Here is a 140,241-nt window from a genome sequence, read left to right on the forward strand (position 1 = left end):
TTATCTAAAAGATAAAATATGTTTTTCTTCTATACCACTATTAAGTTTTTTTTGTTTTTTGTTTTTTGTTTTTTTAGTCCTATAAAAAAAAAGTAAAATGTATGTATGCTCTACAAAATTTCCATTTTTAAACCAATGCCACATAGACATTTTAAACCTTTTTGACACGAGCTTGACCTTTTTCATTTCAATTTTTTTGTGTAAATGTCTATTTATCCCTTGCAAAATTAGTGATTTCTCGTTTATTTTTAAAAATAATAAAAAATAAATTTATTATTTTTTTAATTTAATTTTTAAAATTATTAAAAAAAGGATAATAAATTTTAAGAATTTTTTTAAAAAAATTATTATTTTTTGCAAGTAAAATAATAATAATAATAATAAATTTTTAAGATTTTTTTTTCAAAAAATAATTTATTTTTTTTAGAATTTTTTTAACTAATGTGGATTTTTAAAAAATAAATATAAATTAAATGTATTTCCACATGTGAATGCCACGTCAATAAAGATGCACAGTCAGATGCCCTGTTGTCCACCTAGAGAGCAAAATGAGAGAATCTGCATGTTCTGGTGAAAAACAAGGGGGTTTGTGTTATTGATCAAATGGTGTGATTACACTCAGTTCAATCCCAACAACCCTGGGAGTTTTATAAGTCAGAATTCGTTCCTTTACAAATGAAAGTGAGGAGCTATTTATAGAGCTTCTAGTCTTCTTCTCCAAGCAAGGGCTCCTAAAAATCCGATCTTCAGCGCCTTTTCCGGTGGTGCAGCGTGAAAGTAGGAATAAAACCTTGGTCTCCAAGCCATGGCAGTTTCAAGGAGTTGGTTTCTTCATTCCCAAGTTAATCGCTAAGGCAGAGAAGGATGAAGATATTTTGTTATCGTACGTAAATCCATCTTATGGGCGGTATCCTTCATTGTCTACCTCGCCCAGGCCTTATATCGCCAAATGGACACCTAGAGTTTAATTGTTTTGGGCCTGTTTCCTTTCTCATATTAGTTGGGCTAGTTTGACTTTGCCTTTAAGCCCATTGCCCAGTCCACAGCCCCCCAAGCATGAGAGCCGTAGGAATGAAATGCTTAAGTACAATTCGAATTTCCCTCCATAATTCTTGGCGCGAAGTTACATCCTCTCCCACTCCCTGGCGCACGTTCCTCTGTTCGTGTATAATCCTCCTCAACCGTCTCCCCACTAGCTATTGCCACGATGAGATTTCTTTGTCTATAAATGAAGCGTTCAATGCCCCGATTAACTCATTCCTTGTTGTTCGCTAACCTTTTAGACTTCTCTTCCACATTATGTCTCCCAAAAATCCTCCTTTTGAATGCGGTCAGTCTCCCGCCTCTCCGGTTATCAAGCGGCTCCGTCGCATGCTGACCATCAATACTGAAGACTTGATGGAAGATTTTGGCGAATTTTCTGAATTCGTCAAGGAGCTTAACGACTACTGCTGGAGGTTGACCAAAGAAGAGAAACGCTTTCTCGATAGTGTGCTTCGTCTGGAGAAGGAACTGAAGGATAGTGCATCCTTTGTGATCGCTGTGGAAAATGTGAAGGAGTGCCACGCCGAAGTCACTGAAGCTGTTGACAGCCAGATAGAGATTACGAAGGAGACTATGGGTGTGCAAGAGGAGATCTTGGGGATATGCTTCAATGAGGAGCGCAGAGTGGATGATCGTTTGGCGATGCTGAATAAGGAGATGAAGCCGCTGGTGAAGAGGAAAAGGGCTCTTCAAGGCGAGATTAGGGATGACATTGCTAAGTTGATTTCCCGGCGCCATTCTTTGGTGGACCTTCTGGACAAACAAAGCGAACTAAGGGAGGATCTGAAGCCTATTGACGAGAATATGGTGAAGGCGAAGAGGGTGAAACGGGCATTGGAGGAAATGCACCGTATCGCCGTTGCCGATGCTGGTGAATTGGGGGGTTCTACCATGCCCTGAAGCCTTTTGTTTGCTCATCTTTCCGTTTTGTGTTTTTCTTTCTAGTATTTGTAATTTGCTCTCGGATTTTGGGATCTTTGTTATTTTTATTCTGTTTCTTTGCTTCCGTTGTATTTCTTTTGTACGAATTTGAATGCTTAAGCAATTTCCTTTACTTATGTGTTGCTCTTCTGTCCTTTCTGGTACCGCCTTCCTTTGCAGTCTTTAATAACTAAAATGGGTCAAATTTTGACTCCTTGGAAACGTAAAAGTGACATTTTTCGAGATGGTCAAAGCTCGGTGGCTCCAACTTCACTCGCTCCCGAAGGTCTAAGGATGTCAAAAAGGTGGAGGTTATCGTCCTTTCCTCGGATACCTCCGATTCTGGTAGTGGCGATGAGGATTACGTTTCGTTTCTGGAGACCTACGTTCCTCCTGAGCTTCGTGCTTCTTCGTCTAGTGAAGAAGAGGGGTCTCGGGTCACCGTGGAATCCAAGATGACTTTCCCTGAGCCTGTGTTTTTCTGATTCCTTTATTTTTCAGAAAGAATGAGGACCATTTCGAATGAAGAAAGACTGGCGTTCTTGGCGAAAGCTCGTCAACAAAAAACCAATCCTGCTGCTGGCGTTGCCGATCCTCTGAGGCAGCTACAAGTGGAGGAGGCTGGAGTTAAAGAGGGACGGAGTAAGAGAAAGCATGACGGGCGCATCCCTGTTGAGATTCCAGGAAAGGCGGCTGCTAAAGAGGGTGTCGTCCCGCCACTTAAAAAACAAAAAACTGAGAAGACTATCCAACCAGCTGGAGATGCCGACAAAGGCAAAGGCGTAGCTTCTAGTTCTTCTCAGCCTCCCTCCCAAGACGCCGATGCCGATGCTCCTCTTACCTGGAGCTCTTTTGATCCCTTTGATTTCATTGAAAGGGGAGTGACTATGGTTGGCGATATGACTCGCTTCACCAACACTCCTACCGCAGATCTCAGGAAGAAAGCTTTGGAATACGAGGTGAAGGGCACTCTTCTCAATTACTTGCTGACAAATCGCCAAGAACAAGAGGTCCAAGAGGCGAAGCAGAAGGTGAAGACCGTTGATGACAACCTTGCTGACATTGAGAAGAGATATACTGAGACCAAGACTAAGTTGGAGGCAGATATTAAGAAGCTGAGGGATAGCCAGGAGAGCGAGGCTGAGAGGTTGAAGAAGGAATATGAGGATAAGCTGGCGAAGGTGAAGGAAAGTTATGCCGCCTCCGAGACCAAGCTGAAAGAGAATGCTGCTGCTCAAGATGAGGTGATTTCTAAGCTTTCTAAAGAGAAAGATGCAGCGGTGTTCTCCGTGGGGAGCTTGGGCGAAGAGAAGGAGAGGTTGGAGACTGACGTGAAGGAGCTTCAACTGTATGCTGCCAACCAGTATGAGGAAGGCTTCGCCTATGCCCTTGAGCAAGTCAAGCTTCTTTTCCCAGACCTCGACGCCAAGCGCTTAGCTGAAGCTGATGCGATGAACCAGATTATTGACGGAAAGCTTGTTCCCTATGTACCTCCCAGTGAATGATATGACTTTGTTTGTAATGATTTTTGTTCTCGCCCTTCTGTGGCCTTTTGTAACTATTTTGTATGCCCTGTTGTGGCTTTGAACAATTTGCCCCTTGGCTGGGTCCTTTATAAATTTCTTTATTTGCCTGATTTCTTCTCTTCATAACTTTATGGATTTGCATTACGTTGAGAGGTAACGCCTTTTGTCGTTCTCGCTTAGGAAACTTTATCCTTGCATCTGCGACATCTTCGATTTTCTATAATAATTGTAAATTGATACAAATAACTTTATACCTGTTGTTTTTTGGTGGTTGCAAATGATGTGGCGTTGTGATGAATCGCCTTGCTTTGGTTATGTATAAGCTTTTTCTGGTGGCGTCAATAATCTCGCCTTTCTTCACTGTATCTTTTTCTGACGTACCCAACTCGTAAGACTTACAGGTAACGCCAAGGCTTTGCAACCTTTTTATTTTTCTTTTTCTGACGTACCCAACTCGTAAGACTTACAGGTAACGCCAAGGCTTTGCAACCTTTTTTAATTTTTCTTTTTCCGACGTACCCAACTCGTAAGACTTACAGGTAACGCCGAGGCACTGTAACCCTTGTTTAATAATTTTTTTTCTGACGTACCCAACTCGTAAGACTTACAGGTAACGCCAAGGCACTGTAACCCTTGTTTAATAATAATTTTTTTCTGACGTACCCAACTCGTAAGACTTACAGGTAACGCCAAGTCACTGTAACCCTTGTTTAATAATTTTTTTTCTGACGTACCCAACTCGTAAGACTTACAGGTAACGCCAAGGCACTGTAACCCTTGTTTAATAATTTTTTTTCTGACGTACCCAACTCGTAAGACTTACAGGTAACGCCAAGGCACTGTAACCCTTGTTTAATAATTTTTTTTTTTTTTTCTTTTTTTTTTCTGACGTACCCAACTCGTGGGTGACGCCAAGGAACTGTAACCCTTGTTTAATAAATTTTTTTTTTCTGACGTACCCAACTCGTAGGTGACGCCAAGGCACTGTAACCCTTGTTTAATAATTTTTTTTTCTGACGTACCCAACTCGTAGGTGACGCCAAGGCACTGTAACCCTTGTTTAATAAATTTTTTTTTCTGACGTACCCAACTCGTAGGTGACGCCAAGGCACTGTAACCCTTGTTTAATAATTTTTTTTTTCTGACGTACCCAACTCGTAGGTGACGCCAAGGCACTGTAACCCTTGTTTTTGGTTCAGCGCTCACATCTGAGTTGATCTTTAAGTAAAGATTCAGAGCTCAAGTTTGAGATAACCATTTTTGTTGGTTCAGAGCCCGTAACTTAATCAGGTTGACCTTTATTTGGGATATGCTGGAAGATATAAACTACTAGAATTTTGAAATTCAATGAGCCTCGATAAAAACCCCCGTTGAAACAGGGGAAAAGAGTGTCTCATTGTTTTTTTTTTTTTTATTCCTTTATGACAACGGTTCTTATACATCATTTAAAAATATTGCTAAAAGAAGAGAATGGTTTTACTTATTCTTCCACCGATAAAGTGATGCTCCGTGATTAGCTATAGTAGAACTTTAGGTTTGCTACGTTCCATGTCCTTGGGAGGATTTTTCCTTCCATGGTCTCTAGGCGATATGCTCCTCCTTCGAAAGCTTCTTGCACCCGAAAGGGGCCTTCCCAGTTTGCTGCGAACTTTCCTCCTTTATCCTTTCCCATAGGTCTTTTCAGCACCAGGTCGCCTTCTTGAAAACTCCTTTGTTTGACTCTCGTATTATAACGCCTAGCGGCTCTTTGCTTTATGGCGAATTCCCTGAAATGCGCTCTTTCTCTTCTTTCCTCGATCATGTCTAGGTTCTCTTCCAGAGCTCTGTCGTTCTCTTCCTGCGTCGTGGTTTCTCTGCGCCAACTAGGAGGATTTATTTCCACCGGGATCATCGCGTCCGAACCATAGACCATTGTAAATGGCGCTTCTCCTGTCGAGGATTGGGGAGTGGTGTGATACGACCAGAGGATGGGTGAGATGTGGGCTACCCAAGCTTCGCCTTTACTATCTAGCCTTCTTTTTAAAGCTCTTAGTATCACCTTGTTTGCTGACTCTGCTTGTCCGTTAGCTTGTGGATGCTCCACTGATATAAAGGTGTTTTTGATTCCTTTGCTTCGACAGAATTCAACGACCTTTTCGCTGGCGAACTGTGTACCGTTGTCGGATACGATGTATTTGGGCAATCCAAATCTGCAGATGATTTTCTTCCAATAAAAGATTTTTACCTGTTCCGCCGAGATGCTGGATACCGGCTCTGCTTCAATCCATTTTGTAAAGTAGTCTACGGCGACGATGATCCATCGCGCTTGTTTATAGCCAACCGGAAATGGACCAACGATATCTACACCCCACATGAAAAAGGGCCAAGGGGATAATACTGACTTCAGTGGCTCCCCCGGAACGTGATGCAGGTTGGCGTGTCTTTGGCATTTGTCACAGTTTCTTACATACATGGCGGTATCATCATGTATATCTGGCCAATAAAATCCTGCTCTCAATATCTTTCCTGCTAATGCTCTTGAACCGATATGACTACCACATGATCCTTCGTGTACTTCATTCATGATGCGCTTGGCTTCTTCAGTATTGACGCATAAAAGGAGGGGGGACGCGAATCCTCTTTTATATAGCTTATCCCCTACCATTGAATACCATGCCGCCATTTTCCTTAATTTAAAAGCCTTTTCCCTTTCTTTCGGGAGCTCATCCTTTTGGAGGTACCGGATAATGGGCGATCTCCAGTCTTCTTCTTCTATTACCATCATTACCTCTTCCCCGTTGATGCTGGGAGTTTTTATGGTTTCTTGGATAACGGTTCTATGGCTTCCTGGTTTTTTGGTGCTCGCCAACTTTGACAATAGATCTGCTCTTTCTTTCTCATTAGTTCTTTCGGCTTCGATGGCCGCAATCTGAGTTTGTAAGCGCCGAATCTCTACGACGGCGGCTTGCAGGGTGTTAACGTTAGAGTTGTCGTGGTTTTCGTGTTCTCCAGCCATGTGAAGATGTTTGATTTTTCGTCTAGTTGCTGTGATAGGCTGGGATCAAATGATTTTACCGCAGCCCCACGGTGGGCGCCAAAATGTTCTGGTGAAAAACAAGGGGGTTTGTGTTATTGATCAAATGGTGTGATTACACTCAGTTCAATCCCAACAACCCTGGGAGTTTTATAAGTCAGAATTCGTTCCTTTACAAATGAAAGTGAGGAGCTATTTATAGAGCTTCTAGTCTTCTTCTCCAAGCAAGGGCTCCTAAAAATCCGATCTTCAGCGCCTTTTCCGGTGGTGCAGCGTGAAAGTAGGAATAAAACCTTGGTCTCCAAGCCATGGCAGTTTCAAGGAGTTGGTTTCTTCATTCCCAAGTTAATCGCTAAGGCAGAGAAGGATGAAGATATTTTGTTATCGTACGTAAATCCATCTTATGGGCGGTATCCTTCATTGTCTACCTCGCCCAGGCCTTATATCGCCAAATGGACACCTAGAGTTTAATTGTTTTGGGCCTGTTTCCTTTCTCATATTAGTTGGGCTAGTTTGACTTTGCCTTTAAGCCCATTGCCCAGTCCACTGCACATTGAAGGGGGGTAAACAAAAAACAAATTTGCGCAGGGGTGTAAAGTAAAAATCGCTAATTTTGTAGGGGGATAAATAGATATTTAACCATTTTTATTTTATAAATTTTTATTCTATTAAAAAATATTTATTTAGTTTTTATTAATTAATATTCGTTCATATAAAAAGGCCACAAACCCTAAAAAGGATTTAATCCTCCGCCGCTGGAACCCTAGATCGAAGCTCCCTTTCGGAAGTCACTCCCTTTCTCATTACCCTTCGCCGTCGGAATCCTAGATCAAAGCTCGCCTCCATCTTCTCATAGCCATCAATTAAAGCCGACAATCTAACCTACTTGTACGTGGCCCGCCAGATCAAAGATCTTGAAGGTACGTCGAATATTTTACTTTGTTATATGGTAAATGAGATTTAATGCATGTTTTTTTAATGGTATTCATATATCGTGGCCCCCTTGCGTTATACTTATGTTTATACTACGCAAATCTCTATCACCAGATCAAATTTAGTGGTTTAATATTTGGATGTGGTGTTTATTTTTAAACATGTATTTTACTTTTTTTTTATATAAAAAAAATCCATTGTGTAGTATATAATACCATTAGTGTTCTGATGGTATTGCTATCCCTAATAGTATAAGTCATGATTTCACTATAAATATATTTGGTTTGCCTGAATATAGATTTTTGTTAATCGATTTTTGGAGCACCGCACTCTTGTTTCCTTCACCTGGTTTTTCCTACGGGTTTCACATGTAAGGTTTTTAATGAGACAATTGTATTTGTTCACTCCCACTTGGGTATTGGCGAAGTCCCCCTAAGTTCTCTTGTACCTCTTTTTCTCCTTTTAATAAATTTAAGAGTTAGCTTGTTTGTGGGGTGAGTAAAAGGGTGCCGACATAGTTTTGATGTCTTTACTTTTATTGCTATTTTTCTCAAGATGAACAATGAGCCACAACAATATGGGTGTCTAGGTTGTCTAGTGAATTTACCAAAATTCCCCGCTCTATACTTAACTTTTGAACATAGTTTGCATTGTCCCCCTCATCATCATCTTCATGAATCATGAATGATGTGGGGGACACAAAGATTATAATTTTATAAAGTTCGTTAGTTAAAGTGTGAACTATTTTGCAAGTTAAGTTGCAATTGCAAATTGTATTTTTTTTTCCTTCAGAACTTGCATTTTTACAACATTCACTACTTAAGATGTGATTGTGAAGGGGATAAAAATGAAAATGCAGAGGGCTCGGAAAATAAATCTTTAATTCTTAAAGGATAAGGTCTAACACAATTGAATATAAGCAATAAACAAATGAATGAATTATTTAATCTAGTAGTTGAGGGTAATGAGTGGGTCAATAGAGGGAAATTTGATTATAATATAAGATGTTCAATTTATTCATTTATTTGTTTTTTTTACAAGAGAAAACTTAATTCATTTTATTTAACAAAAAGTTATCAATACAACGGGGAATCGACTCGAAAATACGACGATTAGTCTTGGAATAAGCCGCTCTAGCTATGGAGTGAGCAACCATATAATTTATTTGTTTTTTAAAACATAATTTATAACAATAGTTTCACTAAATTTCAATTTACCTAAATAATGGATCATTCATTCAAGAAAGTGGATGACTGAGATCCTATTCATATTTTGAAAATTCAAATATCGAATTAATTAGATATAATTTTATGATATGATGATCATTTTAATATTTTGATTTGAGTCTAACTCAATCAATACCTCTAGAATACTTGAGATTTTCATTCAATCAAGGTGGAATTGTCGATACCCACTCCTTTTGGTGTTCTCCCATGGAGTTGATGACTCATATTGTTCCTATGTTGAGTTTGAGCATGTTACAGTTGGACTTTATTTGTTGTGTTAGACCTCATTTCACTCTTGACTATTCATCACAACTCATGTTTTTTAGGCCTATCTTATTTCATTCGGTGCTCTGAATATCTTTAGTCTTATTTTCTTAACTACTATAGTGCAGTTATCTTTTAATCTTACCCTTACTATTACCCTAAATTAGTTAGAGTTTTTTAGTTGGTAATTGGTTTGTTAATTCCCTATTAACTCTATATAGATGCGACATATCTCATGTACTCATTTACTTCATTAATATGCTTATGTTGTCATCCCTCTATTCTTAATTTTTTTTATCAGGATGAACCCCTTGTACGTTGAAGCAAAAAAATATCTGAAAAAGGTGAAACGTGCCTTTCGTAACGAGAGGCACATATATCTGGAATTCTTAGAACTCTTTATGGAATTCAGAAACCGAAGAATTGACTTAGAAGATGTCAAAGCAAGGGTAGCGGTGATGTTCGAAAATCATAGAGAATTAATTCCGGGATTCAACTATTTTTTGCCCGAAGGACATGCAATATAATGTCACTTCCATTGTTTGTACTCTTGTTTGTTCTTTCTCTTTTCTTGCACATTATTGATCAACATTTCTGTTTTGCATTTTTGTCTTTCATGTTCATTATTGTTGTTAATTGTGAAACACTTATGAAGGTCTGTGGTGGTTTTTAAAATAAAGTCTTTTGAAATAATAATATTTTGAACTAGTGGCAATAGATTTGAGTAGTGCTTATGAAATTATATATTTAAATCTCATTAATTAATAAAAAATATATGTATTGGTGCCGGTTTAGTTCTATTTAGATTGGTTTTGAAAAGTCATTATAAAATCCAATCTGATTCAACTGTTTTTATAAAAGGATATCCAAATATATAAAAAGATATTCAATTTTTTTAGATAGGTTTGAATTTAAACATCCCCAATTAACTTCCTGGTATAGCAAAAAAGAAATGTTTTTGCATATTATTCATTGAAATTTAGCTACTTATAAAAAAAAAATTGTTTCTAATCCATCTCAACGACCAATCCATCACTCGTTACTTAACCTCCCAATTGAAACGCCCAAGACCTTGTTCTATTATCATTGATTAGCATATCAATCTCAATCATCACCACCAAAGAATATTGATGATGAGATCATTATGACTAACCGAAGACGGACTATGTGGCCGTTTTCAGACGAAATGATAAAAAGTAACAAAAACTAATAACATATATAACAATGAAAGTGGAGAGATGAGCGTGAGTTATGCGAGTAAGGAAGTTTTATGATTGACCAATGTCATGTCATAGCCGCATAAGTGGCAAATAACAATTGGTCACTTGACAAGACCTTTGACTATGACAAAAAATCATATAATTTGACCACTCACCGGTACAACGAACAATAATTTATGAGTTCTTTCACAATTCTTCTCATTTTTTTAACGTTTACCACTTAAATAATGAAAGGGGTAAAAATAGAAACGAACATGACACATAAAAGGGTGGGGGTACCAAAATCTAAAAAAAAAAAACTTCAACAAGGACCCATAAGTAAGGGGCTTAATAAATGAGATTTTGGAGTTTGTGGCTTATTTCGAATAAAAACAAGAGTTTGTGGATTATTTTGTGGTTTTACAATGATATTGGTATGAAGTTTTCACAATCATTAGTGATGATTAATCTTCGTTGGGAACTTGTAGGACACACAAGATGAGTTATCCCCTTCCAACCAAATTTTCTCTATACGCATGAGCCAAGAATGAAATCCCTAACCACATGTTTAAGAAGACCAAGACCCTTGTCATTTGGATCAATTCATTGTTGGTGAATTATTTTATGGTTCTACTGATGAAAGAGTTATGATCGGAGATAAATTCTTTTCGCGTCCCCATAAGTACTCGCGTGCCTTGCAAATTTCTCAAAATATTTGGATCACCACTTAAGTTGCGAATGACAATTTTTTTTATCCTATTCCTAACATTTACACCTATCATGAGTGCGAATCTCCCAAAATATCTGATTGTTGCTTAAGTTGTGAACTTAGTTCGCATCTTAAGTAGCGAACAATATATTTTTTTATCTCAATTTTAATATTTACATTTGTCACATTCATAATGAAAAACACAGTTCGCTACTCAGAGTGTGAACTCAGTTTGCACTTTAACTTGTTAACCTTATAAAAATCCAACCCTTTCAATTTATAGAATTCTTAGATTCATGTGATTGGTCAATATAATTTCACAACCGCTCAAAGACCATATTTTAATTGACCATTAGAGTGGTTGTGTCCATATAAACAACAATCAATCACACACGCCCTAAAATATTATTAAATGGTTGTAAAAATTTGGTACCAATATCAATAACCAACCAAAAAAACAAAAATATGTAATCAGAACAACGTCAGAACTAATATCGAACCAGATTAAACGGTCCAAGTGAACCGGAAAATGTTAGTAATTTTAGAAAGAAAAAATAAAATCTAAAATGAGAATTATGATTTTGTCAAAAGTCTTCTCCAAACGAAATTCCACACTCCCTCATTTCTTCGTCTTCCCAAAACCCTTCCTTTTGGATTCCCATTTCACAAATCAAATCAAATCAAAGCAACCATGGCTTTCAATCTCAACCTTCCAACAATGTCATTCTTACTTCTCATCATAACCATAACATTCTCCTCTCTCTGTTTCGCCACCGAATCAAACGAAGAACGAACAAACGAACTTCTATCACTTCAATCAAGATCCGATTCATCCATAATCCATCTCAACGACCAATCAATCGCTCGTTACATAACTTCCGTTAAAACCCCAAGACCTTATTCTCTTCTCATCTTCTTCGATGCTCATCAACTTCACGACAAATCTGAACTCCGTCTCACTGAACTTCACAAAGAATTTTCAATCGTCGCTTCATCTTTCACCACAAACAATGCAAATCAATCATCTTTATCGAAATTGTTCTTTTGCGATATTGAATTTAAAGAATCGCAACTCACTTTTTCCCAATTCGGTGTTAATGCTCTTCCTCATATTCGTCTTGTGGGTCCCACTCATGGTTTGAAGGATTCTCAACATATGGATCAGGGTGATTATTCTAGACTTGCTGAATCAATGGCTGAGTTCGTCGAAGCGAAGACGAGGTTATCGGTTGGACCCATTCATCGTCCTCCGATTCTTTCGAGAAACAAAATTATTCTAATTGTTGTTGGGTTTTTGATTTGGTTGTCTTATTTTGTTAAGAAGCTTATTACTGGTCAAACATTGTTGCATGATCCTAGGGTTTGGTTGGCTGGTTCTGTTTTTGTTTACTTTTTTAGTGTTTCTGGTGCAATGCATAATATTATAAGGAAAATGCCTATGTTTCTTGTTGATCGTAACGATCCTTCGAAGCTTGTGTTTTTCTATCAGGGATCTGGAATGCAGCTTGGTGCTGAGGGTTTTACTGTTGGATTTTTGTATACACTTGTTGGTTTGCTATTGGCTTTCATGAGTCATGGTCTTGTTAAGATTAAGAGTGTTAAAGTTCAGAGGGTGATTATGATTTTTGCTCTGTTGGTTTGTTTCTTGGCTGTTAAGCAGGTTGTGTTTTTGGATAATTGGAAGACTGGTTATGGGATTCATGGGTATTGGCCATCTAGCTGGCATTGATTTTCGAGGTTTGGCACGGTCTATTTCACTTATTTTCATCTGAAACTTGAGAATTTTTGGTATGTAAAATCTAAAAACTCATAGAAATTGATGTCTTATGTTATGCTAGAACTTTGTCAGGGATTATATGTAGCTTGTCATTGCCATTTTGTGGCAGTAACACAGATTTGAGCTAGAATTTGAGTATTGGAAAGTTTTTATAATCTAGGGAGTACATTTTGTTTGGATGTGTTATGTATGTGTATGGTTAGTGGAAATTGGAACTGAAATATGTTGCATTTCATTTTTATGATTCTGTTAAGTTGATTGTTATATCTGTCTTAAGTTGTGCCCTTAAAACTGGATATGCTGACACTTGTATTTTTGTGCAAGTGCATGAGAGATATAGCCGTTAATCTTTAGGATTCAGATTGTGTGAAGTGCAGGGTGTAACTATGAATGACAAAATCAAGGAGTTGGTTTTGATAAATACATATATCTCTATTAAGTTGCTTATCCTGATAAAAAAAATGACCCACTTAGCACTTCACAGTTCACACTAGAATTTACTACATGCACTTTAGAATATCCTAATTCAGTTATCTCTAATATAGTTTAGACATAACTGTAAGTTTAGTAATAGTATGATCAATACCCTGCCTTCCGTGGTCATGCATGCATTCCAGTTGTATGATACATTGTGTTGAAGAAATGCCATTGCTGACCTTTCTTTTAATCTAAAAAAAATTGCTTTACTATTTACTTTGCTCATTGCTTGTTATCTTGTGAAGTTTCTTGAAATTCAACTGGTTGTCTTGTGTTAGATTGAGTTTTATAATAATTCCTCTGCTAGACTGGTTCCTAATTCCTCTGTTATGTTCAGTCTTTGGCCAATGGGTTTGATAATCTAAGTTCTCCTTTTTCACACTTTTAGTTTGTCTGGCCAAGTAGGTAGAAAATAGGAAGGTGGAAAATAACAAATTTTATATATAACCGAGAGTGAAAAATAGTTATAATTCTTTTTCCCCCTTTCTCATTGTTTGTCATACCAAACAGGATGTAAAAGGATTTTCATCTGAAGACTCTCACCTTCCCATTTTCAACCAAGTAAATACCCCTTTAATGATAACAAGAGCATATGTACATGCGAGTATGCTAATTGGAGTGAGTGAAAAACATAAATAATAAATAGGTAACATCATTTTGGGGGTTTGTTCTACTGGGAGTGAGGTGTTCACAAGCTCAATTTCGATGTCTTGCTGAAGAATTAAAAGCCATGGGAATATATAACAATTTCTGATATACATTCTATACTGCATTTGATTTTGATATCTTCATTAATCAGTAGGAACTTAAGCTGGATCTGAAACTGGAAATTGAAAGATACAAATTCAAGCTTTTTGGTTTACTGTTTTATTGAAAATTTCTTTTCGGTGATGTCATGAATAGGCCTGTCTGTTACTTCAACTTGCTTGGCATGATTGATTCCGTATTAGATTTTACTAGTTTGTATATGACTTTCATGGTAGATACATATGGTAGTGCATTCCAGAGTTTAGTTGGTAACTTTAACTATCATCTTGAACAAAACAAGTTTCTTGCAATAGCATCCCCTTAACAAGAAGATCCACCTATTTTTTACACGCAGCATTATTGTTCATTCAATTCAGTCCCAATCACCTATTGTTAAATGTTTGCTTAAGCACACTTAGAGGGCCTTCTGCTTCTAACCTTAATATCAGTAACTTCTATTTTAATTTCATTGCTCTCTTCTCTAGCCTTTTCCTTGCAAGTTTATTATTTTGGTGTTTGTTCAATTGTGCCTTTAGCAAGTGAAATTTCCTCTGACCCGGGAACATTGCCATAGCAAACAGGCAAGTAGCATGTAAAATGTGAGTTTGATTGGTGCATACAGTTTCACTCATGGTAGTCAATCCCGGGCGATCCCAGTGGGATCCCGGTAGAGCGGAGCGGAGCGGAGCTCTGCCGGGACGGGATGGGATGGAGTGGCGCAGCTAAGCTTCTCGGTGGGATCCCAGCAGGTTCCCAGTGGACCGGAGCGGGTCCCGGGTTGCCATCCCGGGTTAGGACTGAGATTTTGTTTTCATGGGTTTTAAAGGCCATTTTTGAAATCTCACTCATTTTAGTAAGGGTAAAATTGGTTTTTTACCTTTAAAACTGTTACTTACTCCTAACTAAACCCTAGCCGCAATTCATTCTTTCTCTCACGCTATCGTACTATCTTCTCTCACTCTCAAGATCCAAACTTCTTCAACCTTCATCTGCTGTTTCTTCTTCAACCTTCATCTGTTGTTTCTTCTTCAACCTCGGATGATTAGACTTAGACTTTGATGATGAACTCGAGTTTTAATTTTTAGTTACTTTATTAATCTAAGTGTTGGAGACTTGACTTTTGCTTATTTATTTTGCTTGACTTTTCTTGGTAATTTTTAGTTACTTTATGATGAAGGTTTTTTTTTTTTTGACAAAGATGAAGAAAGTGTTGTAGACTTGAGATTTGTGTTTTTAATTTTTAATTTATGAATATTTTATGGATTTTGAGATGTTTGTTTAATTTTACATTAATTATATGTTTATAGTATTATTTATGTAATTTATAAATAAATAAAAAATAATAGCGGCATCCCGGCCATCCCGCTCCCCGGGATGCCGCTATCCCAGTTTTGGGGCTGGCCGCTCCGCTCCGTGATCTGGGATTAACTACTATGGTTTCACTTAGAAATAATAGGGTTTCAATTGAGATTAGCTCCAATAGTTCACTACTGCAAAATTTGGCCATCACTTGTGGACAGATTCTACCCAAATGCTTTCACATATAATCCAACTGTAAACTTTTAAAAGATCAGTTATTTTGGTGGTCTCATAGTATCATTTAAACTAAGAAACTCCTCATCAAAACAAGAAATTTTACACTTGTCCTCGTTTGTAGTTAACGAACCAGATTGAGATTTTTTTATCATCTCATTATTTTCATCTCAAATTAAGAACATTATGCTGGTCTGAAATGGAGGGAATCCTTGATTTTGTGTTTTGGGTAAAAGCAAATAAGCTTTTGATGGATTTGGATCCTCTCCAATTTTTCCTCTTATGTAAAGATGTAAGAAGAGATAGAAGAAAAGTTAATCAACGGTTAAGATTACTATTACATGATCAACATAAGAGAAAAAAATTGGAGATGACCTAAATCCACTTATGATAAACCAACTCTTTGTTTGTTGCACAGCACCTGTGTTGCACCATGTGATTGATAACAACAGCGGCCGGTATATCTCTTACACCACCGATTTGTAGAAGGAACATGATTTCATTAATATTGGAGGATTAAAAACTAATTGCCATAGCAATTGGTATGTCATGCTTGAAAAAAAATTATAGAAGAAAACTAATTCATTTTATTAAAAATCAAAGGGCCAACTTAACAAAATTATAAGCAATTATATTAGCCTCTCTTCTATAAAATTCCACATGACTGCTGGTATAGATGGAAAGCAAAAAAGTTAGACAATTAGAAATTACTAATAATCTTAATTCAAAATTGTCATACACTTTGGAATTAAAAGTATCCACCATGGCACCATCACCTTATTCTCAAGACCAATTGTAATATGCACAAGTCACTTATTTCCCTAAACTGTGTCAAAAATATTCTAATCTTCCTTCGGAAAACCACAAAGCCAAAGATAATCCTATTAAATTCGTCATGCAAATTCAGAACTGGCTTGAAAGGTACAATAATACCTGTCATACTTCAAAGTTGATGAGAGTAAATTTTAATGAAAGGAAAATAATTTTTTAAAAGAAATACAGCGGCGTGTTATGCATCGACTCCTCTGATTGGGTAATCCAACAGAAACTAAAGTGATCATTTTGTTCTAGCAGAATGTAAGTATTTGATTGAGCGAAGTTTATAACACCAGATATACACCAGATATTTCAATTCTTAATTATAAAAGTAATAACAAATAAGATCAAGACATGCATGATTCAGATTATAAAAAAAAAAAGACATGCATGATTCATCGTTACTGGTAAGCAATAACAGCTCCCAACTTAGCAAGTACACTTTCAAAAGGATCATGCTACATATTTTTCTTACAAGTTACAACCACAAACATCTGACTAAAACCAAACATCCTAAACTTGCTTATATCCTTACTAAACCAAACATCCTAAACTTGCTTATATTCTGTCTTTCTAAACTGTCACAAACTTCCCATGTCCGTTTCAAAACAACCACAAAAAACAGTCTATTTAATGAAAATTAGAAATGACAGCAATATCCATATCAATTATCAAGCTAGCTTAAATCCATCTAATTTCATTGGCACCCACCATGAGAAGCTGTCCATCTTTCTCCACAAGCATAGCAAAACTCAAACTTGCACCTGCAAACAAAAATCACCCCTTATTCAGTAATTCACTATTCAATTCTAAGACTAAAAACAATGGCTTAATTACCTTTTTGCCCTTTTGACTGAATTTTTACGTTCTAGTTGGTTCTTAACTTTAGAAACTGTCAATTTGGTCCTTCAACTTTACTATGTTAACACGTATCTGTTCTTTCAAAATCTTTAATTACAGTAGGCTGAGTATATATTACAAATTTCATAGCCGTCAATAACAACATTACTGCATAGCATTCATCTATGATCATAGCATGGTATTGTTATTGAAGACCAATGAGGCTTGTCATGACCATTTTAACGGACAAATGAACAAATGAATATCTTACCTGCACGTGATATGCAAACAGCCATCCCTTTTTTCAACATAAAACTTGCATCTGGGACACCTTTTCCATTTCTTCTGTTTAGCAAGCTCTTTAACGAGAAGATCTTCCCTCCCTCTTTCATCTGGATTCATTTTCTGGTACTCCTCACAACCAACTCCAGGATGCCAAGGAACATAACACCTTGCACAAAACAGCCTATGACAAAAAGGACATTCAGATTCCCTAATATCTCCCACTCCTTCATTCTCACCAAGCAACATCGCAGAACAATCCTTAAAGGGACAATAGAACTTAGGAACAGTAAGTAAAAGAGCCTCAGATAATGCATCATCCCACCTATCAATCAAAGCTTTTGGAAGTAATGACCTACAAGATTCAAGCTCCAACAAACCCTTGCAGTTCAAACCAGGACAAGACACATTTGTTATGTTATCTTGGATTTTTGTTGACACTTGTTTGACGACACATTCGGAACAAAAGGAATGGTAACATCTCTGGTTCCTGAACATTTCATGGGTCCTTTTTGCTTCAGTACAAATCTCGCAAACGATTATTGAAGATTGATCTGCTTTTTCGGTGATGACAGTGTCATCAACAGCCTTTGATGAAGATGCTACAAATGGCGGTGGTAATGTGGAGGAGGAGGCCATAAGGGTTTCCTCAAACAGTAACTCATCATTTTGAGATGAAGATGCTACCCAGTGTAATGATAGCGGTGGTGGTGACATGGTCATGGAGGAGGAGGGGACTCGGTGAGAAGTGATAAGAGAAGCTAAAAGTGTTTCTTGAAACTGTAATGCTTCAGCGTACCTGTCATCGGTGACAGGGAAGTCAGGGTCGGTTTCATCATCGGAGACAACAGAGAAGTAGAAATCATCTACAGTGTCGTCGATACCAAGAAATGAAGATGAGGATGATGCCATTGTTGTTTGTTTGAGTTTAGTTTATGGCTCAGTCCATTTGGAAATTGGGAGAAGGAAAGAGCTTTTTAACGTTGAGCAAGTGGAAAAGCTGATGGGAAATTTGATGGGAAAGGTGGCAGATAATCGGAAAGTAACTCCTTTCTTCAAGGGGTTTAGTTACTACTATTACTAGTTACTAGTACTACTTATAGTCAAAACAGCACCTACAATGGAAGTTTTATCCTTATAATAATGCAGGTAATCATATCATTTTTAATAAGAGATACTGTATGATCTTTTGACACCAAAATACTGGAGTATATTTTTCAAAAATGCTATGCAAACACAAATATCAAACAAATATATAACATTTATACACTTTTTGTTTTTTTTAATATTTTTTGTAAATTTCGAATTGTGTGATGTGAGGGAAGAGAGAGAAGATGTCATATTTTTGTCCACAAATTAATGTTGATATATCACTCCTCTTTTCTTAATGATGACAATCCTTTGAACTTAATTTGACTGAAAATTGAAATGATATAATGACCGATGAGTAGTGAAAAGAGTTTCGAAACATTGAATAACTATAAAATAATTTTTTATACTACATTTTCATCTAAAATCTTAAGGTATTGGAGACTCTACCATTTTGGGCCGTGAACGGAGTTTCACCGACTTTGATATTGAACAACAATACAAGTGACTTTTGACACCACACTTTCACCCAAAATATTAAGGCATTATGTTTCACTTGATAGATTTCAACAGGATGAGTGTCAAGCCAATAGACGATGCATTGGTCCGAAAGTACCAAACATAATTTCCAGAAGCAGGCTAATTTGTTGCTTTTTAGTTGTTGGTTTCAAATGTTAATTATAAATAAAAGAAAGTAATGGCAAGTAAGGTGCATGATTTCAAAAGGATCATGCGAGTTTCAACATATATTTTCTTACAACCATAATCATCTTATTAAACTAGACATCCTAGACTTGCTTATATTCTGTCATTCTAAACTGTAACAAACTTCCCCTGCCCATTTCAAAACAACCACAAAAACAATCTATTTCATGAAAATCAGAAATGATAGCAATATCCATAGCAATTATCAAGCTAGCTTAAATACATCTAATTAACTTCTTTGGCACCCACCATGAGTAGATGTCCATGTTTCTCCACAGGCATAGCAAAACTCAAATTTGCACCTGCAAACAAAAACCACCCCTTATTCAGTATAATTCACTAATTCAAATCTAAAAACAAATTCTTAATTACATCTTTTTTGGTCTTTTGACATAATTTGAACTCTCAAGTAGGTTCTTAACTCTAATAAGTGCCAATATAGTCTTCAACTTTACTTTGTTAACTCATATTGGTTCTTTCAGTCTAAATCATTAAACCAACTCACCAAAATTTTATATATAGAGTTACCATGGTAAGTAAACACTCTACTAGACAGAGAATGTATTGCAAATTCATCCATGATCATAGCATGGTAGTGTCATTGAAGATAAATAACATTAGAGCATAACATTCATCCATGATCATAGCATGGTAGTGTCATTGAAGATAAGTAAACCTAGAGGCTTGCCACGACCTCCTTCAAGTTGGTCTTCCTCTTTATCCTGTCTGTTTAATCAATTCGTAACTACTAAAGCAATCCAAGATATCGATCTTTGGAGTACTTGTTCAAGCAACGAAATCAATCCAAATAGCACCAACCAATCAAACATTGGGACTCTCCTCTCATATTTATCTTCCAATAGCACATCCAACAAGGAATTCTACAACACCGCATTGATGGGCACAAACGGTTTTGAAACTAGGGTTGGTGGTGATAAGGCCGATAAAGTGGGTCAAACTGTCATCGCCTGTTAAGATGCGGGGGTTGACCATTTGGGTATCGTTTAGCCGGCTAAGTTGCCCTCCTAGGATGTTTGTTCATGTGCAAGGGTTACATACCAAAGTTGGCAAAGATGAATGATTTTACAAACCATAGAATTTAGGAAAGACGATTTTCACAATGCTTCCAACAACTAGTTTAGGATGAAAGCCATGTTAAATGTCACTTCATCTTTCAGTAAGGTCAAGTTCATGATGCAAACCAACAACAACCTACTAGTTTATAGTAGTATGTATTTGACGGAAAAGGACTACTTACGAGATCAAAGTGACACATTTAAAAATTACCAACTTGAACATCAAAGAGAAATTAACTGACAAAAAAGATACTCCCATGTATAAAGAAATGTTTAGAACTTAATACACATTTTAAGATGCATGTTTAAAAACTAAAAAGCATACATTTTTATGCTTCCAAATAAAGAAAAGAGTGACAATTTTGACCAGAAAATAACTTATACCTGCAAGTGATATGCAAACAGCCTTCATTTTTTTCAACATAGAATCTGCATCTAGGACACCTTTTCCATTTCTTCTGATTAGCAAGTTCCCTAACAAGAAGATCTTCCCTCCCTCTTTCATCCACATTCAAATTCTGATACTCCTCACAACCAATCCCAGGATGCCAAGGAACATGACACCTTGCACAAAACAATCTATGACAAAAAGGACACTCAGATTCCCTAATATCTTCCACCCCTTCATTCTCATCAAGAAACATAGCAGAACAATCCTTAAAAGGACAGTAAAATTTCGGAACAGTTAGAAAAAGAGCCTCACACAATGCACCATCCCATCTATCAATCAATTCTTTAGGAAGCAATGGTCTACAAGTTTCAAGCTCTAACAAACCCTTACAATTCAAACCAGGACAAGACACATTTGTTATGTTTTCTTGAATCTTTGTTGCAACTTGTTTGACAACACATTCAGAACAAAATGAATGGTAACATAGTTGATTCCTGAACATTTCATCAGGTTTTTTTGGTTCAGCACAAATCTCACAAATGATGAGCGAAGAATCTGCTTCCTCATCTTCTTCTTCATCTTCAATGTGGACAATGTCAACATGAACAGTCTTTGATGAAGATGCTACACAGAGCAATGACGGTTGTAAAGTGGAGGAAGAAGCCATGACGGTTTCATTGAACAGTAACTCTTCATCAACGGTTTTTGAAGAAGAAGAAGAAGGGTTTTGTTGAGCGGTTATGAGAGAGGCCAATAAGGTTTCTTGAAACTGTAATGCTTCAGCGTACTTGTCATCGGAAACAGGGACGTTAGGGTCGTCGGTTTCATCGTCGGAAACAACAGAGAAGTAATAATCGTCTACAGTGTCGAGACAGAGGAGTGATGTTTTTTGTTGCGCCATTGGTGTTTGTGTTTATGGCTCACTCAACTTTTCATGTTTTGTGGGCAAATGGAAATGAATATGAACGAGTTATTACGAGTTTGTAGCGTGGAGTGAGAAAGGTGAGTGGAGATGTTGCCGTTTTGATTTTGAAAGGACGCAGAGAATCATTAAAATCCGGAGTGTTTTAATTTACTAGTAAAATTTCCATTTACTAGATTTTTTTATTAATTTTTTTCACCATATGTTCGGTTCACTATACCGTCTAATCTGGTCCGGAGGTTAGTTTTGTCATCAAATTCTAGCTCACTCTTGATCACAGTTACGGGAAATCGAATTGTGATCTTCCCTACCAACTTCAACAATCATCACCACTTGACAAAGCAACGATTGATTTTAATTTTTTTTAATAGATACACAAGTACGGTATCCAATTAGAATAGTTTAATGTTGTTAAAAAAAAAACAGAGATTTATTCTTCCATTTTTTATCACAGAAGTCAAATGACCAGAGTTCGCTTTTTTTATAAAATTTTTTTGGTCATATTTTAATTACTGTAGTCCATTTTTTCTAAAGGTCAGATGTTAATAACAACGAAAAAAGTGGAGTGATATGACAGAATATAAATTTTACTATATTTTAAACTTCATGTTCAAATCTTGAAAAACCTATATAAAATTGATTTCCACTTTCTGTGCATATTTTTTATTTTACTATATTTTATCACAGAAGTTCATAGCTAGACTGAAAACAGAAATACAAAAGTTCATGATGTTACAGGCTCTAATACACTAATACAACATGCTAATACACCACAATAGAAGATTAGAAGCAACCTACTAATAAATACACCAATACAACACATAGCAAACTAAAACACCACAAGACAAATACTAGTACATAATTTAGCACCATAATCAGCAAAGCTACTCCTTCCACCAAACCTGCAAAAGCCAAAACCACAGCAGACTCTAATAACAGGATCAATTCAATGCAGAAACAGAAAGAAAAAAAGAAAAAAAAAATCTCCTCGCATCAAGAAACCACTTATGATATAAGCCTAATCGCCCAATCAGCCACTACACGCCTATTATACATTATACAGTGTAGGGGAATAAATGAATTAGATATCATGAAGGGCCCTAACGAGTTATTTTTAACTTAGCCATAGCATCATGTTACAGCAACCTCGTAACACATCAGATCAACCTTCATATTGCTTTTTCAGCAGAAATTGAACACAACACAAGACCAGTTAAACCCACTTGGGTTGATGCATTGGTATTGGCTTGGGACCTGGGAGTGTGCTCCTCTTGAGGTCTGAGGTTCAATTCTCTCTGGTGTCAATTTGGGTGGGCTAATTTAGCTTCTTCAAAAAAAAAAACACAAGACCAGTTATACATAATGCAGACATAAAGATCAGATGAGCACACGGGACAGACTGCTGTCACCACAAAATACCGTAAAACAGATTGATACAACCAAAACAGCCAGCACGCACCGAATCTCCTTGCATATCAACTAGATACAAACCACAAATCTATTAATCAGCTCAACACCAAATAGTACTATATGTGGTCTACTATTGCACAAGTATCTCAATTCTCAAGAATCATACAATCTGTGTAAACAAAATTCCATCGAATCCCTTTTCATCACAATACTCCAACAGTTTCACATTTTATTCTACAAGGGTATATAATGCATTACAATTAAACTTTTTGAATCTTTTCAATACATCTACATTATACCACTTCTGATGCAGCATTGTCCCTTAGCATACTCAAATCTGTCATATCAGATTTTAAATTCATGGTTACCTTGCATTCCTCAATGTCATCTAGATCATTTCCCGTTACAAGTCATTAACATCTCAGCTTTGCTCTTCAGCTTCACACAAACACCATTCTCTACTACACATTTGGAAAACCTTTACTCGAACAAGAACGATTATCCCTTTGTTATAGGTCCTTGGTGCTTGTTTTTAGCCCATATAAAGCTTTCTTCAGCCTTTACACTGTGTATCTGCTTCCATCGACCTTTAATCGAGGTGAGTGCACTACATACACTTCCTCTTCTAATAGCCTATTTAAGAAGACAGAATTGCCGGATAAAAAAAGAAGACAAATTTGACATCAAGATGAAATAGTGGCAAGCTTCACTTACTTGTGAAAGCAATCACCAATCTTATTGTTGTGATTCTAGTTGCTAGTGCAACCAAAGAGTAAATTTTTGTAATACTACTCAGCTACATATATTTGAACGCAATGGTACATCATTGATTTGCAGTAAAAAAAACTCACCCTAATGGTTAAAAACACAAACAAAATGAACAACAAACAACCTATTTAATGAAAACTAAAAGGAACGACAATGTCCATATCAATTATTTAAATCTATCTAATCGGTTTGGCAACCACCATGAGTAGAACTCCATTTTTCTCCACAAGCATAACAAAACTCAAACCGGCACCTGCAAACAAACACGATCATTATTACTCACTAATTCAATACTAGAAACAAATAACCCTCTTGATGAGAAAGTCACCGCATTGTAAGGTGAGAATTGCCCTCACTTTGGGGCGCACGAGGCTCTAATACTATCTTAGGATTGAAAATAGGCCTAACTCCTCCCTACAAATTCGGCTTGTAAGGTGAGGATCACCCTCACTTATAAACATATGTTCAGGTCATCTCGCAACCGATGAGAGACTTCTTAATACATAATCATGTTTAATAGCATAATCACAAACAAGAGTTGCAACTAAAATTAACATACCTGCAAGTGATATGCAAACAACCTTCATTTTTTTCAACATAGAATTTGCATTTTGGACACCTTCTCCATTTCTTCTGATTAGCAAGTTCTCTAACAAGAAGATCTTCCCTCCCTCTTTCATCCACATTCAATTTCTGATACTCCTCACAACCAATTCCAGGATGCCAAGGAACATGACACCTTGCACAAAACAATCTATGACAAAAAGGACACTCAGATTCCCTAATATATTCTTCTTCTCCTCCTCCTTCATTCTCATCCAACAACATAGCAGAACAATCTTTGAAAGGACAATAGAATTTAGGAACAGTAATAAAAAGAGACTCACACAATGAATCATTCCACTTATCAATCAATTCTTTGGGAAGCAATGACCTGCAAGATTCAAGGTCCAACACACCTTTGCAATTCAAACCAGGACAAGACACAATTGATATTTTGTCTTGGATTTTTGTTGCCACTTGTTTGATTACACATTCAGAACAAAAGGAATGGTAACATCTTTGATTCTTAAACATCTCCTCTGTCTTTTTTGGTTCTGCACAAATCTCACAAATGATGATTGAAGAAGAGGATTCTTCTTTGGTTACGAACCTTTTCTGCTCTGTGTTGTATACAAGGCCAACATCAACGGGTTTTGATGAAGATGCTAGACATGGGGCATTTTGGGAATGAGAGTTGGAAGTGATGAGTGAGTCCATAAGGGTTTGTTGGAGTTGTAACTCTTCAGCATAGTTGTCATCATCATCATCAGAGATATAAGGGACAATGTCTTGTTGCTCCATTGGTGTGTGTTTGTGTGTTTTGGGAAAATGAGGAACAAAAGAATAAGGTTTGTTTTGTTAATGGAAGAGAGAAAGTCAACTCTTATACTGTACTCAACAACTCTAACTTTGGATGGAACTTACTTGACCATACTTTTTCTTATTTTTTTGGTTTGTGAAAAATGCTATACTTGACCATACTTTTTCTTATATTATATGTGTGTGTAATATTTTATAGGTTTTCCAATGTTGTTTTTCATATTTCATAGACTCTTATGAGTTGAGTCTACGCTCGAGTTTGACAACCTTGCCTAGCATTCCTGCCGCCATGCCGATGTAGGCAGGTACAGACGCGGTAATTTAATGAGGAAATATTATTTTTTGGACAATTGATTGAGCAAGTATAGTCACAAATTCACAAGTCTCACTAGATGTAATCAGAGATGAAAGACTTGAGGATCAAATGCATTGAAATTTCGTATTATTAATACAAGTCTTGATAGTTATATACTTTTTTAATTGATTTATTTAGTTAGTAAGCAACATCAGCATATAAAATAAAAGGTTTGTTGCAAAGACTTGGATTGCCGGCCAAACTCCACATAAAATATGATATGCAGGAATTGACATGTTTGATTTAAAAGTATTAATTTGGCTTCATCCATTGAATCAAATTCACCGCACTAATAATCTCTGTTGTCAAATTTTTAATTGGATAGTACAGTTAAATATCCATATTCTTTCATTGTTTTACTTCCAAGAAAATAAGTAAAGTCCACAAAAGTGGGCTTCAAGTTGTGAGTAAACACTAAACAATAATTAAACAAGCTTTCTGACTTTGTTTCAAGTCTTCTCCAAAAACAGTTCTACCTTTCAATATTTCTTTTTTCTTATTTTTTGTCAAATCGGCAACACCAATTAAGTCGTTGTCTCATCCTTAAGAACAAAGAGGACCGACCATGCTTCCAAGAAGTGATGTATATTGTCGTTGTAATTTTGAACAATTTTCAAGTATCGGTTCCCAATTGAATGCCGCCGCTTATCAAAATAATCCACCGTAGAATTTATCTTTCAAATGCCAATTGCATCTTGAGTGTGGAACATTTGTTTGTATATATCTGTTATTTTCTCTGATGTGGGTCCACTAACCATTGAGTCATTCAATAAGTCTTGCTTTCAAGCTTTTTAATTATGTTTCTTACCCAACAAACAAGTCTTACTGAGTCTACCTTTACTATATGCACTTCCAACCATCCAAAATCAGAACTGCTATCCATTCATTCACATGCGAGTCTTTGCTCCTTACTTGCAATTACCATTATCCTTCAATCTTCCTTGCTGCTTTACTTTACCAATCAGATATGGCTGCAGCTGTGGTGGGAGGCGCATTTCTCGCTGCTACAATTCAAACCATAGCAGACAAGCTTACCTCATCAGAGTTCCGTGGTTTCATCAGAAACACCAAGTTCAATTCCTCACTCCTGTCAGAGTTGAAAACTACACTGTTTGCTCTTCAAGCTGTGCTAGTTGATGCAGAGCAGAAACAGTTCAACAACCTTCCTGTCAAACAATGGCTTGATGACTTGAAAGACGCAATATTTGATGCTGAAGATTTGCTCAACTTAATCAGCTATGATGCCCAGCGGTGCAAGGTGGAGAACACGCCGGTTGATCAGCTGTGGAACCTGCCTTCATATATAAAGATCAATTCCAAGATGGAGAAGATGTGTAAAAGGCTGCAAACTTTTGTCCAGCAGAAAGATATCCTCGGCTTGCAAAGAGCTGTAAGGGGTAGAATTTCTCGTAGAACGCCTTCAAGTTCAGTAGTAAATGAATCTGTCATGGCGGGTAGGAATGATGATAAAGATAGACTAGTCAATATGCTAGTATCAGACATTGGCACCAGCAGAAGTAATAATTTAGGTGTTGTTGCAATTTTGGGTATGGGAGGCATCGGTAAAACAACTCTTGCACAACTTGTTTACAACGATGAAAAGGTTGAACAACATTTTGATCTCAAAGCCTGGGTTTGTGTATCAGAGGATTTTGATGTTGTGAGAGTAACCAAGTCTCTCCTTGAATCTGTTGTTAGAAATACAACATCTGCTTCTTCAAAGGTTTGGGAAAGCGATAATCTTGATATCCTTCGAGTTGAATTAGAGAAAAACTCGAGGGAGAAAAGATTTTTGTTTGTCTTTGATGACCTGTGGAATGACAATTATAATGATTGGGACGAGCTAGTAAGTCCATTCATTGGAGGAAAACATGGAAGCAGGGTGGTTATTACAACACGCCAACAAAAAGTTGCTGAGGTGGCACACACATTTCCTATCCTTAAATTAGAACCTCTATCAAATGAAGATTGCTGGTCTTTACTCTCAAAGCATGCATTTGGAGGCGAAAACATTTACGATGGTAAAAACAAAATCCTAGAAGCAATTGGAAAGAAGATTGCAAGAAAGTGCGGCGGATTGCCAATTGCTGCTAAAACACTAGGAGGACTTCTACGTTCAAAGGTAGGCATAAGAGAGTGGACTTCAATTTTGAACAGCAATGTATGGAGCTTACCAAATGATAATATTTTGCCTGCTTTGCTTTTGAGTTATCAATATCTTCCCTCTCATTTGAAAAGATGTTTTGCCTATTGTTCAATTTTTCCAAAGGATTACCCACTTGATAGGAAGAATTTGGTTTTGTTGTGGATGGCAGAAGGTTTTCTTGATTATTCAAAAGGCGAAAAAGCAGCAGAGGAAATAGGCGATGAATGCTTTGTTGAATTGTTATCCAGATCCTTAATTCAACAATCAAATGATGATTCTCAGGAAAAGAAGTTTTTCATGCATGACCTTGTCAATGATTTAGCTACAGTCGCATCTGGAAAAAGTTGTTGCAGGTTTGAATGTGGTGACATCTCTGAAAGAGTTCGCCATTTATCATATAACCAAGAAAAGTATGACATTTCCATGAAGTTTAAGAATTTCTACAATTTTAAATGCCTGCGAAGCTTCCTACCCATCCAATTCTTGTGGAGCACCCAAAATTATGCATCCATCAAGGTGGTTGATGATTTGCTACCAACACTCAAAAGGTTGCGTGTGTTATCGCTATCAAATTATATAAACATCACCAAGCTGCCAAATTCAATTGGAAATTTGGTTCAGTTACGTTATATGAATCTCTCCTTCACCGGAATCAAAAGCTTGCCTGATAAAACATGCAACCTTTACAATTTGCAAACATTAATTTTATCAAACTGTTGTGTTCTCGCAGAATTGCCAGTACATATGGGAAATTTAATCAATTTGCGTCACCTTGATATAAGTGGGACAAGCATAAATGAGTTGCCTATGGAAATTGGTGGGCTAAAAAACCTCCAAACTTTGACCGTTTTTGTAGTGGGGAAGCGACAAGAAGGGTTAAGTATCAAAGAACTTAGGAAATTCCGACACCTACAAGGAAAACTTACCATCAAGAACCTGCATAATGTCGTTGATGACACGGAGGCAGAAGATGCCAACCTGATAAGCAAAGATAAAATTGAGGAATTAGAGTTGCTATGGGGAAAACAAAGTGAAGACTCACTAAAAGTGAAACTTGTGCTTGATATGTTGCAACCACCAATAAACCTGAAGAGCCTGAAAATTGACTTGTATGGTGGGACAAGCTTTCCGAGTTGGTTGGGAGATCCTTCATTTTCTAACATGGTGTCCCTTTGCATCAGTAACTGTGAATATTGTGTAACACTTCCACCACTAGGACAGCTACCTTCTCTCAAGAACCTAAGTATAGAAGATATGAGGATGTTGGAGACAATTGGCCCAGAGTTCTATCATGTCCAGGAAGGAGAAGGTTCCAGTTCTACCTTCCAACCATTCCCTTCCCTCAAGTGTATAAAATTTTCCAACATGCCAAATTGGAATGAATGGCTTCCCTTTGAAGGCAGCAAATTTCCTTTTCCTCGTCTTAAAACTCTTAAGTTACATAATTGTCCTAAATTGAGAGGACATTTGCCTAGTCACCTTTCTTTCATAGAAGAAATTAAAATAAAAGGTTGTCCTCATCTATTGGAAACACCACATACTTTGAGTTGGCTATCGTCAGTAAAGGAAATAAAAATTAAAGACGATTTAGGTTCGAAAGGGAAGACTGAAAGAACTCAATGGTCGTTGCTTGAGAATGACACTCCGTGTCTGCTGCAATGTGTATCAATTGAAAGTTGTAATCCACCAATGCCTATGCCAAAAATGATTCTGAGCAGCACTTGTCTTCAACACTTGGATCTCTTTGATATTCCGTCTCTAACTGCATTTCCGACTGATGGTCTACCCCGTTCATTGCAGTCACTTGATATTTTCATGTGCAAGAATTTATCCTTCCTGCCTCCTGAAACATGGAGCAATTACACATCACTTGTGAGTCTTTCTTTATGGAGTAGCTGTGATGCACTTACATCCTTCCCACTTGATGGTTTCCCTACACTCCAACGACTTAACATTTGTAATTGTAGGAGTCTGGATTCCATTTTTATTTCAGAAAGTCCTTCACGTCGACCATCAAGCCTCCAATCACTCCAAATCACATCCCATCCTTCAATTGAATTGCTTAAAGTCATGCTTCCGATGGACACACTCACCGCTCTTGAACATTTGGAATTGAGTTGTCTAGAGTTGTCATTTTATGAAGGAGTTTGCCTACCTCCGAAATTACAATCGATTGTAATTTTGTGCCAGAGAACAACGATGCCTGTAACGGAATGGGGTCTCCAAGGCCTAACCGCTCTTTCAAGATTGAGAATTGGAATCGGTGAAGATATATTTAACACCTTGATGAAAGAGTCATTGCTACCCATCTCCCTTGTATCTTTGACTATCGGTCATCTCTATAAAATGAAGTCCTTTGATGGAAGTAGGCTTCGACACCTCTCCTCTCTCGAAAATATAGAATTTCGTAATTGTCGACAGCTTGAGTCATTACCAGAAGAAAGCCTCCCTGACTCTCTTAAGCTTCTGACCATCGAACGTTGTCATTTGTTAGAAGAAAGGTATAAAAGGAAGGAACATTGGTCCAAAATTGCTCACATCCCTGTCATAAGAATAAATGATCAAGTCTCGATATGAACCGTTTTAGCCTTCTAGGTACGTATTTCTTGTACCTCTATACTCATTTGTACGTGTTCATTGGTGTGCACAATCTATAAATATAACACAGTCAATTTCCACAGTGATATACGCGGTTTCAAATATTCATCTGATAATTAAAAATAAGAGTCCAATGCTTTCATAATAATTCACATTATTGATTATTGGTTCAAAATATTAGTCTGTTATTTGAGTCACATATAATGTAGCTGTCCTTACATATTCTCCTTAATGTCTATTTCATCTTTGTGTCCTCTGTACAAGATTTGATAATCTGTGGAAATTATTTTTAGGCATACAAAACTATCTTTAGTCTGTAATATTTGCTATGAAATGTGCTTGTGAACACAACTGGAATTATTTGTTTTTGTTAACTGCAATCTGAATGGAATTGTCTGAAGAACATTTTGTATAGTAATGAAAAATTGACAGTAATGAATCTGAATGGAACTGTTTATCAATAAACTCCTATACCAATTACCAATCACTTGTTGATAATGTCTACTGCTTTCTATAAATTATACCATCTTTCATTTCTTTAATATTTTTTTCTTCAAACAATTTCACTTCTTTGGTCATTTTGAGCAAACTATTAGTCAATTTCAATTTTGTTAATTTCACTTCTTTAATAACGATTGGATTTACTTAGCTATATTCAGTTTGTATTTTCTTATCATTTGAATGCATCTTTCTATATTGTTCATAACCTTCATGAGCAAGTTAGACAGTACAATGCAGTAAGTGAATGAATGCTCCTATGATTTAGAAACTAATATACTGTTTGAAATCGCATGTTCATTGTACAACAGTTATAAAATTATTGCATATTAACTATTATTCTGTTATTTTATGTTAAACTAGATCGATCAGCATTCGTAATGGACATCTATTGCAGTTATTGGATATGACATATATGGTGTTTGGCCTGGTAACTCATCTTACCTAAGGGGAATACATTTATTTGTACATTATCATTTTTTATCATACTATGTCCTAATGAATCAAAAGTTGTGATAACTTCTTTTTTGACATCAAGTTGTGTGATAATTTCTTGATAGATTATTTTTCTTGTTATAAACAATTCTTACTACATTTTATTGTTGTTTTGAAAAAGGATTATAGTGTATTCAAGCAGAGATTATAACAGCCATATTATAGTAAGAGTATAGATATCCAATCGGCAATTGTCGGTGCCACAAGAAAATTATAGAAAGCCCTCTAGAATTTTTCCTGCACAAATAAAACCACAAAACAGCAGAGCAACACAACAAACCCGATACACACAAAAGAAAAACAGATTTGCACGCAAAACAGAATTGTAACTAGGCAGAAATGCAAGCAAACCAGAAGCGCATGAACCAAAAGTGAGGCATGTTGTTATTGTCATGATTCTTCTTGTAAACTTGTTTTAGAGGCGTCAAACCACAACATTGGATATACTTTGCTAATATTCAGTCTGTATTTTGTTATCATTCAAATGCATCTTTGTATGTTTTCTAATAACCTGCATGATCCGGTCACTCGGTCAGACAAAGTACAATGCAATAGTGTTTGTACTTGTCAATAGATCCATCTAGCTTCAATCTAAATATTCTAATTTGGTTTCAATCTATGTAACACAAGGTACTATATTGAAAAGTTTTAATACACCAGGGATCAAATCAAAATCTAAGAAAATCAGAAAGAACTATAAACTTAATTCTCTGACTCAATTACATATTTTGTTATCAAATGCAATGGACATCATTGACTTACTAATATTATGTCTTTCTTAACAATAAAAAACTTACCCTTATGATTAAAAATAACCAAAATAAACAATCTGTTTAAATAAAAAGTAAAAATAGCAGAAATGTCCTTATCAATAGAAAATTTAAATGTAACTAATTTTTTTGGCAACCACCATGAGTAGAACTCCATTGTTCTCCACAAGCATAACAAAACTCAAACCGGCACCTGAAAACACCACCATTACTCACTAATTCAATTCTAAAAACAAATTACCATCATTGTGAGAAAGATAATAACTTCCTAATCATGTTTAATTGCATAATAATAAGGGTTGCTAACGAGTGTCCCCGAGACACTCTTTAGCCCAGGCACTCTTTTAAGAGTTCAAATTAAAGAAATCATTTACTAGAGTAGCAAAATGACTATAATAACTAACTTACCTGCAAGTAATATGCAAACAACCTCCATTTTTTTCAACATAGAATTTACATGTAGGACACCTTCTCCATTGTTTCTGATTAGCAAGCTCTCTAACAACAAGATCATCACTTCCTCTTTCATCCACATTCAATTTCTGATACTCCTCACAACCAATCCCAGGATGCCAAGGAACATGACAACTTGCACAAAACAACCTATGACAAAAAGGACACTCAGATTCTCTAATATCTTCCACACCTTCATTTTCATCAAGCAACATTGCAGAACAATCCTTAAAAGGACAGTAAAATTTAGGAACAGAACAAAAAAGTGCTTCACACAATGCATCATTCCACTTATCAATCAATTCTTTAGGAAGCAATGAAATGCAAGATTCAAGCTCTAACACACCTTTGCAATTCAAACCAGGACAAGAAACATTTGCTATTTTTTCATGGATTTTTGTTTCCACTTGTTTGATAACACATTCAGAACAAAATGAATGTGAACAACTTTGATTGTTAAACATTTCTTCAGTCTTCTTTGTTTCTGCACAAATCTCGCAAATGATGATTGAAGAAGAAGACGATTCATTTGATTCTTCATTGGTCTCGAGTTTTATCTTCTCTACGTTGAGGATAATTGCAACATCCACAGGTTTTGACGAAGAAGATGCGACGCAGAGTAACGACGGCGACGGTTGCGGTGGTGGTGGCGGCGGCGGCGTGGAGGTGATGAGTGAGTCGGCAAGGGTTTGTTGAAACTGTAACTCTTGAGCATAGGCTTCATCATCGTCCGTGATATTCGGAACAATCTCTTCTTGCTGCTCCATTGGTGTGTTTGAATTTGATGGTTTATTCGCACTCTATCAAGCACGGCAGCTCTATGATATGATTAGGCTTGTCGCGGTCTGCGGTGTCCGATATGTGTCGGTGTCCGATACTCATATGACATTCTTATGATATGTGTCGAATAGGTCAGACCGTATCCAAAGAAAAGTCAATTTTTCTTTTACCTTGACACTTTTTTTATTGGTGTTCGACACTTATAACACACTCAAGACACGTGTTGGATAAGTGTCCCAAAAAAATGTTTTTTCTTTGCTTATATTCTCCTTAAGCACATATTACACATATCTACAAGAGTTAAAGATATGTCTAAAATGTAAAGAAAAGGTAAAATATGTAGATATTTTACGTTTTATTGATCAATATTTTTAGTTTTTCGATAATAGATGGATAAATAAAATGTAAAATATTATTGGTGCTTATACGTTTTTCTCTCATATCCTAAGTTCTAACCCTAGCCGTCACCTTTTTTCTTCTCCTTAGTTTATCAAAGAGGGGTGATTTCAGGTCAAATCCTCCAAATTGTTTTTTCTTTCTCGTTATTAAATAAGTGTGATTTTTCACATATTTGTTTGGTTTTGTGTTATTTGTTATCCCGTCCTTGTGCGGTGTATTTTGTTGTGCCGTCTCTGTGCGGTGTATTTTGTTTTCCCGTCTTTGTGCGGTATTCATTTCAGGTTGAAGGATTAGATCCGATCAAGTACAAATCTATCCAATGTCGACTTTTGTGTCATCAACGCTGCAGATCTGGGGGCATGGACATTCCAGACACTTCAATATAGTCATATATGTAGGCTTATGTAATTTGCCGTTTTATGCTATTAACATGGATGCTGTGAGTTTGTTTGCAGATTCATCCATTTTGTTTTTAGCAAATTTGAATTTGTATTACATCGATGTACTCTATCAGTTTGAATGAATGAATATCCTTTATTTTTAGTCAAAAAAAAAATGTAAAATATTATTATATCTTGTTTTCAATCTTTTTTTAGAAATAATTTGCTCAACATAAATTTGCATGTATATATTTTGATTCTAAATTTATATATTTTATAAATATATAGTGGTGTAGGTGTCTTATATTTTTTATATTAGCGGTGTCCGTATCGGTGTCGTATCGTGGTGTCCGTGCTTCATAGTTCGCACTTTATTGCGTTGGGCTTTTTAATTGGGCTTTTTATTGTTCTATCTGTTGGGCTTAATTGGGCTTTATATGATAACGGTAGATGTAATGGTAATTACGACTTCACCTCCGCATTCCTCTCGCACATTTTCTCAACCAGCTAGTTCGTCTTCTCCAGTTACTACCTTACTATTCAAGGAGTACAGTATTTCATTATGTATATTAGATTTAAAAAAAATTTGTTGATAAAATTAGATTTAAATTTTTTTGTCAAGTAGCCTAGTGGCTAAAAGATCCACCTTAAAGTGAATAAGTGGAGTGTCCCAGATTCGAACTCGGGCTCCTGCACATATAGTGTGGTGTCCCTACCAGCTCCCGGAAACAAAAAAAATATAGGTTGAAAAAAAAAACTTCATCTTTGGATCAATCAAGATAAAAAAAAACATATTTGTATTATTATGTTATATATGCTTGATACTTCTTCTTTTCTATGGACGAAGTCGTAAATATCATCTAAAATTGACATGCACAATTGCGTAATTTTTTTTCAAGTAGTCTAGTGATAAGACTCACACGTTTAAACGTATAGAAATGTGGAATTTCGGTTCGAACTCCAATCACTTCAATAATGTCTTTGATAGCTACCCATTTGAGCATTTGAGCTACAATCATAGGACACAATTGCGTAATTATGAGTATAAATATTTGTGAAGATGTGTAATCTAACAATATTATATATTGCAAAATATATAAGAATCTTATATATCGAGACGGATGGAGTAATAATATATATTGTTAGTTAAGATGTGCAATCTAACTCACATGTGGACAAAGGATTAGGATCTCTTTAATTTTTCATCATGTTTTTTCTCATTTTTTTTAATTCAATGGTTGATTTTCCTCATTTTTATTTTTTTGTAATTTACCAACTCTTAGATTAAGAAAAATGAGAGAAAACATAAGAAAAATTGGAGAAGATCCATATCCGTAGACAAATATGTTCGACACTTTGTACTTTTATATTAATTTTGAGTGAAGACTCATTTTAGTCCTTATAATTTGATGGCTCAATTTATTCACCGACAAATATAAAATTCAAATTAGTCTTTGATATTTTTATACGGTAACAAACTATTTCATGATTTGATGTAATAAACAAATTAAGTTGTCCCTAGTATGAAAATATGAGAGACTAAATTATAAGTTGATTATTGCTATTTTTGAAATAAATTAAGTGAGATGTTAGTTAATTAAATGCACCTTAAAATGTGCCATTGGGGCACATGTTAGCATTTGCCTTATTATTATTGGTTACCCTCATCTTTTATTTTTGGCAATGAGTGAGTTAAGCCACTTGGTTGGTCTAGTAGTGAGAAATTTGGGTACGCAGTATGCATGATGTCCTACGTTCGATCCTCATTGTTAACATTGTAAAAAAAAAAATACTTTACCAAAACAAAATTTATGTATGTTCACAAAAAAAGGGAAAATCTTAATGATTGTTTTTTTAATTGACCATTTACTCTTTTTAGATTCCAGATCATGTTTCCGTTCTAAAATTTCTATATTTAAATAAATTTATTTTTAGCAATAAATTTGAAATTTTATTAATTTAAAATTTTAAAAATTCATTCAATTAAATCACTGGATCAATTTTTTGTTACCAATTTGGTAATTTTCTTATTAATTTTTCTTTTAGATTCTAGATAATATTTCCATTCTAAAATTTCTTTATTAAAATAATTTACTATTTCTAGACCAAAAAAAGATTTACTATTTTTTTAGCAATAAATTTAGAAATTCATTAGTTTGAAATTTTTAAAATTAGTTAAATAGCATTGGATCAAACTTTCAAGATGATTGTACCAAAAAAAAACTTTCAATATGATATTAATTAATTTATTCTTACTAGTGGCCGATTTTTCTATTAGGTTAAGTTGCGTAAAAGATTATATTCTAGATTTTTTATATATTTTTTTTTTATGAATTTTGTTGAAGAAATATGGAAAAGATGGGTAAACTAAGAATGCAATAAATAAATAGAAACTAGTAATGTATGTGTAGTTGATTTTAGAAGTTAAAGAAGAGTAATTGGTTTTGGAAGTTATTGAAGAAGAGTGTGAATAAAAAAAATTGTGCTGTAAAAAAAAACTGTGAAGAGTATTTTGGGATTTTTAAAAAAAGATTACACCAAAATAATGTTTGGTCTTTATATATTAATATTAGTATAGATTTTACAAATTTTGTTGAAGAAGTATGGAGAACATGTGTAAACAAAAAAAAAAAATGCAACAATAGAAAGTGCTAGTGTGTAGTTGGTTTTGGAAGTTATTGAAGAAAAGTGTGAATAAAAAAAAATGTTAAGGGTATTTTTGAGATTTTTAAAATCAACAACCTGTGATTTCTTTCGTTACAAATTATATAAACGCAGATGAGCCAAATAAGCTACGAGAAGGAGCAATGCGCTCTGAGTCCACTTGTTGAGTAAGTAAACTGAATAAAATGATTTGTCAGATTTAGAGGAGCCACCAAATGAATAAGTGTTCAGCTGATTTCATGGCTCCGCATCCGGCCACACTAGATCGAACAATAATAATACTAATAATGTTTCAAAATAAATAATAATAATAATAATAATAATAATAATAATAATAATAATAATACCTTTGCATGTGGTATCTACAACTAACTTATAAGCAATTTTTATTTTACATGCATATACCTATTTTTATTTGTTGATGGATAAATAGCCTCAAATTATAAATAGGATAGTTTAGAAAAAAAAAAACTTATTCATTATTATAATTTTTTTAATTTATATAAAAGAACCTTAAATGACACTTTCTTTTTTTTGCAAGGTGAAGCAATTTCTATACACCGATGTAAATGTTTTTTTTTTTTTTGGTTTAACGACAATTTAAATGTTTTTTAAATGGGATCCGAACAAATCACGCCAAATAAATACTTTATAACGATATTTTTAAAAACTAACCATATAGAATGAGTTAATCAGATAAATGGATACATGTGATTAAATTCAAACGAAATCAACTACTTTTCATTTAGTTTTTTTCTTCTTTCTCTTAAATTCAAACCAAACAGCCTAACACAAATTAACCACGACAACAGTAACATTGCATACATGCACTGGACAAACATACCCATTATTAAATTTCCTTTTTTAATATTAAAAAGCAGAATCGCCTTTTTATTCATTAGGAAATTATTAAACTGCCTTCCATCGAATCATTGTCCTATTTTATATTTACTTTTATTAAATATTTTACAATTTTAATTTATTTTGTCATATAGATATCTCATAGTTTCATGAGATAAGTAATTCTTTTTTGCACGTGCATCAAATTAAATTATATCGTCTCAATAATTTTTACTCGTCAAAAGGTTTTACCCTTTCTTTCTTACCCTTATTCTTTAAATTTTTTTATACTAAACTTACCCTTATTCTTTTGTTGTTTTTTTTTTTACAAACCCTTAATCTTTTGTTGTTCTCACATATTGTCATTTTTATCGAACTTTAAATAAAATGGTAAATATCTCTTTTAATTTAATCAAAATACTAAATTCAAATATTGTTCTAAGAATGCAATAATATTGAAGGTACTATTCAACTTACACAAGTGAATTCTTTGCTATCTAACTAACATTGTTGGATATAGGTATAAAATCCATTTAAAATACGATATCAATTTTTTAATTTTTTTTATTAAAAAAAACTAAATTAGTCTATCCAAATTGATACCAGAAAGAATTTTTTAAATATAAATTAATATGAAAATATAACATGATATTGAATTTCGTATAGTGGTGCAAAATAATATAAGATGCGTACCACTTGCATGTGTTTCCACCAATATTAAGGGTTCGTTTGGTCTAGTTTTTTTTTTTTTGAGATTATGCAAATAATTTATGCAATATAAATTAAGTTTTATGTTATTTTATAAATTCACACTAATGAAAATTGTAATTTTATAAGCTATTTTATCATAAACCACCTTGACAAACTTATAATAACATATAAAAATTGTATAAGTTATTTGCATAAGCTCTAAATAAGAGGAAAAAAAGTCAGGCCAAACGATACCTAAACATGTCAAATATTACTTCCTCGTGTCATTTTTATAAAAAAACAACTCATTTTTTAGATTGATTAAATAACTGAAGTATTTATTATTAAAAAAAAATTGATGTAGTATTTGGCATATAAAATAGACTAAATACATAAATTATTTAATAATTATAAAAAGTTAACTACATAAATTTTATAATAAAAAACTAGAAATAATGAGTTTTTTTTTTTTTGGGTTAAGAAATAATGAGGCTTTATCAACCAAAAAAAGAAATAATAAGCCTTTTAATAGAGTTTTACCATTTACCACATTCTTTTTTTTTTTTTGGTAGAACCATTTACCACATTCTATACGACTCAAAAAGATTAGTTTAAAGTATACATTTGATCTAATCCAATCCAATAATTAAGTACATACCATAACAAAAAAGTAATGTCCTTTTTTACAGTCCTTTCCTTCTCTTTCAATAATAGTTGTCACTATTTATTCACAAGATTGCAAACATTCGTTCATGGATACCCACTTTCTCTTCTCAACCTCATAGAGTCAAACCCTTATTCATTCATTCATTCTCTCTTTCACATCAAAATCTCAACTTTCACAAACCCATTTCATTTTTTCACATATTTTCCTTCAAATAAAACCAAACACAAACACTTTACATGTGTCAGAATGAGTTTCACATACTAATCATCTTCAGGTACTTTACATGTTATTTCTTCTTTTATTTCCACATAGCTATTTGAAATCAATGTCTTCAAATTAATGAGTAATATATAGCTAGCATATTCTTTGTATTAAATTCAATATATATTATTGAGATTCTTGTCTTTATTCACAGGAAAACAAAAAGAAGTTCCAGAATCACATCACATGCATTGAAATGAAACCTTAGTTCATACTCTACAAAAGCTTCATTATTATATATAACAAAAGCTTCATTTTGTGTTTTTACTTTATAGCATTATTATTGGGATTGTGATCTTCACCATGGCAACCACATTTAAAGGGATTTGCAAGAGTTTGAAATACATTACTCAGATGTTTGGTAATAATCTTTTGTTGCACTATCCAATTTAATGTGTTTGGTTTTGTGTGATTTCTGAGTTTTCTTTTGTTATTGTTTGGTTTGGTCTAATATATGAAATGGGTCTTTTTCCAGTTGTGAAGGAGCGGGAGATGGAAATTGGGTACCCGACGGATGTTAAGCATGTGGCTCATTTTGGATCAGGGAATGGTCCCAGCTGGGTATGGAGATGAATTTAATTGGTTTTATATATCTTCATGTATTTTGTGCATGTTTGGATTGACAGTGAGTTTGGCAGAATCACAGTGTCACTGTGATTTTGTCGAACTCACGTTGATTCTAGACATTTCGTCTATTCCTTTGTTAATTGCCCTTTTATCTATGCAGATGGATGATTTTAAGAAAGTTCCTGATTTTTCAACATCAATTGGTTGCTTTGATGAAATTAGGGACTCCGATCCAATGGCTGTCGCTTCACTATGGTCCTCCCTAGGTATGATTGATTTGCTTCTCAACACACAAATGTTCTTCATGAATTAATTAGTTGAAAAAGTAATATGTATTTGATTATTATTATTATTATTATTATTGTGTGTTTTGGATATGTTTGATAAAAGTGTGGGGCTTTTGAAAAGCTATCTAGGTTCTTTGCCCCCTTAGAAAGAGTTTGGCTGTTCTGTCACGAGCAAATTCATCTCCAACAAAGAGAATCTTATGGTTTTTGGCTTTTCAATTAACATTGTTTTAAGTGTGGTCCACACCAGAATTTATAAACATAGTTCTTTGGCTGTATTAAATTTAGGGTACCAGTGTGCTTGTTAAGTACATGTTTTCTTAGATTTTGGGTTGGTCCAAACACCAGGTGGTTCAACAGATCTTGGATTGGCTTTGATATGTTTGTTAGTCCTTTTGTTTTCCTTGTGAAACGCTTCCTCGATGTGATAAATTAAACCCTTTTTTTAAAACACAATGAGATTTATTCTTCTCATCGCTTGATTGAGATTGAATCATCATTGGTAAATGAATATTAATGTGATATCCTAGTATGGATTCGGGAATAATGCAACCATCAAGCATTAGCAAGGTTTATGATCATATATATTAATATTACACATAGGTGTAGTTCTTGGAACATTGTACTTCGGTAGTCATGAAACATGGTTGTTAGTCTAGCCAAGAAGAATTATACTGTTGTTGGATATATTAGCTGTGATAGTGAGATACTTTGCCTTTCTTGAAGGGGAAAGTATATAATGTGTTGTGTTCTTGCAAAAACAATATATTCCAAGGGTAGGTCTAGTGCCAAATTTGGAGTATCTTACTTCCTCACAGTTAAGAAGTTATAATCCAACAAGGTAGTAATATTCTCTGTCTGAAAGATAACAGTGGCACTGAGACACTATGCATGGATGTAGAAGTTCCATATGCTAAAAAACTGTGTTTAATAACTACACAATTTAGTTTTCAAAATATGATGTCTATCTTCATGATGATTTTCCTTTTATGAAGGCTCTGTGCTTTGTCCGAATTTTACCTTCGACTGCAATTACTATACAATACTGATTCCACTCTAATGATTATATCATAAATTCATTGTGTGGTACTAATGACGAATTTAATTTATTTCCAACAGTTGCATTGTGATTATATTTCCTTCTAGTTCCAGTTAGCGAATCATGAGCAATAGACATCGTATATAATTTTTATATTCTTATTGATAACTAATCTTATTCTTTTTGCACGCAGAAAATCAACAATCATCAAACATGTGCAGAGGCATCTCATCTGCTGCAGGTGATGCTCATATTGCAGAGAAGCCCAAGCAGAAAAAAGTTAAGTCAACTTTCTCTTCCCTGTCGCCATCTTCTTCATCAAGACGATCAAGAGCATCAAAATCAAAGGCTGCGTTCAGCGAGAGAGAGGCAACAGCAATTGCTATGGCATAGCAGATTCAAGACTAGGAAATCTGCGACATATTTGGCATCACCATATTCAACAAAATACTTCTTTTCGGGAAAAACATGGAAGAAAGATAATAAAATATGGCAGTAAATTTTTCCTGGCTTGTAGTTAGTAAATTATAATCTAGTCCAGTGGGAGAAAAACCAAATTATTTGTTTACAGACAGAGAATAATTCCATGAAAAAAGCTAAAGGTTGTTTTTAGTAGTTTGGCTTTCTCCAAATCATATGCTGACCTTGAATTTAAAAGCTGTATTGTCAATTTTTGAAGATTTAAAGGAATGTCATGGTGGTGTTTAGTAGTTTAATATGCATTCTGCAGCATGTTTTTTCTTGTTTATAACTTATTGTGCATTCATAGAAATCCTATGAATCTTCGAGCATGTAAATGTCGTGTTTGCAGCCTACAAAAGGATCTGGCTAGTAGATTAGCACAAAGAGCTAGTCTCCTGCAACGTGACAAACCAAACTTTGAATCTTGACGAAGGGCCGACAGAGGTGTCTATAATTTAGTGTCGAATAGGATTATCTCTCGAGGAAGTAAAAACAGACATAAACAAGACATAAAAAATCTGTGCATTACATATCATGACACTAAATTATAGACAGACAAAAAAAACTGTGCATTATATATCATGACACTGATTGAAAAAGGTTGCCTTGCCTAGTTTTTCCATTCCAATCTTTGAAAGATACTAATAGATTTTCCTGTTGATTTACTCCTTTGTTCATGTTCATAGATATTTTTCCAAGCATGATAGAATCATGCCTACACATAATTAACTCTTCTTATGTTAGGTTAATGGGCCATTTTGATTTGCATCTCATTATTTTCTTCATCTTATTTTCACACTCACTTGTGTTTTGAACATCAGAAAAACAGCTAAATAATTAGAAAATCAAAATCATGAGTTTTAGAGATTTGTTGGTGTATGTTTTAATAATTTGATATCTAGATATGTCGTAGATAGCATATCATATGTTGAAAGAAGATCATGTGATGAAATACCATATAATTTTAAATTTTATAGGTTTGATTTACTTAACCAAAACTTTCAAGTTAACAATTTGATTTATTTAGGCCCCGTTTGGATTATCTTATTTTTGAGTTTATGCAAACAACTTATGCAAATTTTATGTATTATTTTAAATTTGTCAAGTAGTTTATGATAAAATAGCTTATAAAAACACAATTCTCACTAGTGTGAACTTATAAAATAACATAAAATCTAATTTATATTGCATAAGCTGTTTGCATAAACTCAAAAATAAGCTAACTCAAATGAGGACTTATTTATTTGTCGAAATAATTTGTTTTCATTGGTTGATGAATAAATACCCCCAAATCATACACGGAGTAGTTTAGAAAAAAACTTATTTATTATTATAATTATTTTTAATTTATGTAAAAGAACCTTAAATGACACTGATTTTTTTAAGATGAAGTAATTCTATACACCAACGATCTAAATGCTTTTTTTTTTTTGTTTGACGACAATGTAAATGTTTTTTACATGGTTATCCAAACAAATCACGCCAAATAAATAGTTATAACGATATCTTAAAGATTAACCTTATCAGTACTTAAGCTATTTGACCAATTTTTTTTCTTCTAAAATTTTCATGTTTTAACACATTTAAAATGTGTGATTCTTGCCATGAACTAGTACTTTTCATTTAGTTTATTTTTCTCTCTTAAATTTAAACCAAACAGCTAGCCTAACATGATGAACCACGACAACAATAACATTCCATACATGCACTTGACAAACATACCCATTAAAACCATTATTAAATTTCCTTTTTTAATATTAAAAAGCAGAATTGCCTTTTTTATTTTTTTTGTCAATTAGGAAATTATTAAACTGCCTTCCATTATCGAATCATTGTTCTATTTTTATATTTACTTTTATTAAATATTTTACAATTTTAATTTATTTTGTCATATAGATATCTCGTAGTCTCGTCGCGTGAGCTTAGTTAAGTTAAGAGACATCGCATTAGTACACCGAAAGAAAGAAAAAAAAATCGCATTATATATGCAATGAGTCGAGTTTCGAATCTGGATCATCACACTTGTCCACTTTAAACGTGGATAGATTATTTGACAAAAAAAATCGCATGGCTTCATGAGTAACATTTTTATTGCACGTGTATTAAATTAAATCACATCATCTCAATCATTTTCACTCGTCAAAAGTTTCTGCCCTTCCTTTCTCACCCTTCTTCGTTTATTGTTCTGACTTTTTTTTTATTGTTCTAACTTTTTTTTTTTTGGTTACATTTTATTGTTCTAACTTATTGTCCATTATACCGAACTTTAAATAAAATGATAAATATCTCCTTCAATTTAATTAAGATTTTGGTATGTTAATTGATATGTTAATTTTATACACCTTGTCAGGGACTTGAACCATGAACACCCAACTCCTAATTAGTTCAACTAGTTCAATCAGTTAAGCCTAAACTAGTTTAATCAGTTGAGTTACTCATCCCACCTCATTCAAATTGTAATCTTAGCAGCAATTTAGCAGGGCTGGTACAAGGGAAAGGCCAACAAGATAATTGTCTAAGGTCTCGAAAAGTATTTTAAAAATTACTTAATAAAAGGCATCATATTTATTTTTTGGGATAAAAAAAGACATCATATTCAACTATTTTCAAAATTAAATTAATATAATTTTATCTAAAATTAATTTTCGCTCTACAAAGATTAATTTATTTCATCTAATCAATCAAATTATGAAACAAAATTGATTATATTAATTTAATAAATAATATTTAATTTTAAATCATATGAAAAATAGCATTTAAACTAAAATAAGCCTCATTCTTAAATCCACCTTAGGATTCCTAATGTGTTGGACCGGCCTGCAATTTAGTAACTTAAATTTATAAAATAACTAATTACAAATTAATCCCTAAAATTTAAGATAAGTATAAAATCAGTTCTTCGGTCAAAAAATATGTCTTGGTAAACATCCATAAGAATCAATAAAAAAAAAACCACTTGCATCTTGGAGTATTTGCTGCGTCAAGATAAGTATAAAATCTTTGAAATAATGGTGCCTTGGAGGCTTGGACAAAAGTCCTAAATTGTTGCCTCTTCCTCACTAATATACCTTCTATCTCAGCTTTGTTCTTCTACTCAACGTGTGCTACACCCTAATATACTTCGTCGTCACCGGTATACTGCGCTCAATCATTCTGCTAATAACTTGTTCCATTCCGTTTAATTTCCAAACAATAGAATATGAAACTTTTGTTGCATTTCGTTATGTTCCATTCTATTCTATTCCGTTTTATTCTATTTTGATCCGTTTTATTTTATCGATACAAACATACCCTAAATTAACCTAACCTAATGATTTACTATAATACAGTATTGTTTATTTTCCAGATAATATATATATATATATATATATATATATATATATATATATATATATATATATATATATATATATATATATAAGGCAAAAAACATAACATATATGAAGCATGGACACGAACGCTGGATACGACACAGACACTGACACGTCCACACCGATAATATAATAATTTGAGAAATAACACAATTCAAAACACAACTACTCTTTTCTTTTTTTATATTTAACCAAGTCTCACCTACACGTTTTAATAATATTACTTAAAAAAGTTAATCTAAATAAATATCTCTAGTCTCTAACAAATTAGGGTTAGTCGCCACCCCTTTATCTCAACTTTTATCTCTTTTTATTCTTTCATTTTAGGGGGTGATTTTTGGACAATTTTGCCCTGAAATCACCCCTCAACACCGTTTTTTTTTCTTCCTTTTTATTCAAATAAGTGGTTATCTATATAGATTTGCTTCTTTTTTGTTTTTAAGTTTGTCGTCGTCTTGTGCGGCGTTTGTTGGTTTTTCGTTTCAGTACGGTGTTTCGTTGATTCAGATTGACATATCTACATCAACTCATTACAGATCTTGGACGTCAACGTTGCAGATCTTGGACGTCAATGATTGTAGAGTTTCAATGCAAATTTAACGTCATTTTGGGAATTGTAATAGAAATTTTACATAAAATCAAGACAAAAAAGTATCTTCTTAATAAGTGTGCAAATGAGCATATTTGCTTACAAAAGAGGCCGGAGGGAGTACCAATTCCCGAGAATACCAACAAAAAAAGTGAGCCGTTTTTTAGTCTCATTTATTACTTATCGGTACCAATTACCAAGAACATCAACAAAAAAAATTGAGCCGTTTTTTAGTTGCATTTATTACTGATCAGTACTCTCTGTCTTAATTATAAACACATATCCATTTTGTAGATTCATTAGATAACTAATGTATCTGGTCTATAATTAAGACCAGATACATTAATTATCCAATGAATCTAAAATGCAGAAATTTGTTTATAATTAAGGTTGGAGGGAGTACCATTTAACAAGTAATCAAATTTGAAATTCAAAATTCAAAATTCAAATTAGAGGGATAATTGGTGGGTTAGGATTTATTTTTAAGGTTACTAACAAAGACAAAAATAAAGATAAAGATAAAAATATGAGGAACTTTTGCTATACTTTCAATGCCTTGAGATTCAAATCACTTAGCCACATTTGACATTCAACCACAGCTACAACAAATGTCACAACAAAATGTGTTTGATCATCCTCAACAACAACAACAATTTTTGGGCATGTCAAATAACAACACTTCTTCATCAAGTGATTTAGGAGGGAGTAATCAAAACCAAAATTCTGAAAACGAAATTCTTCGTTCCAATGGAGACCATCAACAACAAAAGAGGAGCAACAAGTGGCACAAACAAGAGCAAATACAAAAAATGGAAGCGTATGTTCTACTACACTTCATTTTATAATTAATTAAACACATTATCTCATATTATTTAGTTAATTTTCTTACTCAACATTATTAATTTGTGATATAGGCTCTTCAAGGAGTCTCCTCATCTTAATAGCGAACAAGTGGAACATTTGAGTCTTGAATTGGGTCTTACGCCTACGCAAATCAAACATTGGTTTCAAAACAAGCGCAACCAAGCTAAGGTAAAATATAATTAGAGATCTATTGAAATATGTTATGTTACGTTAATTATGGATAACTAATTCTAATTATTACAGTATTATATTATCATTTAAAAATTAAAGGAAAGATTGAAGTAGATGTACTTTTTTTTTGGCTACACAAGTACATGTACTTTTAATTGTCTTAAAAAAAAACTTGTACAATTATGTGATGATTCTTTGAGCATGTATATATGTAGGGAGAACAAGAGCGTCACAAAAACGAGCTTTTAAAAGATGAAAATGCGAAGCTTCGTGCTGAAAATGAGATGTATAAGGAGGAATTAAAAAATGCTACATGCTCAAAATGTGGAGGTCCAACTTCTATTGGTGAAAGATTTTGTAATTACGACCAGCTTAAAATTGAGAATGCTAGATTAAAAGCTGAGATAGAAGGACCTCACGCCATCTTATCTAAACGTTCTTGGATGTCTGCACCCGCATTTGAAATAGGGAATGGTAATCATATCTTTTCGAGCGTGGCAAAAGAATTGTGCTATGATGGTAATGACCCATTTGGATCACTCTGGATTCCTAATGATTGTGACAACCCAAAGATTATTGAACTTGCTGAGGTTTCTATGGAGGAACTCACAAAGATGACTCTTGTCGATTCCCCTTTATGGATCTCTACTAATGACTCTGAGATTCTAAATGAAGATGAATACATTAGAGTTTTCCCTAATGTATTAGGTCCAAAACTCACAAGATTAAAATCAGAATCTTCAAGAGAATCCGTGTTGGTTAATATGAATCATATTAACCTTGTTGAGACCATTATGGATGTGGTGAGTAATAATATACCAACAATTTCACATCTATATTAATTAATTATTAATTAATCTCGTTGAGTGATTTTTATGTGTTTTATACAATAATATAATTTCTATTGGTGATAATTTCAGAATCAATGGTCAACTATGTTTAGTTGCATTGTTTCAAATGCAATGACCCTTAAAGTTTTATCGCCAAGTGAGTTAGGAAACTACAATGGAGTTGTGCAAGTGGTATGTACTATGTAAAATTAATGTTGTTTTTGTTTTAGAAATAACTTATATGTAAGCTCTTATATGATAAACGTTTATGTTTTAAACATTTAATTAAGTTGTTTAACCAAAATCAATGAAAATATAACAAACTTGATATGGTAAACTTTTCTTATTGCAGATGTCAGCTGATTTTCAAGTTCTTTCACCACTTGTTCCTGCTCGTAAAAACTATTTCGTTAGATATTGTAAGCAGCACCAACAACGGGTGTGGGCAATTGTTGATGTTTCGTTGGATCATTTGCGACCAAATAGTAATGCAACACCAAAAAGTCGAAGACGACCCTCTGGTTGTTTAATTCAAGAATTACCAAATGGTCACTCAAAGGTATGTTATGTTGTACTTTTTTATATTAATTAAATTTAATGCCCTATGATTACAATTTAGATGACAATTAAAAGACTATATTGTACCCAAGAATAGAAGGGAAAAAAAACACTACAGATACATTTGATATTCAAACTTACATTCTCACTTCTCAGTATTTAAAGTGTGTTAGTTTCGTCAATGAATTGTACTTTTTTTCCCAGGTTACATGGGTTGAGCATGTAGAAGTGGGCGACAACACAATGTCACCCAATACATTTTATAAGTCTCTAATAACTTCTGGTTTTGCCTTTGGAGCTAAGCGATGGGTGGCATTATTATGTAGACAATGTGAACGTCTTGCTTATTCAATGACCACAGACATACCTGCAGGAGATCATTGTGGTATAATTTGTTCATTACATGAGCTTTTTTATGTCATATTTTTTGTCTCTTTCTTTTTCATTATGAAGAGGTTAAAATTTTCAAAAGTCTAGCATTCATTTACATAAATATATGTTACTAAAATGTTAAATGCATACTATATCTATACAGTGATGAATGGTGTTCAAGGAAGGAAGAGTTTGTTGGATTTGGCTGAGAGAATGGAAGTGTGTTTTTCTAATGTTGCTGGTTCTTCTATAGCAAGTTGTTGGAATGTGCTTACATCTGATTCTGATGATGTGAGGGTCATGACCAGAACTATTATTGGTAAACCTGGAACATCCCCAAGTATAGTTGTTAGTGCTGGAACTTCTCTTTGGCTTCCAGTTCTTCCAAGGAGGCTTTTCAATTTTCTAGGAAACCAAAATTCAAGAAGTGAGGTATCAAATAGTTTGTTTTTTTTAAAAAAAAAATGCTTACATGACATATGCATTATGTTATCAGAGCCTCTGCACGATCTCTGGGCCTCATTGGTTGCGAGATGGTCTGAATATGTGTTTATAAAGTAGAGACAATCCTCAGTTTACAAGCCGGTTTTGTAAGGTGGAGATCGCCATCATTTATAAACACATATTCAGATCATCTTGCAACCAATGTGACACTTCTTATAGATGCAGTCCTCTAAGACACCACATTTAGCGTTGGAATTGAATGAGTTTCATTTGGACAACAGATATCCATAATATTGAGTTTTTACAACAATTCTTGACAACTAAGCTGACACCTCACAAACTTAAAAATTGAATAAATATCAGCAACTATAGAAATATTGTGAAATTCCAATCATATGCATAGCTTCATTTTATTAGCCTCAGATGGAAGCTTAATGCTGTTTTTCTTTCTTTGAACTTACAAACATTTTGTTGAAATTTTACAGTGGGATATTATTTCTATTGGGGCTACAATTAAAGAAATGGCACACATAACACATGGTCATGATCTTGATAATTATGTCTCTCTATTTCATATTAATGTAAGTAAGGTTTATCACATAATTATCAAATCCAATGCTAAATATTCTAGTTAACAAGTAACCTAACATTTCTTTTGGTAAATGTCAATTAATTGCAGAGTGAAAATTGCTACCAAAATAATATGATTGTGCTTCAAGATAATAACATTGATAGTACAGGCTCACATGTTATTTATGCTCCAATTGATATCAATGCTATGAATGTAGTTTTCAATGGTGGTGATCCAAATTTTCTTACCTTACTTCCCTCTGGTTTTGTTATTCTTCCCGACGGAGTTCGACTAAGCAATGGAGGACCTATGCTTAATGCCATTGGATCTGGAGGTTGTATACTGACAATTTCATTTCAAGCTTTAGTTGACTCAAGTCCAACAAGAAGAATAACAAATGGTTTCGTAAAAGAATTTGTTAATTTGATTAAGAATACAATTGAACGAATCAAAGTTGCATTGGCCTGTGACAGAACGCCTAATTGTAAAGATTAATCTGGTAAGTAAATCTATGACCTATTTGTAAACATTTATTGGTTGTTTATGATTAAAGTAGTTTAATTAACTTTAATATGTACACATATATGCATGTTTTAAGTTGAATAACAACAATTCTTAAAGAACAAAAATAAAATGCATAATATTGTTTTTATTGTTATGCAGATCAAAGAGAACAGAGTGAGGAGGAGAATAACATACAAGTTGGGAAGTAAAAAAAACCCCTCAATGAGCACATCTTGAAAGGATCTTACATTTGACCATTGACTTTCTTAAATAAATATTAGTTCTATGAAGCCTATGTAGACTTTTTATATCATTGTGTTGTAGTCTTGTAGAGCTGAAGAAAACTTATAATTTTCTATGTCCTTTTTATGTCATTTTAGATTTCAACATATTTATTTTCCTTTTGTGTTTCTTTTATGTCATGCACTATTTTGTTATTTCAATTACAATTGCATCTTTTGATAAATTTATTTATTGGATATCTTACCTAAATCTTTATGAAAAATTTTAAATTGTGGGAATTTATTTCTCACAAAAGAGACTAAAGACATTTAAAAACATTTAATTATGTTTGTTTACACTTTCATTTGCCAATTCAACCCTAATTGAAAACCTTTTAACCATTTTTTACCACATGAACTTGACGTGGCACATACGGCTTGTTGCTCATTATGTGACTACTCTTGGTAACATAAGTTGGCTGAATATTTATATTTTATAAGCTATGGGTACGAATGATCCGTTCAACCAGGTGATTCAACCCAACCCGCATTTTACCGAATTTGTTCAAGTGCGGGTTCAATCCGAACCAAACCGTTCAAATATGAAGTGGTTTTGTTTGGGTAATGGATTTATGATTCTAAATTTATGAACCGGCCCGCGCTCCCATCCCGTTTTTTAAAATGTTACATTTACTATTTTTTTATAATATAGTTCAATATATATTTCTATGTTTCAAAATCTTAAATTTTGATACTGTATTTAAAATATTTCATGTAATTTTCAAATAGTAAAATTTAAGTTAAGTTTGAAAATTTTCATAAAATAAAATGTCATATTTTTCAGAATTGTTTAACAACACAACCCACTCACCACCGGGTTGGGTCAATTCAATTTTAATCAAACTCAACTCTCCATCTCACTCTAACAAAACAACCCTAACCCTGCGAGTGCCAAATTGCTTTCACCTCCTCAACACTGTAGCCAGCTCCTGACGCACACGGTAATTATGTGACATGAATTCAATTCCTGCATTTTTGTATCACAATCCCAATTTCTTGATTTATGTTAATTATGATAATTTTTATTGAAATTTGTAACAGAAAGTATGGTTAGGGTTAGTGTCTTGAATGATGCTCTCAGGAGCATTTACAATGCTGATAAACTTGGGAAGCGCCAAGTTATGATTAGGCCATCATCAAAAGTCATTATCAAATTCCTCACGGTCATGCAAAAGCATGGATACATTGGGGAGTTCGAATACGTCGATGATCACAGGGCTGGAAAAATTGTTGTTCAATTGAATGGTAGATTGAATAAGTGCGGTGTTATTAGTCCTCGTTTCGATATCGGCGTCAAAGGGGTTGAAGGATGGACTGCAAGACTGCTTCCCTCAAGACAGGTCAGTTATAAAAGACCATGAACTTGGCACAATCTGTGTGATTTTATTGATGGGAATGTATGTTTGATTTATTGTGATCAATTTTTCTCCACCACATTGCCATTGGGATCTTGATATCAAATATGACCTTAGTTTAATATTTGTTTGTTGTATTGTATGTATGCTTGCCATGTAGGGATCAATTTTTTTACCTGCTTCCGCACAGACACTCCTCGGATTAGGGGTGTGTCGGTCGACACCGGCACAACACCAACACTTATGATTAAATTGAACTATGTCATTTTCTTAAATTATTATGGGGGGTTAACGTGCCTGTGTTGTGTCCGATGTCCGTGTTTCATTGAACTATGTTGTGTTGAAGGGACACTTTATTTCTTATGTTGATGCAAATCAAACTCTGAAGTTGCTATCATCTGACTAACCATTGAACTTAATGTTGCTTGTTAATATGTAGTATCATGTGATTTTCTGGTGGTTTTCAATCGTTTTATTGTTCAAATCATGCAGTTTGGATATATTGTCTTGACAACCTCTGCTGGTATCATGGATCATGAAGAGGCTAGGAGAAAGAATGCTGGTGGTAAAGTGTTGGGTTTTTTCTACTAGGCTATGAAGATGGCACCCTATTTCAGATTTTGATGAGCTCATAAGTTTTTGAGTGTTAGAGATTTTTTCTTCTTTTGCATGGTTATATATTATAATCTGGCTTTTACTTAGGACCTTATGTTTTTAATTTGTGTTATGCTAAGTTGAATTTTGCGTAATCTTGGTTCGTATTTTTGCATTTGTTGCTTTTCAAAGGAACTATTATGCTCTTGGTTCCTGGCTCGATCGACTCGAAAGGATAGCGGTGTTGTTTATTTATGAAAACAGGGGGGCTAATCCCCAAAATAAAAACCTCTCGAGAAACTAAACACAAGATGTAAAAAAAAGACTTTGGTTTAGCAAGTTCTGTCACTTGATTAGCTTTCTGCAGCTAATGGCTCCAAATAATCCTTTTGTCAAGCCAATAAACTTGATAAATAGCCTCTACCATAGCATAACAAGAGAATGAGTTCTCCAATATCTCTTTCAGCAATCCTATAGTAGACTTGCAATGTGTATTATATCATATTCTGGAATCTTCTCTAACCTAGTTTCAAACCATGAAAAAATCGCCAATATGAGCATCTTAATTTGAGCACTATCCTATTTTTTTCAGTGTATAATAACCATGGATAATTAGTGAGTGGCCTTATTCGTTCTAAGAAACATTTTTGCCAAGAAGGGTGGAGATTGGAATGATTCATATACCTATGTTAAATCTTAACTCATTAGTAAGCAATGATCCATGTATCTGAGATGATTATGACTGCGTAATGATTACCAGAATCATCTTATTGTAATCTAATCATTTTCCACATTTGAAGAAACACAAAACAAGATGAGGACTATTGTTGTAATTTAGTGGACAATCAAATTCCTTTGTCACCTAATTTGAAGAAATACAAAACAAGATGACGTGTATTTGAAATGAGGATAATTTCATTTCCTTATTTTTTTTTCCTTATTTTTTTCATTAGTTATCTCGGTTGGTAGGGATATTCCATTTTATATGCATAAGTTGAAGTTTTAATTTCAGACACTTCCTTATTCATCTTAAAGGTGAAATTTGTTTTGAACAAGTATTGTTTGCGTGTAAGTGTAAACATTTTCTAACTCGGAAACTAATTGATGGATAGGATTTTTTATTTTTTTTGCAAGTAGTCTAATGACTGAAAATTCACCTCTTGAAATGAATAAGTGAGAGATCCAAGATTCGGACCCTTAAATAAATCTTGGTTAATGCGAAGGATTAGTCTCCTCAGTTACATATGCAAAGTATTCTTAATTTGCCAGTTTTTTTAGGTATGATTAGGGACGTAAGAAAGTAGAAATTTACTCCCAATTGGTGAAAACACCACTAACAACTAACAAATATGGCATTTATCAATGCATGCAATGCAAGAAAGAGACTCAGGAACAGCTGTCCTCATAAACCAAACTTATATCTGACACTGAAACATGGCCTAAAAACGTTGTCATTTCTTACCGTTGCAATGTCTACCTCAGTGTGAGTATGATGTCTATTACGTCTAGCTTCCTTCTACTCCAAGAAACAGTTAAGCACCCAACACAACCAAACTTATATTACACACATATATTAAATCCATAGGTAGTAGCAAGTGTTTTAGTTTTATGTAGTAGAAGCGTTTTCCTCATCGCACTAGCTATCACAATTCACATTCCTTCTGGTATAATTCAGTTGCAAAAAATGGTGCTGTTGCCCAAGTTCTCTCTGCTCTTGTTGGTTCTTCTTTCTTCGTATGTTATTCTCTTGATAAATAATCAAGTTAAATGTGATGATGGTGAGTACTTACTGATCTTAAATTTTGTAATGGTGTGATCATTTGTGTTGTGTTGGACCATGTTAGAAATTCGTTTAAAAACTAAAGAATGCAAGGTCAAAATTCGAGTGAATTGATTCACTGAACTCACAATATTATATATAGTCACGAGATCAAAGTCGTTGGATGAAGATCTTATATCTCATATTTCAAGTTCAGCATATCTGATTCAAAACAATAATGTGAGTTGTTTGATGTTCAATAAACAACCTTGATCTCGTGACGCAATGACCACATCATATTCTAACAGTGTAAGAATGCCTCAAACATTCACTGGACAATCCTATGTAGAATAAAATACCAGTGCATTGTGTTCATTTTGTTCATTGACAATCTGTGTTGACCTTTTTCTGGCACACATGCACATTCACAGGCATGCACATATACAAAATGAAACTGAAATCTTGATATTGCACTTACCTTGTTAAATGTTTTTTCTGCAGATGAAGATAATCTTTATCAGGGTATCAACAAGTATCGAGCATCATTAAACTTGAAACCTCTTACAAAAAATAAAAATGCAGATTGCCTTGCTGATAAATTAGCTGACCAATTCAAGAAACAACCATGTACAAATACCACAGGTGCTAATACAGTACCAGGTACAGAACCTCAATTCTCCAACTACCCTGACCTTTTAGCTAAATGCAACTTGGCTATTTCTGACACAAGAGATGGAGAAGTTATGCCTGCTTGTGTTCCTGGCCTGGCTCCGAACCTTGTCCTCGCTAACTTCACGAAGTCTCTCTACTCGGAGAATCTCAACGACACGCAGTTTACAGGAATTGGTATTGGTTCAGAAGATAACTGGATTGTTGTTGTCTTGACCACTAACACTCCTGCAGGAAACTTTGCTCCCGATACTTCTAATGCTGCCAATTTGATATCCAAAGTTGGAATGATTTACTGCTCAATGCTCTTGTTAGCATGCAACATTTTCCTGTTATGAACCTAGAGGATGGCTATTGACATCGCTTCATTGTTACAATTTTGTTACCAGACAGAAACCCATGGTATAATGCCACAAAGGTTTTACTTGAATAAGGTTAAAATGGAATTAATGAAGACAACTACTTTTCAAGTGTAAAACTGAGAGATCCTTGTGTTACTGTTGTTTAATAATGTATTTGTCTATTGAATGCTAGAGTAAGAAAAATAGGAGTGTGTTGTTCCCAAAGGGTTGTTATTGTTGTCATTGTTATCAATAATATCATTTATGAGCTTCAAAGTTCAGTCATTGCCAAAATGATTGGAAGTGCATAACACAATACTAAACTACTACTAACAAAAACGGCTACTGCATTAACAAGTCAATTTCAAGGCTGAAGTCTTAATGACAGAAAATCATTTATTAGAAGAAATCTGAATTTTCAGTTTTTGCATTCCTATTTTAGAAACACGATCTTATCAGCTAGCAACACTCACATTCCTGGCACCTGCAACTATTTTCATCTAAAGCCAACTAAGTCAAATTTAGCATATCCTTAAATGAAAAATTATTTATAATATATTCATCACAAATTTAAGATGCTTTCAATTTGGGGGGATTGGCAGAGAAGTATCTTCCAATCATGAGCATCAGAATCCAGGTTGACTTTGTGATCTTCTCCTTTACCATCAGAAGTAATGCAGAGCTGAGAACAGTTTTCAATATCTGTGCCTGCAATCCATTGAAAAATCCTAACAGGCCTTCTCTTTTCCAAATAGTATAGAGTGCTCCAGAGATTGTTTTCTGTGCCTTCCTTTCAGCTTCTGTACCCTTATTATCATATGAATCAGCAGCCTGAATTGTGACTTTACACCTATTAGCAATTCAAAACATCTTTCATCAGCAAGGCCACAGTATAGCATAAACAAAGAAAAACTAAAAGACAAATTATCATAATACTTATTTTTCCCAAGATAGATATGCAGAAACCATATATCTATGTAAAAATTAAATTATTTTATTTTTTTCCTTTTCAATTATATTAACTGGAATCATGGATTGGTAGAAACCATAAATATATACATTAACACAAATAAAAAATATAGGGGAAAATAATTGAAGTTGATCATTCACCTGATAGCTGGGTATGTCAAGCATGTAGCAGCACATTTTGAAACTGCACCCAGCATGAAAGCAGAAAATGCAGAAAGTGAATCCGGGGATGACTTTGTATCTGTTTTCTTGCTCATCTTGCCCTTTAGTAGTCTGTGTTTCAGCTGATCGAACGCAGTATACTGTTACAGGATAAAAACCTCTGTCTGAGTAGTGCAACTTAATCTAGAATAACAGACCTTTTCTAGGTTTTATTGAATCATTGGTAAAAATATTCAAAGAGTGATACCTGAATAGATGGGTTTGTTGTTAAAAGAATAGATATGGCAAGACCATCATATGCTTCACTCCAGCTACCCTCTGATAAGGTCTCCCAGAGTCCCTTGGATTTTCCAAATTCACTTGTCTGCATCCTCGAGGATGCTGTATCTAAGGGCTGTAAAATAGCAGATATTACTGAAGATTCTGTGCCTAACAAACAAGAAGGAAATAAGGATGCTGTGCTATGACTTGAACCTAGAAACTTTACCTAATCCCCTGCTAAGCTCAGGTGATTCTTAGTATACAAGAAATGCCAAATATTGAACTTTTCTAATGATCTCTTACTCTTTAATAAACTTAATTTCAAGTTAATTTATGTGAAAAACAATTAACAGTAATTTTTTGGTTAATGAGCTCCCCCTTAGGACGGATAGTTCGGGAGAACCCGAGTTCGATTCCTGGTGCAAACAATTCCTGGCCAGGCTTTCCTAACCTCGCAGCCGAACTCTGGATTACCAGGCCCCCTTACCCTAGGAACCAGAGGGCTAATGCCAAAAAAAAAAAAAACTAACAGTAATTTTTCTGTGAAAAACAACTGCAACTTTGACTTGCCTGTGTTATGAGTATTGTACAGACGCCAGACATAGTTGCAGCAATCAAGTTTGCTGTTGTTCCAATGTTCTTGTTTCCAGTAGTTTTCAAATATAGTTTCTTAAAGTAGCTGTATCCATAGAAATAAATAAAGGACGAAATGAAGGATTGGACATTTTTTGTCCCAAGGCCTTGGTACAACGAAAGCACCTGGCGTTTAGAAATTGCTTCCCACAAAACGTCAGAAATTCTCCTGCATAGGATAGAGCAATAAAATCAAATAAGCATAACTTGCTAAGATACTATCCACTTCCTAGTTAATCTTGCCACAATAAAAACATTATGATAAAAGCAAAAGATGCCATTGGGGACATTTGAATAAACAACTTAGTTAAACGTTTATTGAATAAAGAGTTAAATATGTTTTTAGCCCCTAGAAAATTAAGACTTTTTAACAATTTTTTTTAAGGGTTAGCGGCACAGCTTATTGCTTGTTTGCCTTTCATTTTTTGTATCCTGTAATTATTAATGAAAGTTTTGATAATCAACTTGAAAGATCGTGAATTTTGATATAAAGAGTGAAAACATATTCAATCCTTAAATAAATGCTTATGTAAGATATTTTTATAATCAAAGAAAAAGCAGGGTTAGATTATTTTCATATACATTGTAAGCTGTTTGTATAAGCTATCATAGAAAACTTATTGAGATAAGCTAAAAACAGCTTAATGACATATCATAAATTATTTTCATAAGTTATCCCAAATACTCTAACAAGTGATTATGTCAATCCAAATAAGATGTTCTTAAGCCAGTCTAAATGCAGACATTATTATCATTTTAGTCCAAATTTTAAGCAAATACAAAAATTACCCTCTAATCCAAACACACCCTAAAATCGAAATTGTTATAAATTTGGGTGATGATCATATATACAAACCCAAATATAATTATAAAAACCTGTATTTTCTTTGATGTTGAGCTTGAACTTCAGCTTGATATTTGGTTTTACAAGTATCAAGTGGGTACAAAACGGTTGTGCTAACAAGGGATCCAATGGCCCCAGAAGTAGCTTCGGACAATGATTCCAGATCAAGTTGCATCTTCTTCTATTCTCAGAAAACCCCCCAAAAAAGAAACAAAGAATGGAATGAAGAAACACAAGGTGAATGAATGATTGAATGAATAGAGAGTAATTAGTTGATGCACGACAATTGGATGAATCGAATTCTCATGTTTGAGTTTCTTACTTCAACCTTAAGAATTCAGAGTTTAGTTCAGCATCTTGCTGGGAATTGAAATCTACATGATGCTTTTATCGTTTCGTTGGTTTGTTCGTAAAATAGGTTATTGAATACACTGTCATTTTTATAAGTTACTCCCTCAATCATAAAATAAATGATTTATTTTATCATTAGTTGGTTTAGTGGTGATTGGCGCTGAACTTGGTAGAGAGGACCATGATTCGATTCCCCGCAACTGCATTTGGGAGGGGACTGGAACCACTTGATGCCAGAACTCGCCGCGAACTCTGGACCACTAGGGCGCCCTTCCCCTAGGAACCACAGGGTGAAAACAAAAAAAATAAATTATTTTTGACTTTATTTTTCAAAATATATTAATTTTTAATAATAGATAATTTAAGATATTAATGATTAAAGTTGTGCATTGACAAACATAAAAATGATTAATTAGGTCATTTATTTTGGGACGGAGGAAGTAGTCCATAATTTTTTTTTTTTACAGTCCATAAGATATTCACATGTCGGGATTTTATTGAGTACATTTTAAAAAAAAATTATGGTATAGTTAAACGGTGTCTCTAAAATAGATAGTTAAGCATACTAACGTCAAAAAAAAAAAAGATAGTTAAGCACACTTCAAAAATAATAAATGACAAAATTAATTATGGAAAGATAATATTTTACATTTTTTAATATATTGAATGTACAAATTATAACATGAAATTTCCATATTAATATTGGATGGAATAAAATAATTTTCGATTTCAAATGTTTTTATTCCCAAGGAAATAGCTGGGAATAAAATATTCCCATGAAGGTGTTAACAAAAATGAAGTAACCATCTAGTAACTATCCATATACCCCGTGTTTGCAAATAATCCCACTAATATATTATCGGAAATATTAACTAAACACTTTTTATAAAAAATACTCAAGATTAAGATTCCAATTATCAGTCCCCATGAGCTTAGCTCAATTGGTTGGGACATCAGCATTTTATATGCAGGAGCCAGGGTTCGAACCCTGGACACTCCACTTATCCATCTTTAAAGGTGGAAGTTCAAGCCACTAGGCTACCTGACCAAAAAAAAAAAAAAAAAAAAAAAAAGATTCCAATTATCAATTCCTGGAAACATTATTCCAAGGCATAAATTTATCATCCGTGAAACAAACGCCAAACAATACAACCTTAGCAACACTCACATTTCATGCACTTGCAACTATTTTCATACAAGGGCAAGGGCTAGTTTGATACGCAAAATATTAGTACTGGACAGAATAATCCATGATAGAATAATACGGGACAAAAAGTTCAATTTTTTGTCCGTTCTAAGTAACGGCTTTAAAATCAAACACAGTCCAACTAAAGTTGTCTTGTTCGATCCTTATTTTTTAGCATGTCCTTGAATGAGAAATTATTTATAATACTCTCTCCGGTCCTTTTTACAAGAGACCAAATTCATCGATTATTTAATGAAGCCTGAAGGTGAATTGTCTCTTATATATATTCATCACAAATTCAAGATGCTTTCAATTTGGAGGGATTGACAGACAAGTATCTTCCAATCTTGAGCATCAGAATCCATGTTGACTTTGTGATCTTCTCCTTTACCATCAGAAGTAATGCAGAGCCGAGAACACTTCTCACTATCTGTGCTGGCAATCCATTGAAAAATCCCAGCAAACCTTCTCTTTTCCAAATTGTATAGAGTGCTCCAGAGATCGTCTTCTGCGCCTTTCTTTCAGCTTCGGTACTCTTATTATCATATGAATCTGCGGTCTGAATCATTACTTTACACCTATTCACAATTCAAAACATCTTTCACCAACAAGTCCACACTATAGCATAAACAAAGGACAAGACAATGTATCATAATACTTATTTATTATTTTGTTTCTCTTCCTTTTGAATTATATTAACTGAAATCATGGATCTGCTGAAGCCATAAAGCTGTATATCAACACAGATAAAATTTCGAGATAATAATTTACGGTGATGAATGATCATCCACCTGAAGACTGGATATGTCAAGCATGTAGCAGCACAGTTTGAAACTGCACCCAGCATGAAAGCAGAAAATGCAGAAAGTGATTCCGGGGCTGACTTTGCATCTGTTTTTTTGCTCATCTTGCCCTTTAGTAGTCTGTGTTTCAGCTGATCGAACACAGTAAGCTGTTGGAAGATAAAAATCTGTCTGAATATCGGTAGTCTTAATCTTATAGTGCAAAGTGCAAACTAATCTGGAATAACATATCCTCTCTACGTTTCATTGAATCTTTGGTATAAATATTCGAAGAGTGATACCTGAATAGATACGTTCATTGATAAAAGAATAGTTATGGCAAGACCATCATATGCCTTGCTCAAGGTACCCTCTGATAAGGTCTGCCAGAGTCCCTTGGATTTTCCAAATTCACTTGTCTGCATCCGCAAGGATGCTGTATCTAAGGGCTGTAAAATAGCAGATAAACATAAACTTGAAGTTAATTTAGGGAAGTATAATCTGTCAGCAAATTATAACAAGCATATCACATGTAAGTATGACACTAATAGTAAGTTGTTATAGAAAAACAATTACATTTTTGACTTGCCTGTGTTATTAGTACAGTACAGACGCCTGACATAGTAGCGGCAATCAAGTTTGCTGTTGCTCCAATGTTCTTGTTTCCATTTTTTTTCAAATGTAGTTTCTTAAAGTAGCTGTATGCATAGAAATAAATAAATGGCATAATTAAGGAATATAAACTTTTTGTCCCAAGGCCTTGGTACAATGAAAGCACCCGATGTTTAGAAATTGCTTCCCATAAAACATCAGAAATTTTCCTACATGGGATAGAGCAACAAAATCAAATAAGCATAACTGAAAAAGTTATATATCAACTTCTAAGTTAATTTGGCTATAATAAAAGGATTATGATAAAAGCAAGAGAAACCTGTAATGTTGGCTCTTTGAATGATATTAGTATTACCATTGACATTTGGTACATTTGGATAAACAACTTTATTAAAAGTTTATCCAAACAATATGAAATTTACTTTAGATAAATATAAGATAATTGCACATGAAAGCTTATTGAATAGATGCTTATGTAAAATGTTATTTCTATAATCAAAGGGAAAATGTGGTTAAACTATTTTCATGTATACAATAAGTAGTTTTCATAGAATTGGGAGTTGGGCTATTGAGATAAACTGGTAATTTTAGAATTGGGAGTTGAATGTAACTCAACCATACAAAACTGGTTTGTAAGATGAGGATTGCATCATTTTCACATCCGATGTGAGACTTCTTAACACACCCTCACAAATAATACTATTGAGTTTAGTGCGTCGATATAAATGTTGGGTGGCCTAGTAGCGGATAGTCCAATGGATCTTGGAGAGCCTATGATACCATCTTAGAATTGGGAGTTTGGCCTAACTCAACCCTATAAAATCACAACTTGTAAAATGAAGATTGCATCTTACTTATAAACCTATGTCAGGCCAACTAACATCTAGGATTTCTTAACAACTATCAACTATACATGGCATTGGCATGCAGAATCTCTAACTCATACACACACTTAAACCCAAATGTAAATAAAACAATGGACAGTGATATAGAATAAGCTAATTTACATTAAAATTTGACAAAAAGATTAGATCATGCTGTCATCATAATTATAAGACCCAACCCAACCCAACCAATGAATGATAATTAGCAAATAATCAATTTGAGAACCTGTATTTTCTTTGATGTTGAGCTTGAACTTCAGCTTGATATTTAGCTTTGCAAGTATCAAGTGGGTAAAAAACGGCTGTGCTAACAAGGGCTCCAATAGCACCAGAAATAGCTTCAGACAATGATTCCAGATCAAGTTGCATCTTATCTGTTCTCAGAAAACCTCACCAAAGACAAACAAATAATCTAAACACAATCTGAATAAATTGAGTAAGTAATACTAGTAGACAAACTTTGGAAGTAGTAATAGCTATGCCTGTTTAAATTTATGATTTTTTTTCTAGGTACAATGATTTAATTTATGTATAAAGTCAACTGTATTTTAAAGTGTAAATTTTTTTTACACTACATATATAATACCCACTTCATGACACTTTCATAAAGTCAATTTTGACTATATAGTAACGGAGGGATATATAACATGTTAAGTCCACCGTTGTGAATTGTGATGATAGCTCTGTTAATAATAATAATATCACATTATATATATATATATATATATATATATATATATATATATATATATATATAGAGAGAGGAGGGTTATATTAACTCAAAGAGTAAGTTATAAAAGCTACTCCAAATCATGACCTTTGTTTTTAATTTCAATTAATGGCTAAGATTGATTCATAATAATTAGTTGGGTGAGACTTTTTTTTTTATCACACTAGAAAATCAACATTATCAAAACATTCTTCAAATTGAAGAGAATGAATTAATTATAACCATTAATTGTCAAAACAAGATCCTCCCTTGTTTTTTTTTCCCCACTTTCTACTTGCATATTACATGGAATCTCTTCAAAAACATTGACATCCATTACTAAAAACTTGTTTGTTTTTTCAACAAAATCATTACAAATTAAATTATTAAATTAACCCATTGTTCGAATTTGTAAAAAAAGAAAACAAAAAATATTGAACTAATAACAAGAAAAGAAAAATACGAGCAAAGAGAATATTGCAACAAAAAAAGCATACACCACAAAAAAAAATGGTACACATGTAAAATTGAAAAGAAAAGAAGCATGCCGTAAAAAATTGTATGAAAAGAAGCAGGATTGTCAAACGATTAATGTTACACCATTTCAGAGTGTGTGGAATCCTTGTTTTCCCATGTGATCAACAAATAAGTCTCAATTGATGATTATAATTGATTCATTCTCTTCTATTTAAGGTATGTTTTGATAATTTTCCAATACAATAAAAAAATAAGTCTCACTTTATGTTTTATGATCAATCAATCTTAGCCTTTAATTGAAATTAAAATCAAAGGTCATGATTTGGAGTAGCTTTTATAACTTACTCTTGGAGTCAATATAACCCTCCTCATATATATATGTATGAAAATAAACCACGATTCTCACTTATTTATTTTAAAAATGAATTTCTAAAAACTAAAGTCAAATATACATTGATCGTTTAATCAAAAACCTAATATTATAATTTTAAGTTCGAATTTATATTTATAAACAATTAAAATTCGATTTTGATTTTAAAATAATAATGAATTAGTCTAAATATGAATTTCTTAAACAAGTGTTTAGAGTTTGATCTTTGACTTTCTGCATCCAAAAAAAATTCAGTTGAGAAAGGAATGTCTACCTTAAATACCTTATAAAATTTTATTGAAAGAAATTAGTTACCAATAAACATAACGAAATTTTTTGTAACATTAATATTGTAACCTAGAAAAAAAAATTGACCTTATAATATAAAATGTGCTTATCAATGTACCAAAAAAAAATAAAATAAAATGTGCTTATCAAAGAAAAAAAAATATAAAATGTAGTTGCCGACAACCTAAATATTTAATTGCGTCACGGAATTGAAAAGTGAAAACAAGGTAACCGTTATGTTATGCGACTGAACCATTTTGAATCACTTTACTTTCCCTCCTTCAAATCAAACTACTTTCCTCTCACAAAACCCTAGATTCCATTCGCAGATGCAATGCAAGATTTTTTCGGTTCCATTCGCCGATCCATAGTTTTCCCAACTCCACCCTCACACGCCACCGACGATGGACGACGATTCACCGGAATCGCCAACAAAATTGGTTCCGCCATTCGCAAATCCAGAATCGGCCTCAAGTCTCCACCACCACCACCTCCTCCTCCACCCATCCGGTGGCGGAAAGGTGAATTGATCGGTTCCGGTGCCTTTGGTCGTGTCTACATGGGCATGAACCTTGACTCCGGCGAGCTTATTGCCGTCAAACAGGTCAATTTCATTTCCTTTTTCTTTTATTTGATTCTATTTCTTTGTTGAAATTACTGATCCTTTTTTGGTTCTTGTTCATTTCTTTAGGTTTTGATCGAGCCTGGTTTTGCTTTCAAAGAGAATACACAGGTAAATGTGTTTGTTTTTATCAATCCCAATCTTATGAATACTTAATAATAAAGCAATGGTATTGTGGATGTATGTTGAACTGTGATCTGAAAATTCTGTTTCTAATTCATTGAATCAGGCTAATATTCGGGAGCTCGAAGAAGAAGTGAAGCTTCTCAAGAATCTTAAGCATCCAAATATTGTTGTGAGTTTATGTAGTCTTATTATGTTAGTGATTAGTCTGATTGGGTGATTTTGAATTTTTGATTACTTGGTAATGGTGTGTGTTGAATATAGTAATTTTATTTTATCCTTTTTGGTTACTGTTATTTATTGTAGAGATACTTGGGAACTGCTAGAGAGGAAGATTCCTTAAATATTCTGTTGGAGTTTGTACCTGGTGGATCTATCTCGTCACTATTGGGGAAATTCGGATCCTTTCCTGAGTCAGTGAGTAGTTTTAACTTTATTAAGGGCGTTGAGATTATGATGGCTTGTGCTTTGTTGTTGCTTCATGTTCCATTTTTTTTTAACAGGTTATAAGAATGTATACAAAACAGATTTTAGAGGGGCTTGAATACCTTCACAACAACAGAATCATTCACAGGGATATTAAGGTACAGTGACCTTGCTTTTAATTTTAGACTATTCTTCCGTGTCTCTCTCTCTCTCTCTCTCTCTCTCTCTCTCTCTCTCTCTCATTTTGTAGATGTGTTGGATATAGGGTGCAAACATTCTAGTTGATAACAAAGGGTGTATTAAACTCGCAGACTTTGGTGCATCCAGGAAAGTCGTGGAATTGGTATGACAGTGTTGATGTTATTAATCCATTATGCTATTACAATCTTCTTGTGTAACTTTGTTTGTGGCCATGACATCTGAAGTTTGTGGTTTTTGTTTGATATAGGCTACCATGAATGGAACAAAGTCTATGAAGGGTACCCCACACTGGATGTCACCCGAAGTTATTTTACAGACTGGATATACAACGTAAGTGGACTAAATAGTTGAAAAGGAAATAGTAAAAAAATCATAATTACCAAAGCAACTAATTATGCATCTGAAGGATTTTGTATGACATGGTATGAAAGGAAATAAATATGTATCTGTTTTGACATGTTGAGGTCTGTACTGTTTTGCACCATAATTACAGTATTCAATTCATTATTAGGAAACTAGAAGAAAAAAATTAGCGGGATCAGTTACCAAGTTCTCTTGCATTTTCTATCTTCCTCCGCCAACTTTGGTTCCTAACAATAGAAATATAGACTTTCGGATGGTTGAAGAGTGGACGTTGCATGAACTTTTTATGATATTCTTTCTTTTGCCCTTCAATTCTATGGAAACTTTTCTATCTTTAGGTTAATCAGTATAGTTAAGCCATCACAATAATGAATTCCGGAAACTACAGACCACTTTTAAGCCATCAGAAAAGTTCATGACGTGAAAGTGTTTGTTACATTGCTGGAACAATGTAGGGATTGTATTTCCTGAGTGGTGGTTCTGTCTTGTAAGAAAGTATATGCCCTCATGTCATAACCCATAAATAAACAAAAGCACTTTTCGAAGTTCCTTTGTTTTGATTGGAAATGGTTTTGAGGTTAGAAAACTGAGTTTTAAATTGGAGAGAATAAGGTCAATGATAGAGTTAGTAATGCCATTTTCTTCAAAAAAAACATGTGGTTTTCAACCACTGGTCCACTGCTTAGGCCTTGTATTGCTCGACACCCAATCACTCTTAATTTTATCTGTGGAAATGTGGAATGGTCTTAGACAAGGTAAAAATCTGGTACACATTACATTCAAACTTGTAAATGCAGATTATGGGAACAGGTTTCATTAGTTTGTCTTAATTATTGAAAAACCTAAGCTAAGCAACATAAACACAGTTGTTCTGTTTGTTGGTTATAGTCCTTCGAACCTATCATTTAAGAGTGAACAAATCGACGGACATATATTTTGTGTTTTCAATCACAAGATTTTTTTTTATAACCACGACCCATTATTGAGACGGCACCTAACTTTTGATTTATTAGCTCTGCTGATATATGGAGTGTTGCATGCACTGTGATAGAGATGGCCACAGGAAAGCCTCCATGGAGTCAACAGTATCCCCAAGAGGTACATGCTTTAAGTTCAAGCCTTACTAAGCAATCTAATTTTATTATCATTGACTTTCATAAGTTAATCTCTCTCTCTCTCTGCGATTTTGTTTTTTGAAAAGGCTTTGCTTAAACTTATTTTTCTTTTAGGTTTCGGCTCTTTTCTACATTGGGACAACTAGATCTCATCCACCCATACCGGAACATCTGTCTACTGAGGCAAAGGACTTTTTGCTGAAATGCTTTCACAAGTACATATAAAATGCTTTTACCATTCTCCATCGACATTTTATTATTACAACACTATTTTATTCTGACTGCATTTAGGTTGAGGGTATATATAAGAGAAAAGTTCTAATCACTATCCATCAATTTGTGGTGGCAGGGAACCAGATCTAAGACCTTCTGCATCAGACTTGTTACTGGTATTTTGCACATCTTCCTCCTCTTCAGCCACCTTACGTAATATTCAATTATAGTTACAGACATTTTAATTTGTTTGCTATTTTAACTTAGCTTTTCTGCAAAATCATTATAGTGCTTTTGCCTGTTATCTGCAGCATCATTTCATCACCTGCGAGTATCAGGAATCTCGTGCAATATCATGCAGTTCAATCAGGGTTAGTATCCCCAGTGCAAGTTTATACAATGTAAACACAGAACATATTCATAACTTCTTACTTTTTATCAACTGTTTATCTTTCCAATATCTAGGACTCTTGCAATCATATGGCAACAAATGGGATGAGCTCTAGAAACTTGTAAGTATACTGGCTAAATAAATTTGGTGTTGGAGAAACTTCTCATGGGCAACCGATCACAACTTCTCTTCTGTTCTGCAGTCTGGATTCTATCCAAGGATCAACATGCACAGGCCTAAAGGATGTTCATCAGATGGATAGTTTAAGGTTCTCAACTGTATATCATGCAAATCCTCTAAACGCAGGTTCCTACCAAGGAACAGACAATTATGATGATGACATGTGTCAGATAGATGATAAAGATGATTTCTTGGTTGCTTCATCAGTAAATTCAAAATCCTTACTTGCTGCTGACGACATAAAGGTACCAAGTTTGTTTCTCATTATTCCAATGTTTCATGATTTGTGTTTGTTGAACATTTGGCTGAATGGCTGATATAATCACTGGAATAGAGTTTCAATCCGATGTGTGAACCTGTGGAGGATGACTGGCCTTGCAAGTTTGACGAAACACCAAATTTGAAGAAAAGCAGACTGAACTTGTCCCCAGATCAAACTATTAGGAAAACTATGAGTCCAGAACCATCTCCTAATGCAGATAATGAGTTCTCGTTTTCAAGTGAACCTCTTGGAGTTGAAGATGATGATGAAGTGACAGAGTTCAAAATTAGAGCTTTCCTTGATGATAAGGTTCTATTTTAGTACGAGTACTAGATAACATATATGCTTACTTTCAATTTAGTAGGACTCAATGGTCATTAGGTTTTATTTTTGCTAGCCTTTCTCTTTAAATTTAAAATTATTGAAATTAAAAACTGTTTTTATTTTCTTTGATGAATTACATTAGGCCTTTGAACTGAACAAGCTCCAAACACCTCTTTATGAAGAATTCTTTGGGAAATCGAATTCAGCCATTCCTCCTGTGCCTGTTGCAGTTGCACAGAGTAAAGTTATTTCTGATGTCTCAAATGTAACATCAAAAAGCAGGTCTCCTAGTCAAGCTAGACGACGGTTTTCAATGGCTAGCATTGTCAATGTAACAAGCCCTGGGAGTGATCGAAAATATTTTGCGAAGATTAGTGGTGTGACTTCCCAATGTAGACCTTTGCAGGAAATTCAGCCATCTGGGCTTAATGAATCAAAGGAGACTCTTCATGAAGCTGGACTGGAATCATTTAGTGTTAGGTGTGTATTTGGTGTTTGATTGCAGCTAGTGGCTGCACCTTTGTTTATCTATTATCAGCTGCGCATACTAAAATTGAAGATGTTTTCATCTGCAGCTCAAGTTTCTCTGAGAGACAAAGGAAATGGAAAGAAGAACTTGCTGAAGAGCTTGAGCGGACACGAGGCAAGTTTTTTTGTTTTAACGACAGTTGAAAATTTCCATTTCCCATTTCTATCTCCTGTAGGTGTGGGGACTGCCCTTTTCCCATTTAGCCTTTGGGCTTTAAAGATGCCAGTTCATCATGTTTTAAAATTGTTATGGAAATATTTAAATCACTTTTAAAAGATCTAAAAATTTTAAAATCACCAAAAAAACAGGGAAAGAACTAGAAACATCAAAGAGATTGCAAGCATTGATGAAATTCTCAGAGTTTGACTTCCTTATTATAGGGATTTTATCTTTTAGCCTAAAGGCTAGACCTAACACTAATATATCAGTTTGGACTGGTTCTGAGTACATATGATTAGAAAATTTTGGATAGTTGACTAACATTGAATGGAAATATTATTCAAAATATGAGATATTCAATTTTGTCAACCAACCGATCAGCCGGAGTATAGGTGGAAATTTGGAATTGATTACATTTTTGGTTTGTGGTACTTGAATGAGAGATTAAGAGATTTATGCCCAAAACAAATGAACTCGAGCGAGTACTATGAAATCATTGAGAGACCGACTTCCTTACTATAGGGCTTTTCTCTTTTAGCCTAAAGTATAGACCTAACAATATACAATTTTAGTCGAAACTAGTTAGAGTACAAGTGCTTACAAAATTTTGGATAAATGACCAACCCTTGATGGGAAATATCATTCAAAATATATGAAATATTCAATTTTGTCAGTAACCAACTGATCTGCCAGAGAGTATTGGTGGAAGTTTGGAACTGGTTACGTTTTTTATTTGAGGTACTCCTAGATGTGCATAACAACATCTTTGGGAGGTGCTCAACCTTCATAGTTGTTGACAAATACAACTTATCTCTGGCATTGCTTTATCTGTCAAATTACAAGTTACTCGCTTCAACTTACACGTTTAGCTTATTACTCATGAACTTTAAGCTTAGAAAATCACCCATTTGAACTTAAAGCATTTAACTTTATGGTTTATACTATTGTTTACTTATTAGTTCTTTTTTACTTTGCTAAAGGCATTAACACATGATCATTTTTTTTTTCTTTCCTTTTTCTAACAAAATGCCTCCTTGTATGAAACTTGGTTATATTAATAATAATAATTTGTCAATGCCGAAATGGTTAAGGTTCAAGCAGTACATTTCCCAAATCAAAAGTTTAGAGATAATTTGACAAAAATCTCAATTTGGAGCAGGTTCCTTTATTTAATGCTTAAAAAATAATCTTATAGACTTTTTGTTTCTTTCTTTGAATTGCTAGAGCATGAAAATATGTTTTATTTGACATTATGTTTGCAATATTTTCTGGAAACATTTCTTCAAAAAAAAAATTTTCTGGAAACATGACAGTGGCAAACTTATATTGCAGAGGTGATGCGTCAAACAGGTGGAGGGAAGATAACATCCCCAAAGGATCGCAATTTTCTTAAAGACCGATAGATTATCCTCTGCTTTTCCAGGCATTTTCTATTCATCTTGACATTTTCCTTTAAAGAGGAGGAAAAACTGTCATTCCTTTGGAGAAGTTGCAAGTATACAACAACTTCTTGCCATGCCCAGAAACCTTGCAAATGAAATCGAAATAGATGTTGCAACGAAGAATTACAAATATTGGCTCGGCTGGAAAATATAAAATTAGTAGTACATTGATATTGATTTTTCTTCTCTTTCAATATTTCCCAATTCTATGTATGATAGCGAGATATGCATATATTTGTCAAAAAATGCAAGATATGCATATAATGTATTGAGTTATGTATACAAATACCATTTTGATAGAAACAAATGAAGAAAGTTTAATAAGTTTATTGAGTTCTGAGTACATAAATGGAATGACATTGCGACGACTCTACAGTCAGTCCTTGACTATCATTGTATAAGCAAATGATTAATGTAAGGATGGAGCAAGGTGCTCTTTGAGTTGCAGTATGTTACTTAAGGGTTATCTTTGATTGGTCTATGTGCTTTGCCAAGTTAAGCACAATTTTGATTATTGGTCTAAAAAATCCCAATAAATTAGATTTGTTCCCTAAGCTAATGAAGAGGATCCTTGGGGAATATCTAAAGTTTTCACATTGGCGGTGGAGGACAAAAAATATCAAAAGATGCACTTTTTTCCTATTAGTATTATTTTCTAATAACACTACCTTGTTCAAAGTTTTCAGCTTGACCCCTCAACAATTAAACAATAGGATTGGAAGGAGATGATACTTTGGGAATAAGGGGATGGATTTTGTTAACAAAGAATCAAAGTGAATCAAAAGATGTTTTTGTGCTGGGAGAGGCCAGGTGGGCATGTCTTTTTCTCTTTGGTTGCATAAATGAAACTTCCTAACATGAAATTTTTTTATTCTGATCAGTGATCAATATGATTATGAAAAATATTCAATGGAAAAATCTTAAAGAGGAGAGACAAAATGGTGTGTTCCAATTGCTTGTACCATTGTACGTACGTGGAAGGGATCAAAATCATCAATGTACATAAAACAATTGTGAGTACAATGCAATATCAAGTTTGGACAAGCTTATTTTCGCTGAATATAGTCCCACATTTAAATTTTACAAATCTATGAAATAATACAAATACAACTTTAAACAAGGTTGTAAATTCTAGTCTAATGGATTAAAAAATATATATAACATGAACTTTATTTTCTCTCGACCACTTAGTTCGACTCAAATTAACCTATGATTTTCAAATGGGTGGGATGGGGTAGCTCAACTGATTGAGCTAAGAGTTAAGGAGCAGGAGGTCCAGGGTTCAAGTTCAGACAAAGGAGAAAAAAATTAACATAATATTTTAATACTAACAATTTATAATAAAAAAAATAAACCTATAATTTTCAAATACCTAAGCACTAGAGTTCATACAAAAAAAAAATATCAATATGTTTGTAATTTTTCTTTTTTTGATCAAATATATATTAGATCCAAAAAAACTCACTAAGACATACTTCAAAGCTCAAAGAGCATGCATACCTCTCACAATTTCGAGCTAAATATTCTCTTTATCAAAGAGTAATTAGTAGGGCTTTTGTAAAACAAAGAAATTAGTTTTATTAGTGCACCGTCACACTCATGTTAGCTTCAAGCTTATCCATTTTGTTGGTGAAAGACAGATCTAGGCCATATAAATTTATTCCACACAATCTCCCTTTTGGATAAAAAACTTTTATTAGGTACTTTGAAATAATGATGATTTTAATAATAATGATAATTAAGAACTAATGTTACTCGCGTCATATATATAGTTATGTGTTTTAATTTAATTAAATTATTACATGGTCAACAACACAGAACATTGCTCTCCAATAATTAAGGCCATACATATATGATTTTGGCTTTCCTTTGTATAAGTTCATGAATAACATGATGTTATAAATAGTCAATTAACAACTATATATTAGTTTATTGAAATTAATTACCTTCTTTTTATGTCCCCTTTGAGTGGGGGTATGTGCTAATATGTTCATGGTTGGGTGGATGTATGTGATGGTGGGGTCTTAGGGCTCTAAACTTAGGAGGGTGCATGATGGAATGCTCATGTGACAAATGTTGTTCTTTTTGTTGGGTGACGCCATGGCAAGTTAGGCCCACCAAGAATGGCAAAAAAATCTCTTTGTAAAGTTCAATCTTTCTTTTTCCTTCCCAAAAAATCAAAGCATAATTTATTTTATTTTTTTTCATTTATATTAATCGAGCTTTGTTTAATTAGTTCAATAGTAGTATAACTTTCTTTTGTTTCATTAAAAAAAATTAAATTATGGAAGTGCTTTTCCATTCAAAAAGTTGCATAATTGTAATTCAATTGCCCATTGTGGAAAAGCTCCTCCATGCAACATGAAGAAAGGAAAAACCAAAAATGAAGCAAGAGGGAAAAGGAAAATCCCTCCAATACTGTACAATGTAGATAAATACAAATAGTTTTGATAGAAATGATAATTGTGAATGTTACGGTAAAGACTAATCACTCGAGTAAAATATATATATATATATATATATATATATATATATATATATATATATATATATATATATATATATATATATATATATATATATAAACACATAGCATTGTTAATTACATTTTTAGATTCAAGACCACATATTGTATATAAGTCGAAAAACCTCGAGCCATTAGCTAGATGAATACAAATATAAATTTAAAGTTAGTTTGTTACTATTTTTTATTTTAAATCAAACAAATTTATAAGATAAAAATCACTTTCGAAGTTTTTCATCTGTTTATTATAAATAAATATTGTTAAAAAAATTGACTTTGAAACTCATTTTCCCCTAAAATTTATTTTATTTTTTGTTAGTTTCTTCTAAAAACTCATTTTCGACATAAAACTCATTACAGTAAAAAATGCACAAAAGCTTTAAATTTCTTTTCAAAAATCTCTAAATATTATTTCTCTAATTATGAAATATAAAATTATTTTTATTTGACCTTTAACAAACTTTCCATATTAGAATTGACGGAATTTTTTTTATTCTAAATGATTATAGTTTTTAAATTTTAAAATAGTAAAAACATAGATCTTGAAAACTTTTAAGTTTAATGATAATTTTAGTCTTCCATAATATATTTCAGTTTAAAAGAATAGTATTATTTTGAAAACTTTTTACAAAAAGTTGTTACTTTTAGTCAAAATATTCACTATAAAATGCCAATAAGGACTAAAATTTTTTTTTTGTTGATATATAAAAGTTTAGATGAGTCGGATTCTTGAGACTCGTCTGAGTCAAAGACAAACTTCAAGGTTCAAAGAACGCTTGTAAAAATACTTGCAAATTTTTTACTAAAGAGGTTCTCATCTCATATAAAAGTAACAAGAGCTAACTCTCATTCTTCATCTTTGTGAAGTATGAGTCAACTTCTTATCAACTGAACTAATTTCATTAACTTAAATTAGTATTTTTTGGCGTCCAGGTAAGTCTTATTTCACAATTGGCTTTCTATAAACTTGGTGCAAAAATAAAGTATTTATTTCTTTTTGTCACACAAATGAAATCTAATTAAAATGCTTAGATGCTTAACAAACAAGAAAACCAGCTGTTTCTTTTGCAAAGAGGCCAAAAAACACCATTGTGATGTGCATCCCATTGGTCTCCAAACTCTTTCACTAACATTGTTTACTTTTAACACATGGCACAATATGAGTGGTTTATATTTGGCACTTTGGATTAGATCAAATTCAATGACTTCGTGGATTGCATATATACACTTGATTTTTTTGTTTAGGAAACAATTTTAATCCAGGCTAACGGATTCTGAAGCCCACAAATTATCTTCCTTTTTGTGTTTAGTTTTAGTCAATGGCATCAGCAATTTTAAAGTTCTAACATTATATCATTAGTTTAGGACTTTCTTAGAAATTGAAAGTTAATGTCACCTGCTATATGCTTTGTAGTCAAATAGTGAAGTACTATTGCTTTAACAAAAGAATAAATTTTCAAATTAAACTTAGTTAAATCTTATTTGAAATTAATTAGTAGTATATGAGGCAACATAGATTAAATGAATTATTTTTGTAGTACTATTAACTATTAATTTGTTAACCAACAAAGTCTAAGCAGAAAGAGCTATATTAGACAACGCAACGTCGCAAACTACGGTTTAAATTCAGTTTGACCCATATTTTTTTAGAGCTTATGCTAATAACTTATGTAATTTTTATATATTATTATAAGTTTGTTAAGATAGTTTATGATATAATAGCTTATAAAAATACAATTTTTACTAGTTTGAACTTATAAAATAGAATAAAACCTAATTTGTATTGCATAAGCTGTTTGAATAAGTTCTAAAAAAAGCTGATCAAACAGGCCCTAAAAAAGAAAACTATTCTCATAATTTAAAGTTCGATCTTAAAATAAGTAAAATCTAAAAAAAAAAAATTCATCCATAAACCAGATTAAAATTTTGTCACCTCATTTTCTTTTAATATATTTAAGATGTTGCAGTTCCAACGGTCTGATCTTAGATCTCTCCAATTTTTCCTCATGTTTTTTCTCCTTTTTCTTAATCCAATGATTGATTCCTCTGATCTGCGTCTGATTTACTTAAAAAAAAACAAAAAATAATAACCATCTTAAATAAGAGAGACATACTTTATAAAGATGGACGAATCCAATGAAGCAATACCTAACTTTGAGAAACATTTTAGTACAAAGAACTCTTCATTGTCAATTTGTGATGGTGGTCATGTCTGCTAAATATTAGTAGTAGTGCATGTTTCATGTTTGCACATGAGTTGAGAGTACGGAGTTAGAATCATCATCAGCATTACCAAAGGTAAAGGTACAACTGTACAACATGGGATGTATGTATGTGATGTGAGTAGAAATTCAATTGAATTAGGATTTAGGAGCGTGCGACCCACCTTGAGGAACTTTTAATGTGGATCAAATCAAGATAGCCACACTGTGGAACTGTCACTGATTAGCAATTTTAAAACTAAAAATAAAAAATTTGATTTAGATTAATGGTCGAAATTGTGAATAGTGTTAAAACTAACGTGTAATCCAGATAATTTGATCTCAATTTAACAATTATGATTAATTACAGCATGAAACTTTATGCTTTCATTACACAATAGTAAATTTATATCTTTTTTAGATGTTAAGGTTTGTCAAATTCGACCTAACGCATCTTGAAAACACCTAAAACATTTATCTCAAATCAAGTTGGATTATCTCCAATCAACCTTTGCTGCATAACAGCATTCAAAACAATTGTGGTCGTTACTCGTTAATTTGTTATGTATACTGTTGGATCTCAATATCTAACAATCACATTTGTCTTTAATGCGTGAATGTGGCAAAAATCTAAGTTATTGATGGTCCTATTCAAATATGAAAGAGGGGGATTGGTTTAGATTGTGTTTCAGTGATACATATTTGGGTGGTGCAATGTATTGGACATTGGTGATGTAGTCTTTTACAGTCCCCATTAGAGAGAGTAGTACTTTTTTTGTCAATTGATAGTATATCTGAAAAAGGATAAGATCTAAACACAGGCTTTGGTCAGTGTCCTTTTGTTGGCAACAAGCTAAGCTAGGGAAAAAGTTGTGGTTGCAACTTCAAGTGGCCGTTAGTACGGTAAACATATTATTGGATTCGGATCTTATGGCACATGTTCCACTTACTTTGGAATTTTTTTACTCCATTCTTAATTAATCTTATGTACCAAATATTAATGAACATCTAATAATGGAGAAAGTAGTTTGTACCATGATTATTGCTATTGAATTTTCTCTATAAACACTTGGAAGACAAAATGGCCAAGAAACCAGACAACGAAGGATGCAAAATTTTCATCAGTTTTAAAGTTGTGTTTCTTTTTTAGCAAGAAAGGAATTAGTGATATGTTAAGTGGGTGATGTAAGGGATGTGAATGACTTATCTCATAGTTGATCAAGATGGTTTAAATGCTAGTGTGCCAACATGTTCATTAACATGGCATGCCATCACTTACACAACAGTTTGATCAAGGCAGATTTTTTTTTTTTTAAACTAGTCCTCTTATTTTCAAATAAGGCTCTGATAAAAAAATACTATGAGAGTTTAATTGTAAGGTAAGTAAAATCTGATCAAATTATTTTTGCTAAAAATCAAAGTTAAGTTCTCCCTAATGATTCGTTCTAAGGAGAGTTCATTAACTACTTGAACAATTAAGTTGAGAATTTTGATTAAACGGGGTCCATGTTGATACAAGTATTCAATTTGAAGGACAAAATTAAGTATTTACTCATCAATTTACTATATATTTTATTAACATTTTCAATTTTTTTCAAAATTCAAAATAATAAGAAGAAATAAGTCCAAAAAAAAATAATAAAGAAATATAAATAAATAATGTATTTTTTTAGAAAAATAAAGTATTAGAAGAAATATAATTAAATAATTTAAAAAAAAAAAAAAAAAAGACCTCGTAACCGATGAATCATTTTTCATAGCACATTCATTTTCAACCCCTATACATCATTTTCACTCTCATATATAGTATCATGTATTTTTGCTATACTTAACAAAAGTTAATCACCCTACCCTTATCCATATATTCGTAAAATTCTTAACCAACTAAACTAAGGGCATTCAAAACGTGCGGTTTTCTTGCTATACTGTATATCTCCTTGAAACAGAGTAACGATAATAACTACCAACCAGAACAGGACCATAGTTTATGTCACAACAAAAAAACACACGGGAAATTCATTAAACAAAACAAGATCAATTCACAAAAAGGACAAATATATTTAAATCTTCTCTTTTATTTATACATAGATAAATATAAACTAAAATTAAAATATCATAGTTTTAGGAAGTAGTAACCATCCAATGGCAATGAGTCTCACCCCAATTTAACAATTCTTTGTTTTCATTTTCACCATTTTCTTTGCATCTTCTAACTCTCTCATACTTTCCCATTCTTACGTCACTACCTTTCATCTCCTCACATGCTGCAACAACAACACTTTCTACTTTTTCCTCTGTTTCATCCTCTGTTTTATTCTTCTCTGTTTCTTCCTCTGTTTTATCCTCTGTTTCTTCTTCAAAATCTTGTATTTTTCCACCAATCGTTTTATTTTCAAAAAATTCTTCTTCATTGTGTTGTTCTTCATTTTCATCTATGATATCATCATCAACATCTTCTTGTTCTTGATCTTCTTCTGGGTCCAAACTTGTAGTTTCATTTGTCAAAAAACAGAGGCGAAGGCGGCCATTGCTTCGATCAGCTTGAAAGCAAGAAGTACTTGGTGGAACCTTAGTAACTTCAATCACTAACCTTCCATCTTCACGGTGAGGTCTAACACGAAGAGATTCCGATCCTCTTATCGTTGTCAAAGGTGGTGGAAAATTATGAGTTTTCACTTTCTTAGTAGCTGCTAAAACTTGACGACAAGGTTGTTTTTGTTCCTCCATTGTTCCCATTAAAGACAACAACATGTCATTTTCTACAATGTCAGTACCACTCTCATTACCAAGATTCTCTGTGCACAATTCAAGACTCTTTGGACTTAGAATCAAAGAGGAACATTTTTGTTGAGGATGAACATAGGTTGTGGTGGGTGTTGTTTCTTTTTTTGATGTGTTTTGAAGAGCATCAAGGAAATTCCAACCACCATTGTTAGGCTTGGTTTGAAAAGTTTCTGTTTTGTGAATGTTTTCTTCATGATGATGAGTTTTGATGATGTTTGAATCACGAAAACATGATTTGAAGGGTAAATCAATTGAATGTTTTGGAGAAGGTAATCTTAACCTTAGTGTTCTTGATTCAACAAGTTGAGATTCAAGATGTGTTTGTAATCCAGGATGGTACACAATTGCAGCCATGATTGATGTTTGTGTCTTAAGTACTAGGATGTTTCAATATTCAAATTAAGGTGAAAGACAAAAGAGTGTTCTAGTTTTTTTTTTTTTTTTTTGGATTGGAAGCAAGTGGTTTTAGGAATGAAGAGAAAGAGAATGAAAGAAGGAATGGGAATGGGAATGGTGTGTGGAAGAAGTGAAGGGAGTGGAAGGTGAATTTATAGTCCCAAAAAGTGCTTAGGACATGAGGTAGGAAAAAGGAGCTTTTTTGCGCCACTTGAAATTGAACATTTCTTAATACAAAAGAGAATGGATAATAAAAAAAATTTCAAAATAAGGAAAACGAGGAAGCAAGGAGTAATGGTCTAAGTGTTGTTGTTGGTATTTTTTTAATTTTTTTGTGTGTCTGACCTAATGTCAAAGGACAATAATTTTGTGTGTGCAATTAGTCTTCTTTTCCTTACAATATCAAGTGTACAGATATTTGGGATTGTAGACATGTCATTTTGTGGATATCAATCAATGATGTATATAAAAGGAGGGTGAAATATTAGCTCAATTGGTTAAACAAATTGAGTCAAGAGTTAAAAGAGTTAGAGATTCAGGATTCAAGTTCCGGCAAGGTGTAAAACAACTAACATAAAAATTAACATATAAATAATTTGTCATTTTAAAAAAGATATATATGAGGAGAGACATGTGGTTTATTTGGCCGTAAAATTCGATATCTAATTTTTGCATATGTAAAAATATTATGTTCGAGAAATTAATCATCCTTGTGTGATTCATGGTAAAAAATTTGTACCTATAACATAAAAATCTAAGAAAAAATAGAATAAATTTACTTTTTAAAGTTCGTTTAATTTGTAAATCTACATAGATTTTAGGCTTGTCAAGGTACATAACATAAGCAATAATTCATTAGGGTTGATCTAGTGATGTTGACTTGAGATTTTAGAGTGTACTTCTCTTAAGGTATTGGATCCCCGCAAGTAGACGGTGTGATTGAATTCCTCGAATTAATATGTCTTTAGGCCGAATACGTGTTTTAAGAAAGAAAAAAAAAAACATAACATAAGCAATATTATTATGTTTCTTGATATTTCCCATATCTAAAGTAGTTAAAGTTTCATATAATAATTTTGTGCAGATTTTTTCTTCCCTACAAATATCAAGTCTACAGAAATTTTGTGTTGTAGGCATGTCCTTATGTGGAAATCAATGATCTATAAAAGGAGAGACAGGTGGATTTATTTGGCAGCAAAATTACCAGCTTTACTATTCTTTTCCAAAAGTAAACAAACAAAAGGCCAGAACACAATTGGATTCTCACAAATATTGTTTGATACTTTGATTATGATTGCAGCTTCCTTTATATATTCAGAGTATTTTGTATCATAGAATTGAAGGGTCAATTTTCATACTAATTTTAGGCTAATAACTAATTGCTATTTTATCCAAAGCAAGTAAAAAAGGAGAAGTGAAAGATGAGCACAAATTAAAGCCTTAGAAACAAAAGGTTAATTAGTGCTTGATGAATTCTAATACCATATACACAAAATGGTGAAGAGAATCTTATTATGTGGGAAAAATTCAATGTTTTACCAAAATTTACCATCAATAATTTATGATTGATTCACTAAAATGGTTAGTTTGGTACGTGTTTGGAAGTGAGTAGCATGCATCAATGATTATGTTTTGGGAAAATCTGGAGGCAAAAAAACAAGATCACATAGTATGCCTTTAATTTTATGCTTAGGGTTTGAAATTTGATACACAATAGTGAGTCCTACGAGGCATGATATGTTCTGTCTGCACTCATGAAACAAATTCAAATACCTTCATCATAGCTTGCCTTGGTCCTTGGTTTACAAGTTTTTTAGTGGCATTCACATCACATTATTATTTATAAAAAAAAACATATTTATAGTTGCTTATGACAAATTTTAATCAGAATAACTTGCTTTGGTCCTTGGTTCACTTATTTTGTTTTTTAAATCCAATTTTTTTTTTGTTGTCAAACACCAATTTAAAAGATTGTTAGGTTTTGTCAAACTTTAGAATATAATATTTAAGTCAATATTGATGACCAAAATGTATAATATTTAATTTTGATATGCTCCTAATTCAGAACATATAAGCATAGCTGTCCAATAAAATAAACATTGAGTCAAACTTATAATTGCAATTCACCAATTAAAAAGATTATTAGGCTTGTACCAAAAATAAAAAATATTATTATTTATGGAAATCCTCTTTGTCAAAATTCAAAATATAATATGTATACTTGAAGTCCATATATTAATATAGACATTCCTGATATAATTGAATCAATTCCATCCTCATTAATTAATATGGCCTCTTGTTTTTTCATATTGAAACTGATCAGGTCATCATCTTTATGAGTACAAAGAAGAATGTGAACCTCTAATTCAGGGTAATGTTAATCATAATTAAAGTTTGATTTGAGCATTTTTTAGATTTCCATCCTCAATAGACCATATCTATCAAAGTGTCCAAACATATTAGAACTTGTCTCCATTATCATATATAGTTTGAGTTTGCCTCTATTATTTCTGACAAGATTAATTAGATGCTTGATTTTCATATTTTCCTTCTTTAAATTCATTAATTTATAAATACATTAGTTTTTTTTTTTAACCAAAATTAATAAAAGGAATTCATTTAGAATTTTTTTGACCACATACCGTTATACTACTATATTTTAGTTTAGAAAGTAGGACACTTAGACACATGAGTAAAAAAAAAAAAAAAGAGTAGGACACAGTGACTATAATAATGTACTTAAATTTTGTATTTATTTTTTATTGCTTCCTGGTACGTAAAGAATGAAAATGTTAATAGGTTAATAATAGTATTACTAGTAGTTAATTGAGCTAGCACATGTTGACTCGTCACTTGAGGGGCTTTACGTATAAGCGTCAGCATTTTCATACACACCAATACTCAAGCATCAGGCTTTCATGTGTTAACATTTTTTTTTTATCTTTTTTTGCAATTGTGCTAAACAAGAAATAGGTGTCAAATAGATTTTATTATTTTTTTAGTTACCTGAGACCACAAATATTTTCATCATAGCTCAAGTCAAATAGATTTTCATTTTATAACAAAAAAAGAAAAAAAACGAAAACTAAAGAACAAAACGAGAGAAAGAGATTCCACGTAAATCATCAGCAAGCAACCGATAACGAATGTGAAGATCTTGGAAAATCTACTAATCACAAAATAATCCTCGCATGATCTAAAGTTGCAAGGTGGTCAGCACAACGATTCGTCTCGCGATACTATGCTTAATTTTACGCTTCCAATCTAAACGATACAATAGGGACAACGTGCAAATGAAGATTATATGTGTCAAATAGATTGATCATGAAATATAATGCTTAATTTTCCTTCTTGCTGTTGTTAATATTTTTTCTTTTTGCCCTATAAACCGAAAGGTTGGTAGCTAAGTACTACAAGTTGATTAGAGAGAGAAAGTATGATATTTGCATCGGAATCCATATGTAAATGCATTTCCTTTAGTCTAATTGTTATTTGTTGTAGCAAAGAATCTTTGACAAAGTATACGTCATGTCCCTTTGGGGCCTTTGCTCCGAATAGAAGCCTATGCTTTCAAATGGTTTCGCATATAGTGAATTTGCATGTGGTACTGACAATTAACTTATAACAAACTTTTGAATTTGCAGAATGGATTTACATATGACTTGTTCTTATTGATTGATAGATAAATACTTTCAAATCATAAAATGTAAGATTAGAAAAAAAAAAAAAAAAAAACCATTTTAAATTAGTAGGACTTTATTGGAAATGACAAGAGAATCCAGTTCATCTCTTAAATTAACAACCAAGAAAAAACAAAGGCAAATATTTTTCCCTACCATCTTTTTGAGCATGTGTGAGTGTCACCTTTTACCTTTATACTATATATATAGTTGTAGTTTGTTTAAACGCTCACCTTTTCACCTTAATTAATAAAAGTAAAATAATGTGTGGCCTAAGAACACAAATTAATAAATTAAATATAAAAATATTTCCTTGTAATTAGTATAATTTAATTCTTCAAAAATTTAAAATTTATTTTTTTAATACAAAATTTCTATTTTAGATAAATTAATACTATGTGTTATTAGGGCACAAGTTATTATAACACTTAACAAAATTATAAGACCATGCATGTATAACCAAGTCTAAATTCCCTACAATAATAAAATCATATGTGGTGACACAGTCAGAGTGATATGAATCTTACGATTGAAATTGGATCGGCCGAGATCACGTTGCAGTCACTATTTAACCGCAGGAAATCCATTTTCTGCGTAACCATGCAAATGTCAACTAACTAGCCAGTGGTTATTGATCAAACAGTAATGGTAAATTGCAAGATCAATGAACTATATATTAGTTTACATCGAGCCCAAGAAAAGGTTCTAAATACAAATAGTTGATTATTTTTTTACAATTAATTAATAATAAATTTGCTTTACAATCGAAAGTGAGTAGCACAAAACAAGGATTGATCAGGCAAATTTGTTTCAGCTGGCATACATACATTTAACATTCATGCATGATTAAATTAATTACAAGTTTGTACGTGTTGGATATGCCTTGAAATCTCGGTAACAAGAAGTCAGAAAATCATGTTTTTGGGAGATTCTGCCTGCTCACGCCCAGGCGTGGGAGCTGGCGCCCAGGCATGCAAAACTGGGATCAATTCTGCCTTCTCACGCCCAGGCGTGGGAGCTCACGCCCAGGCGCAGCGCGTTTTGACAGCATGTGTTGTTTTGCTATTTTTTTGGGAAAAATCTTTTCTTGGAGGGTATTCTGACTTGGATTTGTTTTATTTTAAAATAGATTTGTTACTAGTTTTTTGGCATATATTTTTCTATAAATAGGGATCACTTTATTCATAGAAAAATTGAGTAGAGATGTAGAGACAAGGATTAGGGTTTGGCACCACACAAGGGCTAGGGTTTTAGAGAGGAAAAAGAGTTTTCTCTTGGTACAACTCTAGGGTGGGCAAACTATCTTTGTGGTACACCTTGGGAAACACTTATCAAATTGAGTCTCTTGGCCACGGGAAGAGATTCGGGTTTTTTGGGTAGAATTAGGATTAATTCTTGTAACTCAATTGGAACTCTTTGTAAAGTTACTTGTTTGATATAGTGGAACGGAGGGGCTGCTCTCTCCCCCAGACTAGGTCATTATTGGACCGAACTGGGTAAACAAATTATCGTGTTCTTTCTTCTCCTTTATCTTGTTTATCTATTATTATTATTGCTTATTCCGCTTAATCATTAGTTGCCGTTCTATTGCTCCACACATCAAGTTCTTTTATTGGTGTGATTTTAAGACGAATTCACAACAATTGGCGCCCACCGTGGGGCAATTGGAACAATTTGAAGTGAGCACCATGGTTTCTAAGTGGGATATCGAGGGACTTTCCGAAAGCAATTTGGAATTGTGGAAAGTGAAGATGGAAGCAATTTTAATGTTCGAGATGATGGGTAAAACATGGAGTGTTGTTATCCGGTGCCTCGAAGATAACGAGTTAATGGAGATGGCGAAGACGGTCGGCCTGGAGAGGCGGTGGTAATAATACTCGGGTTACTTCTGAAACAACAACTTTATTATGCGGAGGTGCTAGTGGAAGTTGAGATTCGATGGAGTGTTGAGTCATGGACGTTGAATGCTCCTATCACGTGTGGTCAAAGAATGAATACTTTGAGGCTCTAGAGCTAGTTGAAGGTGGAGTTGTTCATCTTGAAGACGAAAAGCTTGAAGTTCAAGGTATGGGTTCAGTTTGTCTTACGAAGTTTGACAATCGTGATTTTCTTTACACGATGTGAGGTATGTTTCTGAACTTAGATGCAAAGACAGTTGGTCATGCATCTATAACTAGTGGCGAATCTTATAATGTAGTTGAGTTGTGGGACTTTGGGTGGACCTGTTAGTGACATGAGTTTAGTTGGACTAGTGAACAAGGTTTACTAGGTGTTGAACTGAACTGGAATTGTTGGAGACTAACAATAGCTTGAAGTATGTTTCAGAGGAGTTGAATAGGTCTTGCGTGTTACAAGGTGGAGATCATGGTGGGTATACTTTGGTGGAAACTCAGTTTGAGGTGGAGTCTTCCAATAGTGGTAGACAGTCAACATTAGCTCTTGGCTATCTAATCGTAGATATGGAGGAGAGTGGTATTGTTGAACCAAAGGGGATGACCATGGAGACCTTGTGGATTATGTTTCAATTGTGGCTGAAGAAGTGCAAGACCATGAGAGGATCTTCAGGGAGGCAATTGAAAGCAACAGGTGATCAGACTTGGTAACTTGTGAGACTGCTGGAGGTAGTTGGATACAAGGAGAGTTTGATGTTGCAGCTTGTGGAACCACCTAAAATTCCAAGGTTGGTTTGGAGCCAAGCAAAACTTCGAAAGTACGGAAGGCATTCCGGGGTCGAAGAGTGGTGAAGGCTTGTAGGGCTATCGCAAAAATCCATGGATAGTCAGAGGCAAGCGATTCTTCAGGAGGACGGAAAAGGCACAATCCGGGGGCTGAAGAGGGATGGTGGAGCTTGTTGAGCTATCTAAAATTCCGATGATAGTTGGGAGCAAGCGTTTCTTCAGGGAGGTACGAAGTTGACCACTTCGGAGTCTGAAGAGGGTGCGGTGAATCTTGTGGGCTACCTAAAATCCTATGGTAGTGGGATGCAAGATCTTCATGAGAGCGGAAGGCATTCCGAGGATGAAGAGGGAGGTACGATCCGGTGATCTTGAATAGAGATTCAAGATGGAGAGAGCAGCACGGTGGTTGATCGGATCACCATCGATTTAAAGGCAAGGTGGAGAATTGTTGGATATGCCTTGAAATCTCGGTAACAAGAAGTCAGAAAATCATGTTTTTGGGAGATTCTGCCTGCTCACGCCCAGGCGTGGGAGCTGGCGCCCAGGCATGCAAAACTGGGATCAATTCTGCCTTCTCACGCCCAGGCGCAGCGCGTTTTGACAGCATGTGTTGTTTTGCTATTTTTTTGGGAAAAATCTTTTCTTGGAGGGTATTCTGACTTCGATTTGTTTTATTTTAAAATAGATTTGTTACTAGTTTTTTGGCATATATTTTTCTATAAATAGGGATCACTTTATTCATAGAAAAATTGAGTAGAGATGTAGAGACAAGGATTAGGGTTTGGCACCACACAAGGGCTAGGGTTTTAGAGAGGAAAAAGAGTTTTCTCTTGTTACAACTCTAGGGTGGGCAAACTATCTTTGTGGTACACCTTGGGAAACACTTATCAAATTGAGTCTCTTGGCCACGGGAAGAGATTCGGGTTTTTTGGGTAGAATTAGGATTAATTCTTATAACTCAATTGGAACTCTTTGTAAAGTTACTTGTTTGATATAGTGGAACGGAGGGGCTGCTCTCTCCCCCAGACTAGGTCATTATTGGACCGAACTGGGTAAACAAATTATCGTGTTCTTTCTTCTCCTTTATCTTGTTTATCTATTATTATTATTGCTTATTCCGCTTAATCATTAGTTGCCGTTCTATTGCTCCACACATCAAGTTCTTTTATTGGTGTGATTTTAAGACGAATTCACAACAGTACGTACTAATTTTGATGCATTAATTTTTTATCACCATTGGTATATGTTCTAGCATTTGATCAGCTTTCAAGTGGGAAACAAAGTGGCGGTGATAAAGTTCAACGAAAAGTATATATAAATTTGTAACTGTTTATCGATTCTTGGATAGAAATCAGAGAATTGATAATTCATACTTTCCTTCAAACTTACACATGCAGTTGTATCACTTAATTTGTTGTATTGTATGTACATATAATATCCATAAACTAACGTCATCTACATGTGGATTACTATGTTAATTAACTCAAATTTTTAAGGTGCCACATTCCAACAACAACGGTGTCTAGAACTAATTATAGTGTCGTATGTTTCTTCAACCAATTGATCGATGTGAAATTTGGGATTTACTTCATAATAATAGTTTGGAAAATGTCATATTTGAAAGTTTCTAAACATCATATACAGCATTTCATCCTTAAATATTAGCATATTTCGAACAATCACTTTTTTGACGTCACAAAAGCAGCTACAATTGCTTTTGGCAGTACAGCATCTTTATTTTCCCGGGAGTTTTGAATCTGGTCGATTGTATAGAAAATGAGCCTCACATTTATTTACAACTTGAACTGAAATACAGGATTATATTAATTTGCTTCTCGTAGGGAAATGTTATATAGTTCAATGTGCTGACACACATACTCACTTTCTCTAACCAATTGTTTGGATTTTGAATCTATTCCTGAATATATATGTAGCTAAACAGAGAATAATTAGTTGAAATTCAAATATTTAAATGAATTAAAGTATATGTGGATCTTACTTAGGTAGGAGGAAATTTGTGACATGGACTTTGTATAGTAGTTGGATCAACGTTGACAGAAGTGATTTTATATAATTAATTCAATTTTGAAAATTAAAAATTAACTTTTAATTAGTAATTTTTTGTTTTATAAAAATTTAGATAATTTGAATTTCCGAACTAATTTCACAAGAGCCTCAAGATTCATATCATAGCCACAAAAGTTGACCTAAGTTTAATTTATTATGGCTCCAATCCAATTTTAATATTCAAGCAGAATCTCTAAATAGTTGAAGCGGACTCTAAATACTATTAGTCTTAGTGCGTGAATATAAGTGGTAGGTCATCTTGAATGAATATGCTCCGATCTAAACTAACTCTTACAAAATTGGTTTTGTAAGGTGATGACTATTTTTACTTACAAACACATTATAATTTTATCTCATCTAATATAAGACTCTTAACAATTCATGTTTCAATCTTATCTCATTACTAAATCAATGTTTTACTCATAAACGTTTCAATTTTGTTGTTAGAAGTGTCTTCATTTGATGCGATCTAATTCGTTTTTAGAGAAAAACGTCCATACATGCACGTCGTCTATTAGAAACAAATAGAAGTTTGAAACGTGGTTGATGTTGTAAATTTAGACATCGAATTCAATTCTTAATGGTAAAAAAATAAAAATAAAAATATATAGAAGTTTGCAAATTCAATAGGAAAAAAAAAATGTGATTAACATATGAGCATATGTCATCCAAACCAACCAAATCAAGGTAGAAGTGAATCAAGTGATTGTCCTGTTAATTAAGCACTCAGAATCCATCAACCTATGATCTCCAAATTCTTGCTAAGATTTTTCCACAGTCGGAAAGGTAAATGTCTTGTGCAATCTAACGTCACATTAAGCTTTCCAATGACAACTAAGTTTAAAGTTGGATCCTTGACATACTTTAATTAGAATCTTCAATAGCCAAGAGCTTGTCTTCAACAACAAAGCATTTGCCAATCACAAGTCTAGTAGATGTGCTGGGAAAAAAAAAAGAAGAAAACAAAGTTAGCGCATATTTACTTCTTTTAATTGCATATACATTTTTATTAGTTTTGCCCTTTGGCCATTTCTCTAATACAACAATATTATTGACCAGTTGAACCAAGTCATTTAGCTCAAGTGGTTAATGAGCTTCACCAAAAAAGACGGATTTTGGGAAGAACTCGGGTTCGATTTCTGAGTGGAACAATTTCTTGGCCAGACTTTACTTACCTCGCGGTCGAACTCTGGACTACTAATGCCCCTTTTCCCTAAGAACTAGAGGGTTATAAATAAAAAAAATATTATTGACCAGTTGAGATCATTTTTTTTCTCTTTGATATGACATAACATGCTCTTATAATAAGTGAGTGTTACATATACAGTGCTCAAAGAACTGATGAAGTCATGAAACATCAACTCTTATATATTGTTGATGAAAATGACTTTGCAAACCTCATAATGTATTTGGATAATTCATTGTTTGGGGGACAATAAAAATTAAAGGTTGATGATGTAAATATTAATCGATGGAGTTCGAGTAAAGTAATTGATAATTTTAGGTAAATCAAATGTTTCAATGAACTAAAATCTATTAATCGATGACGTTTCAATTGAATTTTTTTAATTTGGATAGAGTAAAATTCTCCATTCTTAAACTTTGTTAGACTAATTTTATAAATTTTGAGATAAAAGTATAAATATTTAATAAAAAATTATCCAAAATAAGGACCAATTGCAAATGTTGAAAATTTATAGGGATCAATTTACAATTTTTTGAATTCATACGAGCCAATTTTCAAAGATTGTAAAAATATAGGGACCAATTTGTAAAATTCAAAAAATAAATACAGGATAATGTGTTAATTTTTTAAACACATGAGAATCAATTTGCTTAATTAATTTAGAATAATTTCATATTTCAAATTCTTAGACTTTCGATAGTAATTAAAAATTGAAGTATTTGATCTGAAATTAGAATCAAATATATTAACAATGTTTTGACCAAACTTTATTCATATTTAAGACCAAAGGGACTATATAAGAAGACATCACTATATTTTAAAAAAAATTAAAAATCAGTAAGCAACAAATTCAGCTGACTGAGACACACACTGTAAACTTTTTTATTTGTACCCATATTATTATGTCATCTCAAACTTTTCTAAATAGGAAAATAAAGTAGGAGTTTAATTATACTTAGCTTTTAATTCCAATTGGAACATACTATTTTTGACAACAAAAGACACGTATGTACAGGGGTGAACGGTACTCTATTAATCTATTTTTTAAGAAAAATTTATATGTATTTTTGTCATTTTATAACTATGTAACTTGTAAAACTTGTAAAATATAAGTAAAAAAAAAAACTTGTAAAATATATTTGGCTCATGTCCTGAGATCAATGAGATATATACATTAAAAATTGATTAATAACATTCATTTTATAACTAATGAAGTACTCTAATTGATGAACTAGAGTTTTATTTTTGTCACAATGTATTATGGACAGTATAAATATGATGAACAATACATTCGATATCTTTTTTTTTTTCGATAAAGGGGAGACCGTTAGACCAAATTATAACGAAACATGTTGACTAAAATAAGCACATGTTATATTCTGCCATAAAAGATTAACACAATTCTAGGGAGGATGACCGAAAAAATGGGTACTTATAGATGGAGATAGGAAATTTCTCCCAAGTCAATCACCTACCTGATTTTTTTTTTTTTTTGGTTACATCCTACCTGATTTTTCTACCTATAAATGTGTGTAACGTGTCATCCCCTCATCTTACGACGATTAATGAGGGAGACAATAGATGAAAAAGAGTATGTCGGGAAACACCCATTAGTAATCAATGACACAACCGTAGACGAGTCAAATTTAATAACAATCCTCTAAAACCCTTTGTCCCAAGCCACTTGAAAAGCTGATAAAATCCCAAATGTTTCATATTTTTGTGAATTTTAATGAGTTATGAAATTATTTGAATATCAAAATACAAACATATGTATTTATTTGTATATCACTTGTTCTAAAATCTTCTACAACTTACACACACTTTAAAAATACACCTAAAAAATAAATATAAGACATCATACTGATGTCAAAAACACATTTCTCATTAAGAAATTGTTCAAAACAAATGGTGCAAAAAAGGCCCCTCTTCCTACCTAATGTACCAAACCCTTTTTAGGACTACAAATTCACCCCTCACCCCCTTCACTTCTTCCACACACCATTTACATTCCTTCTTTCAATTCTCTCCCTCTCTTCATAAACCTTTGTTTCATTTCCACTCTTAAAAAAAATCAAACATAATACTCTTTTAGTTTTCACCTTATTTTGAATTTTGAAACATCCTAGTACTTAAGACACAAACATCAATCATGGCTGCAATTATGTACCATCCTGGATTACAAACACATCTTGAATCTCAACTTGTTGAATCAAGAACACTAATGCTAATGTTACCTTCTCCAAAACAATCCATTGATTTAGCCTTCAAATCCTGTTTCCATGATTCAAACATGTTCAAAACTAATCATCATGAAGAAAACATCAACAAGACAGAAACTTATCAAAACAAGCCCAACAATGGTGGTTGGAATTTCCTTGATTCTCTTTCCAATATCTCACAAAACACATCAAAAAAAGAAACCACCACTACCTATATGCTTTCTCAACAGAAACGTTCCTCTTTGGTTTTAAGTCCAAAGAGTCTTGAATTGTGCACAGAGAATCTTGGTAGCGAGAGTGGTACTGACATTGTAGAAAATGACATGTTGTTGTCTTCATTGGGAACAATGGAGCAAAGAGAACCTTGTCGTCGAGTTTTAGTAGCTACTAAAAAAGTAAAAACTCAGAATTTTCCACCACCTTTGACAACGATAAGAGGATCGGAATCTCTTCGTGTTAGGCCCCGCCGTGAAGATGGAAGGTTAGTGATTGAAGTAGCTAAGGTCCCACCAAGTACTTCTTGCTTTCAAGCCGATAGAAGCAATGGCCGTCTTCGCCTCTGTTTTTCGACAAATCAAACTACAAGTTTTGAACCAGAAGAAGATGTTGATGATGTTATAGATGAAAATGAAGAACCACATAATGAAGAAGAATATTCTCAAAATGAAATGATTGGTGGAGAAATACAAGATGCTGAAACAGAGGAGAAAACAGAGGAGGATAAAGGTGTTGTTACACTTACATGTGAGTGTGAGGAGATGAATGTGAGAATGGAAAAGTATGAGAGTATATTATAGAAGATGCAAAGAATGTGGTGAAAACAATGAACTTCTTTAGAATTATGATATTTTTGAATCTATTTATCAATGTTTTTGTAGATTGTACTTGTTTTGTTTAATGAATTAACCTTGTTTTCTCCCATAAACTATGGTCCTGGTCGGTAGTTATTACCGTTACTCTGTTAGTTGGTTTGAGACATAGATAAGACATAATTGATGCCAATTGAATTGGCTGGCTGGCTGGCGTTGACGTGGAACTTTGAAGTATTTTCTTTTTTAAAGGTTTCAGGTTAAATTCTCTCTAATGTTAATTTCGATGGTTAGTCGAAAAAAAAACTTTGGCTTTAAATGGAGCCTCTACAAATAGACGGTGGAGTTGGTCTCCTGTTATTAGTCGGTTGTTGGGCTAAATACTTTAAAAAAAAATTCAAATATGGGGTGTAAATAAAACTCCACTCAACGACCAGCTACTAACCCTACTTTTGTTTTTTTCTTGGTTTATCCATTAGATAGGTGATTTAGGATAAATTTTCATTAGGGTCTTGATTGTTTTTTATTTCATTTTCAATTCAATAAGTGATTTACACATAATTTTAGGTTTCATTTGAGTTTTTCTTTTGTGATTTCTTCGTTTGTCCCGCCTAAGTGCAGAGTTGTTTGTTATCCCGTTTTCGTATGGTGTTTGTCCCGTTTTTGTACGGTGTTTGTTTGTTTAAATTTGCAAATTCATTTCAATCCAAATTCAGAACAGATTCAATGATTTTTTAGTCATCAACGTTGCAGATTTGGAGTCTTGACTAATCCGGACACTTGGATTTTATTATATCAACTGTAAGCTTTGTCATATTTGTAGACATTGAGTCGTTTTATGTTATTAACTCGGATGTTGTGAGCTTGTTCGCAGATTCATCCTTTTTAGTTTTTAGCGAATTTGAATATGTAATGATTTCGATTGATGTATTCTATCGATTTAAATGAATGAATATCTGTTTTTTCCGTAAAAAAAAAAAACTAATCAAGACCCCCCAACCCACCCACAATTAGTTATGCATTATTTGATTTATTTCTATAAAGTATTTATTAATTATTAATTGTTTTAATTTATTTATTTTGTTGTTACCATAAAGTTTCATTTGATTATACCAAGCTTATAATATTTCATTCATGATAATAAATAAAAGAGGAATGCTATTTAAACAACTAATTTTGAGAATTTTTGGGATAACTCGGTTGTTCTCATTTTCTTATTGGTCACAAAAAATGGAGAGAGAAAAAGGGGGAGAGAATAAGAATAGAGGTGTGTTATTTGAACAACAATTTTGGAACAACTTTTGGGACAACTTTCTTTTTCCTTATTCTTATTGGACAATAACAATAGAGAGAGCACCACTCTAACCGAATTCTCATCTTCCACCACTTTACCAAAATTCATCTTGTACCAATTTCAAGGTCAATCTCACATATAGATGCTGAACAACAAACTCTTTTGAGGCAGGCGATGCAGCTGTATGGAAACGAAAGCAACAAATGGGTTAGGATTGCAGATGATTCAATCTTCAACTTCCAAAACTTTACTCCTCGACAACTTTCTCGTGAATGGAGAAGGTTGGGTAACATTGGCGATGAGAAACATCAAGCAATTGAAGAAGAGCTTGCATTTCGGAGAGCCCAAGAGATTAATAATCTCAGGGTTGGAATGCAGAGGTATGAACAACAAAATCGAAAATGGCAACTAATCGGAGCTGACAATGAGCTCTGACTCGATCACAAAACTTCCCAACAGTCGGCGTATATATGGAATTTTCTCGTTATGCCTTGACCACGGGTCTTACCACGGTAAATGGAGGTTGCTTGACATCTCCATGTGCATTTCGGAGCACTTTGATTTTTTCGCCCCCGCGTGCCTTGCCATACCCTTGCTTATAGCGAAATGAGACGGGGCCTTGGGCCAACTTGGCCTAGGCAAGAAATTTTCTCGTTATGCCTTAGCCACGGCCATACCACGGTACATGGAGGTAGCTTGATACCTCCGTGTGCATTTCGGAGCACTTTGAATTTTTTGCCCCTCGCGTACCTTGCCACACCCTTGCTTATAGCGAAATGAGACGGGGTCTTGGGCCAACTTGACCTTTTATCGTTATGCCTTGGCCAACTAACATTATTATTATTATTATTATTTTAAAAATGCATTAGTATAACCTTTTTGTTCATATTTTTCCTCTTATTTAATTTTAAATCTTATTTTCTCCATCCAATTAAATAATAATCTTACTTCAAAAATAATAATAATAATAATAATAATAATCCCAAAATAATTACATAAAATTTTGTAATTAAATAAATTTTAATTACATAATTAATTTTAACAACACTCCCAAAACCCTCCAACTCGAACTCTGTCCAAAGCAAAGGCCCGCCGGTTGTAAACAAACAAACATGGGGAAGAAGAAGCAGCGGCTGAATCCAGATGCAGACGCCGAACTGGAACCAAACCCAATCAACGGCAACACCGATGAAGATTCTTACAGCAACAAGAAGCATAAGAAGAAGAAGAACAAGAAGATTAAAACAAACGAAATACCCACTGTCAGCATAGCCGTTCCTGCTTCCATCATTGACAACGTTCCAACCCTTGAACTCGCTACTCGGGTACCCATCTCAATATCACTTTCATTTCCAACACTAAATCATCAATTTTGTTCAAAAAATATAAACTTGATTCATTCTCAATATTTTGTTTTTGGTTTTCCCTTTTCAGTTGGCTAGTCAAATTGCTCGTGCCGCGACTATTTTTCGAATCAATGAGGTTGCTTATGATGTTTTATACATATTCATATGTTACTCTTATTATTAATGTCATCATCACCTATCATTATGCTGCTGATGTAGAGAAATGTTGCTTATTATGCTGCTTATTATTATTGTTATTGCATAGGTGGTTGTGTTTGACAATAGAAGTAATACAGATAAAGATTATACTGCCGTGGATAATTCAGATGATGAAAGTAGTTCAGCGTTTCTCGTGCGCATTTTGCAGTATCTTGAGACTCCTCAGTATTTGAGGAAGGCTCTTTTCCCAATGCATAACAGCTTAAGATTTGTGGTTGGATTAATTTTCTTGCAGCAGCATTTTTTCTGAAGTTCGTTATATTTTTTGTTGATTATTTGTTTAGTTCATGCTTAATTTTAATTGTTTGTTTTGCATTTTGCAGGGGATGTTGCCGCCTCTTGATGCTCCACATCATTTGCGCAAACACGAGTGGGGTCCGTATCGAGAAGGTAGGCCTTTGTATCTATTGGAATTTCTAATTTCTGTAGTGGATGAAAAGTGTAAAGAAAAATTATGTAAGAATTGTTTAGTTTCTAATTTCTATCCTTATGTGGGTTGGATTTTGAACTAGAGGTTATAACCCCTATCATCTATGCATTTGTCAATGATTGGCACAACATTTTATACTCAGGACGACATATTTCATCTAGTTAGTATTCCATGTATGGTCCTGCTGCCATCCATTGTTATATCGCCATTTAGATCTAACCAATGATGTGGTTTTTTTTTTTAAAAAAAAATCATGGACATATCTACGCTTCTCTTTTGCTTGTTAGGAGAGTAATTGGACGCCATGGAAAGGTTTGAAATTTGAAATATATGATTTAGGCATGGAGTGGTTAAGGTCATTTAATTTCAACCACACATCGCATTCTAACTGGGTTGTAGTTCGTAACCAAAGCACCTATCAAACTCACATGAAAACTCTACCATACAACTATAAGACTATAGATGCTATATGTTAATGAATGTTGGGCAGTGAGGTACTAAGCGGAGTATAGATGCAAATGCTGAAGTAAATGAGCATTTATGCATGAAAAAGAGATAAAATGTGGAATGAATTAATTTGGTAGAAAGTTGGAATTGGAATGACACACCCAATAAGGAGATTATGACTTGAGCTCATCTAATGTCGGTTTCTCTTGTGGTGTGAGAAGTGAGCCTGTGGTGATTAAAGCAAATCAAATGGAAGAAAATTATTTACTTTCAAGGGATGAAAGCCTAAGAATACTACAGGAGAAGTTATTGTAGAGGGTCCTTTCTCTAATGAGTTTATGGATCACCCCATCTTTTGGGATAATGCTTGGTTATTAACTTACTGTTGTTGTTGCTGAATCTCCCTAATGGATATGTAAAGGGTTGGTGACCTTTATTGTGTTGGTTAGCTTACTTGTTTCCACTTTGTCTAATCTTATTCGTTTCTGAAGACTTAAAACTTAAAAAGGGTTTCTTATTTGAACTCTTTTTTCTTTAACTTCTTTTATCTAAAAAAAATGTTGCAGCAGAAACATTTTTTTGCATTGGCAATGCTGTTACACTTTTGTTGTTTTGTTCCATGGTTACGCTGGCCTGGTTTTGATACATTGCAATAACTTCTTAGGTGTCACAATAAAAGAAAGACATGCAAACTCTGGGGCAACACTAGTTGATGTTGGCTTATTTAAGGTATGGAAATACATTGCATATATTTCTTGGCCCGAAACTTATATTTTTCTTTACTTCCATTTAAACTTTCTTTGTATATTCTTTTTCTTTCATTTCCCTTGTATCTTCTATGAGATTCTGCACAAGGACATCTTATTGCCTTGTCCATATTTCCGCTCATCTTTGCCATGTAGTTGTTTTGACATTGGCATCTAACAGCAAGTTCAATGAGGGTTGTATTTGTATAGAATGTCATCGCATAATTCCTATTTCTCTTACATTTTCCTTGCCTTCTCTTCCATTTTAATTTGAAAATTGCAATGTTTGTTAATTAACATCACATTTATAGATTATAGATTATTAGATTGTGGTAGAAGATAGAGAATGAAAGAAAACTGAAATTCTGAACTGATATTTTAGAAATAAATCTAAAGCTTAGTTTACAATCAAGTCTCAAGTATATAGTGTTATAGAGATTATGCACTGAATACTAGCTAACTGAATTACTTTCAGTTTGTTACATTTTAGAATACTCAGCAACAGGCTAGGCTTCTAGCTAAAGTTAGTGAAGAGAAATAGAAGTTGGCAGTTGCAACTGATACAGATGCTGGGAAACAGAAATTGAGGATAATAAACAATAGTAGCATATAAAAAGTGTGTAGTATTAGCCCAGCATCTTTGCACTCCAATGTATATTAAACCAATTCTGACCGGATTTTGTTATAATAATATTGCTTTGAAGTTGGTTTCTGTATGATCTGATTCACTACACTACATATGCAGCATGTTGCAGTTGACCAAATACTTGAACCAGGAAAAAGAGTTACGGTGGCTATGGGCGCCAATCGCAATTTGGATTCTGGTAATTAATTGATCTTTGCCTATCCCTTTTATTCTCGTGTGAGTTGACTTCAATAGCATGCTCTACTTCTTTGTTGGAGAAATATGCTTTATATTTGCCATTTTTCCTTTCATTTTTGCCACTCTTCTATGGTTCTTTACGCACAATGACATTATGATTCTTTCTTGTTTGAAAGATATTTTTTGCAATTATAATTCATTCCAGAATTTCTCCTTGGCTATATGAATTTAAGCTGATTTGCAACTCTGTACTTCATCTAGATGTACCACGTGAGGTTGTCTCATCATCCAAGCCTAGGGAAGAAGGAGCATATTGGGGATATCAAGTGCGTTATGCTCACAATATTAGCTCAGTATTTAACGAATGTACATACAAGGTATCCTCTTACCTCCCAGACGCACATCTCTGCCATCTAATATCTATAGCCTATAATTCATTGACCACTGTAATCCTACTTGTGAACCGTTTCATTTATTGACTTGTTATCATGACAGGGTGGATATGATTGTATAATTGGTACCTCTGAGCATGGTCTGATTATTAAGTCATCTGAACTTGAAATACCTTCCTTCAGGTACTCATGTTTTAACATCAACTGCAAAATTATTATTGTTAGAAAAGATTTATCACTGGCCAATGGCTCAAAAACATGAACTTCTGCAACTATTACTCTCTGGTTAGAAATTTAAAGACTAAAAAGAATGATATGAAATAAAATAGGAGTAGAGAAAAGGAAGAGACAGTGAGTGGATTTTAGGTTAACTGTTAGTTTGCTTGAAAATGAAAAGGAAAAATATATCTCCATATATGTTTGGTTGAATGGAAAAATAGAAGAAAATCAATTATGACTTATGAGCACAGTTACTACTGTTTCACCCTTATTCAAAATCTTAAGAACTATGAAACTTCCCTATATAATGCCACGCTACAATCTCTCGTTAGGAAACCTATCCACCAGATTTAGCAGCAAGCCAGAGACTTATTCCCTTTGAATTTATAAAGAGGGAACATTGGTATCACCCTTGGCCTTGGAAGGCTCATTTTTGTGCTCCTCCACTTCCCTCGGAAAACAGGAGGGTCTCCGAGTTATTGAATCTCTCTGGCAAGTTTGTCATCAGAGGTTATGACGGGGCATTCCTATGCAATGAAAGGAAAAAACAACAAGTAAAACAACAAGTACCATTGAACTTAAAAAATGAGTTAGGTGACACTGTTGGCAATTCGATATACAGGGACCCCTAGCAGGATAGAGAAGTAGAACAAGGGTTTTCTTCCACTTTTCTCATTTTCTTTCTGTTCTTTTTCTGAAAATCCAAACACTGCAATGCAACTGATGTGCATAAAGAATTTCCTTTTTCTTCATTTTTTTTTGTAACATTACATATTTTGAGCTTGACGCAAGGTATTTTTATTTGAATTGGTTTATTGAATGCTTGATTAATTGAATTTGTAGACATTTATTGATCGCCTTTGGTGGATTGGCTGGGTTGGAAGAGAGTATTGAGGAAGATGACAACTTTAAGGTATTGAGTTCTTCCATGATTTATTTATATGTGATTATCGCAGTTCCCTTTATAAGATTAGACTGCCAATCAGAGATTCCTTAAATTTGACAGAATCTTTGACTACATCATGTCTTTCTCTGTTGTGTAACACATTTCTGTTTGATATACTAATGAAGATTAGAAATGTAACACAATAGTGTGTAATATCTTAGGTTCTAATGACATGTTAAACATACTAGTTTCATTATAATTCAAAACATAAGAAAAAGGAAAGAACATGGTTCTGAATATAAATTTTCTTGATGCAGGGAAAAAATGCAAAGGAAGTATTCAACTTATATTTAAACACGTGTCCACATCAGGGGAGCCGAACAATTCGAACAGAGGTACTATTTACCTAACTTTCATTGGTCAATTTGTTTTTATTAATTTTTGTATTCAATTTTCAGTCAGTATTTAATCCTCATTATTTATTTTTTTGTATAGGAGGCTATTCTTATATCTCTTCAGTACTTCCAAGAACCAATAAGCCGAGCAATGCTGGGTTGAATATTGTTGTAGTCTTAACATTTTTGTAGTCCAGGCACTGATTCTCTAAATCATTATATATATGTAAACCCAATTTAGGCTACATCCTTTTTCATTAGTTCTCTCACCATAGAAGCACTTATGAAACTATATTATTTATATTTTTCTAATTCGTGTTAATTAATCTTTTTGTTAGACATGTATGGTAGTCCTTTGTGGGATTGACAGAAGATTTAACATGGTTCAAGGAACCTTCTGATGGCGACAAATGACTTTGAACATTATTCCATATATTTTTTGAATTTAACGGTGGTGCGTTTTCTGTATAAAACTGTTTTACACTAATATTCAACGACAAGTTATCGTATTGTCAGATAATCTCATTTTAAAACAAAGAAAAAATCGTCAAATAATTGATTTTAATTGGTTGTTAGTGTTGGTTAAAAAAATGGTTGTTAGTGTAACATTATTGTATATTGATAGTGTATATCTATTTTCCAGTTTCTTTTCTATAACTTATTTTTATGATACTTTCTTCTCTATAACTTTCATTGTCACTAATAACTACTTTGAACATTTTTATTATTGTTTTAATGATAAATTATTGATTTAATCAATTTGAGATTAAAAGAAGTTTTGGGCTAAAATTGGGACTTGGGAGACTGAGATGCTGATGTGGATAAGTGAGATGCTGAGCTACACTACCCAATTATAATAAAATAAAACTCATCCATGTTTTTATACATGTTAGCAAAATTATATTCTTATAATCTTTTTAACCATAAACAAATTCTATGACAATGGTAATACATGAATGAGTAATCTAATTGAACATTGATATATAATAACGCTCGCTAGCCACATTCTCACTTGTCAATCCATTCAATTTTAACCCTAAATTTATATGTGTAGAAAATGTTTTACATTATTAAACTTGGAAACCAAAACATTAAAGTTAGAAATAGAGAGGTTAAAATCGTAAATTGAAGAAAATAAGAGAATAAAACGTACAATTAAGTATCTCTTTGAATCATGTTAAAAAATGATCACACATTTATATATAATTTCAAAACAAAAAAAGGGCACATTGGTAGGATTTGTATCCTCTCATCTATTAATCAATTGTTTTCTCTTTTGGACAATTTTTTTCTTTATCAATTAATTATCCTTAAATGAGAAAAAGGAGAGAAGAGAAGAGAAAATTCAAATATACAACAGCTTAACTTTTTACGAGTCTTATAAATTTTATTGTCACGTCTAATTTTATATATTTAATTTGAACACGGATATGAATTTTAAAACATATTATAATGCATAAAATATGTTAAAATAAATTATAAATACCATGTATCCCGTCACGGGTGGTTAGACTAGTTCCTAAAGAAAGAGGAAAAAAAGACTTGCTTCAAACTTTTAAAAATTAAAACATCAAAATAAAATAAGAAACATAAGCAAAATTGAATATGTAATAATTTCGATTAATGTATTATCCATGAATAAAAATAAAGATAAAATAATATAATTTTTTTTTTATCAAGTAGGCTAGTGACTAGAAATTTCACCATAATGGTGAATAAGTAGAGTGATGGGAGTTTGAACCCCGACTCTTGCATATATAGTGCGATGTCTCTGTCAACTGAACTAAGCCTACATGAACAAAATATAAATATTTTTACCAATCGTTAGTTGGTTCAGTGGTGATTGACGCTGAATTTGGTAGGGAGGACCGCAGTTCGATCCCCGCAACTGCGATCGGGAGGGGGCTGAAACCACTTGATGCCAGAACTGACCCCCGAACCAGATTCAACTGGTGGTGAAAAACAAAAAAAAGAATATAAATATTTTTTACCTTACATTTATTTATTATTTTTTTGATAGACTATATTTATTTATTAAGAAATAGAAGGGGTAGATTATATATATAATCATAATATAAAGAGACTAGGGGGTTGTAATTTTATCTTTATTTTGCTAAAAATTACGGGGTAAAAAGGTCTTTGCAGATAAATAAACCGTGTTTCGCCCAAAGAGAGTAAAAAAGAGTAACCCATTGGTGTATAAATAAATAAAATTAAAAATAAAAAAATAGATCCCTAAATACGAAAACGCAAAGAAGGCGAAGAACGAAAAAGGGTTTTGTATCTCTCGAGCGAGGGAGTCCCATAAACCCGTTTTGTAATTAGTTTGGTGACTTTGCGAACACAAGATCAAGAAATTAGTTGATTTAATTTCAAATATTTGTTAAAGAAAACGGCACCGTTGCACTCTCTCTATATCTCTCTCCCGCCATATCCATGGATGAAGAGAAGAAACAAAACCACACTAAAACACTCATTGCTGCTCTCAACTTTCTCTCCCGCGACGTTCCTCTTCCTTCTCATCTTCTCAACTCCGTCTCTTCCATCTGTCATCACAGTAACGATGTCAATGTAATGTTCCTCTTCTTCTCTTCTTCTTCTTTTGCTGATTCGATTTAACTTTCTTCATTCTATTCTGTTAGATTTCACTTTTTGTTCGTTTCTTTGCTCTATGGTGAAGTGTTTTCTTGCGATTGTTTATTTCGATTTTTAGTGTTGTTACGGATGAGATTTAATGTGTGATTGCTATTGTAACGGATGAGATTTAATGTGCGATTGCTATTGTATGCTGGAATTCTGTTGAATTTTGATGTGAGAAGGTTTTTCTCTCGGTGTAGTTTCTAAATGTTAAGATTACACGGTTTAAGAGTTGGATCTGCTAAAAAATTGTATGAAATTTGACTGTGATTTGAATTGAATTCGGTTCAGTTTTATTTTAAACTCATTTTTGCTTAAATTGAATTAACCTAGAAAGTTATATAGGAAGATATTCAATTCTGGCATTTTGTTTGTTCATTTATAGCTTTTCTTCAAATAATCAGCAGTGTTACTTTTCATTTCTTTATAATGTAATGTACTTTGAATCTTCGATTTGTTTTGTTGTTTGGTTCTAGGTTGTTGTGTGGTGTGATATTTCTTGGTTACAATTTGATTAGTTTTGGTAAGAGTTATACAATGGTGTTTTTGTTTTTTGTGAATGCAGGGCGATGTAGGGAATTCTGGAGATGATTTAATAACAGATCTTCAAGATGCATTATCGGAACAGCGTACAAAATGTGCATCAGGTTTCAAGTTGGAGGAAGCGATGGAAACCCGTCATCAAAGTCAGATTCGGCATCGGTTAAATGAGCTTGAAGGTTAACAAATTTAGTAAAAAGGAAAATTACCTGTATTGCATATATATTTTCTTGTTTCTAATGTTAACTGGGCATCGAATTGAGGTTTCATTTATATATGTTTTTTTGTTTTGTTTTCATTACCGTTGGTTGATATACTTGCATGATGTTGTTACATTACTATTGAATATTGATGCTTAGAGGTGTAGCTTGTGCAAACTCATCTACTGAACTAGCTGGAACTATGACAGGCATACATTTCAAAAGGATTATGGGGTTAGGATGATTGCTTGGTTATGTTAGTGTTGTCTGGAGGAGATAAGCCCTCAAACCACATCACTTTGGAGCTTGGTGTGATGAGTCAATGTGGCTGTCTCACTAAAGGGGTGTAGATTTTGAAGGAAAAAAAACGAAATTAAAGATAACTAATTTTTTTTCATACAACTGAATCATCCCAAAAGTAAGATTTTAATGCAACATAAATGGAAAATTAACAATGAATTGAAGACGAAAGCAATCAAAGAAGCTATAGTAGAAATACAGTGAGGGAAGTGGCACCCCAGCCTAAGGCAAGTCAAGTCATAAAGAACACTTGACTAAATAAGACAGGAAGTCTGTCCTGAGCTGAGGCTGCAAGCCATTGTCATCACAATCTATATCCCATTATCATAATTATTACTCTCATCAGCATCACTAGGTTTGTGGCCCTCAATTTCTTCATCTACTGTTTCCTTTCAGTTGGCTCCTTCCGCTTTAACTTCGATTCTCTCAAAGTGATTAATGCCTTTATGAGGACCATCTGCTACATCAATATACTCCATATTGGTTTAAGAATACCTTACCAAATACTAATTCCTTTTGGGGACCATCCATCTTTCCAAGAAATCATCCATCAAAATCATTAGTCTTATTCAGAGACATAATCATCATATTCCGACAATTAGAATGAACTTCAATAATACTAAGTGTGTTTCTCTTCATGATACAAGTCTTCCATTAAACATGTAAACATGTCATATCAGTATGGGTAGAGTGTATAGTTCAGATGTGTTTAAAGTTTGGAATTTAGTTATATTATATAATAAGTTTCTCTAAAACACCCCTTCTCAACCAATTGCTCTAATGGTTAAGCTCAAGATTTTAATTGTTAGCTTTTGTAGGTTTGGTGTTGCTAAACCATGAATAGCTTACCAGTTATATGTGGTTCAGATACTTTTTTATTAGATACCATTTCCTATTTTGGGTTCTAAATGAAGATAATTGAACAAACTGCCAAGTGCACCAGCATTATGAAAAAGGGTTTTCTCTTTTCTGCATAAAGTACGAATTATACTGCCCCGCATAGGCAGCCTTATCAACCACCTCATGACAATATTTTTATTTTTACTTTTATTTTGATAATCTTCCTAAAACATGATCAGGATGAATTTTCCTTCTGAAACCAATTTATCAGCCTGGAGACTTCATTGTTATATTGACAGACCAAGTAGATTTAAGATATTTTTGTACATGCTGTTTCCCCAAATACCATGTCCACTAAATGAAAGTGATCTTTAAATACGAATGTTTACAATTTTACTGAAGAACTGTATTACTGTTTCAAACCAGAATTGCCTTCAAGCAGGGGAGAGGACCTGCAGACAAAGTGCCTGCTTGAACTTTATGGACTGAAGGTAAAATTAATTCTTGAATCTTTCTTAATTTACTGTAAATCATGCCTAACTTCCTGTTGTATCCCATTCCACATTGTGGGTAAAAGTTTGACAGTGATTGTTGTTGCCGATCTTCCACAAATTGATCACTGAAATTCCTTATAGTATGGCACTTCACTTGTTCTAAGCTACACCATTGTTAAGTCTACTTTTCCTAATAGGTTCTGTTCTGTTATTAGAATCCATACAAATTACTTTCTGTTTATGAAGATACAAACCAGATAACTGTTGTCACTCTGTTTTTTCCATTGCCCCATCTTATGACTTATCTTGACTAGTATAAGTAAAACATTCCACAGAGGCAACACCTTTATAACTTATTCATCATTATGAAGTGCACAATTTAAAATACTAGTGTGGAAATAGTTAATTTTTAAATGCAGTTTTGGTCTTCATACTTAATATTTTTGCAAAACTGATTTCTTCACTTTTTAGATTACCTTTTTAATCCCTCAATTTTGTGGATTTTTTCACCATTAAAAGTGCCAAAATTCCTTGAAAAATTGAATTTCCAAAAAAAGTGATCCAAAAAATAATATGCAGGGTGTTGAATTAGTGAAATATAAAATAGGGGGAACAAAATAGTGAATTTGAGAAAATAGAGGCACCAAAAATTTATTTAAGCCTTAATTTTATGTTTTCTCTATTTCAACTATAACCACGAAATGACAAGAAATGTGTCCTTGTTGGCAAGGACTTCTCTTCTGGCAGTTAGCAGAGTTGCAGTCAAAGGTTCGGTCTGATGTGAGTTCTGAATACTGGCTCAATGTTGAATGTGCATATCCTGACAGGAAATTGTTTGATTGGGGAATGATGAGATTGCGCCGTCCATCATATGGAATTGGAGATCCATTTGCCATGGATGCTGATGATCGATTAAGGAAGAGACGGGACTTTGAGGTGATTTTCTATTTTTGAACCAGATTTGCCTCCCCTCCCACTTTTGGGTTTGAACTTACTTTTTATAGCATGTATATCATAGATTATAGTTTACAACTGTAGATGTTGAGGCTAAATTGATGCATTCAGTTTATATCCCCATATATTGGTCAACTCCTTTAATTGATCTCAAACTTCTACATATATTTTCTTATACTCTGGCTTGAAAAATCCAATATTATCTTAGTTGTAAATCTTGGATCATAAACATCGTTACGTAGGGAAAGCAAAGAAAGGGCTTGACTGTCTTTTCTTATCAAATAGATCATAATTTGAATGCTATTTATCATCAATTCTTTCTACAAATAAAGAAACAAAACATGGCAGGTCAAAAAACACAGGCAGATAGACTGACACATGCAAATCCATTCATATATATATATATATATATATATATATATATATATATATATATATATATATATATATATATATATAGAATTATGAACAAGGAAATGTAATTTTATACTAGTTGAATATACAAGACTTGGAGTGTAGTGGTTTAGTTTGTTTTTTCCTTACATATGCATGATTTTCCAATATTTGAGCATGGAATGAAACTAGTCTGCACTGTATATCTCATATATATCCTGAAATGCAGAGACTGTCAAGATTAGAAGAGGTGGAGAAAAATCAAATAGAGACTACAAAAAGAAGGTTTTTTGCAGAAGTACTAAATTCTGTCCGCGAGATGCAATTACAATTTCAAGCTTCTTTGAAGCGGAGAAAACAGAGGAATGATGGTATCCAGGTACACTCTTTCTTCCTCTATCTTTCTTTTGTTTGTTAGTGTATAAGATGCAATCAGGGGTTTTCAAGTGTTTGTCTTGAACTCACATCTGATCTATTTATATACATAACAGGTAACATGAACATAGTAATTCTACACTAATCACATTCACTATTTTCTAAGCACTAAAGATACAGTGCACACGTGATTATGTGAAGAATGACTTTCTACTCTTATAGTTATAAACCATTGATATGATGTAACTTTTGGGCTGTCAGAATTAGAAGTTCTGGACATCCTCTTCCTGTGAGAATTAGGTATATTAGCAGTCTGCATGGAACCCAAGAGTTTTTTCCCCTCTTCCAAACTCTCCTTTGGTTCTGACTTCAGTTCTTCGACCTCTGTTTACAATCTTCACCAGAGCTCAGACCTTAAAACAAAACCTCTGCCTCTTTTCAGTTTTCACAACTTCACCGTTGTTTCCCTTTCAACATAAGCCCTCTTCTGGCGCTGTGCAGTCACCAGAAAATATCCTTTTGTCTTTCAACCTTCACTTAGAAAATATCTCTCTTCATGGAGCAAGGTGCTGTGAATCTCAAAAGATCTTTAGTTTACTGGTTTTCAGTTTCAACATTTAATTTGAATTTTAGTTTAACATTTTATTACTTGTACTATGATTTTATTCTTTCAGTTTTACCAATTAATCTGAATCTCCATTTAATGACAGCAAGGCTGTGGTTTGCTACTTTGATTTATTATAGAGTTGGAGTATTGAATTACTGCGGTCATAGCATTATATTTTAATTGTATATTATGTATATATATACTGATTGTAGGTTTTTAAATATTACTGTATGTATTAGGTAAATATCTAGTTTATGGGTAGAATCTAGGAAACTTAACGAGTTTTAGTAGTCATAGACTGGCGAGTTTGACAACCTAATGAACATCATTCTTGTAATGAGAAGTGCCACTTGGTGGTATAAAACTCCTGTCATGGCGGACCCATTATGAATCATTGTAGGCAGTTTTACCTTGCAATGGATTTGCAAGTGACTATTCAACGACTCAAACTGACACATGACCTCTTCGTTTCATAGTAGCAACTCTAACCTTTGCGCCAAGACTTCCTTCTGAACTCTACTCTCTTGAATAATTTATTAATTATTTATATAATTAACTTAAATTGTAACAGAACTATGACCTATCATGAACATGTGATGAAAGACTAGTTAAAGAGAGATCTCAAAGGGGAAACAAGGGGTGCATAGAAAACATTCAAATCAAGTTGTGGTTTGGACAGAATGATACTAATTAATTCCAAAATTTTAGTGACGGTGTGTATGAAGAATTTTTAGGGGAAGGTGTTAGGAAATGGAAATAGAAAGATGCAACAGAGGGTTGTATAAATAAATTTCAAGAGCGGTAATGCTATGTCTGAGTTCTTTCATTAACACGGGTTGGAGGGTGTATGGAAGAACTATTTTGGTCTTATCTTATGCCACAAACACTTGTGTATGTGTTTGTAAGAGTTTATGGAAATATCTTATGATAATGATATGCCCATGTGTTGTTTTCAGTTTATTATCATAAGCTCCCCAGTATAGCATTTAAAGACAGTTATATGTAATCTTTCATGACATTTTTTCTCTTCGTTGTGGGTAGAAAGCTAATTAGTCATTAATTGAACATGGCTTACGAATTCCCATAAATTGTTTTGCAGGCATGGCATGGAAGGCAAAGACAAAGGGCAACCCGAGCAGAGAAATTGAGATTCCAAGCCTTGAAGTCTGATGATCAAGAAGCTTACATGAGAATGGTGAAAGAGAGTAAGAATGAAAGATTAACTTTGCTTCTTGAAGAAACAAATAAACTACTGGTAAATTTAGGAGCAGCCGTTCAACGTCAGAAGGACTTCAAACATTCAGATGGTATTGAACCCTTGGAAGATTCTGAAGCTGATTTACCTGAGTCAGATGCTTCAAAGAATGGAATTTCTAAGGAATCACCTGTTGATGAAGATATAGATGCGATAGATTCTGATCATAATGATGGGGATTCAAACGATTTGCTTGAAGGTCAGCGACAATACAATTCCGCCATACATTCAATTCAGGAAAAGGTAAATCATTTGTGAATCGCTTTATGTCACTTTATGGACAGAAATGCAATGTAGTTTGTTTCCACCTTAGATGTTTTCGATTACTTCTGATTGGGATGAATTGAGGTATTTTGTTTATATTTGGTGTAATGCATATTGTATTTTTAAGCGGGGTCTCCTTTACTGATATGGTGAACGATTGACAGCCATTTGGTATTGATACTCTGTTTTTTTCATTGTTTTGCTCTAATGTTTAGGAGGATTCCTTATCCTTCTAATTCATTGTTATATTTTTGCTGTCTTTATGTGTTTCTTCTTTACATAAGAAAAATAAAGAAGTTATTTTCTTCAATTGTTTCTAGATAAAAGTTGTAGTACATTGGAAATATAACAAACTTAATTTTCTACAGGTAACTGAGCAACCGTCTATACTTCAAGGTGGAGAATTAAGATCGTATCAGATAGAGGGGCTCCAATGGATGCTTTCTTTGTTTAATAACAACTTAAATGGGATTTTGGCTGATGAAATGGGGCTTGGGAAAACAATACAAACAATTTCTCTCATAGCACATCTTTTTGAATACAAAGGTGTGACAGGGCCCCACTTGATTGTTGCTCCAAAGGCAGTTCTGCCGAACTGGATTATCGAATTCTCAACGTGGGCTCCTAGGTATGTCTAGGCAGAAATTGCAAACTATTTCTTTCCCTGCTCTCCTTGTGGGAAGAGGGGATAGAAGTAAGAAGTATCTCTTTCAATTGTGTACATCACATTTGCTTTCAAATCACTTGTGCCTTTTCTTTCTGATACAGCATTAAAACTATTCTTTATGATGGACGGATGGATGAGAGAAAAGCCATAAAGGAAGAATATTCAGGAGAGGGGAAATTTAATGTTATGATTACACATTATGATCTTATAATGAGAGACAAAGCATTTCTGAAGAAAATTAAATGGAACTACTTAATTGTGGATGAAGGTCATCGGTTGAAGAATCATGAGTCTGTTCTAGCAAAAACATTGGACAATAGGTACAATTCTACACAATAATACTACCTCCGCTCATTTTTATAAGTCACTTTTTAGTTTCATTGAATAATTGATGTATTTGCTCTATATTATAGATCAAATACACCAATTATTCAATGAATCTAAAAAGTCAACTATCTCTTATAAAACGGAACGGCTATAGTATATTTTTATTTTTATAAAATGACTAATATGTTCAATTCCCCTGAAGTCTTGGTTAGATATCCTTCAAGTTTTTATCTAATAATGCCAAATAATATGTGCTTACTGAACTAAAGACAAAAAGTGATGAAAGTACTGTGGGATTCAAAACTCGGCTCAATTCATTACCTGACAAGGTGGTTTTACCTTCCAGATGGTTTAGCTCTTCTCTAATTTTTGGATTTTATTTGTGTGCAGCTATAACATCCAACGGAGACTTTTGTTGACTGGTACCCCAATTCAGAACAGTTTGCAGGAACTATGGTCCCTGCTTAATTTTCTCCTTCCAAACATTTTTAACTCCGTTCAAAATTTCGAGGACTGGTTCAATGCCCCTTTTGCAGACCGAGTTGATGTCTCTCTATCAGATGAAGAACAGCTATTAATCATTCGGCGTCTGCATCAAGTGTGTTCTCTCTTCTAAACTCTAGATTTCTTCCTATTTCAACTTTTTTTAGTCCATCAGGTGTCAGCTCAGTAGTAAGAGCTTGACTTTGTAACCTCAAGGAACAAAGTTCAAATCCCCTCGGGGACAGTTGAACAATGGCCATTAGTGCCACTTTAATAATAATTTACCCCTTTCCCCAATTTTTTTCTTAAAACTTTGTTTGACGGGTTTCATTCACTCTTAGGTAATTAGGCCCTTCATATTAAGAAGGAAAAAGAATGAGGTGGAAAAATTTCTTCCTGGGAAATCTCAGGTCATACTCAAATGTGATATGTCAGCCTGGCAGAAAGTTTATTATCAACAAGTTACTGATGTAGGCAGAGTTGGTTTGGACAATGGTCTGTATCTCTTTCTTTCTTTTTTCTTTTTTTCCTTTTCCTGTTACCTACTTTTCCTTTAAGCTTAATCAAATGCAATTTCCCCCCATATACTTTGATTTTGAATATTGGTATGCCAAATGTATTTGCTTATTCTCATTGCACACCGTTTGTTCCCTTGTTGGTTAATTTTCAGAACCCATGAGTTTAGTTGTGTTTTCAGTATGTTATTGACTTAATTTTACCCTATTTTTTTGGAAGTTAGCTATAAGGCTTTTTCCCTTCATTCACATATATATATACATTCCGTGTCAATATTGTAGAAAGTGAATGGGAAAAATGCTTTTATGTTTATTACTACAGTCTAGGACTCTACAAGAGTAATTATAATAAACGGTGTTCATATAATTAGGACTACTAATAGACTGAAAAAAATACAAATCAAATCATACCATAACAAATAGAAATAAGATAAAATAAAATCACAGAGAATAAAAATATATCTCTCTTGATTCTCCTACAAATATTCTTGCTAGTTGCAACTTTTTTATGAATCGATGAACTATGATTGTTAATTCAACATAAATGTGGTTTGCAATCATTTTTTATTGTATCTTACTGTCTTCTTTTTGTACCCATATAACATTTGATGATTTCCAAATTATTTTATGTTAGCCTGATTTATTAGAACCTGCATCAAAAACTTTTTCCTAAATATTAAGCAATTTGTAGGTACTGGAAAATCGAAAAGTCTACAGAACTTAACGATGCAACTCAGAAAGTGTTGTAACCATCCTTACCTCTTTGTGGGAGACTATGATATGTATAGATGTAAGGAGGAGATTGTCAGAGCATCAGGTAAGTTTGAACTTCTTGACCGTTTGCTCCCAAAACTTCGCAGAGCTGGTCACCGAGTCCTCCTTTTCTCACAAATGACTCGACTCATGGACACTCTTGAAGTTTATTTAAGACTTCATGATTTTAAGTATCTTAGACTTGATGGCTCAACGAAAACTGAAGAAAGAGGCACTCTACTACGGAAATTTAATGCCCCTGACTCCCCATACTTTATGTTTCTCTTAAGCACCCGGGCAGGTGGTCTTGGTTTGAACTTGCAAACAGCAGATACTGTTATAATCTTTGACAGTGATTGGAACCCACAAATGGATCAACAAGCCGAGGACCGAGCACATCGAATTGGACAAAAAAAGGAAGTTCGGGTTTTTGTGTTGGTTAGTGTGGGATCAATTGAAGAGGTGATTTTGGAGCGTGCAAAACAAAAGATGGGTATAGATGCCAAAGTCATTCAGGCAGGACTTTTCAACACAACATCAACAGGTTTGTAATTCTTGATACTTGCTATTTCCTGGTGATATCTATCAATAGTTATTTTCTAGCTAAAGATGAAATGAATTTCTTTTGCATGTTGAAACTAAAAGAGGGAGGGAGAGGAGTGGTTTTTTCTTTTTTTGGTCAGGTGGTTGAGGTTTATTTTATTCATTGCTTCAAATACAAAATTAATTACCAAGGTTTCTTGTGCAATTGCTAAAATGTCACATTTTGGGACGGAGGGAGTATCTTGCTGAAGTACTATGAATCATTTTTACCAAGTTCTCTTAACAGAAACTATTGATTCTCTCAGATCAAACATTCTCACTTTACTTTCCCTAACTTTCTCTCAATTCAAACAAATCAAAGTTCAAACATTTTAAATTCTAACGGGACTCACTCTTCAAATTATTCCAGTGTAATGTGTGGGTCCACCATGTCAGTGATTGTTAGGTCATATTGCTAAAATATGAAAACTATTTGAACATGCGGTATTCTTTATTTGTGCAGCCCAGGACAGACGAGAAATGTTGGAGGTGATTATGCGTCGAGGTTCAAGCTCACTTGGGGCAGATGTGCCTAGTGAAAGAGAAATTAACCGCCTTGCTGCTCGATCAGATGAGGAATTTTGGCTGTTCGAGAAAATGGATGAAGAGAGAAGACAAAAGGAAAACTACAAATCACGTCTCATGGAAGAGCGTGAATTGCCAGATTGGGTGTATGCTCCAATCCAAAAGGATGACAAGTCCAAAAGTTTCAATAGTGGTGTTACTGGAAAGCGGAAAAGAAAAGATGTGGTCTATGCTGATACATTGAGCGAATTACAATGGATGAAAGCTATGGAGAATGGGGAGGATATATCAAAGCTTTCAGCTAAAGGGAAAAGAAGAGAGTCAAGAGACTACCTCTCATCTGACAGCATAGCACAAGCCAGTGATAATACAGGTGCAGGTGAAAGCTTTTTAGGGCCAAGGACTAAAGTTGCGCCCACAGCAAATGAGAGAACCAGTGAAGACAGTTTCCATGTTACTCCTTCCTCAAAGAGATTCAAACCTGACAGAACAAATTTCCAGAAACATGCATACGAAGATGTCAGCGGAAGTGGTTTGAACCAGCATGTTTTCTCCTGGAATACTACTCACAAAAAGAAGAGATCAAGCCATCCTGGCCAGGGTTCATTATCTGATAGCAGAGGGCAGAGTTCAAATGGAAGAGCAAACTGGAATTGATCTGAGTTTAAAATTAGTCGTGGCTGCCAAAATTTTGCTCAACTATTGAACGTGTAGTGTAGTTCTTGTAGCGAAAATGATGAGAAACTTGTATTATGTAACGTGTACCAGTATGCACATTCATATTAACTTAAAATAATTAATGAGAAAAAAAATTTATTTACAAATTCTAAATAAATGTAAAACAAGGATTTAATAGTCTGTTTCAAATCAATTGCAATAGAAAAATATTGCAAAAGAAAGAAATAACGTAACAATGTTTATTTTTTTACTAACGTATCATTCTCCACAAAAAGATTTCTGTTAGAGCTTTTGTGGCAATAACTACAAACTATCAAAATTGACTCATGTTTACAAATATTTCAAAAAAGAAAACAAAATATACTCACGTTTAAAAATTACAAATAATTGTTCTTTACTCAATCACGAATTTTGATTTGATTTATCTAAAGTTTTATTTTCAAAAGATTCTCTTTATCATACTGCTTATTATGACTTTTATTGTTAATAATTGTATTGGCAACTATTGTTGAAAGATTTCTTAAAAAAAAAAAGGAAAAACTATTGTTGAAAGATAAAAAGTATCAAGTGGTTGAACTCAATCGAAGAATTTTTGACCAAATTTTACTTATCTTTTCACTAAAGTTTAGATTATCAAACTCATTTCTCATGGAAATTGGAGAGTCATTGTTGGCATAAACATTCTTTAAAATAAAATAAAATAAAAAAATCATTGTTGGCATAAACATTCTTTAATTACTCTTTTTGATGTGAACATTCTTTAATTACCTCTTTCAAACCAGGGATAAATGTCTTAACAAAATTTTGAAGAACTATGTCGTTAAAAAAGACTTGTTTGTATATGATACAATACATATTTTTAAAAGTAAATCAAGACAAATAGATTTTTATTCTATCTAAGGGTGAAAACAAACAGAATAAAATAAATCATACTATTCCAGGAGAAACATTAGCTAGAAGTAAACAACTATTAGAATAACACCATACTCCTCACAGGGATCATTCAAAAATGAATAACATAACACTGATGATAACTAGGTGTGTTACTACACTAATGACTAGACTACAGTGTTTGCAACTGCAAATAATACAATCTCATGAAAAGAAAACAGAAACATTGAAGACAAGATTACAATATCTAAGTCCAGACATACCCTCAATATGGTTAGACCACCAAAAGTACTAAAAGTAACAACCACCAAGATACGCATAGAAATTCGATCTTTTGGTGAAATAATGCATCTTAACGGTTACATATGATTCTATGAATGAATAAACTGATACTAAATGAGTTGCTTCACAGCAGAACAATTAGACTTGGAACTGCTACATTTCAATCAACCACAAGGTTCTTCATTTTGGATTCCAGTTCATCCTCTGAACCACCTTTGTCAGATTCTTCGTCTCCATCTTCCCCATCAGGGTCATTTTCATCTAATGGACCCAGCATGTCTGGAGAGTCTTTAAATATAACAATCAACTCCTCAATGTCTTCATCAGAAATAAAGTTTCCATTAACGTTCAGAAGTTTAAAATCAGCCTTCTGCACCACAGTGAGCGCCAATTGTCGGGCCCCGTCTCCGCTTATTTTGTTGGAACTTAGATCGATTTCCTTTAACTGGTTAAGGCCTTCTAAAGCCTTACTTATCTGGATGGCACCTTCATCCTTGAGTTCATTCTCAGAGAGGTTCAACTTGGTAAGAAACTGCTTTGTTGCTAGGCAGTCTACTATAGCAGGAGCAGCATCAACCGTAATTTCATTTCCACTCATCTCAAGAACTTCAAGGTGAGGAGCTGATTCCTTAAGGGTATTAGCTATAGCAATTGCTCCTTCATCTTCCAAGTTCAGGTAGCCCAGGTATATCTCTCTTAACTCTGCATGTTTGGCAAGAGCTTTACTCAGAGAAATCCCACCCTCGACACCTAGCATGTTGTCTCGCAAATCAAGCTTCCTCAAATGGGTACAATTCCCTAAAGCATCAGATAAGGCAACTCCACCTTCATCGCCTATCCTGGTGGAGGAACAGCGGAAATCCTCCAAGGAAGGAGAACGCTTCACAACCTCAGCTATAGCGAGTGCTCCTTCATCTCCTGTCATATTATTATGAAAATGAAGAACTTTGAGCTTCTCTGTGGAAGGAATAAACTCAGAAACTGCTTGAGCAGCGTCTTCTGAAATTCCATCATTCATAAGATAAAGCTCCTCCAAGCAGCTTTGTGATTTCAAGAGAGTTCCAAATGCTCTAACACCTTTCTCACCTAAAGCATTGTCAGAAAGGTTTAAATACTTCAAGACAGTGCCTTCTAGAGCAGCTGAGAATATCCTCATGACATCAAGTGCTTCTGCTTCTTTTCTTCCAGCAACAAAATCTGATAGGTCTACTTCTTTCAACTGGTCCTTGAGGGATATGAGAATCGGCTCAGCGACTTTTGCTGCTCCTTCTCCAAAACTTCTGTTACTGAAGCATATTTTTGTGAATGAATTTCCCGGCTCCTTCAATGGGCTCAAAAGTTCATGAGCCTCCTCCGCTTCAATGAAAGCCCTTTTGCCTTTAGAGATATCAAAAACAGAGTCACGAGGGACAGCATCATCATCAGATATCACTGCTTCTTTGTCACTGTTTTTACCAGGTCCTCTTTTAAGCACTTCAAGGAGGAGCTTACTACATTCTTTTGCATAAAGCTGGACTGCAGAACCTCCATCACCATCTGGCTCATTCTCATAATGCAAGTTTGCTGTGGCAAAAGCCGTGTCTTCAATCTTTTTAGCACTTTTTGCAGCCTCTTCCTTGTCCAAAGTTTCATACTTCTGTGTGAAAATAGATTTCGTAGTAAGATTGTTGGTCAACTTCTCCACAAGCGTCTGTCTAGTGTTCTGACTCGGAGGCCATAATTTGATCGAAAATGGTCTGTTCTGCGAATTCAGCTCCATAGCAATCAAACCTGCAAGAATAAGACTAAAAATTTAAGTGGATCCTATCCATGGAACAATTTAAGAGACAAAATAAGACTAAAAATTCGTTCACACAGTTTTTTTTTTCTTTCAGAAAAACAGTCATAATAATTGTGTATCCCTAATCATGGTATCATATGGTCAAACATAATAATTTTTCCCCAAACCATTCCGTATTTTAGATGTCAAACTGAAAATATATCTCAATTCTGAAGGTATACACCATTTTAGTCACATGTTAATTTCATCGTTATTATAGGCCCAAACTATAAATGAAGTAGATATAAAATTAACTTATGAATTGGGTATAAAAAAGTGATTTTTAAAGTAGGTCAAGAAATAAGTGCAACAGAAATAAAAGACCCATCAAATAAATAATTGCAATAACAATAAACAAATTTGATTGCAATAATAAAGTAGGGCCAATTTTCAATTCCATTTCAATCATAATCCATTGATTTTCATGTGACATTCATACGCTAATTAAAACTAAGTAAAACTACAAACAAAGACGTAATACGATTGATGATGATAAAAAACAAGAAAAAAAAAATTGAGGATTTCATTTCATGTCTGAAAAATCGGTGATATTAAATTAATTAACAGATAAAAATTTGATAAACCCAGAAATCAAAGGAATCATATGATAACAAAGAATCTGAACTATAAACGCAAAATAAAACAGATCTGAGAGTACGTAAATCTAGGAAGTTTAAATAATAATTTGAAAGTGATTGGAGAAAGCGCAGTGAAAGTGAAAATGAAGAACCTTAGAAAAGAGAAAAGAGTGAACCTTTTATGTTGATCTGGTGCAGTGCGGTGTGAAGGAGTTGGGAAAATCGTTGAATTTGAATGGAATGGTGAGAGAGTGTGGAGGGAAACCCTTAAAACGGCGATAATGAAGAAAAGAGGATTGAAATTGAAATTGAAATAAATAACACAAAAATCAAATTTGCATTTTTGGGAATGGCGATAACGGCATCATGCTATTGGTAAGTAAATTTTGGGTCTCACTAACAAAGTAACAAGTGTCACTCGACTACTCCTTAAAATTTTAATTAAAGAAATTATTTATTTAAAAATTTATACATTTTAATTTATATGACATTGCTTTTATATTTTTTCATAAAAATATATTATTTAAAGTCCTTAAAGACTGTCCGGGACACTCATTAGCATTTTTTAGTAAGAAAATATATTACCAAGTGAATTTTTTGGTGCACACCTTATATAGGTATGTATCGGTATACTGATAAGGTGGATCATTCTTATAGATTTGTAAATACTCACTCTGTCTCATTTTAAATGATATATTTGACAATTTCACACACTTTAAGAAAAATACATAAATAAAAGAGAGAGAGAGTTGTATAATTATTAAACTGCCCTTACCTTTTTCATTACTAGTAGTAATGATTAAATTGCTTGAGTATGTCACACATAAACAGGGGTCGCAAAAATGGTAAAATTGTAAAAAATGGCTTTGAAAGTGGTATAGGTCATTTATTTTGGGACAAATCAAGGTCAAAAAAAGGTCATTTAAAATGGGACAGAGGGAGTAGTGTTTATTAATTTTTGTACGTATTAAAATTATTCAGCTCAACAATATATTGATACATATCCAAAGAAGGTGTTAAAAATTTCTTTTTGTTTCGATAGTCTAGTGATTAAATTCACACACTATTAGTCATATTTTTAAAATTAAACGATAAGACTATCTCTAATGGTAATACATAATCCAATAAATAAATCATACTTGTAGGTATTACCGTTGGAGAAAAAAGAAAATGATTACTTATCAAGAAAAACTGCTAAAGTAAGCAATTTCTCACTACATTGGTAATCTTGAGTTCGATCACAAGGTAGGTAAAATATGATAAAAAATGTTCTCACTAGAAATTGAACTCAGGTTCTACCAAACAATTCGTCCTAAGATGATCTTATTAACCGCTTGAGCTTAATGACTTAGTTAAACTCACACTTTTTAATATTAAATTTTTTTAAAATATAGAGTTTTTGATAAATTTATAAAATTATTATTGAGTCTTATTTAATAAGTATTTTTTGTTGTGTTGGGTTGGAGAGATTTAATGCATATTAAAAATATAAATGAGTAATGTGTAGATATAAGACTACTCAAAATTGAATTTCTCCAGACTCTAATCTCACCCACTCGCATTTGACCTAAGTGATTCTTTAGTTGTGATATATGTTCTGAGTCTAAACGAGCTCCCAAAGTGGAGCTCTAATCAATACACCAGGTAGGTACTCCTATGATGATATATGTTCAGTCAACATTCTTTGTTCACTAACAACTTTATTTGTTAAATTAAGGCCAGAAATACAAGTTTATTTGTTTTCTTATATATTCTATTGAATATTCTTTTTTAGAATTCTCAATAATATTTACCAAATTTCTCAAACTTGTATAGACCAAACCACATGCCCACCAAAAATTTCAAGTTAGTGGCACTAAAAGAATTGGTATATATGGTTGACCACCTGACAAGAGCATCAATGGTGGACCAAGAAAAGTGATGATCTCAAAAAAATCAAGATAAAATAAATGTTTAAAAAAAAAACTTTGAAATGAAATGAATCAATGGACCCTGGAACTCAAAAATGGTATACAGAAAAAGAAAAAAAAAAATACAATTTTGTGAGTAAATATTTTTTTGAACGTTATAAAAATAGTGAGTACACCAATATCACGATAGTCAATTTGTCATCGACAAAGTCGTTAGAATTTCTAATAATATTTTTACTCCGATTCACAGTAATGATGCAAAAGATAAACATGAAACCAGACACAATCTTTTGAATTACTAGCTCAAAATAATCATCATTCATTCATTGAATTGAGAAAACAAAACAAAACAGTAGAAGTAAAATATTAGCATGAATTCAGCAGCCCTTTCTCCAATTTATTACCACTAAGAAATCCTAATCCATCAATTCATAAAAAAACAACAACAAAATTACATAATAACCCTCCTCAAATCAAGCAAGAAAAGAAGCAATACGATTCACCATATCAATAGAATTCTGAGTTTCAGGATGATAAATCTGAAAACAATGTTCTTCACCTTCAACATGAACAAGTTCAACTTCACCTTTCCAACCACTTTTCTTAACAGCTTCATAGTACCAAATCCCTCTGTCTCTTAAATCATCCTTACCAGCAACAAAAATCAAAATCTTAGGACAACCAATCTTGTCCAAACTAGGTGCATCATCTGCCAAAGGATTAATCAAAGGATTATCAATTCCACCAACTGCATCAGGATACACAAAATTCCAAACTTTCATCGGTGAACTCTGTTCATGTTCTTCAACAGATTCTGATAAAACTGGTTTTGAACTCCAAAACAAAGGAAAAGCAAGTAATGCTCCTTTGATTTTCACATCACCAGGTAAAGATTCATCGCCATTATTACCGACACGAAGAAGAGCATTGTGTGCAATATTTGCACCTGAAGTATCACCACCAATGTAAAATCTATCAAAATCACCATGGTTGATTAACCAAGGTTCAATATTGATGATGTCATTGTTGTTTTCAATGGAATGTGAAGTGACCCATTTGAGAGAAAACCAACCATCATCATATGCAGCAGGAAGAGGATGTTCTGGTGCAAGTCTATATTCAACAGAAACAACAATAACATTTGATTGTGAAGCAATAATGTTGAGATAACGTTGGTGAAGGAAAGAGAAAGCTGATTCAAGACAAAAAGCACCACCATGATAATAAACTAAAATTGGTAGCTTTTGTGTTTGGTTTGTGAGTTTTGGGAGATGAATACGAGCTTGGATTAATGGGTTTTGTGAGATTACTATGTCTTTTGATGAAACACCTGTTTCTGGATCAAGAGGGATTGGTGGTACAATTGGAGAGCCTAGGAAACGGTCAACTGTTCCATCTTTGTAGACACGGAGAAGAGGTGGGAGTTCTCTGTCTATTTCTTTGGTTGAAGAAGCCATTGAAGGAAAGTGAAGAGAATGGAACAGAACAGAGAAGGTTGGTGGTGGTGATAGTGATGAAGGTTCATATAAGAAGATGATGAGTTATTTGAAGAGTCACAATTGGACAAGATTATAGTCAAATGTGTCACCTCAATATATAACAATAATGAGTTATGGAACAAACTTGGCTGCTTCCTCGTGCAAGCTACCCACCTACCCCATCCATTATTTTATCATTTTATAGATCTTGATGGGTCGACCAAAGGGTAAGACAACTCAAGCTTTAGGCTCTTAATTGAGTCAATCGAACTCATCCTTACAAAATCATCTTGTAAAGTGAAAATTGCTTCTCGTATATAAATATTTAGTCAGACAATTACTCAATCGATGTGAGATTTTTAACATATGTCATCTAAAAAGGGAAAAAATTTACTAACAAATAATATTTCTTATAAATCATAAGTTCATATCTGATAACAGGTGACTCAGCGGATCGTGGGGAGACTCTGATACCATCTTAAAATTGAGTTGGCCTAACTCATCTTACAAAACCGACTTGTAAGGTGAGGATTGCCTCTAGTATATAAATATTTAGTCAGACAATCTCTCAACTGATATGAGACTCTTAACATAGGCCATCTAAAAAGGAAAAAAATTTACTAACGAATAATATTTCTTATAAATCATAAGTTCATTAGTTTATGATAAGAAAATATCTCAAAGAAAAACATAAATTGGTTTATGAGAAAACAAATAATAAAAATGAGAGGAAAACTTTATAACTCTTCAAAAATTCAAACAACTTTTTTTTTGGCTTCACTTTAGAATATGCTTAAGTCATTTAGTTTTGCTATGAGACTAATCATTGATGTGGTGATGCAAGTTCAAGCTCAAAATTTCTTTTATTTTTGTCAAAAGATATTTTAGAGGAGATTCATGTTATAAACTCTCTCAACACTAGAAGTGTGCTCCTCCTTAAGGTATCAAATTTAATTCCCTTTTATGTCAATTTGGATGGAATAATTTAGCTTATTAGAAAAAAACTCTCTCAACACTATATTGATTAAAAAAAATGTCAATGATGGTACATATTCAGATATTGGTAGTAAAACTGTAAAAGTATGGTCTCAATTTATAACATAATTATCTTGATTTCACTAGAAAGAGAGTAAGTCAAATATATGATGCCAAAATTTTATCATTTTATATTAGTAAAGACCAAAGATGTTTTCTCTCCCGACCCCCCTCATTTCTTTTCTACCCCCCAAAAATCCAATTTTGCCCCTTGCGGTTTCAAACATTTTTGCCAAAAAACTTCGGTTCGTATTCACCGAAGCCAAATATTAGACCATTTCGGTAACTGCAAACCGAACATTAGCGTTTTCGGTACACAAAAAACGAACGTCAGCTTGTTCGGTATCTGCGAACCGAAATGTCCTAGATTTCGGTACGTTGGTCGCTGGAATTAGGCCATTTTCGGTAGAAGTTTACCGAAATAATTGTTTCGGTACCTGCAAACCGAAATGTCCCAGATTTCGGTAAGTGGTTACCGAAATTTATCAGCATGTCAGCTTATTTCGGTTCGTATAAACCGCAGTACCCCCAAGGGCAAAAACGGAAATTCAGGGGGTAGAAAAGAATTGAGGGGGGTTGGGAGAGAAACCATCAAGACCAAAAAGATGGTTAGGTTAATTGGATTGGGCTAGATTGTACTAGACATTTGAAAATAAAGCCCGCCAGATAAGGGGTGTATACATAAAAAAGCTCTTTTATTTGTAGCATAAGAAAAAAAAACTTTGATAAGCAAATGTTATGTAAACCTAAAATTTGATTTAGCTTTGGTGATTTTAACCCTTCAGTTCATCAATAAAATTTGATCATGTAATAATAACATATATCTAATTTTATATTTCAACATACATATCAATTTCTCACTCTTTGATTAGAATTCAATCTTGAGAATACCGAATTTAATTATAAAATAAAAAACCATCGCTCTCTTGACCTGTAATTTATTACAGCACAATTTTGTCAAATTTTATTAGGAGTTATTGAAATGATTAAAAAAAAATAAGCATAGTTTATTTGTCACTACTATAGACCAAAACAAAATGACAAAACTAATTAGCTCCTGCACATTACATGCATCATGGTTGTGAAATTGTATTCATCAATGAAGATAATTTCAATTCTTGCTGTATTTTTATACACACTACACTAGCTGAAAGAATTCAAACTCTACTAGTACTCAGCAGAGTATACAACGGAAAAAGTTTAATAATGTGATGAAACTTGAATATTGCATACAACAATTCAAGAAAAGAGCAAAAGAACCAAAGAACCTGTCATTTTATAGATCAACCTATGGATTTCTACACACATCATGACGTACTGTAATCATCAAGCTTGTTATTCTTCATCATCTTTCAAAGCTAATTCATCACCTTTCTGTTCATCTTTCAAAGCCAATCCCTCACTTTGTTGTTCATCATCTTTGATTGTGGATTCGTCTTCATTTTGTTGATCATCATCTGTTGGAAGCGGGATTTCATGTCCCGGTGGCAAGAAAATGTTGAATCTCGAAATTAAATATATGGTGTAAAAATATATGTTGGTCAAATTTGTGTTCAAATAAGATTTTTTTTTTTAAGCAAATAAGATGTTCCGTTCATATGTATATATGTTAGTTCAATTAATTTTACTCAATATTATAAATTCAATTAGGTATGCGTTATTTTTGGACGAACAAAGTCAAAGTTCGTTATTATAAAATTAAACTATATAACTTAAAATAACATTCTACGTATATATACAGAGTGAAATGAAATCATCAATAATAAAATATAAACTAATATTTGCACTAATACTTGAACTAATATGTATGCCGAGTTTCTTATAGTCATTAAAAATATTTACATTAATATTTGTACAAATACGTGTATAGAATTTCTTAAAATCATCAATAATATATTTGAATTAATACTATAACTTGCAGAGTTTTGGGGTGTGGGGGGGGGGGGGGGCGTGGCCACCCTCAGCCCCACCCTAGTACCGCCACTGCGCATGACACACTGACACCGAAACAAATCAAAGATATAGACGGTTGAAATTAAATGTAAATTAAGAGGTAGGTTATCGTTGTTCAAATTGATTTGCTTAGATGATAAAAAAAATGAAAACTAAAAAAGTATATTTAATTTATTTTTAAGAGAACAGGGCTAATAAATTAATAATAACTAGAACATCGACCCGTGCAATGCACGGGTCTAATTAGCGATAAAATAAAATATGATAATTGCAAGAATGAAATATATACGAAAAAAGTTGATTAACAACATTAAATAATAGTATAACCGCCGACACATCCAGTTAAAAAGTTTTTTTCCTTCCTAATATAATATGTATATAATATAGTATGGGTATTACTGATTATATTATATCTCTTATTTTTGTTATCGTATTTTTATTACAAAACGACACTACATTCTTTAATGATGATTACATGTTAAAAAAAATTAAACTTAGAACACAACACAATAGTTAGTCTATATAAAAGCGATACTAAAATTTTAAACTTAGATTTTTATTATATATTTTTGAGATAGTATCTGTCGTAAAAAAAAAGAGATAATAAAAGATTTTAATTATATATGTTTTATTTTTTTTATTATATATATTTTATATTGATGTGTTGTAAATCTCAAATAATAGTGGAGATAATAAATAAAGAATGGATGGACAAGATTTTTATTTAGTTTAAATGGTTGAGATCAGAAGAAGAGGTGATGGGACCACATGAAAAATAGAGGAAAAATTTAATTAGGGTAAAGCTTGCTTTTTGGACCAAACTTAGAATATAAGAGATACAATAAAATAAAAAATAGGGCTAATATATATATATAGAGATACATATATAGTAGTATAGTAGTATAATAGTAATAACAATCAAAACAAACAAAAAAGAAATTTGATCTCTTCACATCAGGTCTGCCGCTCCAACTCTAACCCTGCAGGCTGCAGCAAATACAAATGGTATGTATGTACCCTAATCTTTGTTTAGTTTTGAATTAATTATTTAATTAACAATAAATTATATATATCTTTGCGATGAAGGATTACGTTGATGATTCTAGCCAGTGTGAAAAGTACGATGAATTTTTAAAAGTGTTGAACGATTTCGAGGCTCTAAGAATCGATAGTGGAAGAGATGTGATAGAAAGATTTATGGAGATGGTTAGGCATTACAAATTAATGTTAGATTTAAGTCCGAAATTAAAGTCGTTAACGCCTAAGGTTAAATGTGATGTTTGTTTGAAACTACTAAGCGTGACGGAAAAAGTATCAACTATTTTAAAGGATTTTGGAGTTAAGAGAGAAACACTTGACGAACATCACAAAATACAGGTGGCCGTTCAGCTTCTTTATGATCAAACACTTCAACAAATACAAGCAAGCTAGTATAAACACATAACTATCTTGCCAAGTCATACTATATTCGTTATGATGTTATTCGCGACTGGTGCACCATGAAAGACCTAAGGAGGTCTTTCATGTTAGATGAAGCCAACTATCTTAGGATGATGCTTTCAATTCATATATTATATACATTACTATTAGGCTAAATAAATTAGACTTTGCTACTTAATTAATTGTTGGTCTCATTTTGATCATGTAATTACTGATTATTGTTTTATTTTGGTTCCTTGGATTATTGAGTTTTTTAGATATTATCATCATCATCTTTTAAAGCTAATCCATCACTTTAAGGTTTTCATCGTTTTTCTATTCATCTTTGATTGCGGATTCATCTTCATGATCTTGTTGTCCACCATCCGATGGAAGCAGCGGGATTTTATGTCCCGGTGGCAAGAAAGTGTTGAAGCTCAAAATTAAATCGTTATACTCTTTAAACAACTCTATCACTTAAATATGTGAGTTGCGACAAATTTTGAGGGTATAGAAATTGAAGGTTGTAGTGTAGTTTGTGAATCTCGAAATTAAATCGTTATGTTCTTCAAACTCTAACTAACTTTGGTAAACTATTTTATATTGTTTTTTTTTTTTAAAATGTCAAAAAAATTAATTTGAGCGGCCGTCAAACACATGGCTCATATATATAAGGCCAGGCTCGAGTAGTGTTTTCATAGCTGTATTTAAATATATATTTTTGGTCTGTCCCAATAAATCTCGAAGCCAATTCAAACCGACCCATTTAGGGCTGAGTAGTCTGTTTTAATTGATATGATTTTTTGTGTTTTCGGTATTGCGGAATTTGGTGAGATATATTTTATGGAGCAAACAGATGGAGAGCTACATAAAAACATATCATATATTTTAAAAAACAAACTAATCTTATAAATTGTAGACAAATCTTAAATATTCTAAACTGAAATATAAATCATAAATCATAATGTTATTTTATTTGAAATATAAAACAAAAATATATTTAAATCTAAAATCTTCAAAAAGATATTTACCCATTATTCTCAATAATTATAAATAATAGGTATCATGTACAATCAAAACAGACAAAAAAAGAAGCGCTTGATCTCTTCTTCACTTCAGGTCTGCCGCCCTAACTGAACCCTGCAACAAATTCAATGGTACGCACCTTTTCCATAATCTTGTTTAGTTTTGAATTAGAATCAAAATCATGAATTATTATTAATTACTGTATTTCCATAACAATAAATCATATATCTTTGCGATGCAGGATTACGGTGATGATTGTAGTGAGAGTAAAAAGTATGATGAATTTTTAAACATGTTGAACGATTTCAAGGGTCTAAGAATTGATACAGGAAGAGATGACAAACAAAGAATAATAGAAACGTTTAAAGGGCATGCTAATTCAATTATAGATTTATGTTCGAAACTATTTAATTCGTCCTACACGCTAAAGGATACATGTGATGGTTGTCTGAAACTACTAAGCAAGATGGAACAAATATCAGAGATTTTTAATGATCTTGGAATTAAGGGAGAAATAGTTGACAGATTTGATAGAATTAAGAAGTTTCTTCAGCTTTTTTATCATGAAATACAAGTACATCTGCAACAACAACAAGTAATGTAGAGATAATGGTTCTTGTATGAGTGAGTAGGATGGATAAATTTTTTATGGATTTGTGATAAATATTGGTCTTGTTTTGTTTATATTTATCATCCCTGCAGTAATATATTGACTAGTAGTGACAAACTAATATTTTAAGAATTTTTATGCATGACATCTATTTTATTTTATTTATTTATTTTTTATTTTAAGAATTTTATGTTATTTTATTTTATTATTTTTTTGTCAAATAGCCTAGTGGATAGAAAATCCACCTTAAAGTAAATAGGTGAGTGTTCCGAATTCGAACTTGAATTTCGACCTCCTACACATATGGTGGGATGTTCCTACTCACGTGACTATTTTATTTTATTTTTACAAAAGCATTTATAGAACTTATTCCCCGGACTAAGAATTTTTTTTTTCTTTTTTTTTTAAGAAAAGACTAAGAACTTATTCGTCGTCCGTTAAGTTTTAAAATATTGACAAATTTGATAGATCAAAGGAGTTTCTTCAGCTTTTTTATCATGAAATACAATCACATCTGCAACAACAAGAAGTAATGTAGACATAATGGTTCTTCTATTAGTAGGTTGGATAATTTTTTTATGGAGATGTGATAAATATTGGTCTTGTTTTGTTTATATTTATCATCCCTGCAGTAATATATTGACTAGTAGTGACAAACTAATATTTTAAGAATTTTTATGCATGACATCTATTTTATTTTATTTATTTTTTAATTTAAGAATTTTTATGTTATTTTATTTTATTATTTTTTTTGTCAAGTAGTCTAGTGGTTAGAAAATTCACCTTAAAGTGAATAAGTGAGTGTCCCGAATTCGAACTTGAATTTCGAGCTCCTACGCATATGGTGGGATGTTCCTACTCACGTGGACTATTTTATTTTATTTTTACAAAAACATTTATAGAACTTATTCCTAGCGACCGGACTAAGAATTTTTTTTTTAAGAAAAGACTAAGAACTTATTCGTCGTCCGTTAAGTTTTAACATGTTTCTTTTTTTTTCTTTTTTTTTTTTTGGTAATTATCAATTATATATACTCAATTGTTTTTTTTTTTTTGACGCAAATATATACTCAATTGTTCTTTTATAATATTTCTACAGTTGACAGAAAAAATTGACTAGAAGAAATATTATTCTATTGTTTTTATTTTCGTTATTCAAACATAATTTATTTATAAGCTTTTTCATTCTCTTTTATAACTTTCTTTCTTTCTTTCTTTCTTTATTTTTTTTTGTTAAAATTCATTACATTTTTTCGAAATCTGAAAATCCATAAATATTCTTTTAACATATCTTTTAAAATCTCACAAGTTAATATAATCGCACAAAATCTTTTAAAATTTTTGAGATTTTTTATTTTTAAAATACTCTTTCAAAATTTCAATCCAATAAAATAAATTTTCTCTTATAGTGGTTTGATTAACAAGTAATTTTTTTTATTTGAGCTTTAGCACTCTTTATTCCGTAAAAAGGAAAGAAAAAAAAAGAAGACTAAAAGGAGTATTCTTTTTAAGTGTACATTCAATTATTCTTTTTTGACGAAAATAGTAGTATACAACATTTATTCTATTCTATTTATGAGAAATGAAATTTGGTATGGAGGAAGTATTACTGATGATGATTACGTTGAGTTAATGGTCAAGGAATAGGAGGGATAGGGGTTCATCATGAACCGTTCATGTCCCGACGAAGGAGAAAAAAAAAACTAACATAACATTATTATAATATTAACAACTAATACTACTTATAACAATTTAAAAAAAAAAAGAAAAACTAATGATGATTATGTGTTTTACTACATTTGGTCTTTATTTTATTTTTTTTTATTTTTTTCACGATTAGTATATTGCCGATTGGACCGCTAATCTGATTTATGATCAGTTATGTCATCAAGTGGTTACAATCCTCATCCAAATCCAGCGTTAATCACCACTGGACCAATAACGATTGTTCTTTAATAAAATAGAATGCTTACTTTCAATGTATTTAATTAAAAAGTAAATTTAATTTATATTGTATTTTATAAGATAATGCTTACATATTAAGGATCAAAGGAGAATTCTTTAAAGTGTAGTCAACTATTTTTTTTTTTATGAAAATAGTAAACTACATTTATATTAATGAATTCCTTATTATAGTATCATGTTTTAACTTTTCTCACAAATAAAAATTTAATGTTCAAGGTGGACTCATGTGCTATATAAACAGAGTCACTTGTAAACAACATATATTCATTAAAAATAATGGAGACATCAAGAAAATATTCTCCAACAATAGCATTTGTTTTGGCTTTTCTTATCATTGCATCAGGTTTGAATGTTTTTCATGAATTGTCTTTTAAATTCTCACTTCTTCATCCAAATTTACTTGTATATTAATTCTCTCATATTTCATATGCAATAATGTTGTTCTTATTTGTGTATGTAGATATGCATAAGGAAACACAAGCCAGGAAAGTGAGTGAAGATAGCATTGAAGACTGTATATGTATGTCCTCACCACCGGTGTATACATGATTCAAAAAATAATATTCATGTTTGAATAAGAAATGCCAATGGTTCAAAAAATAAAACTCAATGGTTATATTGTTATTTTTATTTTTTTTAAACCAAAGATGTCCTTCGCGCACAACTGTAGGGACTAATCTCCTCGAGGTCATTAAGATCCATTTAAGGGGTTAAAACCGTATTGTTATTTTAAAATCAAAAGAAACCGACACATTTACACCATATTTATTTGATAATCTTTAAATTTAAACCATTAAAATTTAATTTAAAAGCCTCCAATAAAGTGACTGCGTGACTGACTGCAGGAGTTTCTGACCGAATGAAATCCATATCCTATATCCTATAAGAACTAACTTTTTTTTTTATAAGCAAAATTGTATTAATAAGAAGTATAAAGAACTCAATCCTTACAATACAAAAAGAAATTATAAATATTCAAATCAAATACTTTGTAAAGCTTCAAATCATATATTCAATTGTTTGTTTGTTTTCCTGTGTCTTATGGTAGAGATCGTTGGATTCACTTTGGTGTAAACGCATAACTATCGTTGAATTTTTTTAAGATATTATCATCATCTTTCAAAGCTAATCCATCACTATTCACTTTGGTTTTCATCATTTTTCTGTTCATCTTTGATTGCGGATTCGTCTTCATGATCTTGTTGTCCATCATCTGATGGAAGCAGCGGGATTTTAGGTCGGTTTATTATGGATTTTTTGAAAATATATTCTTATAGTGTTAAATAATTTTGTGTAAAAAAAATTTACAAAGAAACTTTTTATAAAAACTTCAAATGAAAATTTGGTTTGAATAGTTATTTTTAAAATATTATTTTAGGTATTTGATCATTTTATTGAAACTTTTTGTTGATATCAAAATTTCGAAAAATCAATTAATTTTGAAGCTATTTCAAATAGATTTTCATAAGAATCATTTTTTAAATACAACTTTTTGAAAAAATTGTGATTTTGACTATGTTTTGATCCTCAATAATGTGTGTTTATGTTATATGATGTCAAAATTATTGTTTCAATTTAGAAAAAACAAATATAAAAAAAACTTGTAATATTTTGAAAAACGGTTTTAGAAAATCTATTTTCAAAACTACAAAAAAAAAATCCATTTTTTAAAATCTAAAACAATAAGGACCATTATGTCCCAGTGGCAAAAAATTGTTGAATCTCAAAATTAAATCGTTATACTCTTTAAACAACTCTATCACTTAAATATGTGAGTTGCGACAAATTTTGAGGGTATAGAAATTGACGATTGAGCGAGGATGACATATCGAAGACTGTAATAGCTGCCAACAGTAAGGGTCTGTTTGGTAAAATTAAGCTATAAGCTAGCTGATAGCTGAAAAGCTAGCTTATAGCTGATAGCTGAAAAGCTGGTAAATTTAAATTGGAGTGTTTGGTAAAATTAGTTTTTCAAGTTACTGATAAATATAAAATGACACAAAAGTACATGTTTAATTTTATTTTTAAAATTAATATTTATAAACATTTTTAAGTATAATTTATTTTAAATATTTAGTTTATTTAAAATTAAAGTTTGAAAATTATAAATGTGATATATGAATTTAATTGAAACTTTTTAACTAAAATTGTTTAACTTTATTATCAGATTTTTTTTATTTTTTAATGGAAAATTATATCGCCTTATTTAAAATAGTAGATATGTAAAAAGAAATAAATCAATATTAATATGCTACAAAAGTATTCCGTTGAAAATAAAATTCAACAAGACCAAATGCAGTTATTGTTCCTAAATGTGGGTAGTTAACTTTTTTGAAAAAATAAAATAAAAATTCTTAAAACTAATATAATAAGGGTAAAATTGGAACAAAATGTAAAAAACCATAAGATATAAGCTCAAACGCTACTTGAAATAGCATCTCAAAAAACGCTATAAGCTAATTAGAGAAGCTTGTTACCAAACACCTCTAACAAGCTTATAAGCTAAGCCAATAAGCTATACCAAACACATCCTAAGTGTAACCATTATCATTACGAAGGAGTCACACTTCCCTATTGTATTCAAGGCCATTGTATATGTAGGTTTCCACCGTTGGTGTATATATTATGTATACATGATTCACTACGAGCAGTCATTTACAAATTGACTAATAGAATATTGTAAAATAATATTCATATTTGAATAAGAAATGACAATGGTTCAAAAAGAAAAGTCAATCCTTTAGCATTTTCCTTTAGATATTAGTAAAAGTATATGGGGTTAATTTAAAACATATTCTTGCTCGGTAGCACCGTTATGTGAGTTTGGGTGGGAGAGTGGTTTTGTTAAACTCGGTGTTGGTCTCGATCCTGGTCTTCTTTCTTATTTATTTATTTATTTATTTATTTGTGAAAAGTTCTTTCTTATCTTAAGATGCCTTCTAAAGGGAGAAAAAAGATATTTCAGATTCAAAGAAATTTCTTGTGGGCGCTTCGGGGGGAAAAAAAACAAAATTCCTTGGGTGTATTGGAAGGATGTTTGTCGACCAAAGGTGGAGGGAGGCCTAGGGGTGAAGGACCTTTTACTTTATAATGTGTCTTTGCTAGCAATATGGCGTTGGCGTTTGCTAGTCGAAGCCAAATACAAAGAAGTAGGGAGGCTAACCTTGCCCATAATTAGAAGGAATAAATTATCCTTATGGTGGAAGGATTTGGTTAGTGTGGGTGGTGTTCTAGGAGGTGTGGGGGCCGGATTGGACTCAAGAAGTGTTTGTAAAGAAGGTTGGTAATGGGGGAAAAAGATTCCCTGCTGTGACGCAGTTACAGTGTGAACCGTCCGATCATAATGAATGGTCAGAATTATTTTAGAGTATATTTAATCAAAACCGTTTGATCAAAAATCAATGGTAAAGATTCATTACAGTGTTAAACTGTGTGGTTTATCAACTGTAGGAAATCCAGGTCCGGTAATGGGGGAGCTACGAGATTTTTGTCGGATGTTTGGGTGGGCCGTGAACCTCTTAGTGTTACTTTTCCACGCTTTGAAATTATTTTTACCCCTCCAGTTCATCAATGATAATGTAATATGAATATATATTCCAAATGGCATATCAAATTCCTCACTCTCTTGACCTGTAATTTAGCACAGCATCATTTGTCAAATTTTATTAGGGGTCATAAAAGGATTAAAATAGGACATTTAACAGAAGAGTTGAGGGTAGGTGAGTGTGGTCGATTTCCTACTCATTGTCACAAGTTCTAGGCTGCATCACATCCATCATCTCTACTTATTCTTCTACCTGACCAGCCATTACATTTTAGATTAACAAAAAAAATAAGAAGAAACAAAGGTATTTCAAAATTGTTAAATATAAAAGTTCCATAAAACACATAATCTAAACTGACATAATTGGCCAAACAACTCTTAACTAAGAAGACACAAATGAACATTAAGAATAACATAGTGCAGTTATGGGCCAGGCTCGAGTAGTGTTTTCAGAGCCGTATTTAAATACATATTTTTGGTCTGTCCCAATAAATTTCGAAGCCAATTCAAACCGACCCAGTTAGGGCTGGGTAGCCCGTAATAATTGATATGGTTTATTGTGTTTTCGGTGGTATTACGGAATTTGGTGGGATATATTTTATCGAGAAAACGGATGAAGAGATACATAAAAACAAATCATATAATTTAAATAACAAACTAATCCTATAAATTGTAGACAAATCTTAAATATTTTAAACTGAAATATTAATCATAAATGATAAATCTTAATATTATTTTATTTCAAATATAAAACTAAAATATATTAAAATCTAAAATCTTTAAAAAGATATTTAGCTATTATTCTCAATGATTATAAATAATAGGTATGAGGTACAATCAAAACAGACAAAAAAAGAAGCGCTTGATCTCTTCTTCACTTCAGGTCTGCCGCCCTAACTGAACCCTGCAACAAATTCAATGGTACGCACCTTTTCCATAATCTTGTTTAGTTTTGAATTAGAATCAAAATCATGAATTATTATTAATTACTGTATTTCCATAACAATAAATCATATATCTTTGCGATGCAGGATTACGGTGATGATTGTAGTGAGAGTAAAAAGTATGATGAATTTTTAAACATGTTGAACGATTTCAAGGGTCTAAGAATTGATACAGGAAGAGATGACAAACAAAGAATAATAGAAACGCTTGAAAGGTTACAGATGACAATTATAGATTTATGTTCGAAACTATTTAATTCGTCCTACACGCTAAAGGATACATGTGATGGTTGTCTGAAACTACTAAGCAAGATGGAACAAATGTCAGAGATTTTTAAGGATCTTGGAGTTAAGGGAGAAAATATTGACAAATTTGATAGATCAAAGGAGTTTCTTCAGCTTTTTTATCATGAAATACAATCACATCTGCAACAACAAGAAGTAATGTAGACATAATGGTTCTTCTATTAGTAGGTTGGATAATTTTTTTATGGAGATGTGATAAATATTGGTCTTGTTTTGTTTATATTTATCATCCCTGCAGTAATATATTGACTAGTAGTGACAAACTAATATTTTAAGAATTTTTATGCATGACATCTATTTTATTTTATTTTATTTATTTTATTTATTTTTTATTTTAAGAATTTTTATGTTACTTTATTTTATTATGTTTTTGTCAAGTAGCCTAGTGGCTAGAAAATCCACCTTAAAGTGAATAAGTGAGTGTCCCGAGTTTAAACTTGAGTTTCGAGCTCCTGCACATATAGTGGGTTGTTCCTGCTCACGCGGACTATTTTATTTTATTTTTACAAAAAAAATTATAGAACTTATTCCTATCAACCGGACTAAGAATTTTTTACTTTTTTTTTTAAGGAAAGATTAAGAACTTATTCGTCGTCCGTTAAGTTTTAACATGTTTCTTCTTCTTTTTTTTTTTGGTAATTATCAACTATATATACTCAATTGTTCTTTTATAATAATTCTATAGTTGAAAGAAAAAATTGACTAGAAGAAATATTATTCTATTGTTTTTATTTTCGTTATTCAAACATAATTTATTTATAAGCTTTTTCATTCTCTTTTATAACTTTCTTTCTTTCTTTATTTTTATTTTTGTTAAAATTCATTACATTTTTTCGAAATCTGGAAATCCATAAATATTCTTTTAACATATCTTTTAAAATCTCACAAGTTAATATAATCGCACAAAATATTTTAAAATTTTTAATAGTCTTTCAAAATTTAAATCCAATAAAATAAATTTTCTCTTATAGTGGTTTGATTAACAAGTAATTATTTTTATTTGGGCTTTAGCACTCTTTATTCCGTAAAAAGGAAAGGGGGAAAAAAAAGAAGACTAAAAGGAGTATTCTTTTAAGTGTACATTCAATTATTCTTTTTTGACGAAAATATACAACATTATAATATTAACGAAAATAGTAGGAATAGGAGGGATAGGGGTTCAAGTCCCGACAAAGGGGAAAAAAAACTAACATAACATTATAATATTAACAACTAACATTACTTATAAAAAAAAAAAAAACTAATGATGATTATGTGTTTTACTACATTTTGTCATTTAGTTTATAGGACTAAAAAAAAAACATAATATTAGCAGAAACGAAAAACATATTTAACCCTGTCACATAAATGAATAATATTTGTAGAAACGAAAAAAATATTTAACTATGCTAAATAAATGATGGATTCACTTATTGCTTGTATTGAACTAGTGTAAACTTGATCCTTTAAGAAGCAACCTGCCTACACCATAATGTTATGTTTGCTTTTCCATCTTGAGATGCTGAATTTTTTTTATAAAGATTATAAAATAAATTCGAAATATTTAAGGGACAAAAAACTTATTTAACCTTAAATATTTATAGGACCAAAAACATATTTAACTCTAAATTTAATTCATACTACACCAAACCAATACACTATTTAGTAAATATGTAGAAAAAATCTAATTTTGTAAATTTATATTTTAATATATCAAATATATTTTTATAGATGTCGGAGGAAAAATTTAGTGGAGGCATTATAGAGTATAATATTTTTTTTTTTTGAATAACATTATAGAGTATAATCAAATAGATTTTTTTTTTTTTAGAACACAAATACATTTGATTAGATGATAAAATAAAATAAGAGAAGTATATTTAATTTAGTTTTATGTTTGCTTCCCTATATAAATAGGACTAAAATAGGGTACAAATTAATCAACAGAAACAAAACAAAAGGTTGATCTCTATCTCTATACCTTGAAGTTTGCCGCACCAACTTAACCCTACAGCAATTCCAACAATGGCGGAACCAAAACAGGTTACTATTAGGCAACCAACAATTGCGGAACAAGTTCGTGTTTACATTCACATCAATCAACTTATTATTATTTTTAGTTTTCATAAATCTTCGATTAGTCTAATTAATTTGTTCTTGTTCAAAAAATTATAATTAATTTGTGAATTTTAATTTGTAGACTGAGAAGGCTTTTTTGAAGCAACCGAAAGTGTTTTTAAGCTCGAAGAAATCTGGAAAGGGGAAGAGACCTGGAAAGGGTGGTAATCGATTCTGGAAATCTGTTGGCCTTGTTTTTAAGCCTCCAAGAGATGCTATTGATAAAGATGAGAAGAACTTATTCTTTTCGATCTAACAAACTATTTTATGCTTGTTGATAAAGATGCTTTAATAACTATTGAATGTGATCCTGCTTGTAGTTCTTATAGAAAAAATGATAAGCATGTTTCTTCTATTATGTAAGACAGTAAAATTGAATAATAAGAAACTTTCTTGTATTGGGGGAAAAACATTGTACAATTTTTTTTCACGTGACAACTTTCTTTTTCATACTCACATAATCACATTAGTATCTTTGACATACTATAATTTACTTTATATTGTGAGGAATTGAGTACCCCTTTAAACTTCTTTATAATATATTGTTTGCTTATATAAAAAATAAAAAATATTAGTATCTTTTTACTTTTTGTCTCTAATGCTTTGATTTTTGTGTCAATATCTACTTTCCTTTGTAAATTTATTGTTGTCCCAAATATTGTCACTTAAAATGTTGTTCAAATAACACAACTCTATTTTTTCAAAAAAAAAAATAAAAGAACACAACTCTATAATTAATGAATCGTTCAAATTAATTAGAGGTTTTGTGAGAATATTAAAAATGGACTCCAATTCAAAATACGTCTAAAATATATTTTTTCATGTGTTTTGTTAAGGTATCTTAAACTTAAATTGAAATATATATATATATACACACACCAGTGTAATTTTTAAGAAGTTACACTCATTAATATCCATTACCTTATTTTATTGCATGATATTATTAGATTTTTTTTACAAAGATCATATTATTGGAGTTTTTTTTTCTTCTTTTCAATGATTTTTATGAATAGATTTCGATGATGAGTTTTTTCTTTTTGACTAAATTTTTTGATGATGATGAGTTATTGACCATATTATTGGTTTTACAAATTAAATGGCATAAAATGTAGTTTCTTATATATTTAAGAAATGTCTAGTATATACTTTGTATTAAGCAATCACTCATGCAATGTAATATGGGTACATATGTTCGTATAGTAATTCGTACAAATTAAGAACAATTTTAAGTAGAGACAAACGATTAATCTTGATCTATCTTAAAAACATATCAAACGATTTTAGATTTTTATATAATTCAACATATATGATCTATACGATATAAGCTTTCAATCTAACGGTGGATTTTATAAAATTTGTATTCGTTAAAGCGTTATTATATATATATATATATATATATATATATATATATATATATATATATATATATATATATATATTGCAATATCAGTCTATTTACAAAATAATACAATGAACTAATGAAATGGGTCGATGCTAAATACGGAGTAACATTCACAAAAATATTCATAAAATAAATATAGTTTTTTTTTTTTTTACACAATAACATAAATATAAATATAAAATCACATAAAAAAATACTATACTTTTAAAATAGGGCTAACAATCTACCAAATAAATAAATAAAAAGATTTCGATTCTATAAAAAAAAAAAAAGGGACATGGACTTAAAAAATAAATAAATGGGTACAAATTAATCAACACAAAGAAAACAGAACGTTTGATCTCTATTCCCCTTCATTTTCAGGTCTGCCGCCCCAACCCAACCCTGCAGCAAATCAAATGGTATGATCCTTTTTCATCACTCGAAATCTTATTTTCTCTTTTTTGTTTTGAATTAGAATTAAACTAATGAATTATTATATATCTTGGGCATGAAGGATTATGGTGATGATTCTAGTCACGATGAATTTTTAAAAGTGTTGAACAATTTCAAGGCTCTAAGAATTGATACAGAAGGAGATGACATTAAAAGATTAAAGCAACATGTTAAAGGGCATTTCGAGTTAATGTTAGATTTAATCTCGAAATCAAATTCCAGGTCGTTAAAGGATGAATATGATCTTTGTCTGAAACTACTAAGCATTCTAGAAGAAGTATCAGCAATTATAAAGGATTCAAAACTTGAATTTGAAGTTAAGGAAGGATTACTTGATGATATTCATAAATTACAGTCGATGTTTCAAGATCAATATCAAAAGATAATTCAAGTTTTAGTTCAACTTCTTCAACAACAAGCAATCATAACTAGTTAGGATGATGGATTCATATATAGGTCAAATGTATCCTGAGGTCTTTTTGCTTTTGTAACGGTTGGATTTTAAGTTTTTTATTTAATATATAGGTCTTTAAATTTCTAACTTGTTATACTTGTGACCCGTTAACATTTACTTTCACCATAATGGGTATTTTGATGACTTATAAGAACCTATTGTTACAAACGTGAATTACTTAAAGAATGAATTTAGTCTAATATATTACTAATAAGTGTGGGTTTACAAACGATGTATGATGTGAATGCTTTTTTAATAACGTGCATGCCTTCTTTTTTATTGACATTGTATTTACATTCAATTATTATGATGCATAGTTTAATTAATATTGTATATATATTATAGTGTGGAAGAAATAATTTTTGCCCAAACTTTATGTATCTACTTTGGCGTCGTTAATAACTCTCATATCGGTTGAGAGATGTGGTTTAACTAAGTGTTTATAAACTAGACTCAATCTTCATCTTACAAGTCAATTTTGTAAGGATGGGTTAGAGCCAATACCCAATTCTAAGATAGTATCAGATCCTCTTCATGATCCGTTGGGCCACCTATTATCAGGTTTCCGCTACCGGGTCACCCACCGTTTATATCCACGCACCAAGCCCAATAGTGTTGGGCGTGAGTGGGATTGTTAAGAGTCTCACATCGGTTGTGAGATGTCATGAATGTGTGTTTATAAGCAAGAGGCAATCCTCACCTTACAAGCCGGTTTTGTAGGGCTGGATTAGGCTCAATACTTAATTCTAAGATGGTATCATAGCATCTCCGCGATCCGTTGGGCCTCCGCGATCCGTTGGGCCACCTGTTATCAGGTTTCCGCTATTGGGCCACCAACCGTTTATATCCGCACGCACCAAGCTCAATAGTGCTGAGCGTGAGGGAGTGTGTTAAGAAGTCTCACATCAGTTGAGAGATGGTCTGACTAAGTGTTTATAAACTAGAGGCAATTCTCATCTTACAAGCCGATTTTGTAAGAATGAGTTAGACCCAATACACAATTCTAAGAATAGTGACCTGGGGGTATATTTGTTTTTTCTTAGCTCGTTAGTGTTGCTCCATTTGCTTTTTGTGTAACCACACAATTCAAGTTTTGAATCCTTTATAATTGCTAATCCTTTAAAAGGATAATATTTGTAGAAACAAAAAAATATATTTAACACTTTTAGATAAATGAGGGATTCAATTATTTTGCTTGTATTGAACTGTTGTAAACTTGATCCTTTAAGAAGTAATTCTTGCCTGCACCATAATGCTATGTCCGCTTTTCCATCTTGAGTTGCTGAAATTTTATAGGCACCAAAAGTTGTTTGAAATTTTTTTAGGGATTAAAAACAAAATTCGAAATATTTATAGACCAAAAGCTTAATTCAGACTACTCCAAGACAATACACTATTTAGTAAATATGGAGAGAAAATCTAATTTTGTAAATTTATATTTTAATATATCAAATATATTTTTATAGATTTTGGAGGAAATATTTAGTGGAGGCATTATAGAATATAATCAAATAGATTTGATTAGATAATAAAATAAGAAAAGTATATTTAATTTAGTTTTAAGTATGTTTGCTTCCCTATATAAATAGGACTAAAATAGGGTACAAATTAATCAACAGAAACAAAACAAAAGGTTGATCTCTCTAGCCAAGTTTGCCGCACCAACTTAACCTAGGCCTGCAGCAAATCAAATGGTATGTGTCTCCTTTTTCACCCCAATTTTTTTCTGTTAAGTTTTGAATTAGAATTAAACTCATGAATCATTATTTTCTTAATAATGAATTATATATCTTGGCCATGAAGGACTACGGTGATGATTATATTCAGAGTGAAAAGAATGATGAATTTTTAAAAGTGTTGAACAATTTCAAGGCTCTAAGAATCGATAGAGGAGATGACTTAAAAAGAGTAATGGAGCAGCTTAAAGGGCATTTAGAGTTAATGTCAGTAAAGGATTGTCAGATACTTCTAAGCATGATAGAAGTAGTATTCGTGATTATAAAGGATTCAAAACTTAAACTTGAAGTTAAGGATGAATTACTTGATGATATGGATAAAATACAGTCGTTGGTTCGAGATTATCATCACACAATATATTCAAGTTTCAGTTCAACTTCTTCAACAACAAGCAATCAAAATTAAGTGAAGGAACTCTGTTGGTTAATCAACGATGGATCATTCAGAAGAACCCATTCGGGTTCGTCTTACGAAAGAAACAATTTATGCCCAAACTTTATGCATCTACTTTTGCCTAATAGTGACCTGAGTTTTTTTTTTTCTTCTTCTTAGTTGGTGGTAGCAGAAGAGGAAAAAATTTTGGAGGAATTTGAGTTTTTTTTTTTTCTTTCTGTAATTTGAGTGTATAATAGTATGCATAATTTAGAACAAAAAAATTGTCCCACAGGCCTTGTACTTATTTCACAAAAGTATCATGCACCAAAATATAATGCCCCATAAGTCTCGCTCATGTCATATCCCAAAATAGAATGACCAAAGAATAATTGAGGGAGACAGAACCTATACATGACATATCACTCTTACATGGATGGTTGTGAAATTGAGATCATATTCATACTTATTAATATTGTTCATCACTGAAGATTATTTTTTAACACATAATAATCTATGAAGTCAATATGATAAATGTTATATATAGTGATAACTTTGCAGTTGCATACTTTCTTATAGGTCTATGGCAACAATTAATATCCATCATCATTCACATCATGATCACAGGGACTAGTACAACTGCCCAGACCTCTGATTTATAAGCCTCTGATTTATAATGTCATAAAACGATTTAAGACCAAAACAAAAGTGACCAAAGCTCAAGCACATTTTCTGCACACTCACATTTTCTGCACACTCAAGCTCAATATTTAAAACACTACCAAAGCACAAGGTGTGCAAGGATAGAAAGACAAAGACACATGAATGTTTCAGCATCCAATATTAGTTACAATCAAAGCACGTCCTTATGCAAGATAAGGATATTTTCCTTCTCAACAAAACGAAACTAGCACAAACACCATGCATCAGAACAGCATATTAGACAACAAAGAAACAACACAACAGCCACCAAAATCTCTAATACCCAGCATGAACCTATGCTTAAAACCCATGATCTCCCTGCTAGGGGTAAACTACAAAGCTGCTAAACCTTGTCTTGAAATGATTAATACCACAAGAAGCATATAGCTAAAAATTAAGGATCTCGCTCCAAGTCACTAAAAGCTACCGGAACCCTGAAAAAATTGTCAAACACAAGTTCCTCTCACCCGGAGCCACGCGGACAAGGATTAACATTCTTAGCCAATGATATTAATTCCATGTATGGTGCATAGAATCAGCCTAGTAATAGTGTTGTAATTGTATATATTTAAATCAATTTTACATGGCAATGTTGTGAACGATGTTACCAACAGCACTGTCATCAGCAATCATTTAAGTATAACAAGCAGGTAGACGGTGTTCAAGCTATAGTTTTGAGAAAGTGGATTCGAAGAAGAATCCACCACCTATCAAAGAAGACCAAGATTTGTCAAAAGTATTTAGACAAATTTCTAGCTTATATGGGTTACCATGCTAGTTCAATAGAAAAAGGGGAACTTTATAATTAATACCAAATTGTTATGGACTTGGACTAATACCAACTTGACATCAAGGTCGACCCAATTAGGCATCAAACTCGGCCCAATCATACACTGGTCTAACACCGTGTGTTCATGTTCCTGTCCAACAACGTGCTCAGCCCACTTAAGCATCCAGTTCGACATCAGAATGATGGATATTTACTGTTAATTAGTGCTTTTCAGCCATTATATACCCTTCTCATTGATGTTGGGCAGCATATACCATTCTCTTTTTTTTTGACATGTCATATACCATTCTCATACAAGAGGGACATGTATATATTTTCTTACTCTCAAACCTCTCACCATGTAAAGAGACGTTCACCGGCCACATTCCTGATATCGTGTAAGATCACAAACTGTAATGAATGTTAATATGTTATAGATAGTGATAACTTGAATATTACCTTCATGAAGTTCATTTTATACAATACAATAAAAGAGCAGAAGTACCACTAAACTAAAGAACCTTTGATTTAATAGATCAACCTAATAATGATTTATACATACATGATTGTCACCAAACTCGTCATTCCTGATAATCTCTGAATGCTGCTGAATCATATTTGAATGGTAATCCATCATCATCCAATGGAAGTGGGATCTCTCCCGGTGGCAGGAGGTTATTGAATTTCCAAATTAAATTGTTATGCCCTTTCAACAACTCCATCATTACTTCTTTGACAACACTTAAATCAATTCTATCGACACGGAAATCGTGTAGGACTGTCATAAATACATCAATCTTTTCAGGCTCATCTTGAAAAATATGTCTTGCTTCCATTACAAAATCGGCAGCATCGGCAATGTCATCATCTATTGTTGTGGAGCTGTTCCTCTTTAAGGACAACAAAAATTAAGAAATCAACTAGCTAGTTTATTTTAAAATGCACGGAAACTGAAACATGTTAAAGAAAAAACCTACCTTATAGACTTCTTCCTTGATCGATTCAGAAGAAAGTGGAGGAACGGATGATGATGAAGATGCAGATGACCATTTCCGGTAGTTGAAATTAACAGTGCTGCCATGTCCTCCTCCTCCTCCTCCAACGGCAAGCATCCTGACGCGAGATCGAGAAAGAAGCTTCATCACGCGAATCATCATTCTGTTCTTGAGTGGAAGAAGCGAAAACCCTAACTTTCTTTTGTTTCCCTCCAAACCAAAGACACCAAATGGAAGAAGAAAGGTTTCGGATTTTGGTGGCCGGGTTATATATACACACAATCATATTGGGCTTGGGCCCCTTTCTTAAAAGACCATTTACAGCATAAACTACAATTTTTTCACCCTACTACCTTTTCGCGCAACCTATTAATTTCTGATTTTATTCTTTTGTTACTTAATTAGCGTGTAAAAATTTAAAAATTTTGTGTTAGTAGGCTGTTTTATTACTCAAATTTCTCATTTTTATAATGTCTGCTACTTAAGTAGAGAACAAAATCTGTTACTTAGTAGACAGAGGTATTTTGATAATTTTGTATAGCGCGCAAAAATATTGGTAGGATGACAAAAGAAAATATCATCTTGTGTCAAAATAAAAGAAAATATCATCTTGGACAACTAATAATAACATTTAATGTCATGAAACTAATAATTTGAAACTCATAAACAATAAACATAACTTGGACTCGCTCAATAGCACAATTTTTGTGTTAACCGTTAATATTTAATTTTTACGGGAATAGACTATTTAATTTCGAGTTTAATAGTGAGGTAAATAAAGTATGAATAATAATTGTTTCACCAATGAATTGAATCCAAATTCTCATAATAAAAAACAAGTTATACTGGGTAT

At 33.0% G+C, this 140,241-nt stretch overlaps 21 protein-coding genes across 26 annotated transcripts; 12 read left to right on the forward strand and 9 right to left on the reverse strand.

Moving 5' to 3' along the window:
• The first annotated feature begins 1,299 nt into the window (after positions 1-1,299).
• Positions 1,300-3,470, forward strand: LOC123912536 (ankycorbin-like). The gene is made up of 3 exons (XM_045963227.1): positions 1,300-1,866; positions 2,146-2,251; positions 2,467-3,470. Exons 1-3 carry the CDS (start codon positions 1,300-1,302, stop codon positions 3,468-3,470), a joined length of 1,677 nt encoding a protein of 558 aa, XP_045819183.1.
• A 7,921-nt stretch (positions 3,471-11,391) lies between these two features.
• Positions 11,392-12,833, forward strand: LOC123882702 (probable dolichyl-diphosphooligosaccharide--protein glycosyltransferase subunit 3B). Its single transcript, XM_045931383.1, has one exon. The coding sequence runs from the start codon at positions 11,527-11,529 to the stop codon at positions 12,562-12,564; it is 1,038 nt and encodes a 345-aa protein (XP_045787339.1). The 5' UTR covers positions 11,392-11,526; the 3' UTR covers positions 12,565-12,833.
• Positions 12,834-16,579: 3,746 nt separating this feature from the next.
• Positions 16,580-18,377, reverse strand: LOC123882718 (E3 ubiquitin-protein ligase RSL1-like). The gene is made up of 2 exons (XM_045931384.1): positions 17,297-18,377; positions 16,580-16,949 (listed from the first exon to the last, which is right to left on the reverse strand). The coding sequence occupies exons 1-2, from the start codon at positions 18,217-18,219 to the stop codon at positions 16,883-16,885; spliced, it is 990 nt and encodes a 329-aa protein (XP_045787340.1). The 5' UTR covers positions 18,220-18,377; the 3' UTR covers positions 16,580-16,882.
• A 715-nt stretch (positions 18,378-19,092) lies between these two features.
• LOC123882734 (E3 ubiquitin-protein ligase RSL1-like) lies at positions 19,093-25,168 on the reverse strand. Of its 2 annotated transcripts, XM_045931386.1 has the most exons (3): positions 24,457-25,153; positions 20,562-20,790; positions 19,093-19,403 (listed from the first exon to the last, which is right to left on the reverse strand). In XM_045931386.1, the coding sequence occupies exons 1-3, from the start codon at positions 25,010-25,012 to the stop codon at positions 19,331-19,333; spliced, it is 858 nt and encodes a 285-aa protein (XP_045787342.1). In that variant the 5' UTR covers positions 25,013-25,153; the 3' UTR covers positions 19,093-19,330. The 2 variants fall into 2 exon arrangements, with proteins under 2 accessions (XP_045787342.1, XP_045787341.1); XM_045931385.1 differs by lacking the exons at positions 19,093-19,403; positions 20,562-20,790 and adding an exon at positions 23,051-23,921 and having other exon boundaries at positions 24,228-25,168.
• Positions 25,169-25,909: 741 nt separating this feature from the next.
• Positions 25,910-31,242, forward strand: LOC123882761 (putative disease resistance RPP13-like protein 1). The gene is made up of 2 exons (XM_045931387.1): positions 25,910-30,126; positions 30,991-31,242. Exon 1 carries the CDS (start codon positions 26,230-26,232, stop codon positions 30,106-30,108), a length of 3,879 nt encoding a protein of 1,292 aa, XP_045787343.1. The 5' UTR covers positions 25,910-26,229; the 3' UTR covers positions 30,109-30,126; positions 30,991-31,242.
• Positions 31,243-31,567: 325 nt separating this feature from the next.
• LOC123882777 (E3 ubiquitin-protein ligase RSL1-like) lies at positions 31,568-33,130 on the reverse strand. Of its 2 annotated transcripts, none has more exons than XM_045931389.1 (2): positions 32,301-33,123; positions 31,568-31,633 (listed from the first exon to the last, which is right to left on the reverse strand). In XM_045931389.1, the coding sequence occupies exons 1-2, from the start codon at positions 33,110-33,112 to the stop codon at positions 31,603-31,605; spliced, it is 843 nt and encodes a 280-aa protein (XP_045787345.1). In that variant the 5' UTR covers positions 33,113-33,123; the 3' UTR covers positions 31,568-31,602. The 2 variants fall into 2 exon arrangements, with proteins under 2 accessions (XP_045787345.1, XP_045787344.1); XM_045931388.1 differs by lacking the exon at positions 31,568-31,633 and adding an exon at positions 31,807-32,085 and having other exon boundaries at positions 32,301-33,130.
• A 5,677-nt stretch (positions 33,131-38,807) lies between these two features.
• Positions 38,808-41,670, forward strand: LOC123882799 (CRIB domain-containing protein RIC1-like). Of its 2 annotated transcripts, none has more exons than XM_045931398.1 (5): positions 38,808-39,039; positions 39,302-39,387; positions 39,502-39,587; positions 39,754-39,859; positions 41,113-41,670. In XM_045931398.1, exons 1-5 carry the CDS (start codon positions 39,002-39,004, stop codon positions 41,310-41,312), a joined length of 516 nt encoding a protein of 171 aa, XP_045787354.1. In that variant the 5' UTR covers positions 38,808-39,001; the 3' UTR covers positions 41,313-41,670. The 2 variants fall into 2 exon arrangements, with proteins under 2 accessions (XP_045787354.1, XP_045787358.1); XM_045931402.1 differs by having other exon boundaries at positions 38,809-39,039; positions 39,181-39,387.
• A 4,279-nt stretch (positions 41,671-45,949) lies between these two features.
• On the forward strand, positions 45,950-50,007 carry LOC123912552 (homeobox-leucine zipper protein MERISTEM L1-like). Its single transcript, XM_045963228.1, has 10 exons — positions 45,950-46,158; positions 46,256-46,373; positions 46,592-47,179; positions 47,297-47,398; positions 47,559-47,765; positions 47,969-48,149; positions 48,300-48,568; positions 49,066-49,161; positions 49,260-49,650; positions 49,815-50,007. Exons 1-9 carry the CDS (start codon positions 45,950-45,952, stop codon positions 49,644-49,646), a joined length of 2,157 nt encoding a protein of 718 aa, XP_045819184.1. The 3' UTR covers positions 49,647-49,650; positions 49,815-50,007.
• Positions 50,008-50,736: 729 nt separating this feature from the next.
• Positions 50,737-52,040, forward strand: LOC123882808 (40S ribosomal protein S15a-1-like). Its single transcript, XM_045931412.1, has 3 exons — positions 50,737-50,877; positions 50,978-51,276; positions 51,784-52,040. Exons 2-3 carry the CDS (start codon positions 50,983-50,985, stop codon positions 51,880-51,882), a joined length of 393 nt encoding a protein of 130 aa, XP_045787368.1. The 5' UTR covers positions 50,737-50,877; positions 50,978-50,982; the 3' UTR covers positions 51,883-52,040.
• A 1,426-nt stretch (positions 52,041-53,466) lies between these two features.
• On the forward strand, positions 53,467-54,935 carry LOC123882824 (uncharacterized GPI-anchored protein At3g06035-like). The gene is made up of 2 exons (XM_045931430.1): positions 53,467-53,663; positions 54,146-54,935. The coding sequence occupies exons 1-2, from the start codon at positions 53,570-53,572 to the stop codon at positions 54,649-54,651; spliced, it is 600 nt and encodes a 199-aa protein (XP_045787386.1). The 5' UTR covers positions 53,467-53,569; the 3' UTR covers positions 54,652-54,935.
• A 97-nt stretch (positions 54,936-55,032) lies between these two features.
• LOC123882819 (peroxisomal adenine nucleotide carrier 1-like) lies at positions 55,033-57,959 on the reverse strand. The gene is made up of 5 exons (XM_045931421.1): positions 57,556-57,959; positions 56,617-56,848; positions 56,033-56,179; positions 55,765-55,925; positions 55,033-55,504 (listed from the first exon to the last, which is right to left on the reverse strand). Exons 1-5 carry the CDS (start codon positions 57,696-57,698, stop codon positions 55,225-55,227), a joined length of 963 nt encoding a protein of 320 aa, XP_045787377.1. The 5' UTR covers positions 57,699-57,959; the 3' UTR covers positions 55,033-55,224.
• Positions 57,960-58,955: 996 nt separating this feature from the next.
• On the reverse strand, positions 58,956-61,950 carry LOC123882827 (peroxisomal adenine nucleotide carrier 1-like). 2 transcript variants are annotated; one of them, XM_045931446.1, is made up of 5 exons: positions 61,565-61,950; positions 60,432-60,663; positions 60,145-60,291; positions 59,852-60,012; positions 58,956-59,638 (listed from the first exon to the last, which is right to left on the reverse strand). In XM_045931446.1, exons 1-5 carry the CDS (start codon positions 61,705-61,707, stop codon positions 59,359-59,361), a joined length of 963 nt encoding a protein of 320 aa, XP_045787402.1. In that variant the 5' UTR covers positions 61,708-61,950; the 3' UTR covers positions 58,956-59,358. The 2 variants fall into 2 exon arrangements, with proteins under 2 accessions (XP_045787402.1, XP_045787413.1); XM_045931457.1 differs by having other exon boundaries at positions 60,432-60,540; positions 61,565-61,849.
• A 1,413-nt stretch (positions 61,951-63,363) lies between these two features.
• LOC123882834 (mitogen-activated protein kinase kinase kinase NPK1-like) lies at positions 63,364-70,013 on the forward strand. The gene is made up of 17 exons (XM_045931464.1): positions 63,364-63,786; positions 63,874-63,915; positions 64,034-64,099; positions 64,234-64,344; positions 64,431-64,511; positions 64,619-64,696; positions 64,802-64,884; positions 65,931-66,015; positions 66,147-66,247; positions 66,382-66,421; positions 66,557-66,616; positions 66,711-66,757; positions 66,839-67,061; positions 67,151-67,387; positions 67,545-67,882; positions 67,978-68,045; positions 69,423-70,013. Exons 1-17 carry the CDS (start codon positions 63,517-63,519, stop codon positions 69,491-69,493), a joined length of 2,001 nt encoding a protein of 666 aa, XP_045787420.1. The 5' UTR covers positions 63,364-63,516; the 3' UTR covers positions 69,494-70,013.
• A 5,986-nt stretch (positions 70,014-75,999) lies between these two features.
• Positions 76,000-77,913, reverse strand: LOC123882840 (protein FANTASTIC FOUR 3). Its single transcript, XM_045931477.1, has one exon. It carries the CDS (start codon positions 77,393-77,395, stop codon positions 76,379-76,381), a length of 1,017 nt encoding a protein of 338 aa, XP_045787433.1. The 5' UTR covers positions 77,396-77,913; the 3' UTR covers positions 76,000-76,378.
• An 11,143-nt stretch (positions 77,914-89,056) lies between these two features.
• On the forward strand, positions 89,057-90,172 carry LOC123882847 (protein FANTASTIC FOUR 3-like). Its single transcript, XM_045931485.1, has one exon. The coding sequence runs from the start codon at positions 89,201-89,203 to the stop codon at positions 90,065-90,067; it is 867 nt and encodes a 288-aa protein (XP_045787441.1). The 5' UTR covers positions 89,057-89,200; the 3' UTR covers positions 90,068-90,172.
• A 2,256-nt stretch (positions 90,173-92,428) lies between these two features.
• On the forward strand, positions 92,429-97,749 carry LOC123882854 (putative methyltransferase C9orf114). Its single transcript, XM_045931495.1, has 11 exons — positions 92,429-92,698; positions 92,808-92,855; positions 92,985-93,152; positions 93,262-93,328; positions 94,480-94,544; positions 95,307-95,385; positions 95,646-95,761; positions 95,880-95,959; positions 96,839-96,908; positions 97,199-97,276; positions 97,377-97,749. Exons 1-11 carry the CDS (start codon positions 92,486-92,488, stop codon positions 97,437-97,439), a joined length of 1,047 nt encoding a protein of 348 aa, XP_045787451.1. The 5' UTR covers positions 92,429-92,485; the 3' UTR covers positions 97,440-97,749.
• Positions 97,750-99,481: 1,732 nt separating this feature from the next.
• On the forward strand, positions 99,482-110,811 carry LOC123882861 (probable ATP-dependent DNA helicase CHR12). Of its 2 annotated transcripts, XM_045931505.1 has the most exons (12): positions 99,482-99,847; positions 100,479-100,632; positions 102,220-102,284; positions 103,035-103,223; positions 103,864-104,013; positions 105,716-106,114; positions 106,504-106,763; positions 106,904-107,122; positions 107,520-107,727; positions 107,954-108,107; positions 108,819-109,424; positions 109,926-110,811. In XM_045931505.1, the coding sequence occupies exons 1-12, from the start codon at positions 99,713-99,715 to the stop codon at positions 110,642-110,644; spliced, it is 3,258 nt and encodes a 1,085-aa protein (XP_045787461.1). In that variant the 5' UTR covers positions 99,482-99,712; the 3' UTR covers positions 110,645-110,811. The 2 variants fall into 2 exon arrangements, with proteins under 2 accessions (XP_045787461.1, XP_045787469.1); XM_045931513.1 differs by lacking the exon at positions 99,482-99,847 and having other exon boundaries at positions 100,569-100,632; positions 103,018-103,223.
• An 803-nt stretch (positions 110,812-111,614) lies between these two features.
• Positions 111,615-114,631, reverse strand: LOC123882877 (RAN GTPase-activating protein 2). The gene is made up of 2 exons (XM_045931523.1): positions 114,412-114,631; positions 111,615-113,608 (listed from the first exon to the last, which is right to left on the reverse strand). The coding sequence occupies exon 2, from the start codon at positions 113,595-113,597 to the stop codon at positions 111,999-112,001; it is 1,599 nt and encodes a 532-aa protein (XP_045787479.1). The 5' UTR covers positions 113,598-113,608; positions 114,412-114,631; the 3' UTR covers positions 111,615-111,998.
• A 1,809-nt stretch (positions 114,632-116,440) lies between these two features.
• On the reverse strand, positions 116,441-117,720 carry LOC123882884 (2-hydroxyisoflavanone dehydratase-like). The gene has a single exon (XM_045931533.1). It carries the CDS (start codon positions 117,600-117,602, stop codon positions 116,619-116,621), a length of 984 nt encoding a protein of 327 aa, XP_045787489.1. The 5' UTR covers positions 117,603-117,720; the 3' UTR covers positions 116,441-116,618.
• A 14,626-nt stretch (positions 117,721-132,346) lies between these two features.
• On the forward strand, positions 132,347-132,944 carry LOC123882933 (40S ribosomal protein S11-1-like). Its single transcript, XM_045931587.1, has 2 exons — positions 132,347-132,480; positions 132,605-132,944. Exons 1-2 carry the CDS (start codon positions 132,430-132,432, stop codon positions 132,776-132,778), a joined length of 225 nt encoding a protein of 74 aa, XP_045787543.1. The 5' UTR covers positions 132,347-132,429; the 3' UTR covers positions 132,779-132,944.
• Positions 132,945-138,805: 5,861 nt separating this feature from the next.
• LOC123882923 (paired amphipathic helix protein Sin3a-like) lies at positions 138,806-139,615 on the reverse strand. Its single transcript, XM_045931580.1, has 2 exons — positions 139,371-139,615; positions 138,806-139,283 (listed from the first exon to the last, which is right to left on the reverse strand). Exons 1-2 carry the CDS (start codon positions 139,548-139,550, stop codon positions 138,975-138,977), a joined length of 489 nt encoding a protein of 162 aa, XP_045787536.1. The 5' UTR covers positions 139,551-139,615; the 3' UTR covers positions 138,806-138,974.
• Between the last annotated feature and the right edge of the window lie 626 nt (positions 139,616-140,241).

The sequence above is a fragment of the Trifolium pratense genome, linkage group LG1, assembly GCF_020283565.1.
Source record: "Trifolium pratense cultivar HEN17-A07 linkage group LG1, ARS_RC_1.1, whole genome shotgun sequence".
NCBI classification, from domain to species: Eukaryota; Viridiplantae; Streptophyta; class Magnoliopsida; order Fabales; family Fabaceae; genus Trifolium; species Trifolium pratense.

Excerpts from the sequence above, each read along its gene's own strand:
- LOC123912536 (XM_045963227.1), top strand. The coding sequence starts at position 1,300 with ATGTCTCCCAAAAATCCTCCTTTTGAATGCGGTCAGTCTCCCGCCTCT. Across the intron at positions 1,867-2,145 it reads ATATGGTGAAGGCGAAGAGG|TCTTTAATAACTAAAATGGG; the intron begins GTGAAACGGGCA and ends CTTCCTTTGCAG. Across the intron at positions 2,252-2,466 it reads AACTTCACTCGCTCCCGAAG|AAAGAATGAGGACCATTTCG; the intron begins GTCTAAGGATGT and ends TTTATTTTTCAG.
- LOC123882702 (XM_045931383.1), top strand. The coding sequence starts at position 11,527 with ATGGCTTTCAATCTCAACCTTCCAACAATGTCATTCTTACTTCTCATC.
- LOC123882718 (XM_045931384.1), bottom strand. The coding sequence starts at position 18,219 with ATGGCATCATCCTCATCTTCATTTCTTGGTATCGACGACACTGTAGAT. Across the intron at positions 16,950-17,296 it reads TGTTTGCATATCACGTGCAG|GTGCAAGTTTGAGTTTTGCT; the intron begins GTAAGATATTCA and ends TTTTGTTTGCAG.
- LOC123882734 (XM_045931386.1), bottom strand. The coding sequence starts at position 25,012 with ATGGAGCAACAAGACATTGTCCCTTATATCTCTGATGATGATGATGAC. Across the intron at positions 20,791-24,456 it reads AGGAGGAGGAGAAGAAGAAT|ATATTAGGGAATCTGAGTGT; the intron begins ATATTAGGGAAT and ends AAGGGGTGGAAG. Across the intron at positions 19,404-20,561 it reads TGTTTGCATATCACTTGCAG|GTGCAAATTTGAGTTTTGCT; the intron begins GTATAAGTTATT and ends TTTTGTTTGCAG.
- LOC123882761 (XM_045931387.1), top strand. The coding sequence starts at position 26,230 with ATGCACTTCCAACCATCCAAAATCAGAACTGCTATCCATTCATTCACA.
- LOC123882777 (XM_045931388.1), bottom strand. The coding sequence starts at position 33,112 with ATGGAGCAGCAAGAAGAGATTGTTCCGAATATCACGGACGATGATGAA. Across the intron at positions 32,086-32,300 it reads TGTTTGCATATTACTTGCAG|GTGCCGGTTTGAGTTTTGTT; the intron begins GTAAGTTAGTTA and ends TGGTGTTTTCAG.
- LOC123882799 (XM_045931398.1), top strand. The coding sequence starts at position 39,002 with ATGTGTCAGAATGAGTTTCACATACTAATCATCTTCAG. Across the intron at positions 39,588-39,753 it reads CAGGGAATGGTCCCAGCTGG|ATGGATGATTTTAAGAAAGT; the intron begins GTATGGAGATGA and ends TTATCTATGCAG. Across the intron at positions 39,860-41,112 it reads TTCACTATGGTCCTCCCTAG|AAAATCAACAATCATCAAAC; the intron begins GTATGATTGATT and ends TTTTGCACGCAG.
- LOC123912552 (XM_045963228.1), top strand. The coding sequence starts at position 45,950 with ATGTCACAACAAAATGTGTTTGATCATCCTCAACAACAACAACAATTT. Across the intron at positions 46,374-46,591 it reads ACAAGCGCAACCAAGCTAAG|GGAGAACAAGAGCGTCACAA; the intron begins GTAAAATATAAT and ends GTATATATGTAG. Across the intron at positions 49,162-49,259 it reads TCTCTCTATTTCATATTAAT|AGTGAAAATTGCTACCAAAA; the intron begins GTAAGTAAGGTT and ends AATTAATTGCAG.
- LOC123882808 (XM_045931412.1), top strand. The coding sequence starts at position 50,983 with ATGGTTAGGGTTAGTGTCTTGAATGATGCTCTCAGGAGCATTTACAAT. Across the intron at positions 51,277-51,783 it reads GACTGCTTCCCTCAAGACAG|TTTGGATATATTGTCTTGAC; the intron begins GTCAGTTATAAA and ends CAAATCATGCAG.
- LOC123882824 (XM_045931430.1), top strand. The coding sequence starts at position 53,570 with ATGGTGCTGTTGCCCAAGTTCTCTCTGCTCTTGTTGGTTCTTCTTTCT. Across the intron at positions 53,664-54,145 it reads TCAAGTTAAATGTGATGATG|ATGAAGATAATCTTTATCAG; the intron begins GTGAGTACTTAC and ends TTTTTTCTGCAG.
- LOC123882819 (XM_045931421.1), bottom strand. The coding sequence starts at position 57,698 with ATGCAACTTGATCTGGAATCATTGTCCGAAGCTACTTCTGGGGCCATT. Across the intron at positions 56,180-56,616 it reads GTACAATACTCATAACACAG|CCCTTAGATACAGCATCCTC; the intron begins GCAAGTCAAAGT and ends GCTATTTTACAG. Across the intron at positions 55,505-55,764 it reads TTGACATACCCAGCTATCAG|GTGTAAAGTCACAATTCAGG; the intron begins GTGAATGATCAA and ends AATTGCTAATAG.
- LOC123882827 (XM_045931446.1), bottom strand. The coding sequence starts at position 61,707 with ATGCAACTTGATCTGGAATCATTGTCTGAAGCTATTTCTGGTGCTATT. Across the intron at positions 60,664-61,564 it reads CAACATCAAAGAAAATACAG|GAAAATTTCTGATGTTTTAT; the intron begins GTTCTCAAATTG and ends TATCCCATGTAG. Across the intron at positions 60,013-60,144 it reads CAATGAACGTATCTATTCAG|CTTACTGTGTTCGATCAGCT; the intron begins GTATCACTCTTC and ends ATCTTCCAACAG.
- LOC123882834 (XM_045931464.1), top strand. The coding sequence starts at position 63,517 with ATGCAAGATTTTTTCGGTTCCATTCGCCGATCCATAGTTTTCCCAACT. Across the intron at positions 64,697-64,801 it reads CCAGGAAAGTCGTGGAATTG|GCTACCATGAATGGAACAAA; the intron begins GTATGACAGTGT and ends TGTTTGATATAG. Across the intron at positions 67,388-67,544 it reads GAGCTTTCCTTGATGATAAG|GCCTTTGAACTGAACAAGCT; the intron begins GTTCTATTTTAG and ends GAATTACATTAG.
- LOC123882840 (XM_045931477.1), bottom strand. The coding sequence starts at position 77,395 with ATGGCTGCAATTGTGTACCATCCTGGATTACAAACACATCTTGAATCT.
- LOC123882847 (XM_045931485.1), top strand. The coding sequence starts at position 89,201 with ATGGCTGCAATTATGTACCATCCTGGATTACAAACACATCTTGAATCT.
- LOC123882854 (XM_045931495.1), top strand. The coding sequence starts at position 92,486 with ATGGGGAAGAAGAAGCAGCGGCTGAATCCAGATGCAGACGCCGAACTG. Across the intron at positions 92,856-92,984 it reads CTATTTTTCGAATCAATGAG|GTGGTTGTGTTTGACAATAG; the intron begins GTTGCTTATGAT and ends GTTATTGCATAG. Across the intron at positions 93,153-93,261 it reads ATAACAGCTTAAGATTTGTG|GGGATGTTGCCGCCTCTTGA; the intron begins GTTGGATTAATT and ends TGCATTTTGCAG.
- LOC123882861 (XM_045931505.1), top strand. The coding sequence starts at position 99,713 with ATGGATGAAGAGAAGAAACAAAACCACACTAAAACACTCATTGCTGCT. Across the intron at positions 104,014-105,715 it reads AGAGGAATGATGGTATCCAG|GCATGGCATGGAAGGCAAAG; the intron begins GTACACTCTTTC and ends ATTGTTTTGCAG. Across the intron at positions 108,108-108,818 it reads CAGAGTTGGTTTGGACAATG|GTACTGGAAAATCGAAAAGT; the intron begins GTCTGTATCTCT and ends AGCAATTTGTAG.
- LOC123882877 (XM_045931523.1), bottom strand. The coding sequence starts at position 113,597 with ATGGAGCTGAATTCGCAGAACAGACCATTTTCGATCAAATTATGGCCT.
- LOC123882884 (XM_045931533.1), bottom strand. The coding sequence starts at position 117,602 with ATGGCTTCTTCAACCAAAGAAATAGACAGAGAACTCCCACCTCTTCTC.
- LOC123882933 (XM_045931587.1), top strand. The coding sequence starts at position 132,430 with ATGGCGGAACCAAAACAGGTTACTATTAGGCAACCAACAATTGCGGAA. Across the intron at positions 132,481-132,604 it reads AACCAACAATTGCGGAACAA|ACTGAGAAGGCTTTTTTGAA; the intron begins GTTCGTGTTTAC and ends TTTAATTTGTAG.
- LOC123882923 (XM_045931580.1), bottom strand. The coding sequence starts at position 139,550 with ATGATGATTCGCGTGATGAAGCTTCTTTCTCGATCTCGCGTCAGGATG. Across the intron at positions 139,284-139,370 it reads TCAAGGAAGAAGTCTATAAG|AGGAACAGCTCCACAACAAT; the intron begins GTAGGTTTTTTC and ends TTGTCCTTAAAG.